This window comes from Megalobrama amblycephala, linkage group LG16 (assembly GCF_018812025.1).
Source record: "Megalobrama amblycephala isolate DHTTF-2021 linkage group LG16, ASM1881202v1, whole genome shotgun sequence".
In the NCBI taxonomy this organism is placed as follows: Eukaryota; Metazoa; Chordata; class Actinopteri; order Cypriniformes; family Xenocyprididae; genus Megalobrama; species Megalobrama amblycephala.
Genome location: NC_063059.1, coordinates 1,114,113 through 1,258,291, shown reverse-complemented (window position 1 = coordinate 1,258,291; position 144,179 = coordinate 1,114,113). Strand labels below are relative to the sequence as shown.

At 39.0% G+C, this 144,179-nt stretch overlaps 5 protein-coding genes across 12 annotated transcripts; 4 read left to right on the top strand and 1 right to left on the bottom strand.

Annotated features, from left to right (window-relative positions):
- The first annotated feature begins 32,622 nt into the window (after positions 1-32,622).
- schip1 (schwannomin interacting protein 1) lies at positions 32,623-82,596 on the top strand. Of its 3 annotated transcripts, XM_048161182.1 has the most exons (8): positions 32,623-32,926; positions 38,294-38,929; positions 67,128-67,246; positions 71,790-71,907; positions 73,451-73,648; positions 78,927-79,050; positions 79,163-79,256; positions 81,871-82,596. In XM_048161182.1, the coding sequence occupies exons 1-8, from the start codon at positions 32,921-32,923 to the stop codon at positions 81,920-81,922; spliced, it is 1,347 nt and encodes a 448-aa protein (XP_048017139.1). In that variant the 5' UTR covers positions 32,623-32,920; the 3' UTR covers positions 81,923-82,596. The 3 variants fall into 3 exon arrangements, with proteins under 3 accessions (XP_048017139.1, XP_048017141.1, XP_048017140.1); XM_048161184.1 differs by lacking the exons at positions 32,623-32,926; positions 38,294-38,929 and adding an exon at positions 46,525-46,601; XM_048161183.1 differs by lacking the exons at positions 32,623-32,926; positions 38,294-38,929 and adding an exon at positions 60,799-61,033.
- A 149-nt stretch (positions 82,597-82,745) lies between these two features.
- On the top strand, positions 82,746-88,832 carry il12a (interleukin 12a). The gene is made up of 7 exons (XM_048161203.1): positions 82,746-83,350; positions 83,510-83,634; positions 84,145-84,258; positions 84,569-84,610; positions 84,693-84,812; positions 88,190-88,234; positions 88,327-88,832. Exons 1-7 carry the CDS (start codon positions 83,341-83,343, stop codon positions 88,456-88,458), a joined length of 588 nt encoding a protein of 195 aa, XP_048017160.1. The 5' UTR covers positions 82,746-83,340; the 3' UTR covers positions 88,459-88,832.
- Positions 88,833-88,876: 44 nt separating this feature from the next.
- On the bottom strand, positions 88,877-121,647 carry si:dkeyp-97b10.3. Of its 6 annotated transcripts, none has more exons than XM_048161175.1 (16): positions 121,453-121,647; positions 107,058-107,088; positions 105,582-105,615; positions 104,479-104,547; positions 103,954-103,989; positions 103,798-103,847; positions 103,280-103,332; positions 102,463-102,680; positions 101,663-101,913; positions 94,914-95,057; positions 94,711-94,846; positions 94,279-94,344; positions 94,091-94,150; positions 91,019-91,099; positions 90,648-90,935; positions 88,877-89,518 (listed from the first exon to the last, which is right to left on the bottom strand). In XM_048161175.1, exons 1-16 carry the CDS (start codon positions 121,500-121,502, stop codon positions 89,490-89,492), a joined length of 1,596 nt encoding a protein of 531 aa, XP_048017132.1. In that variant the 5' UTR covers positions 121,503-121,647; the 3' UTR covers positions 88,877-89,489. The 6 variants fall into 6 exon arrangements, with proteins under 6 accessions (XP_048017132.1, XP_048017131.1, XP_048017133.1 ...); XM_048161174.1 differs by having other exon boundaries at positions 101,663-101,916; positions 121,453-121,646; XM_048161176.1 differs by having other exon boundaries at positions 94,103-94,150; positions 101,663-101,916; positions 121,453-121,646.
- Positions 110,631-115,232, top strand: LOC125249016 (GTPase IMAP family member 7-like). The gene is made up of 2 exons (XM_048161196.1): positions 110,631-110,967; positions 113,792-115,232. The coding sequence occupies exons 1-2, from the start codon at positions 110,961-110,963 to the stop codon at positions 114,601-114,603; spliced, it is 819 nt and encodes a 272-aa protein (XP_048017153.1). The 5' UTR covers positions 110,631-110,960; the 3' UTR covers positions 114,604-115,232.
- An 11,196-nt stretch (positions 121,648-132,843) lies between the features above and the next one.
- Positions 132,844-134,125, top strand: LOC125249549 (uncharacterized membrane protein C3orf80 homolog). Its single transcript, XM_048161859.1, has one exon. The coding sequence runs from the start codon at positions 133,380-133,382 to the stop codon at positions 133,875-133,877; it is 498 nt and encodes a 165-aa protein (XP_048017816.1). The 5' UTR covers positions 132,844-133,379; the 3' UTR covers positions 133,878-134,125.
- Positions 134,126-144,179: the final 10,054 nt, after the last annotated feature.

The window sequence follows — 144,179 nt, the reverse complement described above, 5'->3', positions numbered from 1 at the left end:
CTGGAGCGGGTCTCTTCTTCCTCCTCCGCTTACGGGACCCAGTGGAGGAGTGTGGGTTCCGTGTAGGACAGGCAGGGAGTTCGCTGGAGGGGTATGCGGAGGAAGATGGTGGCTGACTGACTGGCCCGGCCAACCATGTTTCTGGATGGACTAGAGACAGACACCCATCCTGAACCCAATCAACTACGAATTTGGAGTCATTTAACCATAAAATGGAATTTATAGTTTCGCTTAAGGAGAAACGATAATCGGGTTCACCAAAACGGATGGTGTCATCGTCTAGTCCAGTGGTTCTCAACCGGTGGGGCGCGCCCCCCCACTCTCCCGGGGGGGCGCGAGTGGCTACTGGATGGGAGGAAAAAAACCTGAAAAAAAAAATTTGCAAAATTTTTTTTATCACTTAACTACTGTCATAAAAAGTTATAGTTTTGTATATACATAACTCCTGAATAAAAATTAAAATGTGTTTGGACTGATTCAAAAAAAAAAGTTTTGAACAAATTTGATTGGTTTGTCGATAGTGAGCGCAAATGCAGGTGATAAGCGGTTTTATTAAGCGAGTCATTGAGTCGTTCATTCGCGATTCGTTCAAACGGCCGATTCATCAAGAATGAGACAGATGTTTGTGAATGGGTCATTGAATCTTTGACTCAAACGATTTGTTCAAAACACTGAATCATTCAAAACACGATTGAGTATTGCTGTGAAATGCGCTATGTTTGTTTGGATTCATCGGATCTATTTTCGCTGCTAAAATAGACCAAAACAGTCATTATTTCGTCTAAAATGTAAGTGACTTAATATATTAACTTGTTTGTTGAACTGTCATATCAGTGTCACATTTTCAATCGTGAGGTGATGGTAAATTAAGTGATGGTCATTTGTCAGCTCTCTTGATCGTCAGGTCGTGTGATGTATGTTGCTGAACTGTATTCAAATGTTATAAATATAAAAACACCACATTTTGAAATTTAACTGCAGTATGTCAGTTTAGTTTATTTGTGTGTGCTGCGGATCCAGATCTTGGAAAACGGCGCTCATTTGTTTGATTTCTCCTGCGCAAGCCTCAAAAGTTTAAGGTCCTTGCACCTGACTGAGTCCGAAACTGTCGTATTCGTTTTTTCATATTCGTCATTTTGTGGATCAATTGTCAAAAACCCCTCAAAATATTTGCTACGGATGCGAAAAATGCCGAAAATCGGACCAAACGTATAAAACGTATAGGCTGCAAACGTATAAAACGTGAGGTCGTATTTAGTTATATATATACACAGGGTGCGATTTGTAGGAGGGGATGGGGGGAATTTCCCCCCTTCTGGTCTATGTATCCCTCCCTCTGGTGAAATATTTTATCCCCGGTGGGGTAATGCCTTTACCCCACCGGGGATTAATGCTACTCCACAAACCACCAACAGAGCATATAAAATACCAAAAATAAAAATCTTTTTTTCAAACATCGCCAAGTAAAACGCTGCGTTTATATAGAACTGTCTCTTTACCACCACAACAAACTGGACACTTTTCAGACGCGCATTCCGACTTTTTCTCAGTGCCAGGCTCAAGTCAATCGAGGGAGGGAGCTTCAGTTGAACAACAGTGAATTGTGGTTAGATGAGATTTTGTCAGGCTATGTCTGTAAAACTCAGAAAAATGAACACGACTGTCCAATCAGCCGTTATACTGTGGTCGTGGAGCGCACTCAAGAATTGCATGCGCAAATGCGCCGGCGCGCGCTGCATAATGACTTTATTATAGCTTAAATAAAGCGCAGAAGAAACTACGAGCAATGATTGTCGTTGTTCTGTTTTAAGTGAAGTCATGAAATTGCCAAACATGCGATTAAAGCTGCCTCAAAACTGTGCATGCATCGATATATGTTGACATGGTTTTAAAGCTATTGTTATCCAATTTGTTGGCCTTGAAACGTCTTAAAATGCACATATGTACACCAGGGAAATCTAAATTTTCTCGGGGGAGCATGCCCCCGAACCCCCCTAGCAAACTACATTTTCTGACCTTGGGAATTATGAAACCCTGCGTACGGCCCAGCTTCAATTCTATATAATAAAATCTGAGGTAAACGTGTATGCAAAAATAAATGGGGCCAAACGCGATTGAATGTAAAGGTTTGTGTCTCGTTATTCTATTAATAACTACCGACTGATTTTGCATTTCTATCAGAAATTAAGAATTATTAATGTCATTTTAGTGGTGCAAATATGTAATACTTCAAATCTCAAGGTTAAATCAGAAGATTAAAAAAAAAAATGTTTCTGTAGCAGCTGCCAAAAAATAGTATATAGCACTGTGGTTTTTAACAAATTAAAAAAAAAAAAAAAAAAAAAAAAAAAATCAAAACATCCTCCCCTCTGGTTTTTTTTCACAAATCGCACCCTGTATATATATATAAACGAATAAACTAGTCAGAATATAGACTACAGTTAAAGCTTTCCTTTAGTTTTTGTGAAATGCTCGCACGCACTGGGGCCCCAAATGCAATGAACCAGCTTTGGGGGGGCCCAGCTTGCAAAAGGTTGAGAACCCCTGGTCTAGTCCATCCAGAAACAGGGAGATTAAACATGCTTCAGGCCAGTCAGACAAAGCAGCAAGCTCAACGAACTCCTCCACATACCTCTCCAGCGAACGACCCACCTGAAGAAGCCCAATGAGGCGTTCGCCAGCAGTCCAAGGAGAGAGAGGCATTGGAGAAGCTGGAGCCCGGTAGCTGGGGAAAGTTTCCATCTTTCCGTGGAAATCCAGTCGGTTTTAAGGTCAGTTCTTCTGTTACGTGCTGCTGGTATAGAGATGAGGCAGATCCGGATTTCCACAATCATACAATATATTTAATGAACAACAGGCAAGGAGTACCACACATACACTTTACACAACATAGAACCGACAAGGAGTGAGGGGAGTGAGTGCAATATAAAGGGAGTGCAGATAATCAAGTCCAGGTGCAGGTGATCCGTGATGATGAGGAGCTGACGAGGGAAGTGAGTGCAGGTGAAGAAACAGGAGGATACTGGGAAATGGAGTCCAGGGGAACAAGGGATCTGTAACAATGTCGTTCCACACCACACAAAATGCTGCCTCTCATACAGTGCACAAATACTGAATTGAGTTCTCTTTCACTACTTTCTGCACGTGAATGGACAAATACACACAAAATGATGTCAAAATATCCTAATAAACACAGCTGATTATGTCTTAAGTGAATGTAAACAGTTGTGAAAGAAAGCGCAAATGCAACAGTATATTGGATCCGTGCATTCAGTCTTAAAGTGACAGCAGCCTAACAAACCTGCTGCCGTCTGTGTCATTACTGTTAATGTTAAAGAAAATCACTCACTGATCTTGACTGAATAACTTTTGTAACTAAGAGTTAATCTGTATTTTATTTACAAAAAAGAAAACTATGCAGTGGTATTTTACATTTGATTTTGATTTCTGAATTTTGTTCGGTTGTATTTATATGTATATCGACATAGCTAAAACTCAAACAATACCCAACCCTAAACACTGTAGATGATCTTCTGCTGGGTTTTGTAGAGGAAGTTGTGGGCACTTTTGCATTTTCGTTTGGAATGAAACTTTTGTCTGACCTCTCTGTGCCTTGTTAAACTTGTAACCTCTGTGGTATGTTTCTGTCTGTGAGAATGAAGCTTTTGTCATCTTCTTTTGATGTGTTTCCCAGCGGTGAAGATGATGGAAGTGAGCGTAACTCAGCCACAGACAGCAGACGCGTGTCTATTCCTGGCTGTAGGCTGATAGCGTGAACACACATACACACTCCAGACGCGGATCGATATTTAATAGCAGTGTTGACATTGTTTTATTGGGGGATTGATGTGTCAGGTGAAAGCAGTACACGAAAAACTTTTGATGAGGTTCAGTCGAGTCCGTCTGGAGACATTCAAAAGCTGCACAGATATATTGAGTTATCTGAGAGTCACAGAGTTGGAATGTCCTGAATATTCTCTATTGAGATCAGAGAAATATGTGGTAGAAATATGAGCAGAAGAGACATTAAAAAATCTTACCGACCCCAAACCTTTGAACTTTAGTGTGTCTGACCTAAATATATTAAATAATAATTTTGAAAAAAACCAAAAACAATCTGATGCAGGACTGAAGGACAGAGAGTGTAAAAGAGAGAGACAGATGACGAGATAAATGAGCAGAAATACAGAAGTCAAGACAAGAGTATGAAAGGAGGAAAACATTCTGCACAGGAGGAGGGTTTATATGAGCTCTAGAGTAAAAGACTGCTTATGCATTAACATGACCACATAAGAAACGTTAATCGGCCGAAACCCAGGTGTGCTTTATCTTAATCTTTTAGACAGCATGCATTTAGTTCCTTAAAGATGGAAAACAAAGTTACATTTTATTTTAAGGGTTCTTTGTTACAGTGTAATTACACAAATAGATCTAAGTACAATGGTTTATTCACATTTTCCAAATGTACAAAAACAGAAATAGCAATCCAAAATTCAAAAAATAATGTTTCCCAAAGTCTAAATCAGAAGTGACTCCAAGTTCCCTCATCAGTGCTATGCATGTGTGTTCAGCTTTTAGGTTTAGTTAAGACTGGATGTGCTTCTGTGGTGAATAAATGTGTGAGGGGTGCATGAGCGTGGGTGTATTCAGTGGATGGGAGTGGATGCAATGTTAAAATTTAATGGTAAATGCATTAGTTAACAATTAAAAAAGGGCATTAAACAGTTTAAAATAATCACGTGTTAATAACAGTTTGATAGTTAAAGTAATATGTAAACATTTATCAGTAGTTTGTAAGATGTGTCAGTATACCACAATACTGGAAACCCTGTCTAGAGTTTCCTTCCTGTTTAAATTATGCCAAAAAAACAAAACAAAAAACAATGACATAAAACAATCTAGTGTTTCCACATGTGTCATATGTTTTCTGAGAGTGATGAAAGGCTGTAAAGGAACAGTTGTGCACGATATATGCAATGGTTTGGGTGTGTTTTATGCAAATTACTAATCTCAGAAACAATTTCATGTGAGTACGTGGAAATTGTTCAAGAGACGTTCTTCTGTGCGTACAAATACAAAATAATCAGCTCAGTCATTAGTGAATGAGACCCAGTGTTTACTTGGTGCATCCGGTTTCAGATCTGAGGGGGTAATAGGAGGGGATGCTAACCCTCAAACTAACTGTGTCACAGTTTCAATCCGAAGATTGGTTTGTGACGATAGATCTAAAGAATGTCTATTTTCACATCGAGATTCTGCCAGAACACAGGAAGTTTCTCAGATTCATTTTTGGGGTGAAGCATATCAATATCGAGTTCGTCCTTTCGGCCTAGCCTTATCCTTACGTACATTCACCAAGTGCGAAGATGCCGCGCTGGCTCCCTTGTGACTCCAGGGCATCCGTGTGCTAAACTACATAGACGATTGGCTCATATTAGCTCAATCGGAGGAGCTGATTCCAAGAAGAGTGTGCTTTCTCCTGTTCAGAGAACAGAACTCTTTTCTGGGGATGGTGTAGGATTTAACCACGATGCATGCACATCTGTTGCCTGCACATGTAGAGTGCTAACTGATCCTAACTGTCATGAAAGATATCAGGCTAGGTCAGGAGCTTTCAGTCTTACAGGTTCAGAGACTCTTAGGTCTCATGGTAGCAGCAGCCAACGTCATTACGTTCCTCCTCCACAAGAGATCATTCCAGTTCTGGTTCAAAAGCAGAGGATCATCAGGGTCACACACCATGGGCTATGTGCTCCTCTGCTTTGGAAAGAGCCACGGCTCCTGAACAAGGGCAAGGCTCTTGGGGTGTGTTGCCATCACAGGACTTGATGGATACCTCCCTCACGGGATGGGGTATGGTTCTCGATGGCCCAGCCAGGGGTTGTTGGGGGGGACCTTTATCATCTTTGGCACATAAATTGTCTAGAAATGAGGGCAGTTTTTCTAGCTCTGAAGAACCTCTTCCAACATCTGAGGGGCAATCATTGTTGGTCCGTACAGACAACACATCGGTAGTTTCTTATATAAATCACAAGAGCTGACTGTATTTGCACACCCTTTTCAAGCAGGCACAGCAAATCCTGCTCTCAGAAGAGGAAAAATTTAAGTCACTAAAAGCAATGTACATCCCGGGGCATGCAAATCTGGGGGTAGACATCCTGTTGAGACTGGGGCTGAGGGCCGAGGAATGGCAACTCCATCCACAAGTAGAGGAGTCCATATGGCAGAGGTACAGCAGAGCGGAAATGGACTTGTTTGCCTCTGAGGAGACAACCTACTGTCCCCTCTGGTTTGCCCTCACACGTCCAGCTCCTTTTCGGGTGTTGGATGCCGTGTTACAGATGTGGCTGAGGCTGTGTCTGTAAGCCTTTCCTCTGATAGCTCTGCTCCCAGGGATTCTAGCAAGGGTTCACCAGGACTTCGTTATGTACGACCTGAGTATGGTTCTCGGACCTGATATCTCTCCTCAACAACATTCAATGGGAGATTCCAGTTTGGACAGATCTTCTGTCTCAAGTGCAAGGGACAATCTCCCATCTCAAGCCAGGGATCTGGAAACTTGTATTAATTTAGGCAGAAACAATGATCTCATTAAAATATTTATTACAATTTGTGATCATAATGATTACAATGTATAGAAAATTTGGCAGTTGTGTATGTTGAGTTAGAGTTTGCATTATCTGGTATTAACAGGTGTCCCTTGTTTTGTCATTAGTCCTTGTTTTTAAAGCCCTCATGTTTGCCATGCATCTTTGTCAAGTATTGTCCCTGTAACCACTGTTGGTGAGTTTGTTGTTTTGTTAATGCCAAGCCAAGCCAAGCCAAGCCACGTCTTTGTTTTGTACTTTGTTCACGTTGTACAAGTTAATAAACTGCACATGGGTTCTCCAAGACTTGCTTCCAGTGGATTTGTAATTGATTGTAGGGGTGTCAGTAGCAATACTTGTGGCACTTTTCCACTGCGTGGTGCAACTCGACTCAGCACAGCACGGCTCGGCTCACTTTACTTTGGCTTGGATTGCTTTTCCACTGCAGTTTAATACCGCTTCAAAGTGGGTGGGATTGTAGACTCATCGTTATAGTTGTGTCGCCTCTACTGTTGTTTGGTTTAGTGTCTCGTGTCGCAAATCCAATGACACTGGTAGTGACGACTCTCTCTGAACAATCAGTGATCTGCAGTGTTTACACATTACATTTTAGTTTTGGTACAGCTCACTTACTATTTAAAGTGAGCCGTACCATGCAGTGGAAAAGTGCCATTAGTAACTGATATGGAACTTAATAGGTAACCAGTGTAGAGATGATGGGGGGAAAAAGGTAACTGTCTGATAGGTACGATTAAACCACCTTGATGCCTGAATACCAGTGTCATACTCAATCTAAGAGTATGTCATGATCTATAGTGTTGAACGCAGGACTACGATCAAGTAAATCTAGTACTGAGATACAGCCTTGGTCAGAAGCTAGTCATTTGTAATTTTAACAAGCATAATTTCTGTGCTATGATGTGGTGACATGATCACATACTCATTGTACAATGCCTCTACATTATGTCTTTCTGACATTATTTGCTTATTTTAAAGGGGTTCTGTTTTTGCTGTTTTGTTGCTGCACAAAAAGATCTGCAAGGTTACAAAGCTCAAAGTTCACTCCAAAGGAAGATTTTTTATTTAACAGAAAACACTCTTCAAGATATACAACGAAGGACTCGTTTGTACTACAGTGCGCTTTTTCTGGGTTTTGTGAAGTCACAATGTTTCTCATTTAAATAATCCCTGCCCACAGAATATGCAAAGAAGTGGGCGAGGCCTGGATGAGCTGTGCTAGAGAAGACGAAGAGACGCTTTTTCCCAACACAATTGTTTAGCCTTTCTAAGGCAGATGAACAGAGGGGTTAAAAATGATTTTAATACTGTTCCTGAGCATTACAACCCCAATGTTTATCTGTGTGCTGCAAAAGGACAGATTCCAGAACCTGAAGGAGTACAATACCGGCTTCTCCTGAAAGATGGAGCAGCTCCCACTTTGTTGGGACAATCAGTTGTTTATGGACCACAGCTTGTACATATGATTTATGATTTGCTGTTGTGTTTTCTATTAACAGTTCTAAATGGCAAAGCTGGCCTGCTAACTAACATTACAGTGCTGATGTAGTGTTTACTCTGGCTTTTGTAAGCTCTTTGTTCACCACGCCTTTGGAAAATTAACCACGGTTTTGTGATTGATTACTGTTTGTATTACTATAGTTTTCAGACAAATTTCATGATTAAATGGTGTATAACATTGTATCTAAATTGTAAAAGAAAATTACAAAACAAAAAACATATCACTCTAAAATGTAATGAGGAAATCCATTCTGCACGATCCTCATGTTCGTTGAGATTCTCGAGGGACTGAATGCGGCTCGAATTGGTTTGAAATTGATACCATCCTTAATATTTACACCTGAGCAGATGAAAATTGTGACATTTCCGGAACACGCTCACCAATCACAACACACTGGGCCAGCTAACCAATCAGAGCACAGTTCATATTTCAGAAGGAGGGCCTTCATCGAAGCAGGAACTAAATGGCACATTCTAGCCAGACTGGGAATTAATATAAAATATGTGAAATGCAATTTTTGAACTATCAAGCATGAAAACCTAATCTATGCCCTAAAAACAAAATCAAGACTTTGTAAAAGGGCATAATAGGACCCCTTTAAGTACATTATGTTAAATACTAATTTAATAATATAGAATCAAATTTAGAGTAAAAAACTGGGCTGTACACTCTAAAAACTAATTCTGGGAAATTTAAGTCATTACTTAAATATATATATATTGTAGTGAAATAAAAAATCAAGTTCTGAAATGCTGTTAGACTTTTTACTTGTAATTGTTATTTTATTGAGCTTGGATGACACACAAATTATGCCAATTGATTCGATATACTATCATGACTTGTCATAGTTTAACATTTTCAGTTAATCAAAAATGTATTTAATTTTAAGTTCTGTTAATGTAAAACACAATCTGATGACGTGTAAACGTGTTTCATTGTTTAGAGTTGTGTGAACACTTCTTTTAATTTAGACGAACTTGTGAAACTGGCACTTGAAAGGGAGAGTAAATGCTAAAATTAAGTGTTATATAATGTTTTTTGCACAAGATTAATGGTAAGGTAGCAGTAATTAGTGTTTTGTTATGCTAATTTAGAAGAGTTAATGTGTTAATGTGGGTTTTTGGAGAGTTACCATCATGGTGACAAGCGGTGCTTGGTAAGTTCATGTTACTTAGAAACGCAGTTTTATTGTGTCCAAAAAGCGTCTTCACCTTACTTAAAACATTATGTTGGATCAACTTAAATAGTTGCATTCATGTTGACAATTATTAAGTTCATGTTACTTAGAAATGTGTTTTTATTGTGGCAAAAAAACATCTTGACCTTACTTAAAACATTATGTTGGATCAACTTAAATAGTTGCATTCATGTTGACAATTATTAAGTTCATGTTACTTAGAAATGTGTTTTTATTGTGGCAAAAAAACATCTTGACCTTACTTAAAACATTATGTTGGATCAACTCAAAATATTGCTTTGAATTAATGTAATTCTCCCAATTGGCTTAAGTTAAAAATTCTAGTGGAAAACGTTAACATATTTTTTTGTTGTTGAACCAGTGTTTTATTTCTTAGAGTGTAACTGCTTCTTACGCAAAACCAAAACTCCCACTTCTCAACAAATAAGCAGCTTTGAGCAGTATAAATAACAAGTGTTGATAGCACAAATAAATGATACACAATAGAATAAAGAAACTATTGAAATAAACAGTGTGTGCGATGTAGAAACCGAGAATGACATCAACGCCGTTGAATGATGGAAAAAAACATCAGAATCTAAGGGAAGACAGCAGTTATGAACATATGCATGACTGTGTAAAGCAGGACATACACCTCAGCGATGGGCAGAACACAGTCACTGACACTCTACATTACATCCACACTGTGTTTTCATCTGAAAGGACACCTAATGAAGGACCTGCTGAACCATTGCTGGTTTCTGTAGAACTCTAGCAGCATTGTGACCTGTCCTCATTCATTTCAGCGCTCCTTTAATCAATTCCTTTCATGTCCTGCGCTCTTTATTCATGAAGCATCATGGGAAGAATCTGAAGCAGTTCTGAGATCTATAATCAATGAGCAGACACACCACGAACAACAGATCAATGTTTTCAACACCTCCAGAAGGCTCTCTTCTGAGCAAACGTGAAGGAGTTACAACATTTTTACATTCACAGTCTTATTCTTTTGCTTTGAGGAGGATTTAGAGGTGTGTGTGTGTGTGTGTGTTCAGATATACACACCTCGACTGCGAAAACACAGAGAGAGAAACATGTTGGTTGTGTGTTTCTGCTCTCTTGAAATTCATATATGTCATTCATTGACAGAGAAACGCACCAACACATACCAGCAGAGCCTGATTTATGCAGTCTATGATCGTTCCTGCTGGGGCCAGAGGCGTAGTGGACGGGATTGCTGTATTTGTGCTACTCCACAGCCAGGGAAGCCCAAAATTGCTGCAGAGGGGGTCCGAAATGGCAACGATTTCAGCTAAGGGATTTCAGATATTGCCTGATACAAGGATCTGACGTCTGGCTGAAGGATACCTTGACTAATAACTAAGAACACAGCTGGGTCTGTATTCTTGACATTACTGTGTTCATGCTTGCTTATTCCTGCCCACACAGCCCCATTCACCCACCACAGTCTGTTTCACTGCTGTAGCCATCATCTGAGTGAGCTCTCTCACGCCGCTATAGAGGACAGACTCAAAGCTGGTCTTTCCCAGCATGCTCTGGTCCCTCTGTGTGGTGTCTGGTCTGACAGATAATGGTGTGCTGTTATTATGCATTCACATCTCGGCCTCAGGGAGGACGGGACAGAGATGGCTCAGTGGAGCTCCAGAGCGGGCAGCTTGAGCGTCAAGGTTAGGAGGAGAACTGTGCCTGATTGACAGATGGACACTCAAGGACACTCAACCAGTGCGGATTGCTTCAATAATAGCACACTAGATGCACAGCTTCCCTTATTTCATAAGTTCTGTGCATCACATATTACTTTCCATAAAACCCTGTTAAAGCGAGTCTACAGCAGACACCTGTACTACTGCGGATTAATGTTGATGTGAGAACATCATGAGTGCTATCTCAATTCAAGAACGTATCTGATTGATCAGGCCAACAGTGACAGTGTTTGATTTGTTGTTAACAAATGTCAATGTTACACTTTATTTCAATGGTCCACTTTAAATATTCTACTAGCTATAAATAACTTTGCAACTACATGTCAACTAACTCTCATTAGAGTATTAAACCCTCGGTATACTTAAGTTCTGGCAACCACAGCTGAGATTTCTTTTACAGTGTACGAGTCAAATGAAGTGCGTTTTCCAAGGCTGTGCTTTCAGTCGTTCATGGATGCGTTTCCCAAAGCAAACTATGGTCGCAAGTTCCGTCGTTACCAATAGAGTTCAATGGGACTTACAACCATAGTTGGCTAATGATGTTTTTGGGAAATGCACCCCATGTTGGTTAGGTAAGTTCAGTGATTAGTAGTAGTTTTGTAGGTGGGCAGCACTGCAGACACCAAAATAGCACACATGTACAATATTGATTCAGTTCTTAAAAGGAGCTAAAAAAAAAGCCCAAGGGGGACACACGCGTGTTATGCCGCCTTTCATTATTCTTCCTTTATTCATCCGGTCTCTCTGAGGGCATGTCATCTCTCTCTCTCTCTGTCTGTCTCTCTGGGGTTTCTTGCCTGACAACTGCAGCCCATTTGATCTCTGGTGTGAATGATCTGAGTAGTGTGTACTACTCCATCTGTCTCACGGGGTCAGCAGGAGTTCTCTGAAGACACCAGCCAAATTCCCTTCATCCAACGCAATACCAACCTCTCAACAATATCAGCGTGATTCATCCTGTCTTGAGTTTAAAATCAACTCGCAATTCAAAAGTCAACCCTGTTTACTTTCTCAGTACACGTTCTTGCTCTTGTTGTATATATAGTGATACTTTATTTTTAATGGTTTTCAATTTTGGTCCTACATTCTTTCAATGTAACGACTGCTTTCTTGAACTTAAAGTCTTAAAAGAAAATTCTGCCATCAATTACATTCCACTGTTCATCTTGGGAGCACAGATGAAGATATTTCAGTAACACTTTACAATACTGGTGCACTAATATGCATTAATTCATGCTTAACTAATGCACAGACAATCATGAGTTAATGTATGACTCATGAAGAACTAAACCATTTACTTCATGATTACCGCATCTGTAGTTCAGATTCTGGTGTGCAGCCCAACTTACCCATCCTTCAGACACATTCTCTGGCATTAAATTCACTGCATGTGCAACTGTCAAAACCCATTACTGACATATTACTTAACAATTAGTTAATAGTCATGTGCCTCAACAAGTCATAATATAATGATACATTTACAAATCATTAGTTAATAATTAATTAAAGCAGACAATTGAAAGTTGAAGTACATGGCTTCAACCCATTGTGATGATTAACACATTAATTTACACTTTTAGTTAATAACAACACACATTTAATTAATAACAATTCATATATTACTTAATCTATTAATCATATAGACTCTTTATTAGTTGCTGATGCAGTAATCATCAATTAATGGTTTAGTTCTTCATGAGTCATACATTAACTCATGATTATCTGTGCATTAGTTAAGCATGAATTAATGCATATTAGTGCACTAGTATGGTAAAGTGTTACCAATATTTCTAGTCTTCTGAGGAAAAATGAATGCTTTATATGATGAATCGGTTTAATTTAGGCTTTTATTTACATATAAACATTGATCAGCGAACAAACGTAGAGCACATCAAAACAGAAGGTAAACCGTGCTTGGATTAAACCACTTGATTCATTTGAATTACAATCTCTTCATGAACGCTTTGAAGCGTCAGAGTTTGGGGTGAACAGACTTTCAAAGGATGGACAGAAATCTCTCAGGTAACAGTATTATGGGTTTGAAACGACACGAGGGAGAGTAAATGATTTTCATTTCTGGGTGATCTATCCCTTCAATAACTTCAGTATTGATCTCTTCTATTCAGTTATCGCTGCATGTCCACCAAAGAGGTTTGTACTGCTTTATGTAGTGATGTGAGTGTTTTTCATTTCAAAGAACAGTTAAAAGGTCAAATCCTGGCAGGTAGAGAATCTGTTGAAGACAAATGGATGTCAGATGTGCTTGAGGTTATGGTGTGCGTGACATGAGCTCCAGATCTGTAATCATGCATTGATGAGCTCTCCGGTGCAGAGGTCACATTCATGCTGAAGTATGCAGCAACAGATGCCACTGATACCCCAGCACACTGCCCCAGAGACTCCACGGGCTATTTTTAACACTCAGCAGACAACATTCAATCTATGAGATTGACTAACTCTGACTGAGCTTTCAGCTAGGCTGAACTGGAGCCATCTCAGACACTGGGTAATCAAGCACACTTAGACTCTGCTCTGTACACTCACTGATAGTGTATGTTTGTTCAAAGAACAGTTCACAAACACACACGAAATATCAGCATAAACATGAGATTTCAGAGTGCAGGGGTGGATGGGAACATTAACAGTCAATGCTTATTTAGTGAGTACTTATTAAGTACTTAAGTGCAAACTAAATCTAATGTTTTCAAACACTTACATGCAGATTAAATGCAGTTAGAAGAAAATGTATTATAGTTTGAATTTATATTAAATGTAATTAACTTACCTTTGAAATACTTTTGACCCACTTAAGTAGGACTTAAATACATCATTATATGCAATTTCATAATAACTTCTATTGTCTCTGAAATGAGCTATATTTGCCGAATGTACTGACAAGCATTTATGGTCAACTAAAATATTCTTAATGTCATAAATACTGAAACTTGTATGTAATGTATTTAAATATATTTTTATATAACACATTTATAATGATTAAGTTCCAGTTTATTACATTTAAAATAACTTATATATTATATTACCTTACAGTTAAAATTATAATCAAGTATTGTAGGAATGTTACAGTAGTTAACACATCATAAGCATACTTATACTGATTTAAAATGTACTAAAAAGAAAACTTGGTAACACTTTATTTTACAGTTACATGCAGTTACTATAGTAATAACCATAAATTATACATAAATACATGAAACTAACCCTAAACCAAGCCAAACCCTAATCCTAACCCTATAGTAAGTACATCTAGTTACTTAAAGGTGCCGTAGAACGTCTTTTTAAAAGATGTAATATAAGTCTAAGGTGTCCCCTGAATGTGTCTGTGAAGTTTCAGCTCAAAATACCCCATAGATTTTTTTAAATTAATTTTTTTAACTGCCTATTTTGGGGCATCATTAACTATGCACCGATTCAGGCTGCGGCCCCTTTAAATCCTCACACTCCCTGCCCTCCCGAGCTCTCGACTATAATACAGTGCATTTACAAAGTTCACACAGCTAATATAACCCTCAAATGGATCTTTACAAGATGTTCGTCATGCATACTGCATGCATGCATCGATTCCTGTGAGTATAGTATTTATTTGGATGTTTACATTGATTCTGAATGAGTTTGATAGTGCTCTGTGGCTAAAGCTAACATTACACACTGTTGGAGAGATTTATAAAGAATGAAGTTGTTTATGAATTATACAGACTGCAAGTGTTTAATAATGCGACGGCTCTTGTCTCCGTGAATACAGTAAGAAACGATGGTAACTTTAACCACATTTAACAGTACATTAGCAACATGCTAACGAAACATTTAGAAAGACAGTTTACAAATATCACTAAAAATATCATGGATCATGTCAGTTATTATTGCTCCATCTGCCATTTTTCGCTGTTGTTCTTGCTTGCTTACCTAGTCTGATGATTCAGCTGTGCACAGATCCAGATGTTAATACTGGCTGCCCTTGTGTAATGCCTTGAACATGAGCTGGCATATGCAAATATTGGGGGCGTACATATTAATGATCCCGACTGTTACGTAACAGTCAGTGTTATGTTGAGATTCGCCTGTTCTTCGGAGGTCTTTTAAACAAATGAGATTTATATAAGAAGGAGGAAACAATGGAGTTTGAGACTCACTGTATGTCATTTCCATGTACTGAACTCTTGTTATTCAACTATGCCGAGGTAAATTCAATATTTAATTCTAGGGCACCTTTAATATTACTCAGTACCATTGAGTAATATATTACTGAGTAAGATTCATAAAGCTTCGGAGCTTCATGAAGCAGTGTTTCGAAATCGGCCATCACTATTTGCCCCGTCCCTGTCTGTCTGAGTTCCTGTCCTGGTCTCTGATTGGACTGTTTGCTACCTTGTTTATGACCTTTTACATGTTGTGGATTATGATAGTGGATTACCCTTCTAATAAATACTGCGTTTGGATCCTCAACCTTCGTGTGTCTGAGCAGTTCATGACAGATTCCTTTAACATGACGTCATTCGAGCTGTGCTGACGTTCATTTGTTAGTCATCACTGGATCACCGTTAATTAAAGCTTAATTAAAAAGTTCAGTGCCAAATTTCATTATATATTCATAGTTACTATAATGACAATCAGACTAAAGGACTTTATGAATGAACGAAAGTCTTCAGATATACAACAGCTGAAGATTGTTTCCGCTCTCTCCCTTGTCTGCTCTTTCTCTATCTATTTAACACACACACACACACACACACAGAGGAAGTGTCTGTTGTCTGAGGCGATGTGCTCTTGGTGGAACAGGAACAATTAAAGATGTTTTCTCACTCCAGACACACTCACTTCAGCTTGTGCCTGCTCGAGTGTTTGGGGTTATTTGTGTTTGAAGTTATCGTCATGGCGATTAGTGACTCTTTGGCCTTCTTTGTTGTTGTTGTTTTAGTGTGTGATTAGTGTAATCAGTTCAGCAGAGATTTGTGCAGCTCTGAGCACTTTGAACACATTTGATAGCCTGTTAACAGTCAGTGTCCAGGTAGCAGAACACTTAGCAGCACACTTTTTCATTATCTGTGTTCCCTATCATGTAAATTAGGTGTCATTTGAAAGCTTAAACACTCAGAATGCATCAAACTGTTTTGAAATTGGACACTGCGTTACCATGGAAACATTTTAAACGGGCACAATCTCTGTAATATCAACTTCAAATTTGGAACACAAATTAGTTAGACATATGGCTTTCATTTTCTAGCAAGTTTAGAGTCCAGATTATTGGGGAAAATAAATATTTAGTATAAAACTAAGTTTAGTTCAAGTGCTTCTGAGATAATAGAGTGTTTTCATTAAAAATAGAGCAAGCTTAGGTCTGTGTTGAAGACATTGATGAATTACAGGCATGTAAGATCAGATCTGTGCTCTAGTTGACAGGTTCATGTTGGAGAGCGTGTGGGTTGATCATACAAGATGTTTTTGCTCTCTGAATCAGTCGGTGAATTTGATCCGAGTCACGACTACCTGAATGAGCCGACAAACTCAGGCTCACACTTCCACTTCCTTCACATTATCACTCTTAATCATTGTTTTTATCAACACACTCATGAATCAGTCAGCTGTGCCTTTGTGGGATTGTAACACATAACACACCATACATCATACTGATTTCTGTCATGCATTTGGACGTTTCACTCTTGAGTCATTTCGATACAGGAATACAATATGGTGACAGACGTTTCACCTCAAAACGCCTTCTTCAGTCGAATCATCGCTGATTCACAACCACAGAACAACAGCCGTTCATAAACACTGTTCCTAGAAAAGAAAATGTACAAAAAGGTAAAAGTTCACAATCTTAATTTACGCCTATAGGACACAGAGTGTGTAAATGAAACATCCAAACTGAACCAATGTTTGATGGATGACTTCACCTGTCCTGTGCTGTGATGATGATTAATGAATCTGTCTGCGAACGGCCGTTTGTGTTCACTCACACTGATTCTTAACGCTCTCCATTAATTACATTTTTACAGTTACTTTGTGGAACATGTTATACAGTTGATGAAACAGCAATTAAATTCTTACATCTTCTGGAAGTAAACATATTTTTAAAGAGAGACTGAAGCTTTAATAAACCAATATTTGTTTACAATCTATTTAATCGTGTAGCTTTTCTTAGAATAAGTAAGTGTATAATTTAATGAAAACACATTTGCGGCAGTTTGTGCTCAAGAGATCATATTCGTCTGCGGCGATGCGTGATGCAGTTGCACTGTCATATCTGTCTATAACGTCATACAGTCTATAACACGCTGTCACATGTTTATTTTTTAACATTTTGGGAGGAGTAAAGTTTACATATGTTGTTGCAACAGCCAGATGCATTTAGACTTGACCAGTCTAAATGCATCCCAGACCATCTCCTGAAGTGTTTTTAGAGATCAGATTTAAAGCGTTTGGGAGGGCGGTCTGTTCACGATCCGATCAGATAAAACACATGAAGTGAGCGGGTGTAAACAGGCCCTTAAAGTGCCCCTATTATGCTTTTGGAGTCTCTTACAACAGGTTTACATGCATTCAAGATCAAAAACACTTTAATTTAATCTCATTACATCCACTGCAGCATCAGCTCTTTTCTCTCAGTGTCTGAAACGGTTCGATCAAGGATCCGTTCTCTCTTTCTGAGAGCTTCCTCTGCTCTGATTGGTCAGATGGCCCAGTCTGCTCTGATTGATCTACTCTGCTGTGATTGTGTGTTGCAAACACAACACCCATTACCATATCTCTAAAACGGTCTTAAAGAGAAGTCTTTTTCTGAGGTAGTGGGTGATGACTGTCATCAGAAAGTAATGTGTTCTTCTCCATTGGTTTCTGGAACACTGGAATATAGGACAGTACAACAATTCCTGTGTAAATGCTTTAAAATTTACTATGTATTTTTGTTGTTGTTGTTGTTGCATTACAGTAGTGAGAATTATATTTTACTATTGTTTGCATATGTGGCACATAGACTATGGTCCATCTCTGTCATATGTCCATGATTGAGTTCCCTCTATCGCTGTGCAGTGATCAGTCAATGGACATCTCATGTCATTTCAGCTGGATCACAGCATCTGAGAGATGAATGAAATGAAAAAATATGAAATGAAGATTAGCTATGTTCTTGTACGAGGGTGCCGTGACCCACGGTATCTTCACGGTGAAGTGTTTGACTCAAGCAGTTTGTAGGTGCTATGTTATTTTCAACGCCGATAGAGCACCACGATACATTTCTGAACTGTCGTGATACATACAAACCCGATTCCAAAAAAGTTGGGACACTGTACAAATTGTGAATAAAAACAGAATGCAATGATGTGGAAGTTTCAAATTTCAATATTTTATTCAGAATACAACATAGATGACATATCAAATGTTTAAACTGAGAAAATGTATCATTTTAAGGGAAAAATAAGTTGATTTTAAATTTCATGGCATCAACACATCTCAAAAAAGTTGGGACAAGGCCATGTTTACCACTGTGTGGCATCCCCTCTTCTTTTTATAACAGTCTGCAAACGTCTGGGGACTGAGGAGACAAGTTGCTCAAGTTTAGGAATAGGAATGTTGTCCCATTCTTGTCTAATACAGGCTTCTAGTTGCTCAACTGTCTTAGGTCTTCTTTGTCGCATCTTCCTCTTTATGATGCGCCAAATGTTTTCTATGGGTGAAAGATCTGGACTGCAGGCTGGCCATTTCAGTGCCCGGATCCTTCTTCTACGCAGCCATGATGTTGTAATTGATGCAGTATGGGGTCTGGCATTGTCATGTTGGAAAATGCAAGGTCTTCCCTGAAAGAGACGACGTCTGGATGGGAGCATATGTTGTTCTAGAACTTGGATATACCTTTCAGCATTGATGGTGCCTTTCCAGATGTGTAAGCTGCCCATGCCACACACACTCATGCAACCCCATACCATCAGAGATGCAGGCTTCTGAACTGAGCGCTGATAACAACTTGGGTTGTCCTTGTCCTCTTTAGTCCGGATGACATGGCGTCCCAGATTTCCAAAAAGAACTTCAAATTTTGATTCGTCTGACCACAGAACAGTTTTCCACTTTGCCACAGTCCATTTTAAATGAGCCTTGGCCCAGAGAAAACGCCTGCGCTTCTGGATCATGTTTAGATATGGCTTCTTTTTTGACCTATAGAGTTTTAGCCGGCAACGGCGAATGGCACGGTGGATTGTGTTCACCGACAATGTTTTCTGGAAGTATTCCTGAGCCCATGTTGTGATTTCCATTACAGTAGCATTCCTGTATGTGATGCAGTGCCGTCTAAGGGCCCGAAGATCACGGGCATCCAGTATGGTTTTCCGGCCTTGACCCTTACGCACAGAGATTGTTCCAGATTCTCTGAATCTTTGGATGATATTATGCACTGTAGATGATGATAACTTCAAACTCTTTGCAGTTTTTCTCTGAGAAACTCCTTTCTGATATTGCTCCACTATTTTTCGCCGCAGCATTGGGGGAATTGGTGATCCTCTGCCCATCTTGACTTCTGAGAGACACTGCCACTCTGAGAGGCTCTTTTTATACCCAATCATGTTGCCAATTGACCTAATAAGTTGCAAATTGGTCCTCCAGCTGTTCCTTATATGTACATTTAACTTTTCTGGCCTCTTATTGCTACCTGTCCCAACTTTTTTGGAATGTGTAGCTCTCATGAAATCCAAAATGAGCCAATATTTGGCATGACATTTCAAAATGTCTCACTTTCAACATTTGATATGTTATCTATATTCTATTGTGAATAAAATACAATTTTATGAGATTTGTAAATTATTGCATTCCTTTTTTATTCACAATTTGTACAGTGTCCCAACTTTTTCGGAATCGGGTTTGTACAACAAACAACGATATGCTGTTGCCAGATTTGCGTCCATCTGTTTCGATCACGCTTTTAGTGCCACTCACTGGACATTTCTCTTTGAACGTGTTGTGAAATATGCAAGAAGCAACGTAATGTCACCACAGGCCCATTTTCCATCTCACATGACAGGTTTCTGCAACCTTATAATCTTGACCACATCACGATCATGTCTGCTGTCAGAGCCGTGGACGGGTCAGACCTCACTGTGGTCTCTGTGTGCTCATCGGTGTCCCTCGCACCTTCACACTTACAAATTGTCTCAGTCACCTGTTTCCAAGGAAACCCTGTACTGTGATGACACATCTATTTTTCTCGCAGGGTTGCCTGGTTACAGTAGCATCTGTGAGCGGCTCGTGCCATGACTGACTAACAGCACTGTATCGCCGCTGAAACACAAGCAGATGCTTCCCCTCCTTCCCTCTGTTGTCCCTTTCCACAAATTTTACATCATATTAGATCTTTTTTCACATTTCCTAAAGCACATGTGAGCGGTGTTTGCCTGTGCAGATTTCATCATCATCATCATGCTGGGCTTTTGTTTGGTTGTTGAAGTGTTCTGTTCATTACTGCCGCCCCGTTTTCTCCATCGCTTCACCGATGGAGCAGGAGATTGTCAGGTGGATCTGTGAAGCTCACATGATAAAAATGTAAAAGTGTAATTTATTCCAGTGATCAAAGCTGAATTTTCAGCATCATTACTCCAGTCTTCAGTGTCACATGATCTTTCAGAAATCATTCTGATATCTAATATCTAAGATCAATTTAATGCATGTATTAATGTCTTTAAAATCTTAATGATCCCAACATTACTACATCATTAGAAACATCATTTAATCCAGCGACTCATCTAGGGTTCAGCTGTAGCACAAATAATGGCCTCAAACTCAATTGTGTTGGTTTCTTTCTTCTTTCTGTCAGCAGATGAATACAGCTCATAGGTATCAGTTCATGTGTGTGATCTCTGTCATCTGCTCAGCTGTTTTTATGGCCCATTTCTGCTGTTGGTGGAGATGTGTGGAGTGGTTCTCCAGAGGTGGCTCGGGTCGCTCCTTCACTGTAGTCTGTGGCATGTTTTGAGCTTGTTTTATTCATGCCATAACTTAGTGTTTGAGATTGTTCAAAAAGAAACAGTAATTGTGATCCTTAGCAGACACCACTAATACAAGCCTGCAGTGTTCAATAGTCAGTGTTTCCTCCTATAGATGAATGTACAAATGAGTTTTGAGGTGATGTGTGTGTGTGTGTGTGTGTGTGTGTGTGTGTGTGTGTGTGTGTGTGTGTGTGTGTGTGTGTGTGTGTGTGTGTGTGTGTGTGTGTGTGTGTGTGTGTGTGTGTGTGTGTGTGTGTGTGGAGCATAACTCTGATCCACTGAGTGTGAGTGTGAGCAGAGGAGGACAAAACTTAGAGAAACACATGAGGATTTGTAGATGAGTCCGGCTTGGTCACCAGCTTTAGCTAAATGCTTCTGTCTAGGTGAGTGTTTGAGAAAGAGTTTAGGAATATCTGTTCTACTTGCTCCTTGTTGCTTCACGGTGTCCAGACACACGTCACAGGCATCACTGATGTATAAATGTGACTGGTCACGTATACAGTTATGACATAATTAATGGTGACTTCTGAATGAACAGCTTAACTAACAGTTTAAAGGAACTTCCCTCTGAAGCTGGGAGAGAGTTTTGAGATCTGAATGTGTTACAGTAATTCTACACAACAGAACAAAGGACAGTCTGGTTTTCCATGATATGATTGACTCGCTCACTCATATTTAAACCCGACAGAGGCTGAACATGTGCAGCACCTGAGACCTGATCCAGTTTTGTCGTTGCACTGAATTATCCTGGCAGACACCAAATCCACCTGCTGTCTCCGAACCACTGAGAGCAATGGAGCCTGAATTAAAGTCGGCATGAAACAGAATTGGCCATCATCTTCTCTTCTCTATTATGTACTTTGAATGTTGCGATCCCATCAGACTTATGATAGCTACCTGAATCGTAACAAAGCACTGTTCGCCAGAGGAGGACTGGCCCACCGACTAAGCCTGGTTTCTCCCAAGGTTTTTTTTTTTCTCCATTTTAACACCTGTTTGCCACCTGATGTCACCTGTTGGAGTTTGGGTTCCTTGCCGCTGTCGCCTTTGGCTTGCTTAGTTGGGGACACTTGACATTTGATATTCAACAGTATTCTTGACATTTATTCAACAGTGCTTTGATCTGCCTGCATTGACACTATTATTTAAGAGCTGCTGTCCAGCCAAAATAATGTACCAGTTATTAATGTAAAGCTGCTTTGACACAATCTGCATTGTAAAAAGCGCTATATAAATAAAGTTGACTTGACTTGACTATTGTGACGTATATTAAACAACTTCAACAACAACAACATGTAGGAAGAGCATGATTTTGCTAATGGGGAATTGATTGTATGGTTGGATAATTGTCATTTGTTAATTGCTGTGAGCTCATGTGACTGTAATTTTTTGATTTTAGTAAAGTAAACTTAATTTACATATATCCAATGTAGTTGAATTTTTAAAAAAAATTGGAAAAAAAAACAAAATATATTGAGTTGAGATTTTTCACAGGTGGCTGGAGGTCAGAGGTTATTGAGCACATGTCAGCAGAGAAGATATTAGGAAGGACATTAATCTCTTTGATTAATGATTATGAGGGCACATGATTTAAAAATAATAATAATAATATACACAGTTAAATAATTTATTATAAAATCTGCTATAAAATAAGAATTGCCATTGCCAACAAACTATTAACTATGACTTTTGCCTCATTAAACTCCTAATTACTGCTTATTAATAGTTAGTAAGGTAGTTGTTAAGTTTAGGTATTGGGTAGGATTAAAGGTGCCCTAGAATTAAAAATTGAATTTATCTCGGCATAGTTGAATAACAAGAGTTCAGTACATGGAAATGACATACAGTAAGTCTCAAACTCCATTGTTTCCTCCTTCTTATATAAATCTCATTTGTTTAAAAGACCTCTGAAGAACAGGCGAATCTCAACATAACACCGACTGTTACGTAACAGTCAGGATCATTAATATGTACGCCCCCAATATTTGCATATGCCAGCCCATGTTCAAGGCATTAGACAAGGGCAGCCAGTATTAACGTCTGGATCTGTGCACAGCTGAATCATCAGACTAGGTAAGCAAGCAAGAACAATAGCGAAAAATGGCAGATGGAGCGATAATAACTGACATGATCCATGATATCATGATATTTTTAGTGATATTTGTAAATTGTCTTTCTAAATGTTTCGTTAGCATGTTGCTAATGTACTGTTAAATGTGGTTAAAGTTACCATCTTTTCTTACTGTATTCACGGAGACAAGAGCCGTAGCTATTTTCATTTTTAAACACTTGCAGTCTGTATAATTCATAAACACATCTTCATTCTTTATAAATCTCTCCAACAGTGTGTAATGTTAGCTTTAGCCACGGAGCACTATCAAACTCATTCAGAATCAAATGTAAACATCCAAATAAATACCATAGTTACGCAATTAGACATGCTGCATGACGAACACTTTGTAAAGATCGATTTGAGGGTTATATTAGCTGTGTGAACTTTGTTTATGCTGTGTATTATAGAGTCGAGAGCTCGGGGGCAGGGAGTGCGAGGATTTAAAGAGGCCGCAGCCTGAATCGGCACATATTTAATGATGCCCCAAAATAGGCAGTTAAAAAAATTAATTTAAAAAAATCTATGGGGTATTTTGAGCTGAAACTTCACAGACACATTCAGGGGACACCTTAGACTTATATTACATCTTTTAAAAAGACGTTCTACGGCACCTTTAAGGGATGTGGAATATGATCATGCAGAATAAGTGCCCTATCATACACTTGGCGCAAAGCAATGGCATGCACAACACAAAAGTGTTTTTTGCTAGTTTCAGCTCGACAAAGTTATCATTTTTACGTCCTGTGCAACATTGTTTAAATAGCAAATGCACTTGTGCCCATCTGTTCACCCTTGGGCGTGCTGGTCTGAAAATGAGGTGTGATCAGGCGCATTGTTGGCGTATTGCTATTTTGAGGAACTGAAAACGACTGCGCAATTGACCAACTGAAAACTGCTCTAAAGTCAATGGCGCAGTATTTGTTTGTTATTTAAAGGGTGTGTTAGTAATATGTGCCTATATGCGGGTGCACAACGTGTGTACACTCTGCTTGTTACACACACAGGGACGTGCAGCAGCACACAAACATGCCAGATATTACAAATAAAAGGATTCATCTCTGGCAGTGTTGTAGCACTTGAGACCGGTCTTATGACCATTTTTTGAAGGTCTTGGTCTTGTTATTTGTACTTGTCTTGGTCTCAGACTATGAGGACTCGGGATTTTGTTTCAGGATTGGTCAAGACCACAACTGTGGGGACAACACTAAATTGTCTGATTTATTTATTAACATCATTAATGTGATTGGCTGTAAAATTTCCTGCTTCAGCTGCAATCAATAACTTGTTTCTAATTTGATTTATTTATACTGTTGTGCCAGGTCCAAAATTTATCCAACATTATTTATGCTTTTGTAATTTTACTAATTCAGATGCAGCTTCTGTGCCAGCTCTGCTGCGCAAAGATGAATTTTGTTGTTAGTAGTTTCGTTTGATTGGTAACAGCTCTAGTATAGTGTCTTATTATAATCATATTTACTGTTAAAAAATGAGGATCTTTCAGATGAATTTGAGGAGTGCTAGTCTTGTCTTGGGCTCAACACACATTGGTCTTGACTACAACACTACTGTTGTACTCTGGAGAAGCGTTCAGTTATTCCCGCTTGCAAATTCATGACACTCTGTTGGTTTATTGCACGTTATGCCCAAAACACACCCATGACTCATTAAGACTAGGTACAACCCTTTTAGACCATGCACCTGGCGCACCGACCATTTTTTCCGTTCTTAAACTAGCAAAAGAGTATTCGGACACGCCCTAAGTGCACTTGCACTGTGGTTTTAACCATGAGCTTAGATCATTAAAATAGGGCCCAAGACAATAATATGTGCTTCACAAGTACTAATAAACAGCCAATATCCTAGTAATATGCATGATAATAAGCAACTAGTTAATAGTGAGAACTGGACCCTAAGCTAAAGTGTCACTGCCATTTTTACTTTTACTACTGCTGCAGTTACTTTACATGCATGCACACATGCTTGAGTAGAGCCTATGAAGTCCAGTCTATGAAGTCAAAAAGCTTTTTCTTAGTGGAAACATCAAGGTCACCCTTTGCTTGTCTTGTCAGAGTCAGTGAGTGCATCAGAAGCGCACAAGCTTCAGTTTCTCTGTCAGTTTGTCTTCTGAATGCCACTGAGGTGGAGGAGCCAGAGGTGTTTTTCTGTCTTTCTGATCCTGCTGTCAGTAATAAGCTTGTAGTGATTTCATGCTGATAGCTTCTTCAGTCGAGCTGAACACAGTTGTCAGGGAGTGCCAGGGCAGGTGTGAAGAGTTCATATTGCTCCGGCCCTGCTCAGTACTTACTTGCCATCACATCATAACACTGTAAAGTCGAAGCATTTCTTTCAGCTGGAATTCAGTAAGCGCACATTATTTCCAGACAATGAAACAAAAATACAAAGAGATGGAGAGGAGAGCGGCTGAGAGCAGTGCATGCTGGGTTTCCTGTTTCAAGGACTTCAGTGCAGAGACATAAACAGCACGTCATGCAGAGACGCCTGCCATAGCGTTTAAACAGCACTATGGGACAAGATGATAAAAAACAAGCACACTTTCTCAATTCATGTGTATTTCACAACTGAAGTTATTAAATGTAAGTTGAGGAGGTAATCTTCTGATTATTACCAGGATATAAAAGCAGCCTCTTTTTTCTTCCCAGCTTCAGTTCTTTCAGCATCCCTCCTCTTTCCCTTCTCCTGCTTTATGAATTTCACATATGTAATCATCAGGGCAAATCCGAGCTCGAGTAGAATATCCTCCCGAGTCTCTCTATAACGGACAGCAAGCCAAAACTGTTTACCATGTACGTGGAGATTATATGGGCAAACAAACTCCAATGCATATCGTTTCAAAGCAGCTTTGCACAAAATGCATGTTTCAGTGTTACAATCAGGAGGTATTCTGTTATCGTAAGTGTGTCAAAGTAATGTGATCATGTATTCATTTAACCAGACATGATGAACATGTGAAACAAGGATTAAAGGATTAGTCCACTTTCAAGTAAAATTTTCCTGATAATTTACTCACCCCCATGTCATCCAAGATGTTCATGTCTTTCTTTCTTCAGTCGATTCTACTTACGAAACTGGTGCCGCGTTCATTCCGTAAGTTGAATAGGGAAGGCGTAGGACATACAGCGTAAGCTTTTGGAAGAATACGGAAAGTGGAAGCACTTGGAAGGCGATCATTTGTGTTTATAAAGCATATATAATTTTCTCTAGATAAGACTCTTATTCCTCGTCTGGGATCATTTAAAGCTCTTTTGAAGCTGCACTGAAACTGTCATTTTGACCTTCAACCGTTTGGAGACCAGTGAAGTCCACTATATGGAGAAAAATCCTGGAATGTTTTCCTCAAAAACCTTCATTTCTTTTCGACTGAAGAAAGAAAGACATGAACATCTTGAATGACATGGGGGTGAGTAAATGATCAGCCTCTCAAATAATATTTGGACATACTGTTTTATTTCTATAGCACTTTTCACAAACCCAAGGTCATTTCACAGCACAGACTCTCTTATGGATTCCACATAAGAGACATCATAAAGTATAAAAAGAGGCAAAAAAAATGAAAACAGCAAAAAGACATAAACTTTTCAATAACACAACAACAGGGATTTGAAAGTGTGGGGGGGTGAAATTTCAAAGATGCTAGAGAGAGAACCACAGAAATCCCTGCCACTCATAGAAGACAATATGAACTTGAAAAACATTAATAAATTGGATCCACAGGACCTGAGAAGCCAAGCAGGAGTGTCTGGGTGAATCAAATCAGCCATAGGCATAGATGAGAGTAATGTGAAACAAGGCACTTGAGGTCTACACTAGCAAACTAGCAAAACTTTTCCAGGGTTGAGGTTTAAAAAGTTAGTGGCCATCCCCACTTTAAGGTCACGGATACAGGAGGATTGGAGGGGGGAAGAAGTCTGACCTGGCCTCTGAACAGATATACATTTGTTTGTTGTCTGCATAGCAATGGACAGTATTTTCTATGCTGATGATTTTGTTTGTTTGCTGCTGTTGTTTTAGAGGAAGCACATAGAAAACAAAAAGTAGAGGTCCTAAAACAGAGCCTTGGGGAACTCCACAAGACTGGAGGTGCTTTGTGCTTTCAAAAGAAACAACATTTTGCTAATTGCTGAGGTAGGATGTTAGCTAAAGAAGTTCAGTGTTTGTGCCATGTTGTGGTAAACTTTATCAATTGCTGTGCTGAGTTCTAGGTGGACACTAATGGCCCTAGAGGGATCATTGATTGAGCTGTCTTAGGGCTGTGGAGGCAGGAAAAAATAGACTATAAAAACACATTATTTAGTGTATTTACAATGTGTAAATAGATGGAAAACAACACCTTAAGTATATTCTAGTGAAAAAAAACATTATTTAATAAATAAAAACATGTTTATTGGTTTATTGGCAAAATTCTGAGTGTCAAACGAACACTGCTTAGTTTTCATATGGTCCTAGAGATGATCAGTGTTGTAGAATGAATCTACCTTATTTCACTATTTAACTGCAAGTGATGATTGTCCATTAGTGATGATAGACCTACAGTTAACAAGCAGAATCACTGAAGACGAGAGGAACAACAAGAACTGAAAATAAAGAAGAGACGAGCAGACAGCAGAAGAACAGCCACACAGCCTTCGATGAAATCAATATATCACTAGAGGATGTTTCATCATCACCATGTTCACTTATTATAAACCAGTTTGGCTTTATTTATTTCATATGGTACATGTATAAAAGTTGTTGAAGTCTGTTTGCATGCACCATTATGGTGATCAGTGTTCCCTTTAGTTAGGCACTCGGCCCTTGACTTTGGTTGAATTAATTGTCTTTCAGCAATTGTTGAAAGTGCATACTCTCACTACTGAGTACAATATTTCATGCTCCTGACTGCAATGACACAACTTTTACTATGCTCACTTTTTGTAATCAGTGAATAACAGCTGGAACAAGTTCCCAAATTACTATAAAGTCTTTAAAAATTGCAACCTCATCCAACACACCTGATTCAGCACATCGGTTTGTTAGTAGAGACTGCAAGACTTGAACTGAGTGTGTCCGATGACGGAATCATCCGAAATGTGCAGTAGGGTGCTTAAGGACAGTTTTGTCTGAAAGTGCAGAGAATGTGCCTAAAATAGCCACCGACACAGAAGCTTGAAGCCGATATTGGTTCCAACTGCAGTCGGATCACGTGATTGTAAAGAGTATCTTGTTTAATTCTAGTGAGTCAGTACCAAACAAAAGCATTGATGTGGATTACTCTGAGTTAACATGCAAAAAAGAAAAAATGGGGTGGTGTTGCTTGGCCAGCAGTGGATATGCTATTCCTGTCTGTGTCGCTGTTGTTGTGTTTGCTGGTAAGGTCAGTGAGTGCAGTGAGGTTCCTGTGACGTCTTTCCTCTCGTGCCCACAGTATCTGCGGGAAACAGTGGGGAGCCGCTGAAGACTGCAGCCGTCAAACTGAACCACATCAGCTGAGACTCAAGAGTCCTGAAACAGAGACTGAGTGAGAGAGAGACACGGGCTGCGTCTCTAACCTTACTGCACTGCCCACTTAGAGAACTGACTACATAAACATTACTAATCAATCCCCTTCCCTGACTCAAAAAATATATACTGTTTATTTCCATGCTTAGCCTCATTTCTGATCTCTATACAAATGTAACGTCTAAAACAGCGTTGTTTCTTCCGTCTAGCTGCTGTTCTAATCAGGGCACATCGCTCACAATATCCTTCAGCACGTTAGAAAGAGAGCAGCAAGAAATTAAAGCGACAGTGAGATATTAATGCGAATACCCTCAAAGTGAATATCTACATGCTCAGTTTCATGCAGGCAGCCTTAACACGTACATGCTTTTCACTCTGAAACTGTTTCAAGTGCGTCTGCAGAAGACTAAAGTTGAAAAGTAAAGCAAGCACACTCTCAGGAAAAAAAAGGTACAAAAGCTGTCGCTGGGGTGGTACCCTTTTAAACGATACACCTTTGTACCTCAAAGGTACATATTGATACCAAAAGTGTATATATTAGTACGTAAAAGGTAAATATTAGAACTGTCCCAGTGACAGCTTTTGTAGCCTACTACTTTTTTCCTCAGAGTGCATCGACAGATCTTTTCTTCTGTATCGTGATGTACATCTGAGTGAAACGGATGATCGAAAAAAGAAGAAAAATAGAACAGGACTTGGTTCAGTCCATCGATAGGATGGAGGGAGAACTGAATGAATGAAGAAGGCTCACATTCACCATTAGATACAATTATGACATTTTGGTTAAAAATTAGGATGAATCATTCACAATAAAATCAATAAGATGCATTTAGAAAATTGATAGTGTGAATTTTCATTTCATGCTAACTTTAAGAGAAAATTTCAAAACATATTTAATGTTTTTGAATGTTATGTGCATAGCATAGAATTTGCATATTAACCTTATAAATACATTGTATGTACATTTTCGTCTTGGGTCTGCAAAAGGGCTGTAGGGACTGATATAGCAGCATGATTTACCTGAACTACATGAATATTGATATTTAAAGATTACCCTTGATTATGATTTGACTTTTTTAACTTTAGTTAGTGTGTAATGTTGCTGTTTGAGCATAAACAACATCTGCAAAGTTACGACACTCAAGTTCAATGCAAAGAGAGATATTTTCTGTTTAAGGACTACAACAAACGGCTGGTAGGGACTACAACGAGCTTCTTCCTGGATTAGTGACATCACAAAGTCTAAAATTTACATAAACTCCACCCCCGAGAACACACAACAAAGGGGGCGGGGCCATGTTGGGCTGCTTTAGAGAAGAGGAAGAGTTGTTGTAGTAGAGTGTTGTTGTCATGCCGTCATTTTACGCCGGACTGCTTCACAAACGAGGATCAATTCAACACAAAAGATGAACATGACGGCACATGCTAGTGGATGAGTTGAATCAACTCCACAGCAACTACATCAATTTATTCACTAACCTAGCCTGACGTGGTCATACTCAATTCTAGTCAGAATATGAGTCTGATACTGCTCCATTGGGCTTTGATTATGGGGGCGTATTTCAACCGATCCAGGAAAGACCTCAATTGGATAGACCTACAACCAATCAGAGCTACAGAGTAAGTGACGTATGTTGAGCGACGCATAGTTGTCAACAGAACTCTTCTTAGCGACCATCGGGGCCAGCTGATAAATCAAACTTTTGCCGAATCCCGTAGGAAGGACGGCAAAGACATCTTTCCCATCGACAAATGCCTTGATCGTGGTCCTCTGTTCCTTTTTTAAAATTAATGCGCTGTTGATATCTTCTATAACGGACGCGATGGCGGAATCTACACATCTCAGTTCTTCAACAGCCATCATTGTTGTAAACTAATTGACCTTTCGCAAAGACTCGCCCCCCTTAGTTACTGTTGCTTTGTCCGACAAGCCGTGGCGCTGTCACGCCACACAGAGTGGAAAATACATCGCGGAGCAAAGAGGAAACTGACAACACATCGACAGACGAGACAGAGCAGGTTACTTATGATATTAAACAAAGTCCCAGCTTTCAAACTGTGTAGTTATTAAAAAAATTCAAACAATAAAAACCGTTTTGTGGCTCTTTAATGGGTTGTGACCATGATCGTGACAGATTGCTGTAGCGCCTCAGCTCAAGAGGCTCGTGAACCGATCATCTCTTCCTACTAGTCCATTTATAGCATCAAATAAACATGAATGAACATGAGAATGAATGTTGTTTCAAACGCGGAAAGACGTCAATATGCACAATTTTTCAAGTTTAACTACACCGAGGTTAATCTTCTAACTCCTGACTGCTTTGTCGGACAAAATGTTGGATGCGGCGTTCTGATTGGTTAGATCGCTTGTCAATCAAACTCAAACAAGCGCTCTTTGATGACGTGGCTGATTACGTTTCTGGTGATAATCTGTCAATCATCGCCCTGACAATGTGATTGGTCCGAACAGTTTCTGTTCGGGCATAATTACTCCTCTACGGATCGAGTCCAGACCGAACTCCCCGACCTCAAAATGTTGTGGGCGGGGCTAAGTTCGGCTGGCATCCAGGCTACCACTAACCATTCAGAAACGTCTAAAAGTTGTAACTTCTTCCTGAGTCTCTCCATCAGTGTCGACTCCGGTTTGAACAATGTAAGGCTGAACACCGTTACTGACAATCCTCATTTTGGCTGCGTGAGATTCTCCAGCTTTGTTGTTGTTGAGCTGTTAAAGCTCCGCCCTCTTCTGGAGCAGCAGCTCATTTGCATTTAAAGGGACACACACAAAAACGGCGTGTTTTTGCTCACACCCAAATAGGGGCAAATTTGACAAGCTATAATAAATGATCTGTGGGGGATTTTGAGCTGAAACTTCACAGACACATTCTGGAGACGCCAGAGACTGATATTATAGGACCCCTTTAATCAATATGACACGAAGAGGAGTGCTGTTGTACTGAATATCAGCACAGTCGTGATTCAGCCATAATCACAGCACAGCACAGCACTCTTTATTAATGCAACAGTTCTATAAACAAGTAATTAACATAAAATAACATATGGTTCGGTGAGTTTCTGCAATCCAAAAGAAGCTGAAGAATAAAGCTTTGCATGCCGTTAAGAAAAAGTTATGACCGTCATAATGAACTTTGTAAAGCCACTGTGCTTCTGTTTGTGTCTCTACTCCTCTCATTAGCTGGACTTCTATACAACGTTGTGAATTTACCTTATGTGCAAAATTGGAATATGGCACTTCCGGGGACACTGGCAAAAATATCAGTAATGGCAGTTAATGAGTTTGACTCGGAGCGTCAGACGAAACACAATAAACGCTGTCACGTGATCTTGCGTTCGGATGCTGGTGCTTCTGGAGGAATTCAACCAAATCATTCTGATGACAGACTTTGACTTTCAGAACCACCAAACCAACATCTGAGATGCTGCGATGTGATTGGCCCACTGGTCAGTCCAGTTTTCCAATCACAACCTCTGATGAGGCAAAGTCACATGAGGGTTTTTTTTTTTTTAATATTCAGTAAATGTGTTTCCATCGTAGTTTTTGCTTATGTCTTCTGATATATACCTACCTCAGTTGAGCGCATACATTTTTATGCACATTTTTAGAATTTATGGCTTGTCGTTTCCTGCCACGTCCATCTCAAAATTCCCACAAATATGTGGATGGAAACATAGTGGAATGAACGAATAATGAATGATTAATGACCCATATAGGACACATGACTTCCTCTGGAGGGGATCATTTTTGGGCATTGGGCTAATGCCACATGTTGGTCAATATAGGAACAACACGTTTAGGCAGGAGACGAGTACAGTATGTTTGGACACGATAAAGACGAAATGCAAGATTTTTTGGACAGTGAGAGCAGCATAGCCTATTTGGGCAATTTATTAGTGTGCAGGGTTTAGGGGTGACATATAGCATAGGTCCCTGCATTGATTTTTTTTCTTTTTTTCTAAATTTTTTGTCCATCACAGGCAGCGCTAGCGCGCGCACTCACTCACTCACCCGCTCACTCTCTCACCCGCGCACGCACGCACTCAGCTGATTCGGAGCGCGTCACAGTTGCTGTCTATCTAGGCAGCTCAGTAGGTGTTGAGACAGCTCCTCGGAGGGAGGGTTTGTGTTATCTCGTCTGGCCGCTGGAGAGCCGCCGGGGCGTTTTGAAGCAGCGGAGATCCGCCATGACTTACACCGCGGACGGTCTCCGCTCTCGCGCGTCTGGAGCTGAAACCTCGAGCCGTGTTCCGTCATCCTGCCACAGAAACATGTCCTGAGACCGAAGAGCCGGCAGAGAAGATGACAGTAAGTTCTCTGTGATTATGGCACTGATCTTAAGGGATTCTCCTCGGCTCTTTGGTGATTTCATTGAAATGTGAAGAAGAATCGTATCTGGAGTTTGAGCGCGCTCGCTCCCGTGAGATGTGTCTTGTGCTGCTGCTGCTGTGATGTTTAATGGGAGGGTGTGAGGACTCTTTTAGAAACATGACATCATTTCAGACTGACTGAGATCATTTAAACACTGCAGACTGAGCGCTACTTTAATGCCGAAGAGGTTTAATGAGGAGCTCTGTGTGTTATTACTGATATTTACTGTAATAAACACACGAACATGTCGCGCTCCGGGTGTGCATGAGATATGAGTGTAATGCATTACACGAATGCGCTGACATCATTAGAGAACTGAATGACTCAAGTAAAATGGGTGAATTTTGTACCGCTTTGCGTGTGTGTGTGTGTGTGTGTGTGTGTGTGCGCGCGCGCGCGCGCGCGCTCGTGTGTAATACCACAGCTGTTTCTAACACATTTATGTTCGTCTTCAATCACTTATATATAAATAAACGGAAAAAAAACATAATGAACGGAAATCTGCATGACGGACAGCGGCTTTAGTGTTAAAAGGCCGGTGTCTCGTGAGATTAAAGCTCTGATCTCGACAAATCACGCGAGGACTCATCGTGTCTTAAGTGTCGATGTAAGAGCATTTGTTCTATAAACAGACTTCATTAAAAGCCTTTAGTTGATCATAAAGCTTCAGAATGGGCAGGCTTTGACAGATGAAGAATGTGAGCTGTGAGTGTTCAGTCATGGTCGCATTCACTCTATTAACACAATATATGTGTGTGTGTGTGTGTGTATATATGCCATGTGTCATTATATATTTAGGGTATATGTCACGACATTTATGAACAGCTTTACCTGCAGCTCTGTAGAAAAAAAAAAAAAAACGTTTCTGAAAGCAAAGATGTTTAACATTTGAACGCATTGATTGTTTGATTCACTGATTCATTCAGAGACTTAAAGTGTTCATAACTGTGTATTATGATATACCGGTACGTATAATTGTGTAGTGTGTGTGTATATATATGTGGGTCTAGTTACATGGGAGTTAAATCTTGCCAACTATAACCTTTTTGATTTTTTCCAATTGCTTATTTTGTAACACTTTATTTTACAGTGTCATATGTACATGTTACATATGTAATAATTACAGTTAATTATGCATAATTACATACAACTAACCCTAAAGCAAACCCTAACCCTATAGTATAGTTATTACATGTAGTTAATTAATAATACTCAGTACTTATTTGCATAATTACACTATCACAAGGACACCTTAAAATAAAGTGTGCAACCCTTATTTTCTTCTACACTTTGTTTAAAACCATTATAAATAATACACAGAGAGAAAAAAAAACAGTAAAAGCACTGATGTAAATTAACACAACAAGCGTCACTAAATGTTGGCGGTAGATTTGTGTTCTTCTGCAGCAGGGGATCTGAGGACAGATCATGTTTTTCTTACATGTCCTTCTCACTTATCTACACCCATTTTTTTTTTTTATGTAAAAATATGTTTATGGTGTTTAGATTAACAGCCGTTCCCGCATCCGCCCATATCAACTTTTCATTTCTCTGTTCATGCACATGTACTTCACACATTTAGGACATGATGTATGTGCACATACTGTATCTCAGGCTTACTTTCCATTCATAACTTCAGTGTCTTTGCGCTGAACTGCTCTAGCTGTGAGTGTATTGTATTTTTCAGTTGTTGCATTGTAGTATAAATGTGTAATAATGCTCATCTGTGCAACACTGGTCCTTCAGCTCCACCAGGCCTGTTCTGAAGGAGTTTTATTCTTGATTGTTTGGCGTTGAAAGTCACATCCTGTGCAGGTGAAGGATCACTCCGAGAGGAAGTGTGTGTCACCGTACCAGGAGCTCCAGCTCAGGAAGGAAGTCCCATGTGCTGTTTTTGTGTGTTCGCTTTCAGGGGCCAATCACAGTCCTTACTAAACTTAAAGACTGTTTCTCTCTGCCAGTTCAGAGTGAAATTGGTTTATTTGATTTATTGACATGGCTGTTTTACACACAATAATATACTGTAAAATAAAATAATAGTAATAGCGCCCCCTAGCTCCAGATTTGGCATGTGTCCTCAGATACCCCTGTTCTACTGAAATGGTGTGCCCTGGAGATCTGAACCACATGAGAGCTGAACTCACACCTTACTGAGAAGAACACAACCTGCCCACAAACAAAGACATGGCATTGTGGCCTTGTATGATATTTGTAAATAATATAATATTACATTACCATTTAATAACACATTTTAAGAATTTAACTCAGCGTGTCATGCCGTTATGAGCTGCTCTGATGCAATGGTCTCAGGTTATTTAAATATATAACAAGTACATTTCTAGAATTCAATTCACACATTATATTTGTAAATAACAGCATGTTTATTTGAGATAAACGGTAAAAATGAAGTTGTTTTAGGCGGTGTGCATTGAGGCACACTGTACATGCGTCGCATTAGGAAATTTGTGTTAACTTACATTTATGCATATGGCAGACACTTTTTACCCAAAGCACCTCAAGATACACATTTGATCAGTTTTTGCTTTCCTTGGGAATCAAACCCATGACCTTAGTTTTGCTAGTTCAATGCTCTACAGCTTGAGCTACAGGAAGGCTTTGTTCATTAACTAACTTCACTCATTATAATGGCAGTGATCAGCCTTGCCAGATTCAGTAGTTGTTTTTGCTCTGAAGAGTTTAGGTTATCCGCCCCTCGCATTCCTGCTTCGAGGGCGTTTTATATTTCATCCAAGATCCGTCTGTTTCTGCAGTGGAAACGTGTGGATTGACTCCAGATCAGACTCCTGCATCAATACCTTGTCAGTGGAAAAGGACCAAGACTGTCCTAGTTAGAAGACACATAATAGAGGTTATTATGGGTCATGCCTAAAACAATCTCTTATATACCAAACCATCTGATGAATTTTGATAACTTTTTGTCCAGGGTGTGTCTCTGATCTGAGTTTGAAAAATGTTACTTCACTGAAAAATCAATAAGGCTGAATCAGGCTCCAGATTCAGGGGCGTGTCCTAAATGCTGCTCTACTCCACACAGTTTTAATGTCGCAGATTGTCAGGTTTGTCTGCTGTGGAGCCAGCATCAGTATGACCCTGCAGAAGTGCTCATTCAGGACACATAACGGCCTCAAAGCTAAAGTGACAAACGGGACACCCTGCGGTCTGGTAGATTCACGGGCATTACATACACGGTGGCTGCTGCAAAACCCCTCAAGTGCTTCATTTGGGACAAGGCTAAGGATTCTCGCCCTTATGATTGCTATGTCAGAAGGTAAAAGACAAATTTATTGATTATAGCAGTGTTTTCTCAACCCTGTTCCTGGAGGCACACCAACACTACACATTTTCCAATACTTCCTAATCAAACACACCAAAATCAACTCATCAGCTTGTCAGTAGAGACTCCAAGACCAGAAATAGAGGGGGCAGATGAGGGAGACATCCAAAATGTGCGCTGTTGTGTGCCTCCAGGTACAGGGTTGGGAAACACTGGATTATAGCACCACCATGAGGCCAATTGTCATACAGTCCTCTTTGCATGTTCATACCAAATTTCATGTTTGCAAATGATTACAGTTCTGCAGTTGCACTCTGAAAATAAAAGTTCTTTACTGGCATTGATGGTTCCATGAAGAACCTTTAACATCCATGCAACCTTTCCATTCCACAAAATGTTCTTTATAGTGGAAAAAAAGTTCTTCAGATTACTAAAGTGGACCTAAAATGCCCCTTTCACAAGATGTAATGTAAGTCTCTGTTGTCCTCAGAATGTGTGTTTCAGCTCAAAATCCCCCACAGATCATTTATTATAGCTTGTCAAATTTGACCCTATTTGGGTGTGAGCAAAACACACTGTTTTTGTGTGTGTCCCTTTAAATGCAAATGAGCTGCTGGTCCAGAAGAGGGCGGAGCTTTAACAGCTCAACAACAACAAAGCTGGAGAATCTCACGCAGCCAAAATGAGGATTGTCAGTAACGGTGTTCAGCCTTACATTGTTCAAACCGGAGTCGACACTGATGGAGAGACTCAGGAAGAAGTTACAACTTTTAGACGTTTCTGAATGGTTAGTGGATAAATTGATGTAGTTGCTGTGGAGTTGATTCAACTCATCCACTAGCATGTGCCGTCATGTTCATCTTTTGTGTTGAATTGACCCTCGTTTGTGAAGCAGTCCGGCGTAAAATGACGGCATGACAACAACACTCTACTACAACAACTCTTCCTCTTCTCTAAAGCAGCCCAACATGGCCCCGCCCCCTTTGTTGCGTGTTCTCGGGGGCGGGGTTTATGTAAATTTTAGGGTTTGTGATGTCACCAACCCAGGAAGAAGCTCGTTGTAGTCCCTACCAGCCGTTCAAAAAGTGATTTCTGCAAAAGAAAATATCTCTCTTTGCATTGAACTTTGAGTGTCGTAACTTTGCAGATGTTGTTTATGCTCAAACAGCAACATTACACACTAACTAAAGTTAAAAAGTGAAGTCATAATCAAGGACCCCTTTATAATGATTCTTTTTAAAATTGTTCAATGAAAGGTTCTTTCTGGAACCAAAAAGGTTCTTTTATGGCAGGGATTTTCAATGTATGGACTGAATGGAATGGAATTGAATGGATTGAATGGACTCAATAACGTCCACTATGGTTTCGGACACCATTACAAATGGCCCTATTTAAGGGTATGGGGGGCTATTTCAGACACTCCTTTACCTGAAATCCCCACTTCATAGCTGCATCCGAAAACTTACCTTATTAGGCAGTGACTTTCTAGGCAGCGTTTCCACACGAAGGCAACTCACAAAATTGATATCGGACAGACTTCTGTGGCAGCGTAACAGTTTAATGATCTACAGCAAAATAGAGCGAGCATGGGTGAGAACTAAACAAATATTTGAAACCCCCCTTTTGGAACCTTTATTTTTCAGAGTATACTAATAAAAATGTACATTTGCTTTCAGTGGGGCCTCCTAGTGGATGGATGTGTATGCATGCCAGAATACTGGGTTGAATTTGGGACCGTCTTACCAACATTGATGATATCTCTGATGTACTGTCTCAATGACCAATCATTTTAAAGATGAAAATAATGAGGAGCTCAAAAGATTGAAGTGCAGTGCGATTATTCTGCTGTATAGGCACACGTGGACTAGTGAATATAGTCTTCGAAGCAGTAACTGGTTTGGAATTTGGCTGTAACAGATGTATGCACTTGATCTTTCTTTGTGTCATTTTAAAAATTATAAAGTTGAATGTTTATGCCTGTAATGTAATGCGCTATGTCTTTTTCTCAGGATTACCGGGAGGATGGCATGGACCTGGGCAGCGATACATCCAGTCGCTCCAGCTCTGAGTCCAACTCCAACAAGGTGACGCCATGTTCCGAGTATAAGTCCTCTCCCAGTCTGGAGCTGGCCGGACTGGAGGACTATGAGGAGGATGAGGACTACCAGCAGTACAAGAAGAGAGTGCTGGTGGACTGGGAGAGGGAGTACGGTGGGAACTATGCAGACAACCAGCATCAGGACTTCAGCCAGACCGGAGTGTTCCAAGGCTCTGTTAACAGCCGCAGCCTGGCAGAGGAGCTCCAGAGCGTCAAAGCGCCTGCTGCCCCTCTCGCAGCTCACGCCGCCACCTCCATGCCCCAGGAACTAAAGCAGAACGGCAACTCCTTTGTGCCCTGCGACCACCCCCTCTCGCCCTGTGAGGGTAAGACTTTAGGCAAAGCCAACCACGGAAGCGCCGTCACAGGACGGGAAGCTGGTGAGATTGGAGGTGGGATCGGGCTGGGACGATACAGAGAAGAATGTGTGGAGGAAAGCCAACTTCCAGCCATGGACTGGGCTGCTCTGGAAAGACACTTGGCGGGCCTTCAGTTCAGAGAGCAACAGAACCACAACCATGGCCTGAGCCGGACCAACTCCACCAACGTGAGTCCACATGTGTCATTGATGCTGCTGGAGATCATGTGAAGTTCATGATTGCTGGGGTTGAGGATTGGTTCACATTTACTGAAATGGGAAGTGTTTCAATACTTTCTAGTACAGGGGTGACCAGACCTGTTGCTGGAGATCTACCTTCCTGCAAAGTTCAGCTCCAACCCTGATCAAGCTGAAGCAGTAATTAAGATGATAATGACAGACAGGTGTGTTGTATCAGGGTTGGATCTAAACTCAGGTACAGGTAGGTAGATCTCCAGGATCAGAACAGGATCAGCCAACGCTGTTCGAGTATGCCATTTCCAATAGACCAATAGAAGAAGTATTTAGGAAGCCTATTTTGGAACAGTCATTATTTTGCATTATTTTATGGTGCTGCTGATGGAGCAGAAATCATGCACTTCACTGGTCCTTTATTCATAGTTTTGGGGCAGAAAAGACATTTATACTGGTAATTCAGTTTGAATTTGGGTGAATTTCACTTTATCATGTCTAGGTCACATTTCACTCAAAGTAATTGCAATTTTTGCAGTATATGTGAATGGGATGACACCTCGTGTGTGTGTGTAACTGTCATAGGCCAGTAATAGCTGTGTGTGTAAACTAGCAACTGATCCTAGAGTCTGCACAAAATCAACTCTGCTCAGAGTACATATGGTCCCTCTCTAAATGGTGTTAAAGTAACACTGAAACAGAGTTAAAGTTAATGAGATAATTAAGCAATTAATAAGGCTGTGACTGAAGTCACTTGTAGTTCTTGTGTTTCTCTTTTCTTCAGTGATTCTGCTTGTTAACAGCAGGTGTTCATCACTAATGCACAATCATCACTTAATTAATTGCTTAATTATCTCATTAACTTTAAGTCTTCTTTAATGTTATTTTAACACTATATGATGTTTTATTAACAAAATTCGGGAGGAGCAACGTTCAAATAATCTGACTAATCATCACGTCATTTCAGCAGCTGTTAGCAATCAGTAATCAACATATCTACCCAATCAGCATGAGTGAAAGCATATATATAGACACCGTCGACTCACACATATTCCTCGACAGTTTGACAGCCTCCCTCCACCACCCCGTCTCCTAACACCTGCCTGGTTACTTTCCTAACTAAAATATGGGGGGAACACTCTGGGTTCGGGCCAAAATACCGAGCTCGGAGCCCTCTCCTCGGACAGCAAGCCAAATACGCATACTATTGACTATCTGATTATTTGTTAGTGTGAACTCATGAATAAGAGAGGGACCATATGTACTCTGAGCAGTGTTGATTTAACTCTGGAGATTTTGCGGTCTTTAGCCTCCTTGTTCGAGTGCCCGACTCCCATGCCAGATGCCATGGTTTAAGTCCCACTTGGAGCAGGTCAAGTAGAACCGGTTACATTTGGTGCGGTAACCCGGATGGGAGTGAGGTTTAGGGGGGTGAGTGTAACTGTTGTAGGCCATCAAGAGCTGTGCACGTAAATCTCACTCCCCTGATCTCATGAGGTGCTCTAGCTACTGACACTAGAGGCTGTGGTCTTTAGCCTCTTTGTTAAAGCACCGACTCCCACGCCGGAGACCACGGTTCGAGTCCCGCTCGGAGCGGGTCGAGTAGAACCAGTTACATGTGCAGAGATTAACATCTGTCATATCTCAGTAAGATTGATATTCAGCAGTAGCTGATGCATTGAAGTAGAGTGAGGGGTGATGCTGACGTGGTCTTCTCATTACAGATCCGAGCTGGTAATCAAATAATGTTGGTTTATCAGCACTTTGACTAGCGGGGATCATTGTGTGTTGTGCTTGGTTTAGCATATACTGAAATATACATTGATTCATACCCACTGGATGAGGATCAAGTGTCTCTTCAATCTGTTCTGGCAGAAGAACATCTGTATTGCTGTAGTGGCAGTAAACGAGTGAGTGACAACCATCTTACATGATAGCGTGTGTTTGATTTAGCACGGGAAAACTGAATCTAATGGGCTGTGTAACACAGAATGTGTAGTGGCAAACTGTGACTCATGCCTTTATAGCATTTACTGTCACATCTGCAGTTTCATTATGAATATAATAGGATGGACTTGGATTATCCCTGCAACGGATTGGAAAATGGATGGAGGGATTATCATATAGTTTACATGGATAATCCAGCTATATAAATAATTACAATAGTGTGTTTAGATCAGAATCAGTGTTTGATGTTTTTCACTTCACATTCTTCATTCCATAATTAAAACATGGTCATGTGACTGCAGTCGTAAGGTTAAAGCCATAGTTCACCCTAAAATGATCATTCCGTCTTTATTTACTCACCTTCACGTCTTTCCAAACGTGTACGACTTTTACAGAAAAAAAGAGAGGTTTGGATTGACATGAGAGTAATAAATGATGACAGAATGATAATTTTGGAGTGAACTATCACTTTAACACTTCAATAGTAGTTGATTCACTCAGCTGAAGTAACTGCTGCTCGCAACAGTGTTTGAAAAACAGCAGGTTCGTCGATCAACTAACTATCAGTGAAGATACAGTCACTAAACACTGAACGTGGAGCTGTTGTGTGACTGCGCCAATCTGTGTGTGTGTGTGTGTTGTGAGCTCAGCAGATGGCGCTGCTGTAGCGTGTGATAAAAACGATCAGATTTCTAACAGACATTTCTAGTTCAGCACTGAAATAAACAGGCCCAATCCAGGTTTTATGTCTAATCATAGTGCTGTGATGAACTACAGTACATTTGCTGTAAAAAACTGAAAAACTGGGCACTGAAAAACCCAATGAAGAATTACTACAGAATTCAGAAACTAAATATCTACTGATACATGACAAAGATCATTAGACATGTTCAGATAACCTGACAGACAGCAGCCCATGTCTCATAAACAACTACATACTCCTAACACTTAAAATTACACAGTTTATCAGATATGAACAGTCGAATATGAATATGAATGACGTTACATTAATCAAACATGACTTTTCTTAATATAATGGTCTGTTACTCATTGTGTAATGACGTTGAAGTTATTATAACTTCTGTAAGGTGAGGAATAATAATTGTAACATGACTAATGTGAATGCATTACTAATCGGCTTGTGAATAAATGTACTATTATGAGAGCGTGATTCATCAACTTTACTTCCATGAAAGTTGATCAATATTCATGAACTACACCTTCATTTCCTATCAGGACTCGGTTAACATTTTTGTGTGTGTGTGTGTGTGTGTGTGTGTGTGTGTGTGTGTGTGTGTGTGTGTGTGTGTGTGTGTGTGTGTGTGTGAGAGAGAGCAGGAGGCACACATTGGTGTTCCTCAGACCGTCTGTTGTTGTCATCATCTGCCAGCACACACTATCCTGCACATGTGATACAGCCGTACTGGACTCATAATGTGGCGTGTAAAATATTCATTAAGGCCCGCTCGTCCTCTCTTCAGCAACTGCATACCGTACACCTCAAAACTCACGCTTTATTTCGCCATCTGCTGCCTGGTCTTAGTACTGTCATTTACTCCTGTTCACAGCCATTGTTATTTCTTATTTAGCATCTCTCTCTCTTTTCATCTTTGAATCTTATTCGGCAAAAAGAACTGAGCTTTATTCAAGTCATTTCATTCATTCTGTTCATGGTCCGAAATTTTTAAATGATTAGTTCACCTCTGGAGTCCCTACCATAGACTGTATAAAACATGGATGTAGTGTCCGTGACGTCACCCATAGGTTTCTGAAGAGCATTTCTGAAGCCCAAAGTGGGCGGAGCCGGCCGTCGCCACCTTAGCAGCGCGTCACCACAAATCACTCCTGGATAACTGAAAATGGGCAAAGAGGCGGGACATGGGTGGAGCTGAGGTGCCTGGTTACTGAAACCAAACCCACCTAGCTCAACATGACAAGTTAGCTCAGGCTTGCTGGTCTGGGGCATTAACACACAGTTTCTGTCTATCTCATGTTAATCTTGAGTACATATAGAGTAATAATGCATCCTTCATATCTCAGAAAAGTTTTTAGTTTTATCATATTTATAAAAGATACATACGCTGTACTGAGTCTTTCTGAAAAAAGCCGAGCTCCTGGAGGCGTGTCTGCCGTCAGTGCCGTGGGCGGAGCTAAAGAGTCACGAGCGCGCGCAGCTTCTGCGTAGAGATTGTCTGCTAGCTGAGACATCATTATAAATAAAAAGAGAAAAAAAACGTTTGTGTTGTTTATATTATATGCACTTGAGCGCCGAGTGCCAATAAAACACAGACATCGGATGCAGCTTTACTCACTACCCACGATCTGCAAATCCAGAGCCGAACTGGGACGTTTACAAAGTATTCATCACCAAAATCCCGGGAACAAACAAATGTCATCCTCTGTTCCCTTAATGTTGGGTTCTTTGGGAAGCTGAAAAAGGTAATCCTTCACTCCTTTGGTGACATTGTTGAAAAATCTCTCGGCTTTCCTGTATGCGTGAAATAGCATTAGACCCCCCTTTACATTACATTCTTAACCGGAGCGGACTGAAGTAAGGACTCGGAGGTGAACTAATCATTTCTATATCGTGTACGTAGCCTGTAAGCGGCTGTCACGTGACGAAAGAACGAACGACTTGGATCAGGAGACTCACAAGGTGAACTGATCAATTCTGTCTCCTGTGCCGAAATTCTGTCCTGCCGAGTTGTGAGTACAGGAAACAGAGTTGATTAGTTCACTTCCCGAGTCACTGAGTCGTATAGAGGATTCGTTCTGAATGAACGACCCATCACTGGAGGTCAGTCGTCTGTCACATGACACCAGTGCTTTAATGTGACAATCACAACAAACAAAAGATCCTGCAGGTTAGTGTGAAGAGCATCACAAGAGTAAAACACCTCCTGACTTCCCATCAGTCAAAGCTTACAGTGTGACCGCAGCAGCACATGTGACCCTCAGACGAACCCTGTGTGACGAGACGGGAACATTACAGATTCATTTGAGCGCTTCTGTCCTGCAAAAAATCTCAGCTCTTATTTCACCCCAAAATCAAAAGAAAGAAATTAGAAACTTTTTTTTTTAATATTCTTCACTGTTAAAGCTAAATCATCCCCGTCAAAAGCTTGAATATACTTTTGTTGTTTGATGATGAATTTCATTTTCTTCTTTCTACATCATTTTGAATAAACCTAGAGCCCTGAAATTACTTCTCTTTTTTTTTCTCTTTTTTTTTTTTTTTCCAAATTATGTTTTTGTCCGCTTAATTTTAATGGTAAATTAAAATTTTAGTAAAAAATAATGTCTAATTAATTGAAATTATTAAATTTATACAATTTAACAGCAATTTATTGAAAGTTTAACAAAAATATATTTTTAGGGCCCTATGAAATGCGTTGTATTTTTTCCCAAATTCCATATTACTTTTCCCAAATTCCCTGATTTCTGTTTTATTTTTTTTCCTCTGGATTTCTTTTTAATTATTTAATTTAATTTTAACATTCAAAAACATGTTAATCAATTGAATTCATAAAACTTTAACCATTTAATAATTTATTACAATTATTTTTTCATAATAATAGGGCCTTATGAAATGTTTATTTTATTTATTTTTGTAGAAATTCTGTGTTTATAATTGAATACAAATGTATTTTTAAAACTACTCAAATGAAGGCATAAAACAATAACAGTTTAATTAATCTTTGAAAATCATCAAATCAAATTAAAATTAAAATTTAACAAGGATTACTATTAAAATTAAAGCAAGGACAAAAAATGTGTGATATAATTAATAATTATATATAATGTTTAATGTTTTAATAATTGTCATTTTCTGTAATTTGTCAAATTTTCTGTCGTTCCCATTAAGTTACTAAAACACTATTTCTGAATGTTCTCTTAATGTTCAAAACATGTTTTAAAATGTTTTTTTTTCTTGAATATGTGAACATTAAGGGAACATTCCATTTGATCATTCTTCAAACATTATGAGAACGTTACTTTTGAATATTCTCTGAACGTTCTGAAACAAGCAGTGACATTTAAAAAACACTGCAGAAAAACAGCAATCCATGAACAATACATAAATAATGATTTGTTCTAAAGGTCTGAGAACATTATGACTTTGAATGAACATTCTATTAAATTTACAGGAAGGATATTTGTTCACAACTTTGAGAGGAACCTTGCCACAACGTTAGCTAATGTTCTGAGAGCGTTCCCTGTTAGTCTGTGATGGTCTCCAGCAGTCGTCCTGACACCTCTTCTGCTGCACTGACTGCATCATGAGCTCTGGTGAGTGTGAAATATCTCACTCTCATGGACTTGCAGAAGCTCCATCAGCAGATCATGACAAAACAACTACTGTAAGTCAGTCATGTGAGAAAAATACCTGCAGAGCTTCATCAGAGACTGCTGGAGTCATCAGAGTGATGAAAAATAATTCAGTATGGTTGATGAAGCGAGATAAATGATGCTTATAAATATATAATTCATTCAACACTGAATGCAGTGTTCAGTCTAATTTAAAACTGTATGTAAATATGGCTGTTTATTACTATATATTATTATTTTTGCTGAATATAAATGAAAATCAAGTCTTCCTTGTGTCATTTAGTCAAAAACTTTGTTGAAAAATGCCTTTATTATATTAACTAGATTTTACTGAATTTTACAGGAATTAAAGAATTTCTGGATTTACTGAAAATGAACAATTTTAAACTATTTCGCTACACTGTGAATGTTCCTCTTATCGGAAATCACCGTTTCAGAGCGAATTTATATATACATATCAATATATAGACAATAGACTGTCAAAAAAATAAAAATAATTGAGGCCAGAATGTCCCACCTGTCCTGTAGAATTCAACCAATCAGATGATGTCTTCGAAACTGCTGAAGTGATTCCTATTTTGTGTGCCATATGCCATGGCCATGACATCTGAGGCTGAGACCAGACATATTTTAAAAATAAATAAATAAATAAAAACACTTCAACATACGGCAACATGATAAGAACTACCTAAAATGACAGAAACCATCTTTGGGAAAAGTGTAATTGTTAGATTTTTTAGTTTGGCTCTCACCCCATTCGTTTACATGGAGAGGGCTGGGTTTATGACCTACACTGCAGCCAGCCACCAGGGGGCGATCATTTGGCTTCACTTTTCAAGCATTTGCAGCACACTTGATATAGACCAAGCCTTCATAATGAGCATATGTAAAACATTTTCAGCTGGTTAAACTTAGAAATGAAAGTTCAACCTGCTGCCTTAAAAAATGTGAGTTAACTCAACTTGAAGATAACCTTTGTTTCAACTCAAAAATAGTCAGGAAAACTCATTACTTTAAGCTAAAAATTAAACTTAAAGTAATGCATTGTCTTGACTATTTTGAGTTGAAACAAAGGTTTTCTTCAGGTTTAGTTAACTTACGTTTAGTTGAGTTTTTAAGTCAGCAGTTGAACTTTCATTTCTAAGTTTAACCAGCAGAAAATGTTTTAGAGTTGTTCCCAAACTGAGCGTTGAGCGTCAGACATTTAGATCCCAGTGTGTGTCTGCACATGCCCTCACACTCACATGACTGCAGGATCCAGCTTGTCCTCCTGCTGCCATACGTGTGTGTGTGTGTGTGTGTGTGTGTGTGAGGTTGGTGTGATTGAGACTGATGAAAGTGTGTGATGAAAGTCATTCTGGACTGAATGAGAGCAGCGCTGGATGTCACACAGGTAACACAGCATGATTCTCTACCTTACACACACACACACACACACACACACACTGTCGAACGGAAGAAGAATGGATGGATTGTGTGTTTAAGGGTCACTGGCTTGATTAGTTCTTGTTGTTTACAGTATATTCATTCTCAGTGTAGTGTGTGTGAATATCTCTGACACTGGTTTTGTGAAGAAATGTGTAATTGTTGTGCGTGTGCTTGAGGAACAGCAGCTGAAACACATCAGATCTGAGATCAGTTCTCGTCTCAATTACTGTAGTCTGTTCAGATTCAGATTATTATTTCTCATATATCTGCTCTTCTGTAGCTGCTGGAAATGGATGACATGCAGGTCAATCTCATTCAAATGACCAGGCCATATTTCACTCCGAAAACCGAAAGAAAGAAAGAAAGAAAGAAAGAAAGAAAGAAAGAAAGAAAGAAAGAAAGAAAGAAAGAAAGAAAGAAAGAATTACATTGTAACATTATCATCCTGACAATTGAACACATTTTTCCATAAAATTCTCATCACTGTACTGCAAAATCTCATTACTGTAATTGGTTCAGATGTTTTACTTTTGTTTGCAATTTTCATTATTCTCGGTGATGATTCCCAGTCGTTTATCATTGCTGCAATACAGTGATTTTTAAAAATAGAACAGTCAAAGCTGTAACACTTTATAAATAAGTTCCCAATAGTCAGCAACACTTAATGCATTAACTAACAATGAGCAATGCATTTGTTACACTCTTTAATAATGTTAGTTCATGCGAGCTCAGGTCATTAAACATTATTAAGAGATACAATTTTTGATATTGATAATGTATTAGTAAATGCATTAGCTACGATTAATAAATGCTTTAGAGGTCTTTTTAATTTTTAGTCCAAGTTAACATTAAAGTTAACTAATAGAACCATTTAACATTTAAATCACTATCAATGCTTCACAATTTAAATAATAAATATTTATTATTATTATCATTATTGTTTTTTTTTGCATTATAATATGAGAATTTGGGGGGTTAATTGTGTTTAATTGTCATGAAAATAATGTCACAGTGAAATTGTGCTTCTCTGTGTTTCTGTGACGATTCTTTGTGTCTGAGGGTGATTGTGAGCGGGCAGATGAGGTCGCATGTGACTCCTGCCGTGTCGTGACACGCTTCAGAGGCGTGCTGTTACTGACCCTGAGTGTGTGGTGAGGATGATGTCATGGATGATGTCATCAGGGCGAGTCCTGGAATGGGGCGGAAAGACAGCAGTGTGTTTGCTGTGGAAACTCAAGGCCTGCGGCAACACATTCCGTCCTGAGCACACGCCAGCTCTGTGTGTGTGTGTGTGTGTGTGTGTGTGTGTGTGTTGTCTGAACGGTCATGTTGTGAATTGCAGGTTTGGGTCAGAGAGAATTACAGGACACACACACACAGAGTGGTGTATTATGTGATTATGTAGGGTGTGTGACGGTGGAAACGAACACATGTTTAGGCTACAGTGAGAGCGTTGTGTGTGTGTGTGTATGCTGGCCTGGTTTCATATCTAAAAATAAAGTTTTTACAGCATGAAACTCAAGCTGAAAACATATGTGTGTGTGTGTGTGTGTGTGTGTGCGTGTGTGTGGCCACGTACACACTGCAGGTATATGTCGTGTCTCTCATTTACAGGAGTGTTTTCCACTGGTTATGATTTTACATTAACATTTACATTGAACAGAAGCAAACTGAACAGGTTGTTGGTTACAGTGGTGTGAATTCAAGTCATCTGGGGCCCTAAAAAATCTGTTTTATTTCTTCTGAACTTTCTATTCATCAAAGAATCCTGAAAAAAATGTGCACAACTGTTTTCACCATTGATAATAATGATAAATGTTTCTTGAGCATCAAATCATCATATTAGAATGATTTCTGAAGGATCATGTGACACTGAAGACTGGAGTAATGATGCTGAAAATTCAGCTTTGATCACAGGATATAAATTATATAATTATATTTATATTATATTATATTATAATTATATTATATTTTTATATTTACCGATCCCAAACTTTTGAACGACAATATATATTTCTGTCATAATTTCTACAAGTGAAGCCAGTCTTTTATTTTGGTGGGTTGTGGTGAAGAGCTGTGAGTTTTGTGTGAGTATCTGCTGATAGTTTTCTCAGATGAAATGGTGAAATGCTGCTGAAAAGTACAGACTCATAGATACACAGTGAAACACTACTGTGGTTTATTGAGCAAACATGCACAAGGTGAGTAAAGGCTTTTGCAGATAACAGAGGATATGACAAACAGTCCAGGTAAGTTGCACCACACACACACTTTGAGATGATTGTAGCAGTATAGTATGAATGACCTTTATCGGTCTTTGGAGATTACCACTTGAGGAGTTGGAGACAGGAGATAATACCTAGAGGAAGTGGATATGAAGAAACAACACACAGGAAGTAGTGTTGCACGATATACCAGTACTAGAAAGGTATCGCGATACCCTGCTTTTAGAAACGGTCCGGTTCTTCATTTTATTAGTACCGGTACTTTGAGTGCCAGCTGTATTTCGTAAAGTGCGACAGCAGGGGGCAGTGTGCGTGCAGCGCGCTGCTTCTAAGGCACATTGAGTGCGTGTTTATTCCTCTCAACTGCGCGATGCACGAAGCGAAATATGGCATTATTTTGCTTACATTGCCGACAGCCAGAGCAAGCCCACGAACACCACAAAGCCCATCTGCAAAAGATGTTACAAAATCAAAAAAGCATCTTGCCGACAAACATCCCGATTTGTACAAAGAATTTAAAGAGCGACAGGTTAGTGTGATACCAGCATTATGTTTATGCTCTCAAACATTAAATGAGTGTTTTTTTATTTATTTTACTCGTGCAAGCAGACCTGAGGTGTATTATTGAGTCTAAGTTTAATAAGTGATATCTGGTTGCAAAAATAAAATTAATTTAAAAATACATAAATATGTGAAGGGTATATACAGTTATTTTAAAACAATTTATGCTTTACTAACATTGCTCTAAGTATTACAGTAATCTAATTTTTACAATAATCTTACTGTCAAAAACACCTACATGTATAAAAAACAGCAAAAAAGCATAATAGCAAATACGACTAATTTACAATTTTATTGAGCATGAAAATAATAAACATTAAAAATTATATTAAATCTAACTCTAACTTCATGGCAATGAAGCTCAAATCCAGAATTATCAGCCTGCACACTGGTGAAGAAAGAAGTTCTGTCATATGTGTTATTTATTTACTTTTCCTGCTGTTTTAGGTTTTTGCCATAGTATCGTTTAAGTATCGGTATTGTGATATTTAAGTTGGGTATCGTATCGAAGTCAAAATTTTGGTATCGTGACAACAATAACAGGAAGGAAACTATAGGTAAGTAGTCCATACAAAGGTTGACGGGGTGCTAGTCATAGACCAGACAATGGAGATGAGCTGATGAGGGTGATTGCTGGCAGGTGCGGGTGATTGTGGAGTGTGTGCAGGTGGAAGCCAGGGAGGATGATGGGAAATGTAGTGCAGAAGTGACAGGTGAATTGTGACAGTATTCCCCCCTCCCAGAAGACATGACCTCACACCAAACAGAATCCACCCAGGGAGGAAGGGAGGTAGAGCGGGTGGGTGTTTGGTGTCGGACAGGATGGCCCTGGAGCAGGCTTATTGGCTGGAGTGGACACTGGAGTGGGCTCATGGGCTGGAGCTGCCTCAGGGGTGGGCTTATGTGCTGGAGCGGACTTTGGAGCAGGCTCATGGGCTGGAGCGGACTCTGGAGCGGGCTCATGGGCTGGAGTGGACACTGGAGCGGGCTCATGGGCTGGAGTGGACACTGGAGCGGGCTCATGGGCTGGAGTGGACACTGGAGCAGGCTCATGGGCTGGAACAGACTGGGCTCAGGGGCAGGCTTATGGGTTGGAGCGGACTCTGGAGTGGGCTCATGGGCAGGAGCAGACTCTGGAGTGGACTCAGGGCCTGTAGTTGGCTCAGGGGCTGAAGCAGGTACTGGACCAGGCTCAGGAACGAGCGGTCTCTGGAGCAGGCTCATTGGCTGGAGTGGACACTGGAGTGGGCTCATGGGCTGGAGCGGACACTGGCGCGGGCTCATAGGCTAGAGTGGACTCTGGAGTGGGCTCAGGGGCTGGAGCAGGCTCATGGGCTGGAACAGACTCTGGAGTGGGCTCAGGGGCTGGAGCAGGCTCATGGGCTGGAACAGACTCTGGAGTGGACTCAGGGGCTGAAGCAGATACTGGAGCGGGCTCAGGAATTGGAGTGGTCTCTGGAGCAGGCCCATTGGCTGGAGTGGACACTGGAGTGGGCTCATGGGCTGGAGCGGACACTGGAGCGGGCTCATGGGCTGGAGTGGACACTGGAGTGAGCTCATGGGCTGGAGCAGACACTGAAGCAGGCTCAGGGGCTGGAGTGGACACTGGAGTGGGCTCATGGGCTGGAGCAGACTCTTGAGCGGGCTCAGGGGCGGGTTTATGTGCTGGAGCACACTCTGGAGCAGGCTGATGGGCTGGAGCAGACACTGGAGTGGGCTGATGGGCTGGTGCAGACACTGGAGCGGGCTCATGGGCTGGAACAAACTCTGGAGTGGGCTCAGGGGCAGGCTTATGGGTTGGAGCAGACTCTGGAGTGGACTCAGGGGATGAAGCAGATACTGGAGCAGGCTCAGGAACTGGAGTGGTCTCTGGAGCAGGCTCATTGGCTGGAGTGGACACTGGAGTGGGCTCATGGGCTAGAGCAGACACTGGAGCAGGCTCATGGGCTAGAGTGGACTCTGGAGTGGGCTCAGGGGCTGGAGCAGACTCTGAAGCAGGCTCAGGGGCTGGAGCAGACACTGGAGCGGGCTCATGGGCTGGAACAGAGTCTGGAGTGGGCTCAGGGGCAGGCTTATGGGTTGGAGCGGACTCTGGAGTGGGCTCAGGAGCTGGAGCCATCACTGGACTCTGGTCAGGGGCTGGAGCCAATGGTGTGCCACACACACAAAATGGCCATGTCCATAATGGTCAGCGCTGCATCCTCCAGAGCTGACTCTGGAGCTGGAACAAGCTCTGGAGTACTTTCTGGAGCAGACTCTTGGGCTGATGATGGTGAAGGACTTGGGAGGAGTTCTGTGGTGTGTCGTGGCTCAATGGAAAAAATGGAGAGAAAGTGACTAAATGGAACTGGCGCCTTCCTCAACCTCTCCAACAGTGAGGGATGTACCACTTAGCCGTACACATAATTTATGTATCATGCTAGAGTACACATTGTAGCACTTGCTGGTACCTGAAGAAACATATGACTGTCCAATCTCCTCCAGAATACCGTCTTCATCATGTCATCATTCCATGGCACCAAGTGGGTGAGCTAAAGGAACTCCTGTACATAGTCTTTAATTGGGCAGCTATTTTGTGTCATGGAGAGGAGCAGAGTGGCTGGATCAAAGGTAATGATGCTCATGTTATCGTTACTCTGTGTTGGTCTGGTCTTCTGTCAGGAAACACAGACTCATAGATATACAGGTTGTCGGTGTCCTAGTCGTAGACCAGACAATGGAGATGCCTTTTTACCCCAAAGCGAAGAACAAAACAGAACTTTGCTGTTTGTATATCGGGCCCCTGATGTGTCATTACTCTGTCAGATAATGAGCCAATCAAAGCATGACGGAGACTCCACGTTCTCTCACCAGACTGTTCCCTTGTACTTCCTGTCAGCATTTGTGATGTGCTTTATGATTTCAGTGAGAACACTATGAGCTCAGAAGAGACATAGCTGATACTTCACCTGATGGTGTTGCTGTCAAAAGATAAATGAGTGATTTACACATAAAAAATATTCATGATCTCATTTTTCATAATGTTTGATTTGATCATTCTCTCTTGAAAGAAAGCCTATAGGGTGACATCAGCCTTCAACAGTGTGTTCACGCGCACACAAACACACACACTTTTATACAGTACAAACTGTATATTCTATCCCCTAACCCTACCCATCACAGAAACCTTTCTGCATTTTTACATTTTCAAAAAAACATCACTTAGTGTGATTTATAAGCTTTTTTCCTCATGGGGACCAAAACAGGACACAAGGACAAGAATTTCTGATATTGCCATTTTTGTGGGGACATATTGTCCCCATAACTTATGGTTTAACAGGACACATACACACACACACACATGGTGAAGTTGCTCTCTGCTGAAGAGGCTTTTTTACAGTGTTAGCTCATTATTTCCACCTCTGTGGTTTTCGTCTTCCTGCTGTGAGTGTAGTTAAACATTCATGAACGAACGCTGTGGAAATGTCACTCCACTAAAAGTGGCTCCTCCCTGTGGATCACACTGAGAGAACAACACAAGAGACCAGTACTCACATCTGAGAGAGAGAAACACTGCATCAGCCGCTATAGCTTCATGTCAGAAAACACATCCATCATATATAGTATCAGACATCAGTATTAGATCTCAGAGACTCTGTTCTGACCTGCTATTAAGGAGCGTTTGTGGTGATCTGATCACAAGTGGTCATCACACAGGTGGAAATACACTGCTAAAAAAGATTTTTCAAATAAATAAAACAAAGATTGTTTGAGTACGTTTTACCAGAAAATACTTGTTCAGTCTTGGATAAATATTTTTCCGTTTAATTTATTGTGTTTCTTGTTGTTGTTTTGTTTTTTGTTTTTTTTTGTAATTATTTAAAATTTCCTAGCAAATTTCTGAGTGAAAATTGTTTCAAAGTAAACTGTGATATCTGTCAGGATGTCACAGATCTACCATTTCTGCACTACATTTCCCATCATCCATCCTTGATTTCACCAGCACTCTTTCAGCCATCACCTGCACCTGTACTCACACGCACACACCTGCACCTCATCTGCACCATCATCATCTCACCCATTTGAGCACACTCCTCGCTTCACTCATTGTCCGGTCTCATTCCTACGAAGTGGACTTTTACCTTGTTACTTCAGTGATCTTCTATGATATTCTCCAGCATTACCTCCAGCGTTGTCTCCTTCCTCAAGTCTCCTGTGTGTGCATAAAAATACAGGTGCTGGTCATATAATTAGAATATCATCAAAAAGTTGATTTATTTCACTAATTCCATTCAAAAAGTGAAACTTGTATATTATATTGTATATTATATTCACTCATTACACACAGACTGATATATTTCAAATGTTTATTTCTTTTAATTTTGATGATTATAACTGACAACTAAGGAAAATCCCAAATTCAGTATCTCAGAAAATTAGAATATTGTGAAAAGGTTCAATATTGAAGACACCTGGTGCCACACTCTAATCAGCTAATTAACTCAAAACACCTGCAAAGGCCTTTAAATGGTCTCTCAGTCTAGTTCTGTAGGCTACACAATCATAGGGAAGACTGCTGACTTGACATTTGTCCAAAAGACGACCATTGACACCTTGCACAAGGAGGGCAAGACACAAAAGGTCATTGCAAAAGAGGCTGGCTGTTCACAGAGCTCTGTGTCCAAGCACATTAATAGAGAGGTGAAGGGAAGGAAAAGATGTGGTAGAAAAAAGTGTACAAGCAATAGGGATAACCGCACCCTGGAGAGGATTGTAAAACAAAACCCATTCAAAAATGTGGGGGAGATTCACAAAGAGTGGACTGCAGCTGGAGTCAGTGCTTCAAGAACCACTACGCACAAATGTATGCAAGACATGGGTTTCATCTGTCGCATTCCTTGTGTCCAGCCACTCTTGAACAACAGACAGCGTCAGAAGCGGCTAAAGACAAAAAGGACTGGACTGCTGCTGAGTGGTCCAAAGTTATGTTCTCTGATGAAAGTAAATTTTGCATTTCCTTTGGAAATCAGGGTCCCAGAGTCTGGAGGAAGAGAGGAGAGGCACACAATCTACGTTGCTTGAGGTCCAGTGTAAAGTTTCCACAGTCAGTGATGGTTTGGGGTGCCATGTCATCTGCTGGTGTTGGTCCACTGTGTTTTTTGAGGTCCAAGGTCAACGCAGCCGTATACCAGGAAGTTTTAGAGCACTTCATGCTTCCTGCTGCTGACCAACTTTAAGGAGATGCAGATTTCATTTTCCAACAGGACCTGGCACCTGCACACAGTGCCAAAGCTACCAGAACCTGGTTTAAGGACCATGGTATCCCTGTTCTTAATTGGCCAGCAAACTCGCCTGACCTTAACCCCATAGAAAATCTATGGGATATTGTGAAGAGGAAGATGCAATATGCCAGACCATAGACTGTAAAAAAAGATGGACGCCGCTTCCTTCCATTGTATTGAACTGAAGCCAAAATGGGCCGATGAATGGGCGCTGACACGTTACGCAATACGTCAAAAAAAAAAAAAAAAAAAAAAAGTTTGGAGCCTGGGCATGCGCAGAAAGAATCGTCAGTGGAGCCCGGAGGCGGAGTCGCGGTTTGAAACTTTCGCCCAGACGACTGCGTCATCATTCATGTATTTTAAATAGACTATAAAAATGATACACAATTTAAAATTCTACCTATAAAATAATAGGCTATTCTGTTTCTAGAGCAATAATATTTTTGAAATAGCAAATTCAGTAGATGAACTCAATATAATATGCCACTAGAAACAACTCTAAATCGTCAGAAATGGTCCTACCATTTTAAATCAAGTTCAACAAACGTTACAGGAGATCGATTGCTGTAATTAGAGTAAGCTATCATTAGTTTTGTCCTGCTAATTATTATTTTATACCCATAAAAATAATAAGTAACTGCCAGATAACGATCACCTGCTTTTTCCCGACATGGTTAACATTAGGTGTGTTATCTTAACTAATAACATTTATTAATTAGCTTATAACGCCCACATTTAATGTTACAGAAAAAAAGTTCAGTGATCCGTCAGGTCCTGTAGGTCGGTTAGTACAGTTTACTGCTGAACAACTAATTTTGTTGGTGTTAAATAACAAAGAAATCGAAAATTAACAGTTAATACATCTTCAATCTCCCCTCGAAGCTCCGACAGTCCTCAGACAAGCTGTCAATCAACTTCGAATCATGACGACACACCCCGTTTTTATAGCATCAAATTGCTAGCTAAAATCTAAATCATCACAAAAACAAACAATTGAATATATATCAGCGTGATAACAACTACCTTAAATGACCAAAACCATCTTTCAGAAAGTTTTATTTGAAGCAGAATTTATTTTTAAGTTTTCACTGAAGTCTCATTCAACTGCATTGAGAGGGCGGGGTTTATGACCTGTACTGCATCCAGCCACCAGGGGGCGATCAAAGAGCCCGCAGCTTCACTTTTCAGGACGTATGAGACACACCCGTGCCAGACCCAACAATGCAGAAGAGCTGAAGGCCACTATCAGAGCAACCTGGGCTCTCATAACACCTGAGCAGTGCCACAGACTGATCGACTCCATGCCACGCCGCATTGCTGCAGTAATTTAGGCAAAAGGAGCCCCAACTAAGTATTGAGTGCTGTACATGCTTATACTTTTCATGTTCATACTTTTCAGTTGGCCAAGATTTCTAAAAATCCTTTCTTTGTATTGGTCTTAAGTAATATTCTAATTTTCTGAGATACTGAATTTGGGAGTTATAATCATCAAAATTAAAAGAAATAAACATTTGAAATATATCAGTCTGTGTGTAATGAATGAATATAATATACAAGTTTCACTTTTTGAATGGAATTAGTGAAATAAATCAACTTTTTGATGATATTCTAATTATATGACCAGCACCTGTATACTCACTGTGTTCCTAATGAGGTGTGTGCATCCATCCATCATCCTACCCATCCATCCACGATCTCCAGTTCCTGTAAGAGAAAGACATTTCAAGTTATCACTAACTTGGTTATCACTATTCGTCTCATTCAATGTATCTACTGAACTGCAAACTTACCTGCTTCCCACATTCCACTCAAGTGCTGTCAATAAAAATACATCTGTTAACCTCTATCTCTTTGTCTGAGAGTATGAAAAGAAGACCGGACCAAAGCAGACGGCAGCTATAAACATTCCTCTATGTCCTATTGATCAGCTTTACTCCCTTTCCAAAAATGGCGGTTCCCTTGCGGTACACTCCTGAGGCGTTTTTGGAGCTGGCCTCTGCCGTCTTCCTGGAGGATGATATATTGATGACTATTTTCCATTGAGGCCTTGATGAACCTCTGTACTCGAAGTTGTCCTGGGACACTAACATTTGTTCATTAGAACAATACATCCTGTATGCACTCCTCCTCAGTTGATTGTCCTCCAGAATGTCTCATCCTCTCCATACATTTTTAGATTCCACTCTAGAATTTTCTACAGCCCCTGAGTTCAGTATCAAGCCCTTCCCAGCTCCTGTGTCTTCTCTTAATTCCCCTTCAGTCCCTATCTCCGCATGTGAGTCTACCCCAGACACGACACCAACTCCAAGGAATACAGCATCACCAATCCCACTGGTCACAATGCTCCCTGAGTGTGAAGTCTGTGTCAAGGCTTCCTTTCCCTTTCCCCTGTCCATTCCAGTTTGTGAAATTTCTGAATCTGCTCCAGTGAAAGATATCAAATCCCATCATGGCCCTCATTCCAGAGACTCGTTCCATCATGGCCGCCACGCCTGAGCCTTCAGCCAAGATGTCTCCAGTCATTGTGGCCAGGCCAAAAGTCAAGGCTACGGCCAAGCCAATCCTATATGACCCCCTGAACTGCCCGTTCCGCCATGGTCCCCGGAATGACCGGTGCCTCCCTGGCTCCCTGAATGGCCTCTACCTCCCTGGTCCTCTGAGCTGTCGGCACCTCCCTGGAGGCTTCCTAGCCTGTTTGCGCTGCCCCACTCACCTTTCTGACAAGACTCCAGGAAGCTCGTCCTCCATCCCTGGTTTAATGATGGGGGGTCACAGATCTGTCACAGATCTACCATTTCCCATTATCTCCCCCTTGATCTCACCTTCAGCCATTACCTGCACCTCAGTACTGATCACACATACCTGCACCTCGTCTGCACCAGATGATGAAAATCATGATATTCACTATTAGCCTGATGACTCTATACGGTTCTGATCATTCTGCTACACTCACATGTTCTTTAGCAGATGTAAAAATCTAGTCATGCTATTATCATTTAAACTGATCAGTTAACTCGTATCTGCTGCTCATCACTGTATTTAGACCATTTCTATCTTAAGATTGTGCCACTACGGTGCATTATATAATGCACACACACATTCTGGAGCACTTCTAGATCCTGCACCATCACCAGACGGACACACACACTTCAGCAAGCATCACACCTCCTCAGATGTGTTCAGGAACACTAATGTCTGATATATCATGAGCATCACTGACACACAGACTGAATCAGAGCGACTGTTGTGACGTCAGAAACACTGATGTCATGCTCGTGTGTTTAAAGACAGTGATGTCCTCTTATTTCACACACACATGTGCTGCTTTCTGACGGCTCGTAATCCAGAGAGAGAGAGAGAGGCGATTATCCTCTGTCCTTTGTGTCTCATGAAAGGGATTTGACAATCATTTAATGGCCAGAGAACAGTCAGACAAGCTGAGCACTAATGCGCTAGTAAAACTGATGTCATCTGTGCTCTACATTACTGTTTCACTTTCCCTCAGTAACCTTCAGCTTTCACACGCTCATACTTTTAATAATAATAACAAGACACAGGTGTGGGTAATCAATTACCATGGAAACAAATAAGGGTACCTAAGAAACAAAGTAAAACAGGAACTAAACACAGTAAGTAAACACTGTGAAAAAAATAACTTCAAAATAAAAGTCCTAGAACACTGAACATACAAACCACAGAAAAAACCGTGACAACTAAAATATTTAAAACAATGTCAATATCAATATTTTCCAAGATGTTATATCAAAGTTAGATATTCCTGGATCGTGACAACTCAACACATGGACGTTTCTGCACACTTTCAGATTATGAATATTTAACGAGGCAAGCACTCTTTATGATTGGTTGTCTGTTGCTAACATTCGTTGGATTTGGCGCAGGGTTAAATGCAGCACTAAACCCCACAATTACATTCCTTTATCCGGGGTTGTAGCTGTTTAACCAGGGATTTAAAAAAGATGTTAACCCGGGGTTAAGAGTAGTGTGAAACCTTGTCCACAACATGAGTGTGTGAATCACAATGACTTCAAACTCTTATAAAACGATCCAGCCGTATTCTGAGATTGAGGGTGTGTTGGCGCTGAACGTGGTGTGTGGTGTGTGTTTGTGTGATAGTGAGGAGAGAGTTAATCTGGTTTATGTGTACTGAGGGCCAGATGGCACAGACAGATTAAACTCCCTCCTGTTTATCCTGCACTTCTCCAAGAGAAAGCCTCACATTAGATACATGTGACTTACCCTGTCCAGACTGAGGGATCGGGCTTTGAAGTACATTTCTGTAGGATTTACAGTGCTACAGTATACGAAACAAGCAGTGTGTTAATACATTGCATTGTGCCATTGTATACTGACAATCTTACAATCTGACATAAGATTAGGATTGTAAAAACAACACAATACTTTTAGAAAGAAAATCTGATGCTGATATTTCTACAAACATGCACTTTTCAATTGTCAGATATTTTCTAAATAAAATCATGAAATTGAAATGCATGACATAGTATATTTTAATTTACCATAAATGCTCGTCAGCAGCACCATATTTCAGAGACAATAGAATTATGAAATTATGTATAAAGATGTGCTTTATGCTATATCAAAGCCACAGAAATAAGAAATAAATAATTACATAAATATACAAAGAAATTGAAAATAATAATAATAATATGTGTATTTATACTTTTATTTACTTATTCATATATAATTTATCTATTTTCATTTATTTATGTATTTATGTCTACATTTTTTTTATTTTCACATTTATTTATACATTTATTTATTTGTGCATTTATTTATTTATACATTTCTTTGTCCGTATGGAAATAAATAAAAGTGGAACAAAATACAGAATAAATAAAAGAAATAAGAAAATAAAGTACACATTTATTTATTTTATTTATTTATTTGCATTTCTTTGTATATTTATTTATTTATTTATTTATTTATTATTTCTTTTTTTTACATTTATTCATTTTTGTATTTATGTATTTATTTATATATATATATATATATATATAAAATGAAAGAAATGAAAAAAAAAATATTTATATATATTATATATAAAATATATAAAAATATGTATATATATACTTTTTTTTTTTTTTTTTTTTACATTTCTTTCATTTTATATGTATTTATATATTTATTTGTTTATTTATTTATTATTTCGGCAGTCTTGGCACCCCATAGTACTTCTTCAGTGGATCAAAAAAAAGAAAAACACTAACTAATTACTCCAACTAATTGCATTAATTTACATAAATTTAAACTATAATATGTTTCATTTTAATTATTCATTCATTCTTTTGAAGTATGTTAATTCCATAATTCCTTAAAAAAAGTCTTTATATTTTTTTCACAAGGCTTCACATAACCTTGAAACACTGTTATCAACTAAAATCTAAATATAAAGAAACATTTAAAAAATGTTGCTTTATCAAAATCTGCACACACAGGCAAGGAGAAGGCTGAAAACATCATAAGAACGAGAAGAGAGAAATCCTTTACAAATGACCTGAAGTTCCTGGACTGATGCTGGTGTGTGTGAGAAGTGTGTGTATTGACACTAACAGTTGGCATCAGCTGTTCATTGTTAAAGTTGTTGTTTTTTACACATATGTAAATGAAGGACCCAAACAGCACCTGTTCTGTGGAATTGTGTTAAACATTTGCAAAAACACATCATAGTTCGATGGTGTTTGCTGTGGTTCGTGTGTGTGTGTGTGTGTGTGTGTGTCTTGGGCTGCTGGAATGTGTGAAGAGTTGACAGAGAAACACAAGATCATTTCAATTCCAGTGCGCTCGTCTGCTCTCGTCTCAGGAATGCTTTAGCTGCAGGAATGTGCCACAGAAAGGCTCTTTTCTTTGCTCGGCCCTCTCCTCCCACTGCTTTTCTTCACTGGCTTTCCTTTTATCCCTCTCTCTCTCTCTCAATCCGTGGGACGTTTCCTCCCCCGCTCAGCTCTGTAAGGTCACTCCTCCCTCCCTCTCTTGTCTCTAGCTCCGCCCCCATCCCCCATCCTTCTGTGCTGCCATCTGATTGGTCAGCGGCGAGCAGCCCCGCCCACTGATCCTCGAGCAGTCCTGTGTGTCCCTGCGCCCCACCCTCCGTTCCCGTCTGTGGCGAGCGCTCCGATCGGATCTTTCCCTCATCGTGTGCAAAGACCGGAGACGTGAAGGTGGTGAGACACCTCGTGAGAGACAGAGACACTCGGTCGTTTGGTTGTTTGGGTGGGACTCCTGGTCTCCGGCGTCTGACGTTTCTCCTGCGGCCGCTGCGGATCCGGAGGATGCAGTGAGAGATGGTGCACCAGGACAGCTGCTCCTATCAGGTAGGATCAGATGAGGAAAGGAGATGTCTTTAATGTCTCACTTGTTTCTCCTGAGAAAAAGACTCCAGAAATCTCTCATGCGTCTCCTCTGGGGTTTCTCAACACTGTCTCAGACTGAGCAAAAGCCAGTTTCTCATCAGATGATCTGAGCTGCTCTCCACGTTCATCTCTCTTGCTGGACGATGACTCATTCCCGTTATTATTGCTGTTTATTTTAGGAGAAACATCTGAGATCGAGTTGAGATTGAGACCTAACTGAGATCTAATGAGCCATGAGAGAGCAGGCTTATCTTCTGTGAGCAGAGGCTTTCCTGCTGGATCATTAAGATTTCATTCAGTTTCTAGATAAATCAGTTCATGACGGTCAGATGTGCTGCTTTACACATCAGAAGTCTGAAGATATGAGCGCGTTCAGGTGAATGATCGTGTAGTCGTGATGTGTGTGTGATACATCTCATAACCTCAAGAGAAGCGGCCCACTTTATTCAGCACACACACACACACACACTCCACATCACTGCCGTCAGTAAATCACTTTCATCGTTCATTAAAGCCGTGTGATGGTGAGCTGCTGCTGGATTGTGGATAGAGCCGCAGCTCATATAAGATGCTTACATGTTAAAAAATACTGGGTTAAAAACAACCCAAGTTGGGTTAAATATGAACAAACCCAGTGATTGGGTTAAATGTTTGCCCAACCTGCTGGACAGTTTTATTTATCCCAACTATTGTTTAAAAATGACTATAAAATGAACCCAAAATATGCTGGAAATTAAAAATTAGACACAAAAATCAAACAATAATAATCAAAAGATGAACATTTATTAATAAGCAATTTAATAAATGTTCATTGTTTAATTATTATTCATTTAACTTATTAATAAATGTTCATTTCAAGCATATTTTGAGTTCATTTTAAGCAAAGAATTCAGTCATTTTTAAACAATAGTTGGGTTTAAATAAAACTATTTAACCCAGCTTGGGTTGTTTTTAACCCAGCATTTGTTAAAGTGTATGTATAATAACAGTGAAGGACACTGATGGACATGCAGAAGCAGATCTGTGGATTTAATAACCAGCGCTGTACTGCTGTCTGCTCCTCTGATCATTTATTCTGTCGTCATCTCTTTCATTACTCTTTATCAGATCTGATGATGATGATGAAGATGAGTGGACGGCTCATGTGCGTTTGTTTGAGCTTCAATTTATATTGTAGATTGTGTTTTAATAGAGTCTGTGAGCACTGAGAGAGACAGAGACGTGTAACAAGATTACTTTCCACAGGAAACCACAGGACCGAGTTTAGAGACGTTTATTTTAGGAGGGAACGTGAAAGAGTCTGAGAGAATTTATGTGAAATAAAGACGTTTTATTAACAATTAATACTTTAATCATTACATTTATTATTGAAATTAATACTTTTATTCTGCAAGGATGCATTAAACATCAAACTTCTGTTTATATTTCAAATAAATGCTTTTGAACTTTCTGTTCATCAAAGAATCCAAAGAATCTCCATTTCCACAAAAATATGACTGTTTTCAACATTGATAATCATCATAAATGTTTCTTGAGCATCAAATCATCATATCAGAATGATTTCTGAAGGATCATGTGACACTGAAGACTGGAGTAATGATGCTGAAAATTCAGGAATAAATTACACTTTACTATATATTCACATAGAAAACAGCTGATTTACATTATAATAATATTTCACTGTTTTTACTGTATTTTTGATCAAATAAATGTAGTCCTGCATTATATACATTCTTCACCCCTATATTTAGACTTTAACAGGTTTGTTGCATGTTTTGAGAGAGAAATGTCATGTGGTTGAATAATGTCACGCTTCAGGGTTACAGTTATTAACAATAATTAACTATTGATACTTTTAGGTTGTAACATATGCTGGGTTGGCAGTAATAGTTTATCTGTGTGCTAACAATATATACGTTTTACAGTGCATGTTTATTCATAGGATAGTAGAGAGCATGAGCTCTGACAGGAAGGAAACGGTGAGGAAATGAGAGCCTGAAGAACTGCAGGAGAGGAAACAGTGTTAATGAAGGGTATATCTGAGCAGAGCTGAAAATTATTCAAAGTTATTCATGTGCTGAATTAGACGGGGAGAGCAGAGATATGACAGAATAACAGCTGAAGACGGCGCAGGTGAGGAACAGAGAGAGGAAATGATGCGTGTGTGTGTGTGTGTTGGGGACGGGGCCCAATCCTCCAGGGGCCTCTTGATTAGGCTGGTATCCAGGCAACCGCCCGCTGGAGACGACTGGTGCCGGCCTGTCTGTGTCTCTGCCTGAACACACACACACACACACACATTATTTACACCTCACTGTTCAGCACAGCCTCACACACTCTCTCTGTGTCTCTCCTGCAGAAGCACAATAATAATGTGTCTCTTGGCCTTCAGTATTTACTCACACATAATGTGTGGATGACCAGACCTGCAGCATTAAAAACTGATTTCATCTGTTTGTGTTTGCAGTATTATTTTGCTGTGTTTCTCCCATGATGTTGAGGGTATGTCTGTTGAGTCTCAGAAGGTGCCGTTTGTCAAAACAACCTCACAGAAACACAGCGATATGGAAATATTTTTTATATGATGTATTAATGTGTCAGTAGTGCAGTGGTCTAGTGTGACAATAGAGCAGTTAGAGGGCTGCGCTGGGATCGGGATCCCGCGGGATCTAATGTCACGGGAGCGGGCGGGTTTACCTTCGTCCCGCAGTAACAAAGAGTAAACAAATGAAGCTCACCACAGTCAGTCAGTAACATTCTCTTCCTCAGCAGGCTACGCCAACGTCATTCATTATTAAATTTATTCGTTAAGAACGTTTAATGTTTTTTTTAGTATTATTTATTTTTGTTTTTGCTCTATGTTCATTCGCTAGGCTACATAAACACCTGTGATATAGGTGAGGCTTTTATTTCCTGTTTATTTTATTTGTTTTATATTTCATTTGTTAAGTAATTCAATTAAATATTGTGATTTTTTTTTTTTTTTATTTAACAGTTGATAGAGTTTTAACAAAAAGCTGTCTGAATGTGTCATTTGTGGTGCTAGAGTTACTTTATCTTCTGGTCAAACACATCTCTGTTATTCTGAATGTTTAGCATTTGTGTCATTTTTTCACAATTTCTATCAAACATGTTTGCAGGAACAGGCGGTAATGGTCAGAAATTCAGCGTGTGTGTGTGTATAGATGTGTGTGTTGTGTGCTGAGACTGGATCTGATCACAGTAGCTCTTATGTGAGCTGTGTTTAGGCTCAGACAGTGTTCAGGCAGCGTCTCCTCAAAAAAACTGGATGAAATATAGAGAAAAATAATCCATATTACAAAAATAAAATGACACAAATGTGACATTAAAAAGTGTAAAAGTCACTTGTTTTTATAAAGTAACAGTGTCCAGCAGCGACACCCGCAGGTGAAGTTCCTCCTCTGAACCCGTTGAGTTTTAACAGAACCCCTAAAGAGTGCACTGGGTTTAGTGGGGGGTAATTGAGATTGACTGAGGGAAAGTCATGTGAGAGGAGGCAGTGCCTACATCACGCTATGATTGGATATGATTGGTTCATGCTATAAATCACGCTTCTTGATTGTGTTCTCAAATCAGCATGAATGACAATGATGGTGTTAATGGAAGAAAAAAAAAAAGGAAAGTCAACAACTCAGCCATTTAGATATCACTTCTTTATGTCACATCAAAATCAAATATGGAATGGCTGAAAACATGATGACTCTGGCGGTTTTTAGTGAAATTTTGTGAAATTAAAGATACACCTTCATGTCTGTGACCAGTGTTAATCGAGCTTGATGACTGCTGAAATATGTTGACTATTAAAAAGAAAAGCTGAACAATAGTTCACAAATAATATCTATAGTTTAAATTGTTTTTATTTTGGAATAAATGTAAAAAAGCGGAAAAAAAATAAAACGAACTTGATTAAATTTATATTTGGTTTTAATAAATAGAACATTACATAGTGAAAAATAAAAATAGAATTGTGTTTGGTCTCTCTTTTTTATGTAATGTTTATTTAACCTGGAAAATTAATTACAGGGTCATACATTTGCATTTGATATATTAAAAAAAATAATAATTGAGGACTCATTTTAAAACCCCACCGCACACCACTGGTGTTCATCATTCATTCATTCATTTAGACTGCATTAAGGAGATGATCCATACTAAATTAAATTACATTTTACATTTGGGAATATTGAATTTTCCAACCCTAATATGAAACGATATTTTGTCAGAGGTGTGATGCCAAAAAAGTCTCTATTTTTTTAGGATTTTGTCACAATAATTAGAACAATTTGTAACAATAATTAGACAATATTTTGCTCAGTGTTTTTGTGCTGGTTTCGGCGAGCCTGATCTCATGAAAGTGCATATCGATAGCATGATTTTCTGTTTCTATTTAACGTGCTATTTATACACAGAAATTACAATTGCCGTGAGTATGATACGTATGTGTTTGAAGTGCATATAGTACGCAATTTTCATGTGCATATGATACGTAATTTGTTGGCATGCATATGATATGCACTTTTTGTGTACATATAATACGCCCCTACCCCACACCACTAATCCTGCCCATTGTGTATCATATGCATGCAAGAAGTAATTTCAGCATATAAACAGCACTCCAAATACAGACAAACTCGTGCTGTAGATACGCAGTACTAGGAGATCGTGTTGTTTCGGCCTGTCATGGTCAGCTGGAGCTTCTCACATTCTTCATATTCTGTGCCATGATCAGCTGTGACACAAATGTACATTTACACTTGATTTTCCAAGGGCTTTTTTTTTAACAATGAAATATATGCATTTTTTTATTTACTCAAATAATGAGACACTATATGGCTGTTAATGAAAGCAAATCAATCACAGTCAGTCTTTGCACTGCAGAAGAGATGTGTATCTGAGGAGGCATCTGGATGTGTTTACAGACTGTTTAATGCAGCTCAGATGTGGCATGAATGCATTTACACCACCATTACAATATGCATAAATTAAAAAAATATATATATTTTTTAAATTAAACTTTAAATATGAAACTAAAGCCACCAGTAGGTGGCGGCATGTCTCTGTCTTAAGTCATTCATTCAAATGAGTCGTTCAAAAATGCAGATTCATTCAGTAATGATTGAGATTGTTGTGGATTTGTTTGAAATATATTATGTGGTGAAATAGAGTTAAAATCAGACCTTATTGACAATATTGTAAATATAAGAGAAACTCACACAGGCACATTTTTGCTCCATTTCTTGCATGTTGAGGTCATTCTAACTGAACGCTGCTGAGCTAATACTTGTGTTTCAGTAATTGACTGTATAAAGAAACTGCAGAAGTTTCCATCATTCCAGAACTTCTCTATGATTCGTCAACCATCACTTTGAGCTGATGTAACTTTAGAGAGACATTAGAGGGGGTCGCTGTGTTGCAGGTGTCAGAATGTGATGATGTTGTGTTTTTATATTTAGTAGATATTGTCCTGATTCTCCCATCATGCATTGCTTGTCCTGATTCAGTGTAGCTGTAGGATATTTAGGTAGGCGGATGTGGACGATAGACTAGTAATTCAGTTTAAATCACCCATAATCCTCTGGGCTCAGCAGTGAATGACGCTCACTTCCTGTGCTCTGATCCAGCAGAAAAAACACTGCAACAGATAATGAGAGAAAAACACATTTTCATTCTTGTGTGTGTGCCTACTTAACCATATTGTGTATATTATATATATATATATATATATATATATTGTTTGTATATTATTACATATACCTTATGAACTATATAATATAGTGTCTTCATGCTCTTGTATCTTCAGATCATGAGCTCCACAGCGCTGTCTGATCATAATCATGATCTCCTGTAGTGTGATGATTGTGTGATTGATTGACAGCTTTTCTGTGTGACTGATAATGTAGAGATAATTATTGATCTCCCCGAGCAGCTCTGAATGTGTGTGCTAATGCGCTTCATGTCTCGCTGCTGCCACCTGCTGGTCTCTGTGTGCGTGTGTCCTCATGTTCAACCTGTGTTTCCTCTGCTTCTGTCTCAGGCCCAGAAGAATGAGCGCGAGTCCATCCGGCAGAAGCTGGCGCTGGGCAGTTTCTTTGACGATGGGCCGGGCATCTACACCAGCTGCAGCAAGAGTGGCAAACCCAGCCTGTCCTCACGGTCAGTGTGTGTGTGTGTGTGTGTGTGTGTGTGTGTGTAACAGATCCCTGAATCTCTTTAGAACTGGCCTGGATCATATTTCATACCAAAATCAAAAGTCCAGAAAAATAAATATATATATATATATATATATATATATATATATACACACGGATCAGGCATAACATTATGAGCACTGACAGGTGAAGTGAATAACTCTGATAGTGGGGTGTTCCCGGTCTGCAGTGGTCAGGATCAATCAAAAGGCTCACTGATGCACGTGGGGAGCGAAGGCTGGCCCGTCTTTCAGCAGGGTAATGCTCCTGCCACAAAGCAGAAATGGTTCAGGAATGGTTTGAGGAGCACAACAACGAGTTTGAGGTGTTGAGGTATATACTGTATAAGAGACCTGATCTCAAGAGGTACTGTAGAGACTGCAGACTATAGATCCCTTGTTAGAGCCTGCAGACCTGGGTTCGAGTCTTGCTTTGAGCTGGCATTTTGAACACAGGAGGGGTTTTATATACAGTGGGTACGGAAAGTATTCAGACCCCCATAAATTTTTCACGCTTTGTTATATTGCAGCCATTTGCTAAAATCATTTAAGTTCTTTTTTTTTCCTCATTAATGTACACACAGCACCCCATATTGACAGAAAAACACAGAATTGTTGACATTTTTGCAGATTTATTAAAAAAGAAAAACTGAAATATCACATGGTCCTAAGTATTCAGACCCTTTGCTCAGTATTTAGTAGAAGCACCCTTTTGATCTAATACAGCCATGAGTCTTTTTGGGAAAGATGCAACAAGTTTTTCACACCTGGATTTGGGGATCCTCTGCCATTCCTCCTTGCAGATCCTCTCCAGTTCTGTCAGGTTGGATGGTAAACGTTGGTGGACAGCCATTTTTAGGTCTCTCCAGAGATGCTCAATTGGGTTTAAGTCAGGGCTCTGGCTGGGCCATTCAAGAACAGTCACGGAGTTGTTGTGAAGCCACTCCTTCGTTATTTTAGCTGTGTGCTTAGGGTCATTGTCTTGTTGGAAGGTAAACCTTCGGCCCAGTCTGAGGTCCTGAGCACTCTGGAGAAGGTTTTCGTCCAGGATATCCCTGTACTTGGCCGCATTCATCTTTCCCTCGATTGCAACCAGTCGTCCTGTCCCTGCAGCTGAAAAACACCCCCACAGCATGATGCTGCCACCACCATGCTTCACTGTTGGGACTGTATTGGACAGGTGATGAGCAGTGCCTGGGTTTCTCCACACATACCGCTTAGAATTAAGCCAAAAAGTTCTATCTTGGTCTCATCAGACCAGAGAATCTTATTTCTCACCATCTTGGCAAACTCCATGCGGGCTTTCATGTGTCTTGCACTGAGGAGAGGCTTCCGTCGGGCCACTCTGCCATAAAGCCCCGACTGGTGGAGGGCTGCAGTGATGGTTGACTTTCTACAACTTTCTCCCATCTCCCGACTGCATCTCTGGAGCTCAGCCACAGTGATCTTTGGGTTCTTCTTTACCTCTCTCACCAAGGCTCTTCTCCCCCGATAGCTGTTCAGGACGGCCAGCTCTAGGAAGGGTTCTGGTCATCCCAAACGTCTTCCATTTAAGGATTATGGAGGCCATTGTGCTCTTAGGAAACCTTAAGTGCAGCAGAAATGTTTTTGTAACCTTGGTCAGATCTGTGACTTGCCACAATTCTGTCTCTGAGCTCTTCAGGCAGTTCCTTTGACCTCATGATTCTCATTTGCTCTGACATGCACTGTGAGCTGTAAGGTCTTATATAGACAGGTGTGTGGCTTTCCTAATCAAGTCCAATCAGTATAATCAAACACAGCTGGACTCAAATGAAGGTGTAGAACCATCTCAAGGATGATCAGAAGAAATGGACAGCACCTGAGTTAAATATATGAGTGTCACAGCAAAGGGTCTGAATACTTAGGACCATGTGATATTTCAGTTTTTCTTTTTTAATAAATCTGCAAAAATGTCAACAATTCTGTGTTTTTCTGTCAATATGGGGTGCTGTGTGTACATTAATGAGGAAAAAAATGAACTTAAATGATTTTAGCAAATGGCTGCAATATAACAAAGAGTGAAAAATTAAGGGGGTCTGAATACTTTCCGTACCCAATGAATATATAGGTAAAAAGTTTGGGGTTTTATGTTTACAAACATAAAAAAATTGTATGTTTGTAAAAAGTTGTAAAAAGTCTAAAAGAATAAAAGAACAAAATTGTGAAATATTCCAGTTTAAATCAGCTGTTTTCTATGTGAATATATAGTAAAGTGTAATTTATTCCTGTGATCAAAGCTGAATTTTCAGCATCATTACTCCAGTCTTCAGTGTCACATGATCCTTCAGAAATCATTCTGATATGATGATTTGATGCTCAAGAAACATTTATGATTATTATCAATGTTGAAAACAGTTCTTCTTCTTTAATGAACAGAAAGTTCCAAAGAACATTTTTATAGACAATAGAAATCTTTTGTAACATTTTAAATGCATCTTTGCTCAATAAAAGCATAAATTTCTTGAAAAAATAAATAAAAAAATACATACTGACCCCAAACCTATAAATAAAAAAACCTAAAAAGATGACAGCAGTGAGAGTTTCACTTGATGTTCCCTTCAGCAGATCTTTTGCTCTCACGTTTCGTGTCTATTAAAGCACTATTACATGTTTTTGAGGAAGTCTGCTGGTAGTTTCAGTCAGACAGCATGACTTGTGTGGATTCAGGTAAGTGGTGCCTTCCAGGATGTTTTTACCTCGTGTGTGTGAGTGTGTGTGTGTGTGTGTGTGTGTGTGGTCTCTGTGTCCATCTTGGACTGCTGTGAGAGAGAGTGACATCAGACAGAGGAGACATGCGGACAACGGGCCTTTTCTTCAACTTTCCATGACCGCAGTATCAGAGCAGAGCTCCGCTAGTGAAACAGCGTCACGTTTCTGTGTGCACTCTCTCTATGAACACGAAGGGTTTCCCCCTTCAGCGCCGCATCCCGACACACAGACTCTTCCCAAAAGGGAAGCAGCGCACAGACTTTAGCCTCAATCACTGCGCCTCACTTTCTGTTTCACATGACCACGATGAGCACTTCTTGTCATTGTTTTGTCATGTTGAATGTCATAATGCTGCTGTTATTACAGTAAACATTTACACTGTGACCCAGTTTACGTCCTCCACTGGGTTCGAGACTAGATGTAACGTTACTTTGAGTTGAGCAATAAATTAATCCCATGTGCGTTAAGGCTGGACACCAGAGCAAAACCAATTTTGAGATATTGTGCTTCCACACTAGTGGAAAGAACACGCTTATAAGTGTTTATTTTATTGCACTTTATCTATTTGTGTCTGTAGATTTCAATTGCAACACATATCTTTAAAAGTTGAGTTTTTTTCTCCTGCAATGAGTCAGAAACATTTACACACGCCGAACTATACAGCTTTATTCCTATATATATATATATATTCTGAAGGTTTCTTCATGTATCATTCGGCTGATTTATAGAGCACTTTTATTCCCCAAATCATGGTGAACATCTTTTTTCCTGTCTGTTGACAGTATTTTCTGATGTATGGAGTGATAAATAGAGAAATGAAAAATCCCCTCTGTAAAAACCTTTAATATGTCAACAAAATCAAATGAGAATTTTGACCCAGTGGCTTTATTCATTATGATATGCATATTTAAACATAAGATTTTTCAGTTGTCTTCATGTACTGTGATCAGTCAGCTGGAGACAGAGTTGTGATGTGAATTAGTTAAAAATCTGACCCTGTTCAGCTGTGATAGATGAACTCTAATCCAGGGTTGCCAGGTTTTCACAACAAAACCCATCCAATCGCATTTCAGGGGGTCCCCCAGTACAAATCACGTTCCGGAGGGTAAAATCCGCTTTTTGGTGGCGTTCCCCTGGTAAAATTTGCATTCCAGGGACTAAATATCATGTTATTTGGAGTCACTGCTGTAATCTGACATTCACCATGCATCTCATTTCAATTAATTGTAGAAAAAAGTGTGTAAATATTAACTCATTTTTTACAGCCATTTAGACTAAATCTGCAATCATCTTTTATAAATTCATTACATTTTAATGTTCTTCTTCTTATTTAATGCTAAAAGTATTTAAACTGTCGATAACATCACAAACTTCAGCTCTGCTCAGTTTCTGATCAGTGTTTTCTGATGGTTCAGCTTTCGAACCCTCCTGCCGCTCATACAGTATCTCTCGCTGGGAGTTTTTCCTGCATTATTAATGATTAAACTGATTGATCCCAGCCTGATGTCTTCAGAAAGACTGAAATACTGCTAGTGAACCACAGCAGAGCACCTGTAAACCTGCTGTTATCACATTAAAGTGCTGTTTCTACCTGTTTCTAAATGAGTTTTGCTGGTGTAAATTGACGTGATGTTTAATAATATATTACCAGTTGTTTTGGATATTTAGCATGTTTAGGTTATTATTTTCTCTTCATGTGAGGGAGTTTACCAGTGTATCACATGATACTGAACATATGTTTGTTGATAAACTGAAGTCAAAATGATGATATCTTGACAGGCTCCAGAGTGGAATGAACCTGCAGATCTGTTTCGTCAATGACAGCGGCAGCGACAAAGACAGTGATGCAGATGACAGCAAGACAGAGACGAGCCTGGACACGCCGCTGTCACCCATGGTACACAAACACACACTCTCACACACAGTCAGGGATGCAGTGGGATGTTTACTCTGGCCGCGAGTGTCACAGAGGTCAAACACGCAAGTTTTCGAAACAGCCCCGTCCAGAATGCCCCTGATCTGGGATGTGGTTTGAGAGCCATGGCTTCCCAGCAGTTACAGTAACGTTACAGCATGAGTCAGAGAGGGTCACAGGCCAGAGAAATGACCCCACCTACACTGACCCTGTACAATCATCATTCATCACCCTTAATCATTACAACACACACGACATGTGTAGATTCCCCCTGGACACGCGCTGTCACACATTTTTGTACATCTGTGTTTAGTGAGGACATTCATTGACACAGTGCATTCTCTATATCCTTACCCTAACCTTACTTATCAGTGCCTAACCCAAACCCTTACCCTAACCCTACTTATCAGTGCCTAACCCAAACCGTTAACTTAAATCTAATTATAACCTGACCCCTGAAACCAACTCTTGACCCTCAAACAGGCATTTAAAGGGGAACTATAATGCGCCTTTCACAAGATGTAATATCAGTCTCTGGTGTCTCCAGAATGTGTCTGTGAAGTTTCAGCTCAAAACAGATCATTTATTATAGCTTGTCAAATTTGCCCCTATTTGGGTGTGAGCAAAAACACGCTGTTTTTGTGTGCGTCCCTTTAAATGCAAATGAGCTGCTGCTCCCGCCCCCTTTCCAGAAGAGGGCGGAGCTTTAACAGCTCAACAACAACAAAGCTGGAGAATCTCACGCAGCCAAAATGAGGATTGTCAGTAACGGTGTTCAGCCTTACATTGTTCAAACCGGAGTCGACACTGATGGAGAGACTCAGGAAGAAGTTACAACTTTTAGACGTTTCTGAATGGTTAGTGGATAAATTTATGTAGTTGCTGTGGAGTTGATTCAACTCATCCACTAGCATGTGCCGTCATGTTCATCTTTTGTGTTGAATTGACCCTCGTTTGTGAAGCAGTCCGCCGTAAAATGACGGCATGTCAACAACACTCTACTACAACAACTCTTCCTCTTCTCTAAAGCAGCCCAACATGGCCCCGCCCCCTTTGTTGTGTGTTCTCGGGGGCGGGGTTTATGTAAATTATAGGGTTTGTGATGTCACTAACCCAGGAAGAAGCTCGTTGTAGTCCCTACCAGCCGTTTAAAAAGCGATTTCTGTAAAAGAAAATATCTCTCTTTGCACTGAACTTTGAGTGTCGTAACTTTGCAGATGTTGTTTATGATCAAACAGCAACATTACACACTAACTAAAGTTAAAAAAGCAAAATCATAATCAAAGAACCCTTTAAAGGGTCTCAGAAATTGAGGATCGGCCAAAATGTCCTGATAGTTGTACAAGTACACACACACACACACACACACACACACACACATATTTCCACTCATCTTCAGTTTGTTATGCTGGTAATATATTCCGTTTGGAAATAACACACAGTTGAATCATTCTGTTAGTTGCATTGGTTTGTGGTCAGGTGAAGAAATGTCTGATTATTTGTCTTCTGTCCTCTCTGTCTTCAGAGCAAACAGAGTTCGTCCTACTCGGACAGAGACACCACGGAGGACGACTCCGAGTCTCTGGAGGACATGGACTTCCTGAGCCGACAGAAGAAGCTGCAGGCCGAGGCCAAGCTGGCGCTCGCCATGGCCAAACCCATGGCCAAGATGCAGGTGGAGGTGGAGAAGCAGAACCGTAAGAAGTCCCCTGTGGCAGACCTGGTGAGCGCTCCTCTCTCCCACATCACGTTTCACACATCACGTGCGCTCGTGGACAAGGTTTGTCCCTTCAACCACAGCAGTGTGCAGACAGGAACTCGAGCAGAGAGCGAGTATGTGTGCGTTTGTTTGTGTGAGCTAGTGCAGGCTGGGAAAAAAAAGAAAGTGTCATTGATTATGAAAGACTTCGGCTAGTCATTTCTCCAATATTCAGAACAGATAAGGCTTTTTCGGTGGCTGTGAGTTATTATCGTGACTGTTGCTAACCTAACCAAGAGCAATGCGCTTTTAAAAATTGAACATTGTCATTTCAAATGAGAAGTTTTACTTTAATGTACATTGTTTTAATAATCTTTAGTCGTCCTTTAAAGAAGTGCATGTTGACTAACATACTAAAGCACATGTAAAGTGCTTGATTATAATCTAACTGTAGTGTGTAGGGGTGTGACGAGACGGTTAGCTCACGAGACGAGATTTTTACAGTGTTTTTAAGAAATCCTAAATTAGGAAATGCATGACTAGAAAAATATTCTGCAGGTGTATTTGAAATGTTTTAACTAATCATCTTGTAATGAATGTCATTTCAGTTCTACTTTCTGAGACTGAATTATCATATGCAGTAAAAGACAACAATACTCAAGCACTGTAAAAGGTTTTCCACAAACTCAGCTGACTGACTTCTCTTCTGTATGATTTCAGTCTCTTCAGACCTTACTGTACATGATTTATGAGCTTCTGCAACCTTTGACCTCCTAACTGAACTCCTGTCCACAAATTGATCGTAGAAATAATAGCAGTATAAATAAAAAGTGCAAATAATAATACTCTCTCAATATTCAAAGTGCAAATAGAGACCAGATTTATTCTTCAAGCATGATACAGAGCTGAGAGATGGTTACAACCACACAGCCCAGCATAAGATAGCTCTCATATTGGGAGATACTTGCATGCATCTTTCAAAGTGCGAGGTACTGATATCGCGTTTTACTTCCGCTTTCAATTTCGCGATGCCGTGATCTCTGTGAATAGGGAGCGGTGGATCTGAGCGCACATTCTACAAGATAAGACATTTCTACACGGCCGATAATCCTCCGCCATGGTCTCGTCAGTCATCTCGTCACTTCGATCCTAACTTCAGCCTCACGCTCATTTCACGAGACAGCTTTTCACCTCTACGAGAAATCTCGCCACATTTTAATCTCGTCACACCCCTAGTAGTGTGTTATTTGATATTAAAGTTGATGTATTTTAAATGTACCAAATTGCAACTTCATAATTACAAATGTGCAATTACAAATATTTAAATGCATGATATGTTTCAGTAGAAATTACATTGAAATATATTTTAGTTGACAATAAATGCTTGTCAGTAAGTTCATCAGCACACTTTAACCATATTTCAATAAATGATTATGAAATTACAATAAATGATTGTGAAATTACATGTAAAGATGTAATTCTTCTAAAGGTCAGACTTAAATATAAAATCATGCTAAAGTGTACTTCTTTTCACAAGGGAAAGCCTACATTTTGGCACAGTAAGTGTGAAAATCATGTCATTTTACAATCAGCATTACAGCTATATACAGTAAACTGAACAGTGCGGTATATTAATAACTCCTGACATTTCTCTTTTTCATAAACCTGTGCGATCACTGTCACAGTTGTAATGTTTTATTGGTGGATGGGCAGTCCGTGGTGTCAGATGCACAGTTGGAATATTATCATGACACGCTTTAGGTGACTTACTGGTCAGTTTAATATAGAAATACAATCAAAACAGAAATGATGACACAGACTCAGTTGCATGACGCTCAGTGACGTATCGACATCGTAGTCGAGAACGCCTCCACTCACACCAGATAGTTGCTCTTCGTCTGTCACCATCTGAACTGAAACTATGACACACCAAACAGGAAGCAGCTGGCAAAAACTGCCCAAATGCACTTCCTCTTGAGATGTGTCTTACAGCCGAAGCACAGCGTAAGGAGGCATGTTTTCCAACGCTGGGGCACGGCGGGGGATTTCTCCTGCGAGGAGCGCGTAGCACGAGAAAAGCGAACATGCGGCTTGAATCCCCATGGTAATCGCGGTCGCTGCTGGTCAGCGTTTAGCCGCTCTGATGCTGCCCACACTCTCCTGAACTCATGAGTTTTCTCACATCTGCAGCAGCTCACACCGATTCATCTGTGCTGTGCTCCTCCGATCTCTGCACATGTTTTGGTAGTAAGAACAAAACTGACCTCTGGCTGTGAAAATTCCTTCGAAACAGCATCACAAGTGCCACTTTAAGAGTGTTTCTCTTCACTGGTCGTGTCAGCAGGGAAGCCCCTATTTAGATCATCTCGAGCTCATCACACTAAATCTCTGTGTGTAGGAGAAACCTTCATCGTGTCACTTTGAGCACTATTGCATCAGATATCTTATACAGTGATGTCTGATGGTGTGCTGTGATAGTTTTCACTGTGTAACGTGTCTCGTGTGTTTGAAGGGGACCTATAACGCCTCTTTCACAAGATGTAATATCAGTCTCTGGTGTCTCCAGAATGTGTGTGTGAAGTTTCAGCTCAAAATACCCCACAGATCATTTATTAGAGATTGTCAAATTTGCCCCAATTCAGGGGCAAAACCAATCAGCATCCTCGAAATCTGACTACTGTGTGCTAGTAACAAAATGATTCCTCTGTGAGAGTCAAATGCTAATGTTGTGGTTGTAGGTGAGAATGTAACTCATAGATTGAGTTCTTATCGTATTGTACACTATAACACCAGACGTGGGTGTTGTCGCTCCGCATCCGCTTCAGACTGTTTGTGAAAGGAAACGCAAAGTGTAAATTTAAATGTGAATTTCTTTATATGTGCATATTGTATTTATACAGCATGCAACTCTTAGTTTAAACAGACATTTTAACTGGTCATAACTTCTGGAGAGAAACAGCGCAGACACTCGACAAAGATGAATTTTTTTTGTTTGTTTTTTTTTTAAGTGACCTGGGTTAAAAACATCCTAAGTTGGGTTGAAAATGGACAAACACAGTGATTGGGTTGTTTTGACCCATTGGTTGGGTTAAACGTTTGCCTGCCCCACCTGTTGGGTAGTTTTATTTCACTCAACAATTGTTTAAAAATGACTGTATTGCTTGCTTAAAATGAACCCAAAGTATTTGGGAAATGAATTCAATTCACATTTATTTGTATAGAGCTTTTCAAAATACATATCGTTTCAAAGAGAATGCATGTCAACATTACAATTTTTAGAGAATCAATTTTTAGGGAATTTAATTCACAATCACTGTTAGCAGATTAATTGAAGGTAGAAGCAATGAGCTCCTGGAAATAATCAATTACATATTAACAATAATTATAGAAAATTGGGAATGTGCATGTTGATCCAGATGTTGTGCCACCTGAAGTCCTCGCAGGAGTTGGCGGCGTCTCTTCAAAGGTGTTAAATTATCATTTATAAATTAGTTTAATTAATAATAATTAAACAATAAACATTTATTAAATTTGATTATTATTGTTGCCTCTAGTAATTATGTGTCTGATTTTTAATTTCCAACATATGTTGGGTTCATTTTAAGCCAGACATATAGTTATTTTTAAACAATAGTTGAGTTAAATAAAACTACCCAGCACGTTGAGCAAACATTTAACCCAACCACTGGGTTTGTTCATATTTAACCCAACATGGGTTGTTTTTAACCCAGCATTTTTTAGAGTGTATGTCAAGTTACCTTTATTTCTATAGCACAGTACAGATCATTTCAAAGCTTCTTCACTGTAATAAACAGGAAAATAACAATGTTAATGTTGCCAAATTCATCAGTTATGAAACATTCATTTTCAGCTATAAGCAGCTCTACAGAACACAACAGACTGTCATTATTCAGTCCAGTTCAAGTTTTGTTCCCTTCTAATGCAATCAAATCAATAATATTACTGAATATTAATTAAAAGAAATAACATCATGGTTGTCTTCCATTTTGCAAGACTGAGATGATCTTTTTTGCACATATTCTAAAACTTTAACTTAAAACCACATGTGAAGAAAACAATTGCAGTTGACTTTATGGCAGGATTAATCAGACACCGGTTCAGACCGTACATCTTCAGACATAAACACGTTACTCTGATTCTCGCTGACATTACATTCTTCTGCTAGTTAATACATCTTTCAACAACCCAGTTCCTTAATATCTCATGCAGCTCCAATCTGTCTTCATTGGGGAAAAACATTTTAGCAGGAAAAAGCACAGGCAAGTGAAATAATTTGAAAGTAAAACTGTATCAGAATGAATCGAGTCCTCATGGGAACTTCAGATGGGTGATTTACCTGAAGCTGCTGAAGAATTACCATGTGTGATACTAGTATTTGTAATGTGAAAAACCTGCTTTAGTTTCTGTGAAGAGATCTGGTGTTAATACATATTTTATTCAGTGTCCTTCATGTCCACTCACACACAGCACAGCCCCCAACACTCACTGTAATGACACAGTAATCAGGGACAAACTGCTGGAATTCTCTGGAAGTCTTGATTGATGTCATCATGATGCTGCAGTTAAGAACTGTGTCATATCTCTCCATAATCACACATCAGCTATACTGATCGCCCTGACCCGTGCATTGGTCCGGCCGAATCCACATTATCCCTTAAGTCAAGTCAAGTCACCTTTATTTATATAGCGCTTTTTACAATGCAGATTGTGTCAAAGCAGCTTTACATTGATAACTGGTATATAAATTTGGCTGCACAGCAGCTCTTAAATAATAGTGTCAATGCAGGCAGATCAAAGCACTGTTGAATAAATGTCAAGAATACTATTGAATATCAAATGTCAAGTGTCCCCAACTAAGCAAGCCAAAGGCAACAGAAATATGTGATTCATGTCCCAAGCTGACAGGGAACGTCCTCAGAAGGTTCTCTCAAAGTTATGAACAAACGTTCTTCCAGTAACCAGTCAATCAAGTATAGAATGTTCATTCAAATTTATCTGGTGCACAACATTATTTATACATCATTCGTGGAACTTTTTTGTTTCTTAAATGTTACTACTTGTTTCATAACATTCCCATAATGTTTGAAGAATGATCAAATGGAATGTTCCCTTAATGTTCACATAACCAAGAAAAAACATTTTAAAACAATTAAAAAACTAGACGCTTTGAACTTTCAGAAATAGCGCTTTCATGACTTAATGGGAATGTTGGCAAAACGTTCTTAGAACATGTTTTTGTTGTGTCCTTGTATTCATTCTGTGTGTGTGTGTGTGTTTCCAGCTTCCTCACATGCCACACATCAGTGAATGTCTGATGAAGAGGAGTCTGAAGCCCACTGACCTCAGAGACATGACGCTTGGACAGCTGCAGGTCATCGTCAACGACCTGCACTCACAGATCGAGGGTACTGCCGTCTTTCTCTCGTATAGAATTAGAGAGAATCTCTTTGCGTTTCATTTAACACTTCATACATGCATGTGGAGCTCAGTGTAGCTGATGGGTGATTGATTGTGCAGGTCTGAACGAGGAGCTGGTGCAGCTGCTGCTGATGCGGGACGAGCTTCACATGGAGCAGGACGCCATGTTAGTGGACATCGAGGACTTGACCAGGTGACCAGCGCAAGCTTTAAACCATCCAGTGAACACAACATTAAAAGTCTTTAAAGGATTAGTTCACTTTCAAATGAAAATTAGCCCAAGCTTTACTCACCCTCAAGCCATTCTAGGTTTATTCTTCTTTCTGATGAACACAATCTGAGGTATATTAATAAATATCCTGACGCATCCGAGCTTTATAATGGCAGTGAACGGGATCAATGAGTATGAGCTGAATAAAGTGTCTCCATCCACATCCATCCATCATAGACGTACTCCACACAGCTCCGGATTAAACGCCTTCTGAAGTGAAGCAATGCATTTGTGTACGAAAAATATCCATCCTCAAAAAGCATCAGTTATGCTTTTTTGAACACGGAAGGTGTAGGACGTAGCGTAAGTGTTTTGAACCGCCAGAGGCGTTACACTTTTTCCGTAAGTTGAACATGGAAGGCGTAGGACATAATGTAAGTGTTTTGAGCCGCGAGAGGCGTTACACTTTTTCCGTAAGTTGAACATGGAAGGCGTAGGACATAATGTAAGTGTTTTGAGCCGCGAGAGGCGTTACACTTTTTCCGTAAGTTGAACACAGAAGGCGTAGGACGTAGCGTAAGCGTTTTGAGCCGCGAGAGGCGTTACACTTTTTCCGTAAGTTGAACATGGAAGGCGTAGGACGTAGCGTAAGCGTTTTGAGCCGTGAGAGGCGTTACACTTTTTCCGTAAGTTGAACATGGAAGGCGTAGGACGTAGCGTAAGCGTTTTGAGCCGTGAGAGGCGTTACACTTTTTCCGTAAGTTGAATATGGAAGGCGTAGGACGTAGCGTAAGCGTTTTGAACCACCAGAGGCGTTACACTTTTTCCGTAAGTTGAACACGGAAGGCGTAGGACGTAGCGTAAGCGTTTTGAGCCGCGAGAGCCGTTACACTTTTTCCGTAAGTTGAATATGGAAGGCGTAGGACGTAGCGTAAGCGTTTTGAGCCGCGAGAGGCGTTACACTTTTTCCGTAAGTTGAATATGGAAGGCGTAGGACGTAGCGTAAGCGTTTTGAGCCGTGAGAGGCGTTACACTTTTTCCGTAAGTTGAACATGGAAGGCGTAGGACGTAGCGTAAGCGTTTTGAGCCGTGAGAGGCGTTACACTTTTTCCGTAAGTTGAACACGGAAGGCGTAGGACGTAGCGTAAGCGTTTTGAGCCGCGAGAGCCGTTACACTTTTTCCGTAAGTTGAATATGGAAGGCGTAGGACGTAGCGTAAGCGTTTTGAGCCGCGAGAGGCGTTACACTTTTTCCGTAAGTTGAATATGGAAGGCGTAGGACGTAGCGTAAGCGTTTTGAGCCGCGAGAGGCGTTACACTTTTTCCGTAAGTTGAACATGGAAGGCGTAGGACGTAGCGTAAGCGTTTTGAGCCGTGAGAGGCGTTACACTTTTTCCGTAAGTTGAACATGGAAGGCGTAGGACGTAGCGTAAGCGTTTTGAGCCGTGAGAGGCGTTACACTTTTTCCGTAAGTTGAACATGGAAGGCGTAGGACGTAGCGTAAGCGTTTTGAGCCGTGAGAGGCGTTACACTTTTTCCGTAAGTTGAATATGGAAGGCGTAGGACGTAGCGTAAGCGTTTTGAACCACCAGAGGCATTACACTTTTTCCGTAAGTTGAATATGGAAGGCGTAGGACGTAGCGTAAGCGTTTTGAAGCCGTGAGAGGCGTTACACTTTTTCCGTAAGTTGAACACGGAAGGCGTAGGACGTAGCGTAAGCGTTTTGAACCACCAGAGGCATTACACTTTTTCCGTAAGTTGAATATGGAAGGCGTAGGACGTAGCGTAAGCGTTTTGAACCGCGAGAGGCGTTACACTTTTTCCGTAAGTTGAATATGGAAGGCGTAGGACGTAACGTAAGCGTTTTGAGCCGCCAGAGGCGTTACACTTTTTCCGTAAGTTGAACACGGAAGGCGTAGGACGTAGCGTAAGCGTTTTGAGCCGTGAGAGGCGTTACACTTTTTCCGTAAGTTGAACACGGAAGGCGTAGGACGTAGCGTAAGCGTTTTGAGCCGCGAGAGGCGTTACACTTTTTCCGTAAGTTGAACACGGAAGGTGTAGGACGTAATGTAAGTGTTTTGAGCCGCGAGAGGCGTTACACTTTTTCCGTAAGTTGAATATGGAAGGCAGACGTCTGGCAGAAGCTAGTAATTTTGCTTCATAACTTGTTAAATATGGAACATTTGTGTAAATACAAATTGGTAATTTAATTCAAGTACTTTAATTGTACAATGCACTAACATTAATGTACATAATAAGTAAATTGTATCAAATGCTTTATTAAGGCTAATTAATATAATTTGACATTATATCCCTGAACTTTAGCCCACTAAAACTAAAACTGAATGTTAACTGAAATCAAATAAAATGTCCCCACAAAGAATGAGGAATGAGTCCCCATGAGGAAAACAGCTAATAATTCATACTAAGCGGTGTTTTTTAAAAATGTGAAAATGTAGAAAGTTTTCTGTGATGGGGAGGTTCGGGGTTAGAGGAGAGAATATACAGTTTGTACAGTATAGAAACCATTATGTCTATGGAATGTCCCTATAAAACATGGAAACTCAACGTGTGTGTGTGTGTGTGTGTTTCCACAGGCATGCTCAGAGTCAGCAGAAACACCTGGCGGAGAAGACGCCGTCCAAATGAAGGCCGCACACCTCCACACCAGTCATCAGTACAGACCAGACACCTTTCCTTTGCTTCTGTGGTTCATAACTGCTGATGATCGCTCACGTCCTCACGTACTAAAACTCCGAGTGAGAGTCCAGGACGCTTGGGGTCCGTGCCTGACGAGATGGGAGTGGGACGCACTCGCGGACGTCCTGGATACTGCCACCGGCTTCCCGTGCAGCGATCGGCCTTCGCTTTCTCATAGATCCGTTCCAATCTTTTACGTTTGCCACTAAATTATAACCGTCAAAACATGAAATGGTGTAAAAGCACCTCGTGAGAAATTTAATTCAAGTTTAAAAAAAAAAAAGAAAAAGAAAGAAGACTCTTTGAACAAGCCGTGATTTAACCGTGGAAATGTTTCAGTTGGACAGTATTTAAAAAAACAGACGCCTCTCTATGGTGATTTGTGATTGATTTGAAGGTGCTAAAGAGGAAACATGCCTGCCTTGTAGTCGACTTGTAGCTTTTGGTAACGTTCACTCCGATTGGTATTCAACATTTCGTGAATGTTGATTCTGACACGAGTCATTTGAATAATAAGTGTGTTAATATCATTTTCATTCTATTGTATTCAGATTCTTTATTTGAGGGAGATGCTTATGTACAGATATGTATAAAATAAGAAAAATAAAACTTGGTTTCATAGACTGTGGTGTGCCGGATCGTCTTTAACGCTTCAGAATAAACCTGCTCGTGTGATCAACAAGATTAAACGAAGCAAACGAAGCACGTTTTTAAGCATTCGAATGTTATTTGCTGTACATTTTTCCATCCACAAACATGTTTCACTAAAAATAATTTCCAGCAATGGCATGAAGTCATTTCATTCTTTCTACCATCTGAATTATTTGCTATTTTGCAAATGATTCATTTTTTTACGTTGGAAATTTGTCAACTCCCACAGATGAAGATGATTTTCATGTATCATATTCTATTTGAGAGCATAGAGCTGTTTTTACACATTATTGCAACAGAAAGAAATTCTGTGATTGACCACATGGTAAAGGAGGGCTGAAAAACAAATCACAATATGTGCCTTAAAACCTCTCAAAGCACACATAATGTCATCAAACCACATTCAGTGACATTTTCCTCTCTACACACGTTCAGTTCTGTAATCTCAAAAAGTTTGCCTGTTCTTGATGAGAAGTATTAAAGGTGTGGGGAACTGTGGTTAGTCTCTTGAATGAGGTGAAAACAGCATGTAATGTCAAACAGTTGTGCTCTGATGTCACTGTGATGACAGCATGTTTGTTTATTCTAGTAACAAACCAAAAGAAAAACTCTGCATGTTTTATTGAGCATATCGAGGGATTCCCCCATCAGTTAAGAGAATATAAAGCCCATCACGCTCTTACTAGAACACATACTCCGACCTGACGACACACACCATGAAGATCTGTGAGTAGCTCTGATAATGATTCATATGTTGATCATTACACTTTTATCTGATTGCAAGTGAACTGATAGTGGCATTGCTGAAAGCTGTTATAATGTGTTAAGGACTGTTTGATTGACCGCTGCCTGTCTGATGGTGTGTGTGTGTGTGTGTGTGTGTAGGCGCTGTGTTTTGTGTAGTTGTGGCTCTTGCGATGGGCTCTCCGGTGCCTCTGAACACACAGCAGTGTCCGTGCACCTCCGCCGCCAGATCTCTGCTCAGCAGCCTCTCGCACATCATGGAGAAGGTACGGTAATCGTCAATAAATCATTGTTTCTCACTCGCCGTTATTATTGGCATACCATCCACGGAATCTTTCCATGGTTCTTTAGACCATTAAAATGTGAGAGTTCTTTTTAAGAACTGATCACTGAAAAGTTCTTTATGGAACCCAGAATGGTCCTTCAGTGGAATCGCTGTGAGAGTGTAGTGGATGTCCATTAAATCTGAAATGTTCATATTATCAGACTGATTTCAAACATCCCAGATTTCTGTTGATAAGGCTGATGTTTGTGCTGCTGTTTTCCCACCAAAATGATGTCATCTGCTGGATGATGATGTCACTAAGAAACTGGATTTTGTTGACTTGTTCAAGGGATTTTACAGAAACATACACTGATAAACAATATTTACTTGAGATTTGTAATAGAAGCAAACATGTTTGAACCATTTTTGAATAAGTTTGAGGTTTGAACTGTTCTAGCGATTCTGATATGAATGTGCCTCAGATCATCTTCTGTTTGTCGTGTGAACGCAGGGGGGGAAGATGAAGCATCAGGATTTGTTTGCTGGTTTTAACTGCACGGATCTGGAGGCTCGGATGATTCCTCACACCCAAACGGCGTCCGTCTGTCAGCCCATCGCCACTGATGTGAGTATTTACACACGCCGCTCGCGGCTCAAGCTTTCCTGGACGTTTTGGGTCATATCTTTCATCAAAATCAGCTAGATTTTTCATCATTTTCAGCTCATCCAGATCGTCCCCAATTTATTCAAATCTTTTCTGATAGATCAAACTCTGCTGCCACAGCAAACTTTGGTTATTGATGCTAGAAGACAGTAAATCTGATCATAGTGTTTGAATTTGGTCTGTTATGACAAACACATCTGCCTTGGCCCTGTGAGTATATATATTTGTGCTGTTACAAGTGTAACTCATTTCTGTCTGCCTCTGATTTCAGAACACGTCCTGCTCCGAACGCAGAAGCTCCCCTTTCAGCGCGGTGAGTCTGCTGTGATGTTTTATGTCCAGCTGATGATTTGGGTTTGAGTCCGCTCTCTAATGCATTGGTGTTTTCTTCCCAGACTGAGTGTTTGAGGAACATCAGAGGTGATCTGCACTATTATGATCTGCTGCTGAACTCCTACGAGCCCAGTGTGAGCGACCTGAGCCCGGTCATGACGGCCACAAAAGACCTCATGCATGTGAGAATCTCCACCTTCACATCAGTCTGAATGGCATACTGACACACTATTACAGCAGCCAGTACGCCTGTGTTTGCAGTAAAGCAGAGCACACTATGCAGAATACTATATTAATATTCAGTCAAACTTTGAGATGGAAGTTTTCAAACAGAACTGAATTTGATTTATAAATGACAAAGTAAGTTTAATTGCTTGTGATGGGATCAATCCCATATCATCCCACTGCTGGAAACATTATTTGTGAAAAAAATGCCGACTGTTCCTCTTGTGTGGAAAAGTGTTCATTTGGTTAGTAAGCTAGTATTCCATTCCAAATGTACCAGAGTTCTCAATTTAGTGTTTAATATGGAAGCTTTTTTCCACCATGAAATAAAAAATAAAAAAGGTAACTTTTTATCTCACAATTATGACATTTTCTCATAACTGCAAAATATAAACTCAATTGCGAGTTATAAAGTCAGAATTGTTAGATATAAAGTCAGAATTGAGTTATAAAGTCAGATTTGAGATATAAAGTCAGATTTGAGATATAAAGTCAGAATTGTGAGATATAAAGTCAGAATTGAGTTATAAAGTCAGATTTATGAGATATAAAGTCAGATTTGAGTTATAAAGTCAGATTTATGAGATATAAAGTCAGATTTGAGTTATAAAGTCAGAATTGTGAGATATAAAGTCAGATTTGAGTTATAAAGTCAGATTTATGAGATATAAAGTCAGATTTGAGTTATAAAGTCAGAATTGCGAGATATAAAGTCAGAATTGTGTGATATAAAGTCAGAATTGTGAGTTATAAAGTCAGATTTGAGATATAAAGTCAGAATTGAGTGATATAAAGTCAGAATTGTGTGATATAGTCAGAATTGTGTGATATAAAGTCAGAATTGAGATATAAAGTCAGAATTGAGTGATATAAAGTCAGAATTGAGTGATATAAAGTCAGAATTGAGTTATAAAGTCAGAATATAAAGTCAGATTTGAGTTATAAAGTCAGAATTGTGAGATATAAAGTCAGAATTGAGTTATAAAGTCAGAATTGAGTGATATAAAGTCAGAATTGTGAGATATAAAGTCAGAATTGAGTTATAAAGTCAGAATTGAGATATAAAGTCAGAATTGAGTTATAAAGTCAGAATTGAGTGATATAAAGTCAGAATTGAGTTATAAAGTCAGAATTGAGTTATAAAGTCAGAATTGTGTGATATAAAGTCAGAATTGAGTGATATAAAGTCAGAATTGAGTTATAAAGTCAGAATTGTGTGATATAAAGTCAGAATTGAGTTATAAAGTCAGAATTGAGTGATATAAAGTCAGAATTGAGTTATAAAGTCAGAATTGTGTGATATAAAGTCAGAATTGAGTTATAAAGTCAGAATTGTGTGATATAAAGTCAGAATTGAGTTATAAAGTCAGAATTGAGTGATATAAAGTCAGAATTGAGTTATAAAGTCAGAATTGTGTGATATAAAGTCAGAATTGTGAGTTATAAAGTCAGAATTGTGAGTTATAAAGTCAGAATTGAGTGATATAAAGTCAGAATTGAGTTATAAAGTCAGAATTGAGTGATATAAAGTCAGAATTGAGTTATAAAGTCAGAATTGAGTGATATAAAGTCAGAATTGAGTGATATAAAGTCAGAATTGAGTTATAAAGTCAGAATTGTGTGATATAAAGTCAGAATTGTGAGTTATAAAGTCAGAATTGTGTGATATAAAGTCAGAATTGTGAGTTATAAAGTCAGAATTGAGTTATAAAGTCAGAATTGAGTTATAAAGTCAGAATTGTGAGTTATAAAGTCAGAATTGAGTTATAAAGTCAGAATTGTGAGTTATAAAGTCAGAATTGAGTTATAAAGTCAGAATTGTGTGATATAAAGTCAGAATTGTGAGTTATAAAGTCAGAATTGTGTGATATAAAGTCAGAATTGTGAGTTATAAAGTCAGAATTGAGTGATATAAAGTCAGAATTGAGTTATAAAGTCAGAATTGAGTTATAAAGTCAGAATTGTGAGTTATAAAGTCAGAATTGAGTTATAAAGTCAGAGTTGTGAGTTATAAAGTCAGAATTGAGATATAAAGTCAGAATTGTGTGATATAAAGTCAGAATTGTGAGATATAAAGTCAGAATTGAGATATAAAGTCAGAATTATGAGATATAAAGTCAGAATTGAGTTATAAAGTCAGAATTGTGAGTTATAAAGTCAGAATTGAGATATAAAGTCAGAATTGTGTGATATAAAGTCAGAATTGTGAGATATAAAGTCAGAATTGAGTTATAAAGTCAGAATTGAGTGATATAAAGTCAGAATTGTGAGATATAAAGTCAGAATTGAGTTATAAAGTCAGAATTGAGATATAAAGTCAGAATTGAGTTATAAAGTCAGAATTGAGTGATATAAAGTCAGAATTGAGTTATAAAGTCAGAATTGAGTTATAAAGTCAGAATTGTGTGATATAAAGTCAGAATTGAGTGATATAAAGTCAGAATTGAGTTATAAAGTCAGAATTGTGTGATATAAAGTCAGAATTGAGTTATAAAGTCAGAATTGAGTGATATAAAGTCAGAATTGAGTTATAAAGTCAGAATTGTGTGATATAAAGTCAGAATTGAGTTATAAAGTCAGAATTGTGTGATATAAAGTCAGAATTGAGTTATAAAGTCAGAATTGAGTGATATAAAGTCAGAATTGAGTTATAAAGTCAGAATTGTGTGATATAAAGTCAGAATTGTGAGTTATAAAGTCAGAATTGTGAGTTATAAAGTCAGAATTGAGTGATATAAAGTCAGAATTGAGTTATAAAGTCAGAATTGAGTGATATAAAGTCAGAATTGTGTGATATAAAGTCAGAATTGTGAGATATAAAGTCAGAATTGAGATATAAAGTCAGAATTGTGTGATATAAAGTCAGAATTGTGAGATATAAAGTCAGAATTGAGATATAAAGTCAGAATTGAGATATAAAGTCAGAATTGTGTGATATAAAGTCAGAATTGTGAGATATAAAGTCAGAATTGAGATATAAAGTCAGAATTGAGATATAAAGTCAGAATTATGAGATATAAAGTCAGAATTATGAGATATAAAGTCAAAATTGTGAGTTATAAAGTCAGAATTGAGTGATATAAAGTCAGAATTGTAAGTTATAAAGTCAGAATTGTAAGTTATAAAGTCAGATTTATGAGATATAAAGTCAGAATTGTGAATTATTAGGTCTAAGTTGTGTTATAATGTCAGAATTGTGCGATATAAAGTCGCAATTACCATTTTTATTTTTAGTGGCAGAAACAAGCTTCCATATTTTCTCTGTTGAAAAGTAAAAACGGTCATGTGTGTGTGATGAAGACTCTAATAACACAAAATTCTGCTTCATTTGAAGTGCTTGAAAGCAAACGGCGGTGCGGCTGAAGGAGAGTTTCCTGAGGTGAGTGTGTGTAGTGGTCTCAAACGCTAACGCTCCAGACGCACTCGTTCAGTCAGTCACGGCCTGTCGTCTGCTCTTTCCTCTGTGTGCAGTGGAACGTCTGGAGCCGCTCGTCCTTCGATGACCGTCTGTCCCTGTGCAAGACGCTGAAGGGCTTCCACGTGCGGGCCATCACCATGAACAGAGCGCTCGCGTACATCGCCTCCGGAGACCACAGGAAGTGATGTCATTTCACTACATCTTACTCAGATTTCTTCAGTAGGTTAATCTTCACATGATCAATCAAACCGCACCACCGCTTCAAAGCGGCTCTGACTCGAGCAGAAACCAGTGTGTGACACTCATATATAAGCTAAATGATTTAATCGAGCTGAATGTTTGTTATTTAATATTATTTATTTGTTTTGAGAAATTATTTATTTACATGCATGTAGTACTTTATTTATTGACTATTTATTAAATTATTTGTGTAACAAAAAATGTATTTTGTGTGTTTGTGCGGATGATACCTAAGACCAAGTAAAGGAAGATCACATCAGAAATGAATGTTTTGATTGAAGACTTCATGTAATAAAGAGCGTTTACTGAACTGCAAAAATGACTGGCGTTATTAGTGTAAAAACTAGACTCAAACACTGTTAGTATTTTCATACATTTTCATGATTTATTCATCTAAAGAAAAGTCACCCAAGGTAATTCCACCAAAATAAAGCGATTCCCCTGAGAAAGTACATCATAAGGTGCGGATTCAACAAACAGAGAAACGTAAGGCGTCCGTTTGCCGAAATATTCTTAACCGGTGTCACATGACCACACCATATGCGTTCAAGTGTGTGTTCTGCATGAATATCATGATATATGCTGGTGTTACACTCCTGCACATCAGTCCATAACGTCTGCACCTGAGACCAAAACATCAAGACCAGATGATCACGGCTCATAATTCAACAAAAACTAACGTTCTACTTACAGTCCTTTGGAAGACATTAAAATATGTACATCTAAAAAAAACTGTACAACTGTCAGAAATAAAGAGCTGCGTACAAACAATGTTCAGATGCAGTCAGGACGTCACACAGAGCTGACTTTAGCACCAGATTTCAGTTTCACTGCACATCTCAATGTGACTGTCCCTCTTCATCGCTGTCTAACAGTGCTTTAAGTGACATTTCTGACAGTCTGTCACACCCTGGAGAGCGGCAGACGTCCACAGTTGGTCAGCTGGACAGATGTGGGCCCGTCTCTCAGCTTAAGGTCACGTAGCTGAATTATTGCGAAGCATCTCTGGAAAAACGAGGAGACAGAGAATGAAAAACAGTTTTTCTGAAGCTTCTCAAACTGCACATCATCGCCATAATCTAAAAATGATCACCGTAGGAACTGTAACTGGCACAATTACGGAAATGTTAAAGTTTCACGTCCGAGGAAAACTGCACAAAGACATTACAGTTGTTTCCATGCAGGAATGTGTTTAAGGCAAGATATGGTAAACATTTAACTAACATATAACCTAATCCTTCCGCAGTGGATTAATCACAGTACATTAGGATATTTTTTGTTTTTTTCATACATTTCCAGAACACTGGGTAAAGCCAGGTTCACATTTCTTGTTTGAATTTGCTGACATATATTAGAGCTGAAGGTTTTTACAGAGGGGATTTTTCATTTCTCTTTTTATCACTCCATACATCAGACAATACTGTCAACAGCCCGAAAAACAGCATTTCTGTGAAAAAAGCTCAGCGTTTTTAAAGATATGTATTATAACTGTAAAAAAAAAAAACCTAGATAAACACTTTAATATGTTTTGCATGTTCTCTTTCCACAAATCTGAAAGAAGAAATGTTATAGAAGCCTAAAATCTCAAAATTGTCCAGTGCTCAAAAAAAACCAATGTTTTTGCTACAAGTGTCTTGTCTAAACAGGAATAAAGATTGCTAAAATCACAGGCGTCACATGACTGAACGCCACATTTGAAGAAGTGGCCTTGATTCCCGCACACGCAGAACGCTCTTCTGCATTCCTGTGCTATTTTTGATCTGCTGGTTTATATTGGACAGATGCTTTCGATGTCACATCTCAGTCACTCCATGAGCCTCATCACCAGCATGTTGAGTAGCGGTTGATCGATGTGGATGATATCGTATAGAGAGCAGGGTAGCCAATATAAAACTATCATATGATATCACACTATTTTATTTACAGACAAATAAAAATAAAAATCCCACTTCTGACTCTTATTGGACATCTTAGTGGCCAATGGCGATAATTCAAAAAAATGCCAAATATTGACTCATATTAATCTGACGACCACTAAAAAGAGTATCAGAAACACCTCAAAACCCTTAATATTGCATCCCTCCGCTGAGCTGACTAGCGGTTACACACTGAAACACAAGATCACATGACCCACCGTCCAGCACAGCGATGACCTCATTAGGCACGTCATCGTTGTCTTTCAGACACTTGTGGAGCTCCTGAATTCCCGCTTTCCCCTTCGGCTGCCGTCGTCTCCAGCGCTCCAGCATGTTGAACTTCAGCATGGTCACGTCCTCCTCCGCGGCCTCCATCTCCTCCAGATCCTGTTTGCAGAGGCCCAGGTAGCAGATGGCTACGATCTTCCACTCCTTCCCCATGCGTTTGGCCACCTGCATCAGCTGCTGGTCCGTCAGGTCTGGAGCCGCGGCCGTCGCGGGACAATCTGAGGACACGGCAGCACTTCGGTCAAGATATATGCAGGACAAATACAGTAGGGAGGAGGTGTCACGTTCGTCATGAACCTACCAGACTCATCAACGCCGCGAGACTTCTTACTGGGCTTGTTACAGAGCTCTTCCTCTGATGTGCTGCTGTGTCTCTTTCTGCCTGTAGAGGGCGAGACCACAAAATATTGATTTTGCAACTTCAGCAATTCTCTGAGACACATTCTTGTTGTCTCTTTTGTCCACTTTCAACCACTTCTGTCCTGATTTCTTCGAGGGGGTGGGTAAATGTGTGGGTTTTTTCAGATCTTTCAGGAAGAAATAAGCTCATGCAATTTACATATGAACGTGACTGAAAGCATCAGTGAGTGTGTGTTAGAAATCAGGAATGGTGGGAGAACATTGTGAGTGGTACATTTTTCATCTTCAAACCAAACTTGGGTCTTCAGCCGACAAAGTTTGAATCCCGACTTGCCAATGCGCTTTTCATAATGTTTACGCATTAGGTCAGTAGGTGGAGAGTAGACAGTCTTTAGTGGCTGTTCGAACACATTCGACCACATGAGCGTTTACACTACCAAAACCAAAGCAATCTGGTCAAATGAGTTTTCGACTACCTTCTGAAGTGGTCAAAAGTGGACAAGCTCAAAATGTTTATTTAGTGTCACCCATTTATGATGTGATCAAGCAAAATGCATCTTAAAACCAGGTGAAAACAGGCCCTGAGTGTCTTTATTTAAAAACACTTTCCCTAAAAGTTTGCATTAGAAGAGTTTGAAAGAGTGCAAATATAAACACAACAAAGCAGACTAGTGAGAAGTTCTCCTGTTCAGCCTGATGAAATTTAAAGTGGACCTATAACGCCCCTTTCACAAGATGTAATGTAAGTCTCTGGTGTCTCCAGAATGTGTCTGTGAAGTTTCAGCTCAAAATCCCCCACAGATCATTTATTATAGCTTGTCAAATTTGACCCTATTTGGGTGTGAGCAAAAACACGCCGTTTTTGTGTGTGTCCCTTTAAATGCAAATGAGCTGCTGCTCCAGAAGAGGGCGGAGCTTTAACAGCTCAACAACAACAAAGCTGGAGAATCTCAGGCAGCCAAAATGAGGATTGTCAGTAACGGTGTTCAGCCTTACATTGTTCAAACCGGAGTCGACACTGATGGAGAGACTCAGGAATGAAACTGGACGTTTCTGAATGGTTAGTGGATAAATTGATGTAGTTGCTGTGGAGTTGATTCAACTCATCCACTAGCATGTGCCGTCATGTTCATCTTTTGTGTTGAATTGACCCTCGTTTGTGAAGCAGTCCGGCGTAAAATGACGGCATGTCAACAACACTCTTCCAGTGTTAAAATTATTCAACGACATTTTTTCACGGACGAAACCGAGACGATGACTAAATAAAAATGCGTTTTCAATGACTAAAACTATGACTAAAATCTACTCTAATTTTCGCCAACGAATAAAAACGAGACGAAAATGAAAGAGAGGGACGATTTGGGAAGATATCCAGTCAGGACTGCTGTCCTGTGTGGAAGATGCGCACATTTGAAGTGTAACGTGCTGATCTAACCGCGGGAAACGTGGCGCTGTTGCGCCCTCTACAGGCTCGTCCAGCAGCAGCACTTCAGACTGCTTAGTAATTAATGAATAGCGCACATTTATGCCAAGAGATTGCTTATAAACTAATATTGATGAATTACGGCAATGTTTACTACACTATGTTTAAATGGTAGTATGTTTAAATTAGACAGTTGTAAGAAATGCATATTTTATCTCCCTCATGAGTAGCCTGCTTCAGTGCAGATATTTCAGAATAAGAGTCACGGTGTATTTCAGGATGGTTTATAATGATTTTTTCCTGGTCATTATAGTTATATTGTTTACACAATAAACTGTATTTAATTTAATTTCTATTTAATTTATAGTAAACTACTGTATCTTCTGTCACAGGAAGGAAAGACTAAGAACATTATTTGACACATTATTCAATATATTTTACAAGTATAAGGGTTATTATAGTCAACTAAACCTAAAACCAAAGAAATCTTCATTACTTGAAGTAAACGTTAACTGAAATAAAAAATAAATATATAAAAAAATGTAAAGTCTAAGATTTAGCTTAACCTGAGGTATTAAAATAACAAACAGAAATAAAAACTTATAGACATTTAAAAGCAAATACTAAAAGACAAAAACACAAAAAATTACTGAAACTTTTAACTAAAATTACAATGAAAGCAGAAAAACTAAAAATCAAATCTAATAAAAGTTTTAAACAAAAACTATAATAGTACCTCAATGAAAAGTGTGTCAATCCCTGAAATATGCAGAATTTTGCTCTTTCGTGTTTTTTTGCACTTGAACGGTCAAAAAACGTCCGCTTTGGCGAGCAAAGTACAGCTGGGTGAACATAAACAGTTTGGGGAATATCAGATGTACCTGTATCAGTGCACAGGATCTGTGTATTGTTAGAGAAATGCTTAATGCATTACAATTTAACTAAATGAAATTTTAGTTGACTAAAATCTTATGATATTTAGTTGACTAAAACTAAACTAAAACAATTTCCGATGACTAAAATATGACTAAAACTAAATGGCATTTTAGTGTATGACTAAAACTAAATCAAAATTTGCTGTCAAAATGAACACTGTCCTCTTCTACAACAACTCTTGCTCTTCTCTAAAGCAGCCCTGGGGGATTTCCACTGAAAACATTAAATAGTGTTCAGTGCTCGTCTGTGCAGCCAATGACAGGACAGTTAGCATGCTCTGCTCCAACTTTTGCCATGGCGTTAGAACTGGTGCATCGTTGCCACTTGCGAAATCAAAATGGCGGCTCAGTGAGTGGAAACGTGCAGATTAAGGGGCGGTAATATTATAATAAGATCCTCTTCCTACGTCACAAGAGGAGCAAAAGCTGAGCTTTTTCACATGCTTGCAGAGAACAAAACAGAGTTACTGGGTTGTCCTTTTTCACATTTTCTGGGTTGGTAGATGCACCAGAACCCAATTATAGCACTTGGAAAGACTTCATGATATGACCCCTTTAATGTGTTCACCACAGACCTTATTTCAGCCAGTTAACCAAAAACCCATCAACTTCAGGACGATGTGCTAACAACATACGTCACCCCTGCAGCACTCACCGCATTGCATACCTTTCATTGGTTTTCTGGGGGTTTCCTCTAGATGATGTACACAGTCCCCTGTAAAAGAATTAATACAAGATTTATTGTTCTTTCCAATCACAGGCACACACACACAGTCACATCTCTTGACTTACAGGTTTATAGTACAATACAACACTGAGCAAACACAGAATTTGTCTTTGTACCTGCACTCTGTTCAGCCCTGCTATGCTCTGACGTTTCCCGCTTTTGACACAAAAGCATCTTTCTGACTTCATATTTAAGGGAGACACATGAAAATAATACTTTTGACCACATGGTTCACACAGAAGCGAGTCTTTAGCAGTGTGTCATTACGTTTATGATTATATTGGCCATAACATCTATAACATGAGGCTGTTATCAGTCATTTATAAGGCACTGAGTGACACTGCCAGACTTTGTGTACTCGAATAATGTAAAGTTTAACACTTGGCCTTGACATTAAAATGGTTGAGTTGCACCTGTGCTGCTCTTATGGGTCTGGTACTAGGCTTGAGGTGGATTTCTTGTAAGTTCAGGAGTAACATCTTGAATAAAGTTATTAAGACATTTTGGCACCAGTGTCGCCATCTTGTGTTTGTGTGTTGAAGCCGTACCCTCTCTGATGGTCGCAGTCCATACAGTGTGTCCCGAGTCGGCATCTGTCAAGGACAGTTTGAAAGGAGGACTCTCCTCAAAGAAGACCTCGAAGTAGCCCTTCACCTCCACGATGACAGGCGTGAAGAGCATGTCCTGCAGACACATGAACACGTGATCTATCAAAGCCTGCGCTGCTGCGATCTCCGGCTGCGACCCTTACCTCTGGTGTGATGTGACCCACGGGCTCGCTGATCAGCCGGTACTTCCTGTTCTCCTCTAACATGCAGGTAGGTGGCTTGTCTACATGTATGTACCGCTTGTTGTTCTTACAGTTGTTCGCCCGCCGAACGGCCCTTCTGATGTCCTGCGACAGGTTGCAGCATTTGTGTGTTAGTTATTAGGAGTCTTTTACACACGGCGAAAGCTAGACAGCTTAAACAAACTCAGGGTTACAGGATCAGAAACACAACCAAACAAATACAGCAAGGTTTCTGCAGTACTGTGATGCTTGATAAAAACTATTCTCTGTTACACCGTTATTGAACTGAACTCAATCAACATTTGGTAACAACTTATTTTAAGGGTCCAGAATAATGCATTATTAAGCATTAATTAATGATTAATCATTAGTTCAGAACGAACACACTAGTAATTAATGATTAACTTTACATTTTAAAGGTCCTGAATTATGCATCAGTTAAGCATAAATAAACTAGTAATTAATGATTTACTTGTTCACAATTAACTTAACATATAGTAGGCATATCAGCCATTATTTACAAATTATTAAGCCATATATTATTTTTGTGTAGTGATGTAATTATATTTCTGTGCCATTTTATTAAGTTAACTGAACAATAAGCTAGTGATTGTTTAATTACTGCTGGTTTTCAGTTATAAATTGCTAAAATAGTATAAAGACAATTTGACCCCCAAAGTGAAAGTCATCCTAATAATCAATAAACTTGAATATCACTTAATAAGTGCCATAATTAATGAGGATTTAACTTTCACTTTGGAGGTCAAATTGTCTTTATTATATTATTTTATTATATTATTATATTATAACTGAAAACCAGCAGTAATTAAACATAATTACTAGCTTATTGCTCAGTTAATTTAATAGAATGCCACAGAAATATAATTACATCACTACACAAAAATAAAATATGGCTTATTAAGTTAATGCTTAATGCACAAGCTTATTAAGATAATGACTAAAAGGCATTTACTATACATTAAGTTAATCATTAATTACTCGGTTATTTTTGTTTATTTATAGCATAAATGTGTATCTTTCATATAATAATGCCTGATATGCCTACTATATGTTAAGTTAATCATTAATTACTATTGTGTCCATGCTAAACTAATGCATAATTGTGAACAAGTAAATCATTAATTACTAATTTATTTATGCTTAACTGATGCATAATTCAGGACCTTTAAAATGTAAAGTTAATCATTAATTACTAGTGTGTTCGTTCTGAACTAATGCTTAATTGTGAACAAGTTAATCATTAATTACTAGTGTGTTCGTTCTGAACTAATGCTTAATTGTGAACAAGTTAATCATTAATTATTGCTTAATAATGCATTATTCTGGACTCTTAAAATAAAGTGTTACCAACTGATGAAAAAAACACTAAACCTGGTCAAGGTATTTATCTGACAAAATTGTTTGACAAAAAAAGGCAAACTACAGCTACATAGGAAACTTTATTTTACTACACAAAAGAAAAATAGCAAAAAAATTTTGTGTTGTAGACAATGTTTGCTGTTTCCTGAGCTTTTTGTTTTTCTGTCGGTTTTCTTCAGTTATTAATATTTTGTTAGTTCTCTCGTTTTTGTGTTCACGCATAATTTCGTTGTATGAAAGCCTGGCCTATGCAATATGACTACAAAAACACATATTTAATATTATTTGAATGAAGGGTCAAGATGTCAATTTTCCTAGGCTGGACATCAATTTTGGCCACTGCTGTACTTTATAGAAAAGGCCTCTTAAATCAAACTAAATTTTGAGTAAAGTAACATTATGGAGTTTTTTTTTCTGTGAGATGTCCCCGTTTGCTTTCATCAAATACACAGGAGAGGCCTGGACATTCTTAGAAGAAAGAAAGTCATATTAATTTGGGTGAGTGCTGTAAATGACTAAATGACTTTTCATTTTTAATGTCGAGGAAAACATTTTTTGACTGACAGAAACTGAAAGTGCCTCTCTGACAGTGTGAATTACACTGCATTGAAACTGTTCTGCGTCCACACAGACCGCAGGAAGTCATTTCACGTGTAAATTTGATGACTAAACGCAGAAGACACCCCTGCACAGAGACCAGCAGAACACAAGCTGCTATTGGAGGTCAGATGATGAGGGAAAGTTAATTAATGACATTTAGCAATCACATTTCATTGAAGAGTTTTGGCCTTGGCCACATTGGTGAGTACCTAATCAGAAACTTTTGCTCTGAGTCAGGTGCTGTAATTTTTGATCTTTAAAAAAAAAAATCTACCGCAATGTAATTTGAGTGGAGAAAGCCACAGGGTTTATCTGACATTTATCATCAAGTGCAGCTCATAGATCTTCCCCACATGCACTGCAACAAAATCTGAGGCAATCTGAGCAAACTGTCCTCCAGTTATCAGCTGAAGAACCAGAGGCGATCATAACTGTAAAGAGTACAGTCTGGTGTTTCAGAGTGAGAGCTATTAGATGTTAAAGGGATAGTTCACCCAAAAATGAAAATGATCCCATTATTACTCATCCTAGGTGTATATGACTATCTTCTTTCAGACAAACACTATCGGAGTAATTTTAGATTGTAAAGTTTTGAAATATAGATATTTTTCTTTTTAAAAAGCCCATCACTTCTCTCAGAAGGCCTTCATTAACCCCCTGGAGCCGTGTGGAGCGCTTTTACAATGCACTTTTTTGGGCTCCAAATTTGGGCCTCCCATTCACTGCTATTATAAAGCTTGGAAGAACCAGTATATTTTTAAATATAACTCTGATTGTATTTGTCTGAAAGACATCATTTTCATTTGTAGCTGAACTATTCCTTTAAATAAACCTTTATCTAATATGAAATGTGTTCTTGATCTTAGAATCAACAAATTTTTGATCTGATATTTCAATCCGATATTTATAAACTACTGTAGTAACATCTGGGCTCAACACTAAAGATGTTTTCTATAGCCCCAGTTGAGCCAAACTTTGCACTTGTCCTGCCACAAAAATACATAAATAAAATATAATAGTTATTGTTTTTGACCCATGTAACCTTGTATTGTAATAACCAAAATTATAGATACCCATTAAGTTTCACAATTCTCGATTCCAATTTTTATACCACAACAAAAACTACTAGCCTGAAGTTATAAATACATAACTTAAAGTTATATAATATAAAGTTCAAATATTTTTAAAGATTAGTAAGCAGTCAGTAATAAAATAAGAACAAATATACAAATTATAAGTAATAAATATAATTCAAATTAAATAAACAGTGTGCAGGTACCACTTCTTTCATGTGCTTAAACTGTTTAAAATCGCTTGAATTATTAAAAATTACAATTAAATTATTAATGTTATAAAGCCACGAGAATATTTTCGGTGCGCCAAAAAAGCAAAATAACGACTTATATAGTGATGGCCGATTTCAGAACACTGCTTCAGGAAGATATTCTCGTGTCTTTATAATATTAATACTGAACCACTGTACTCACATGAACTGATTTAAATATGTTTTTAGTACATTAATGGATCTTGAGAGAGGAAAATTTGGAACGGTATGAGGGTGAGCAATAAATGACATTATTTTCATTTTTGGGTGAACTAACCGTTTAACTGTGTGTCAGAGTTCGAAGTGGAAGTCGATGCTGGGTCTTGGTGTTGACACTATAGGAAGCACCCTCAGCATGACCGGTGTCTGAAGCATGTGTAAAAACACCAAATTCATTGGCAGATGGCAGTCTATGACGTCACGTGCGAAGCATGCGTGAATATAAAAGGGCGCCTGAGTAACACATCATCATCAGCTTTTTTCCTGTTGTCTTCAGGAGCTGCTTTGATGAGAATCTGCTGGAGTGCGTTCGCCTCTTGAGGGAGCTGGATGCGCTCATTGTGATGCATTCAAGCTTTTGTTCATGATTATCTCTCAAGGGATAGAATCTAGTGTTTGCGTTGAGCACTTTCAGCTCTCGAGGAAGTTGGAGGCACTCATGGCAATGCATTTGCATCAGGAAGCTCTGTTCTTGCTTGATCTTCTTAGAGTAATGAGAATCATGCGCTTACAAGGAGCCCGTTCTGCTCTCGAGGGAGTTGAATGCATTCACTATGGGTGAGGAGTTCTACACATGCTTGGCTCTTTCTTGAGATGACAGTTGAGCGTCTGCACCTCGCGGATAAAAAGGGCAACATTTTGGGCAAGAGTGGGATAAAATATAACGTATTTTTGGTGGGAGTGGGACACAATTTTGCAGGAGTGGGATTAAAAAATCCATCCAGTGCAGACCTCTAGCACAAAGCTTGATAAAGAGATCTGTGATGGGTAGAACGCTATACATCTCACACTTCTCTTTTACCGCCATCTCTAAATTGTTTATTGGAGTTAATGTAGGGCTAGAGAGCTTCCCTCTAGACAAGGACACCTGGTGGGTTTTAAAATAGGGCTGCGAACTCACCTTTTAGCTGGGTTGTTTGGTATTGGAGTTACATTGGGCAGAGCGTCATGTGTCCCATGCTCTTCATGCTGAGGCTGTCTAAACCTGGACTCAGAAGTTTTGGAGATTGTTGCCTAAGTCCCTGTGGATACTGGCTTTAGAGAGCAGGGTCACTGTGCATCTCTTGCACAATTCGCATAGGAAGTGCCTTTGGGTGTTGATGCGCTCTTTCTGACTCTGGGTTGGAACAGTAGAGTCACTTAAGTGCTATGCCCACTCACAATCTAGCAGACCAGGCATTTTCTTCAGCATGGCATAGTGGGCATTGCCTTTCCCAAAGCATCAACATCAAGATGCAGGGTCGAAGTTCCACTTCGAAAGGGAACGTCTTAGTTTGTGAATGCAACCTGGTTCCCTAAGAAGGGGAATGAGATGCTGTGTCTCATCGCCATGCTTCAGGGCAAGCCTGCACTTCTCCTTCAAATAAAAGAGTTGATGATGGGTAACTTAGGCACCTTAAATATTTTGTACGAATAATGCATAGTTATGCTTGGAGTCAATTGTTTTAATTTGTGATAACGCAATAAAACATGCCAAATTGTGTGGACATAATTTTTGGCCAGAATGTCATACAAAGACATTATTAACACATGCAAAAAACAAACAAACAAGTAATTTGCCAAATAATTTTGTCAGATAAATACCATAACCAAGTTTGGTGTTTTGTTCTTCCCTCATATTTAAAAAAACTTAAGTTTAAGAAAAATATAAAAAAATTCTCATTCTCAAAACATCTCAAACCATATTTTGATGGTTCAATCAAACTTGTATGATCATTAAAAACAAATATCTCCTCAGGACATCACTACTAGGGGTGTGACGAGATGTGCCATGAGATTTCGCAATATTAAAGCATGACGAGATTTCTCGTCGAGTGAAAAGCTGTCTTGTGATATCGCCATGACAGGATATGCCACCGTTACATTTACGTTACATTACTTTCAAATGTAAGTTCAGGAGGAACTGCAATCACCACATCACAGAGTCACACACAGTGCAGCACGAATCACAGTTCACTGATCATGTGATAAGAGTAAGGCGAGATGACTGACAAGATGAAGGATTTGTTGCACAACAGAGAATTAAATGTCTTTAAATGCACGCTCAGCATCACCACTCCCTGTTCACAGAGTACGTGTGAACGCGGATTTGAAAGCGAAAGTAAAATGCGAGTTACCTGATGTGCGCAGATTAGGCTACATACAATAGCCTTTCGCCCACCTATCTTAGGTCTGGCTATGTGGTTGTAACCACCTCTTAGCGCTGGTCTCTGTTTTTGTCTCTGTTTTCACTTTGAATATTGAGAGAGTACTTTGATAATGGTTGCACTTATTGTTAGCACTTAATAAGGCTAAGAAAAACTGTGTTATTTATTGTTTTTATTTCTATGTTCAATTTGTGGAAAGGAGTTTAGTGAGGAGGTCACACAAGCCTCAATCAGAAGTTCTGGAAGCTCATAAATCATGTACAGTAAGGTCTGAAGAGACTGAAATCATAGAGGAGAGAAGTCAGTCAGTTGAGCTTGTGGCAAAACCTTTAACAGTGCTTGAGTATTGTTGTCTATCAATGCATATGATAATTCATACTCAGAAAGCGGAACTGAAATGACATTCATTACTCAAGATGATTAAAACATGTTAAGTCTATTTTTCCAGTCATGAATTTTGTCATTGATAGTTTCTTAAAAATTCTGTGCAAAAATCTCGTCTCATGAGCTAAGTGTCTCGTCACACCCCTAGCCACTACTGTATCTCAGATAGCTCATAAATTATGTAGTTTGACATCTTTGAAGGCTAAGTTCAATGTTTTATTCAAGCTCTATATAGTCATGGAAAGTGTCAGATACTGTGAAAACTGAAAGCATGATGCTGAGATCCGGCAGGGATTATAAAAGTTTCCATTCTATAGCTGCAGGCATTTATTAGGTGATGAAACTATTACACAGGAACACAAAGCCACCCACTAACATGCACACAATCAAACATCACAGCGTAAGACTCAAGCACCGAGTGGCAGAGATGCAGAACTGAAAGCGGTGTGATGTCGACGATGATGTCATCAGCCCTACTCACTGCCACTAGTCCCTGAAGACATGCTGCACAGCACTGCTCTAAATTTACATCTAAATACAGCAGATTACCAAAAGGTTACATCGCAGGGTTACCGAAAATACGACCAGTCAGCCGTGTTCTGTAAAAAACCGTTTGACTCGTTTCTGTGAAAGCAGAAGCCCTTTAGTTTCCTCACCTTGATGTCAGAGCAGTTGTTTCCAGCCAGATAAACTCTGAAGGAGAAGGAGTTTTCATGGCCCACCTCTTTGAACACCTGCACCACCCCATGATGCTCTGCTGACTTAGACGTCTGAGCAATCGGGCCCACGGGTGAAAGCGAAGACACGGTCCATTTGACGTGACTCCCGGAGTGGTCGGCCGAGGGCTCGATCAGACCACGGCTGTTCTTCACGTGCAGCACGCTGAACTTCACCTCGTTGTCTTTATCTGCTGAGAGAGACGGATGCAAATAATTAAAACATTTTGATTCAATTCTCGAAATTCCCATCATGTCAAAATCATCAAAAGAGCACTTAAAACTGAAAAACCTACTGTGAAACCTGTGAGAAAACTTGGCATCGTTTCATACTTTTCAAACGGTATGATTTGGCCAGAGGAGAACCGAACTTTCTCCATTCTGTCACCTGATGGAGTTTGGGTTCTTGCCATTGTCTCTCTGGCTTGCTTAGTCGGGGACACTTGATATCCAGCAATATTAGTGATTTGACTACACTGACACCATTGGATGAGAACAAAACTTGAATAATGGCATTATCGTCATCAGTAGAGCTGCTTATAGCTGAACTTGCTTCATAACTGATGAACTTTACACAGTTATTGAACTGAATCAACTGAATAATGACAGCAGCAGAACTGAATTCTGTTTGCATCACTGGCCATTATTTTCTTGTTTAATGCAGTAAAGCTTCTTCGATACACTCTGTATTGTATAAAGCGCTATATAAATAATGGTGACTTGACTTGATATCTCTGTACCTGCTAAACACAGTGAGTGTGGGAACTGGATGGATTTGAGAATAGACGGATCGCAGTCCACATCAAAAATGGGTCCAGCAAATTTCCATGATCCAGTCAAGTAGGTGCTAAACTTGCTCCAGGAGAGAATGCAGTAGGTGATTTTGACGCGCTGGGAGACCTCGAACACCAGCCCCGTGTCTGAACACTCAAACACCCCCTCAGCATCCAGCTGTAGCCTACAGCAGAGCAGAACAACACTGGACATCACTGGAAGAGCAACAGGAAGTCAGTGTCAAATCAGTGAATCTGCAGCATTTCCTGATCTAGCCTCAACTCGTGTTTATAAGCACTGTAATCTTATGTAGCATGTAGTTATCACAACATTTCACATCTCAGTCCTCAAAAAACATCTGTCAATACTGGTATAAATGCCTTTTTTCTGTTTACACACAGTGCCATTTAAATGTTTGGGGTCAGAACGATTTTTTGATTTGTTTTGTTTTGTTTTTGGAAGAAATGAATATTTTTATTCAGCAAAGTGATCCAATAAATGCAGCATTGGTGAGGCTTCTTTCGAACATCTCACCCACCCCAAGCTTCTTTTCACTGGGGAATATCACCATGCAACAGAAACAATTAAATGACACATTTGACAATTCTCACATTACATCTTGGATTCTTATAAACCTGGCAGTGTTCAGGTTTAGCACTGGTCATTTTGAAAAAAGAGAGTCATAAAGCAAGTGGACACGAGTGCTGTGAGTCAGATGTGACTGATCGCTGTACTGCATGAACCGTGAGCAAATCTGGTACAGTATGGAGAAGAGGAACCTACTGCAGACGATCTCTGGACATTTTCCTGGGGGTGACAAGCTCATGTTTGGGATTCTGTGAGGGAAAAAAAACAGTTGCATGTCGGCATTAAATTCATCACCAGTAGTATCAACAGTGCCACAGTGAGATCAACAGTATCTTCTTTATCTAACGTCATAATATCTGAGATATTGAAAAGATCTCATCTGTGATCTTTCCTTCCTTTGTGTAAGTGGTGCTTGATCTGATCGAAAGTGATACTTTGGGTGAAAGGTTTGAGAACCACAGGTATGATACACTGGTGTATAAATACACTACCAGTCAAAAGATGCACTTCACTGAATTATGTTTCTAAAGGCTTGTGCTTAAATGGTTTACATGCATTTTGTAGACAAATACTGAGTATTAATTTATTTACATAAATCATACAGTGAAGAGCAAAACTAATCATGAAATGCTCCATCACACTAGTGTTTAGAAGCATCCCATGATGCACCTGATGAAGGTGGTTGATGAACCAGTGTTCAGAGACGGACTGACCTTTAGAGCTCTGCACTTCTCACAGCACGGCTGAAGCTGCTCTCCTGAGGCTTTTTAAGAGAGAAACACACTATATGACTGACACAACAAACACCCAATATCAGCTCGTGCTGTAAACATCTGAAACATGTTGAAAACAGAGAGCAGTGTCATTACCGGCAGGTTTTTCTGCTCTGGATCTCGTGTCAGAGTCTGAAAAAGCAAGATATTCCATCATTATGATTGATCTTTCACTCAAAAACTGGACCCTTTTTAGCTTCACGTTTCATCTAAAAATAAAATGATTCATTACAATAAAATCTCTTGGTGTTTATTGCTACAGTGCATCCGGAAAGTATTCACAGCGCTTCACTTTTCCCACATTTTCTTATGTTAGAGCCTTATTCCAAAATGGATTAAATTCATTATTTTCCTCAAAATTCTATAAACAATACCCAATAATGACAATGTGAAAGAAGTTTGTTTGTAATCTTTGCAAATGTATTAAAAATAAAAAACAAAAATCACAAAATTCTAATTCTATACACCTGTGGCAATGAGTCTGATTGAAACGCCTGAATTCAAGAATTAAGAGATGTGTCCCAATACTTTTGTCCATATTAGTGTATAGGATTCATATTTTAAGGAGATAAATGTGTAAAAAGCATCAGAAAAGATTATATATAGAGAGCGAATCTCAACCTGACTGTTTTTCCTCTTCCTCTTCATGGGCCTCCTCTTCCTCTGAGCTCTCCTCAGCTGACGTATCATCTGAACAAACACATGCACATCGTACAATATAGTGTCATACATGTTTCTTTGAGAAAAACTCAATCAGTGAAGCGCTCCTCTTCATATGGTGTGCAGCAGGTTTGAATGTTAATGAGAATGAGTAGATGACAAACTTGTTTAAAATGTTAACTTTTTTGAACAAGTAATCACTCCTCTATGTGCATGTGATGTCATGAACGACAGTCCTATATTGTTGAACTAACGTGGCTCAAACAACAAGGGTGCGACTGGTTTCGGGCTGGTTGACTTGCTAGTTAGTTTCTACAACAATGCATCGTAGTTACGTCGGATGCTCTGTTTAGTTCCTGTCTCTATGAAGCCCCTCCTTCTGAAAAGCACAATGTGCTCTGATTGGTTGGCTGGAGCAGTGTGTTGTGATTGGTGTTTGGGAAATGTCCCGCCCCTTACCATAACCGCCAGTTTCAACACACTACTAACTAACTCAAGCAGGCCCCGCCCCTTTATTCTGCACATTAATTATTTAAATGAGGAATATTGTGAAGAAACTCAAGATGGAGTTCAGAAACACTGACACTGATGTAGAGAAGAACTCTTTGTGCTTTAGATCTTAACTAACTATATGTTTCTATAACACTAAGGTTATGAAACACAACAGAATGACCAGAATAAGACACATGAAATGGCAAGACCTCAGGAGATTACGGTGCACATTTCCTCCAGTTCTGATCACAATGACAGGAAATGTTTGGTGGAGGTTATAGCTGCTGAAGCACTAAACACACACACAGAATCCAAGGGTTGACGTAATGTTTCCACCCTGCACACTCGATGTTTAACAAGGTATCAAAACACATAATTTTTGTGTGATGTGTCTTCTGGTGTGACTTAAGTTGAAGGGAAGATGAAACGTTTATGAGCAGTTTATGCAGAATCTCAGGTAAACACAAAAGCTGCACAGACTTGTTCCTGTACCTGCTGCACTGATTCTTGTATTTCAGTGTGTTTCTGCACAACACATGCTGTCGAGAAGCAGATTTGACTTTTAAACGTACCTGAACTGCTGTGAGAGCTTTCAGCAGGATGATCTGTTTAAACACAAAACAGGAACAACTTAGATACTTAATGTGGTCCAGATAACATCATATTGTGAGTTTCTGATGATTAAATCAATCGCCTTCATTAAACTTAAACTTTTAATTTCAATGAACTCACTTGTAACTTACGTTTTTAAGTTAAACCAACCATTCTAAGAAGGGTCCATGAACTAATCAACTTCATTCACATTCATTCACAAGAGAACTTTTAAAGAGAATACAGAAAATAACCAGCAGTCACGCTAAATGTACTTTAGGTATTCTGATCCTTTCTGTGACCACTTGAGGTCGCCATTCTGCTTTCTATTTTATTTTTTCTGTGACTCTTATTATTGAGCCTCGTTTTCCTGTTTCCTGTTGTGATGGTTAGCACCTGTGTGTTCTTGAGCCTGTGTGTGTGTGTGTGTGTGTGTGTTGGTGTCATGATGATCTCTACTCCTCATTTCTTGATTTTTAGTGTTTTCACATGTAAATGGAGTTGCTTTTGAGGTCAAAACTTCAACTCTTCATGTGACTTAAATACTGCATGGTCATATGGTTAATGAAGATAATGAACAACTTAAAATAATAAAAAACAGGTTAAAGCAGTCTACATGTGTGAGCAACATCGCCTTCATTCATTCATTCATCCGTGAATATAAAGCAAAGCCACTGATCTCTGAGTAAGAAGAAGATAAACAGCACTTCACATTCACGGCGCTGATTCATTCAGGCGCTCTGTCTTTACTTTCCCCGGGAAACACCCTTCTGCTACTAATAGATGCAGAGCGACACTTTGCTTTCTCATAAAGTATCACTTCACTTTTAGTCATTTGTAATAGTTATTTGGAATTACATAAATGCACAAAGGGAGAGTTGGGGAGCTACTATCAGTACTGACAAATGATGGGTATTAGCAGTTAAATATGTGCCTCTGATATAAACTTGTTAGCAAACTAAAACCACACATTTTCCTTACTTGAAATAAAAAAAAAAACCCATAATAATAGTTTAACTTGATATACTAAAATAACTCAAACTAAAACTGAAATAAAAAAATAATTTAACAGATTCTGCAAGTGGTTCACAAACTTTTTCTTGCAACTGTAAATATGAAAAAAAAAAAAAACTAATAAAAATTACAAAAACACGATAAAACAAATGAAAATGAACATATAAAAAATTTAACTTTATTGAAAGAAAATGCAATAAAAACTACAATAGTATCTGAATGACAGTGAAATAACACGGCAGCTGAGCTGATGGAGTGTGTGTGTGTGTGTGTGTGTGTGTGTGTGTGTGTGTGTGTGTGTGTGTGTGTGAGGTTATGATGACCTCTGCTGGAGAACGTGTTACACTGTTTCACACTCCTGTTCACAGTCCATGTCCTCCTCTCTGTTCAAACTTAATAAAATGAATCTGATTTGAGTTGGGATGCTGAACACATTCACTCACCTTCAGGTCTGATGCCGAAACTTCTCCATTCCTGAAAAGAACAAATAAACGATGTGTGAATATCAAACACAGTTCATAAAGATATGTGCTCAAATTTGGATATTTGAGAAATGCTGTGCGGTAAAGTAGACTGACGTGAGGAGATGTAATTCACAACTTCCAGTGTGACAACAAATGAAAGAAAATTCAATAATAACTTTGCTACCAATGCAAAGCTACAATCTTGACCTTCCCATTAGCATTGACCTTCACTTATGGAAATGTACACAACAGTGCACTCGTGTCCTGAGAGGATTCTGTAAAGACTTTGTTAGACTCTAGTTTTGTCACGTCATGCCATTCTCTTGTAATGTAATGCAAACACAGTGTTGGCGTGACTCTGACCGTCACCTGACACCTGCTGCTGAGCTCCAGAGACAGACACGCTACAGACCACATGCTCCAGAGAAACAAGCACTTTCTGTGTGAACTCGTGTTTTTGCGGCAGCTCTGTATGTTTCTATGGCATTGCGGTCGAAGAGTAATTAGCTGCTGAACTGGATTTAATTGATGTCATAACAAAGGTCATTTAGACCGGGACACTTAAAATGAGCGGTTCATTCATAAATGTGTAAGATCTCCATGAACAGAAGTCCTAATAATCAATGTCCATTACATTGTTTTGCAACATTTTTAAAGAGGACAAATTATGTCCTTTTGGTTTGATTGGTCGACTGGAGCAATGTGTTGTGATTGGTGTTTAGGAAATGTCCCGCCCCTTACCAAAACTGAGAGTTTCAAGAAACTAAAGCAGGACAGGGAGCGCGAGATTTAAAGGGGCCGCAGCCTGAATCGGCGCATAGTTAATGATGCCCCAAAATAGGCAGTTAAAAAAATGAATTAAAAAAAAATCTATGGGGTATTTTGAGCTGAAACTTCACAGACACATTCAGGGGACACCTTAGACTTATATTACATCTTGTGAAAACTGGTTCTAGGGCACCTTTAAGATCTCATTCACAGATCTCATATACAGACAAGCATCTGTGTTGCATGAAGCTAGTTGAACAAACTCTGAGTTTCAGGGTAGGTTTGGAGTTGACAAATCCAGATAAATCCAGCCTGGTTTAGATCAGGATCAACTGTTGTACAACGCTCGGTATAAACTTTCTCTGTCAAATCCAGAGTTTGCAATTAACTCTGAAGCACGTGCACCCGAAAGTGTGACACGTGCGGCAAACAGCCAATCGCACGGAACATGCAGAGCGTCCGTTTGATTCATTTCTCGCGAGAGAGCCGCGCAATTCACGTGTCTTGCGAAGATTAAGAGTTAGTTATGAAAAATATGAAATTAAACGCATTTACAAAGCAGGAATAAACACTGCTGCAGTGAAAGTCTGAGAAGAAAATATCTGACTATATCAATGCATGTCAATCAAACAAATAGACCAGATAATTAATATAGTTTCACAAATGTCAGCTTAATCTGTTTAAAAGCTTTACATATTATGCATGTATTGTATTTATTTTAATTTAAAAGTAAAGTTTAATATTGTCAATTAATATAATAGGCCTAATTATATGAATATGTCATGAATTATTCATAATTTTAATTTATTTAATATAAATAAATGAGAAATTTTGTCTCTAAAATGTTTTCACTATAAACTACTTTGATTCGGAGCGAGAGATCCAGGGGGAGTGGCTTTATTGCATCAGATACGTGTCACTTTACTCACAGCTGATTGGTCGAGTTTGGGTTTGTGCTGATCACGTGAACAGCTTCGGCCAATACTGAGTTAGCGTTCTCACACAGAATCTGGAAGCGCTGGACGTAAACAACACATGAGAATACAGGACAGAGAAGAGATTGTTGAATAAAGTGGTTATTTTTGTTTTGTTTTTGCACACAAAAAGTATTCTCGTCTCTTCATAACATTAAGGTTGAACCACTGCAGTCACATGACTGTTTTAACGATGTCTTTAGTTCCTTTCTGGACCTTGAAAGTGTTGATTATATTTTATGAGTCATAAACCTCTCGGATTTCATCAAAAATATCTTAATTTGTGTTCTGAAGATGAACGAAGGTCTTACGGGTGTGGAACGACATGAGGGAGAGTAATTAATGACAGAAATTTCATTTTTGACTGAACTAACCCTTTAATAAATATCACACGAAGAGTGCAGTTTTCCTCCAGATATCAGTATAAGTTTAATGGAGCGTCGGCGCTCCCGTCTGCATGTCTCTGTTTAAGAGCCAATAAAAACTGAACCCATATAGGTAGCACAAAAATACAAAACCAGAGACTTCAAGCCTCCAACATGCTTCTGTTGCGTTGTTTTCACCCTCTAATGAGTCTGAGTAATATGCGTTTACAACAAAAACAGCACAGCCGCTAACTGAATACAAATATGTAGATTTCACGTGCTCATAACTTCATTATTTAAAGCAGATCAGATTCTCACAATTAAAATGAATCCAAAATCAAAATAATATATTGCGTTGCTCACAAGATATTACTCAAGGAATGATTTAACATACTTGGCTAAAAACACGTCTCTCATCTTTCCGGGATGCAGTGTATAAATAGGTATAAAGTTTAGAATCTCATCTTTTTAATGCATCTTTTTAAACCATTTTGAAAAACTCCTAACGAGTGCTGAGAAGAGCCTCTAAACCGGAGTTTACCGCCCGTGGGCGCCATCTAGGTGTGAAAAAATGAATAACACTTTATTCAACCATACTTTATGCAATCACCACAAAATTTGAACCAGATGCGGCTCACATGTAGGATAAAGATTTTTTTTTTTTTTCTTATTGCCTTCATGAGTTATTCCATGTCAAATAAAAAAAAGAAAAATTATTTAAAAAAATATATATATTGTTTGCCTTTTATCAGCAGTTTCTCAGCATGAAAATGTCCAAATGTAATGTAGTGCGTTCTATCAAATGATGCCTATCTTTTGACTCTCCTTGAGTTATGAGTCTTTACTTTTGTGTGTGTCGCTCAGAAAAAAAACTCGAAAAAGTGTAAATTATCTAAACCAATGACCCTTCAGATGTGGCGTCTGCGTTTCCTCTGCATTGCAATGATGAATTTTGTTGATACTGATTTAATTTGACTGGTAACAGCCCTTTTGTGTCTTATTATAAATTAATTTGATCACATTTATGAAATTGACAAAAATGATGCATATATGCATGCATATAATTAGATTAAAAAAATGGATTTGTAAAGGTGAAAATGCCATAAAAGGTAAAAATCAATTGAAATGTATTTGAAAAATCATTTCTGTCACTGCTATCACAATAACACACTTGTCTAATTATTGTTATTGTTAAAATCACAGAAAATATTGAAATATAATTTTTTTTATTTAGATAAACCTTCACAAGTTTAGTGTTGATGAATCATTTATACCTCAGTATTTTATGTTCTTTCACTGCTAGTAACTGAGCTGACATTATGTTTATCTCGCAGGCATAGTTTCATGGCACTGATTTAGAAGGAATTTGCTGTGAAAATGAGGGTGTGACGTTCAGAAGCAGAAGGTGTGAGAAACGCACAGAACTGGTCACTCTGGTCATTCCTGTAGCTCGTCTGTATTGTCATTCAAGAGTGAAACTTCGCTGATACACATCAGATGGTGTTTGTGTTTATAGTAGCTTTTGTTAATTAGTCAGCTTCTCAAACCTGTCCTGGGACCCTCACCACTGCACATTTTGCATGTCTGCCTTATCTAACACACCTGATTCAACTCATCAGCCAATGAATGGAGTGTGTCTGATGAGGGAGACATACAAAATGTGCAGTGGTGAGGGTCCCAGCACAGGCTTGAGAACCACTGAGACCGGATAAGACATCATTAATGCAACATAACTTTAGACATTAAAGCACCTCGGTTGAAGACAGGACAAGAACATGGGAGGTAAGAAACTACATCTTTAAAAAATATGCTTTTAATTGAATTCTAAAATTATTCTATTTGTTCTAAAACAGAATTTTGAAGTGTTTTTTGAATTTTGAACAATTGCAAGTGTTTCCGTATTTAACAAGAAAAGTTTTAACCTTTAGAAATTCAGGTCACACTACCTCTCTTAAAGGTACAGCTCACCCAAAAAATGAAAATTCAGTTATCATGATGTTTCAAAACTGTTTGACTTTAGTTCTGCTGTCGAACATAAAAAATAATATTTTGACAAATGTTCCAATTTTTTTTCCCTATGATTGAAATCATTGGGGTTCAATGGTTTTTATGATTTAAAGACATAATATAAGTCTTTAGATTTTATTAAAATAATAATTTCTCAAATAGCTTCTGAGACTAGTAATTACGACATTTTATGGCACAATTTCAACTTTTTATGATATTGTCAACTTTTGTAATCATTTTGACTTTTCATAATTTTGACTGTTTGTCTTATAATTGATTTAATTCAACTTTTTATGAGATTTGAGATGTCAGTTAAAATTTTATGAAATGATTCTGACTTTTTGTCATTATTTATCATAACTTCATTTTTTAATATGTACCTAATATTTATGCCTTAATATGTCATAATTTTGACTTTTTATGCCATAATCATGAGTTTGACATAATTTTGATATTTCATGGCATAAATTATGACTTTTGATGTCATCAATATGACTTAGTAGGCATGTGACGGTATCAGATTTTCATGTTGAGTTTAATTGCTGAAGCTCACGATATTGAAATAAGTTGCAAAAAAAAGTGTTGTCATAGTATAACAGGTTCTTGAATGTTTAAATATTAATGTATTTAAACATTCAAGAACTCTGAATGTTTAAATACAATAATACAATACACAAAATATATATAAAGTAAAATTTTCAAACAGATTAAAGTGCAAAAGAATTAGGCTATAAAGAACAACAGGAAACACTTTACAATAAGATCTCATTATTTAATGCATTAACTAAGATTGAGCAACAGCTACATTTGTTACAGAAAGTGTTATTTTTGTTAATGTTAGTTTAGAAACTCAACTGATCATTGTTAGTTTATCTCAGGTCCATTAAATAAGTTCTTATGATTTTAGTAATATTAAACAGTAGACATGTGCCGATATTTGGTAATGCGGTATATGCACAATATTGTTATCGTGGGCACTTCAAAATACCGTAAATAATAATTTAATACCAATTATTAATATTTTTATAATGCATTTAAGAATACTTTCCCCATCAACCGTATAAAATGCACAACACTGCTGTATTCTGCGTCAAAGAGACACGTGCTCAGATGTAATCAAGCCCAACGAGAAGCACATGACTGAACAAGTGAAGGAGACGCGCTGAATGAAAGTGCACGTTCACTCTCTGACAGCAGAGGGCGCTGATGGAACAGCAGAAATGCAGTGGTTACCCCGGAAATGAACAAAAAATAATACTTTCTGTAACAAATGTAGCTGTTGCTCAATCTTAGTTAATGCATTAAATAATGAGATCTTATTGTAAAGTGTTTCCTGTTGTTCTTTATAGCCTAATTCTTTTGCACTTTAATCTGTTTGAAAACTTTACTTTAAATATTTGTGTATTGTATTATTGTTTTTTGTTATTAAAAAAAGAGTTCTTAAACTTGTTTAAGAAAACACTTTTTTTTCTTTTTAAACACTTTTTTGCAACTTATTTCAGTATAGTGATAATACCGTATACCGTGATAAAAGCTTCAGCAATTAATTGCAACATGAAAATTTGATACCGTCACATGCCTATTTAACAGTAACTAAAAAATTAACATTAACTAAGAATAATTAATGCTTTATAAGTATTTTTCATTGTCAGTTTGGTAGTAATGAATTAACATGTTAACTAATGAAGCCTTATGTCTCAAAGTGTTACTGAACAATAACAAATAATGAGAACATTTCTAATCATTAGGGCATGTTGTAGTCCAGATTAAAATATAAAAATGTTTAAGTTTGAAAATAAGTAGCCTATTAAGTCTATTAATATGTATTGCTGTGATGAACAACATGGAGATTACAAAAAAATGGCATTTTAAAACTTCACTAGAGCAGCTGCTTTGTTTGCGGGGTTTCCGGGGTAACCGCTGCATTTCTGCTGTTCCATCAGCGCCCTCTGCTGTCAGAGAGTGAACGTGCACTTTCATTCAGCGCGTCTCCTTCACTTGTTCAGTCATGTGCTTCTCGTTGGGCTTGATTACACCTGAGCGTGTGTCTCTTTGACGCAGAATACAGCGGTGTTGTGCATTTTATACGGTTGATGGGAAAAGTATTTTTATATGCATTATAAAAATTGTAATAATTGGTAATAAATTATTATTTATGGTATTTTTAAGTGCCTGCGATAACAATATAGTGCATATTTATTATCGTGATATATCGCATTACCAAATATCATCATAAGTCTATGACTTAGTACGTCATAATTCCAGTTTTTATCTCATAATCATGAGCATATTCCAGAGGTGGCCATCTCTGGTCCTGGAGAGCCTCAGTCCTGCAGAGTTTAGCTCCAACCCTGATAAAAACTCACCTGCCTATAGCTTTCCAGCAACCTTCAAACCTTGATTAGCTTGTTCAGGTGTGTTTGATTAGGGTTGGAGCTGAACTCTGCAGGACTGAGGCTCTCCAGGACAGAGGTTAACCAACCCTGGCATAATCAAAAGTGTGATTTTTTGTTTAAGAAATAATTCAGATCTGTAAACCTCATAGTTTATTACTAGAATAGTAAATTCCTTTACTAACAACAGCATATTTCTCAAACAGCTTCTAAATCTCAACCTGAGAAAAGGATTGTGCTTCTTGGGAAAACCGGAGATGGCAAGAGTAGCGCCGGGAATACGATTCTCAAACAGCAAGTCTTCAAGAGTAAAGCTTCACCCGAGTCTGTGACGGCTGAATGTGTCAGTGCAGATCGGAAGATCGATGGCAAAAATATCACCGTTATTGACACTCCTGGACTCCTTGACACCGCTCTGAACGAGGAGACCATCAAATCCGAGATCATTAGATCCGTGATCGAAAGCTCTCCAGGTCCAGACATGTTCATCATCGTCCTGAAGGTCGAGAGATACACGGGACAAGAAATGGAGATTGTGGATAAAATCGTGGAGTATTGTGGAGAAGATACCTTTAATCATTCAGTGGTTTTATTCACTCACGGCGAACAGCTGGAAGGTCAAACCATCGAGGAATTTGTGAAGATGAGTCCGAAGCTGCAGGAGCTTGTTGATAAATGTGGAGGCCGCTGTCACGTCATCGACAGTAAATACTGGAAAAACCGGCAAAATGGATACAGGAGCAACAGGGTTCAGGTGAAAAATCTGCTGGAGACCATCGAGCAGAAGCTAACCGGCTGCTACACCAATGAGCTGCTTCAGACAGTGGAGGAAGAGATTCAAGAGGAGATGAAGAACGTAGACAAGGTCAATGTGTTGCCAGAAGAGAAGCGAGAACAAGCGAAAAAGATCGTGTACACAAATCTTCAAATTCGGCTTGCAGCGGTGACCACAGAGACACTGGCCCGTGCTTTTCTGGGCATCGCTGAGGCGGTGGCATTCGTGGTGGCTTTACTGTAAGCCGCCAATGTTGACAGCGGGAACCGATGCAGGAGTCATCATGGCAGTCGTGGGGCAGGGATTGTTGCCACAGGGGCCGCAGCTCTAGCCGGAGTGATCGGACGAGGAATTACTGGATACAACGCAGCAGATGAGGCGATTCAGGGTGTGACACAATAAACAACTAGGCATGTGACGCTATCAAATTTTCATGTTGCGATTAATTGCTGAAGGTTTTATCACGGTACTGAAATAAGTTGCAAAATAAGTGTTGTCAGTTTAACAGGTTTAAGAACTCTTTTTCTTATAAAAAAACATTGAACATTCAAATACAATAAAGCAGTACACAAATTATAAGTAAAATGTTTCAAACAGATTAAAGTGCTTATAAAGAACAACAGTTAACACTATATAAGGTCTCATTATTTAATGTTAGTTAATGCATCAACTAAGATTAAGAATGTGCAATAGCTACATTTGTTACAGAAAGTATTATTTTTTGTTAATATTAGTTAAAAAATACAACTGATCATTGTTAGCTTTAGGTCCATTAAATAATAATTACAGCTTTCGATTTTAGCAATGTTAATAAACATTAACTATAAATTAACATTAACTGAGATTAATAAATGCCATTTTAAATGATAATAAATGCTATAATAAAAATATTTTTTCATTATCAGTTTGGTAATAATTAATTAACATGTTAACTAATGAAGTTTTACTGAACAATAACAAATAATCAGAACATTTCTAATCATTAGGGCATGTTGTAGTCCAGATTAAAATATAAAAATGTTTAAGTTTGAAAATAAATAGCCTTTTAAGTCTTTAAGTATTTGGTGCTGTGATGAATAACATTGAGATTACAAAAAAAAAAATGAATGGCTGTTTGAAGCATTTTAAATACTGTAGTACCGCAGCTGCTTTATTAACGGGGTTTCCGGGGTAACCGCTGCATTTCTGCCGTTCCATCAGCGCCCTCTGCTGTCAGAGAGTGAACGTGCACTTTCATTCAGCGCGTCTCTTTTGCCTCATCCAAATACCCACACTTGCGTTCTTGGCTACTTGAGAGCTCGTGCACGCGACAGGAAGTGCGCAAGACTGTCCCATGTCTTAAAAAAGCCCAAGTGCAATGCCCTTAATGCACACTAAACCCACACTATCTTGAATACCACTTCTGAGCGGTATTTGAGGCTAAACACTCACAACTCGCATGCCCCGAAATCGCAAGATGTCAACGAAAACATATGACTGTAAGTTAAATTAATTATATATTACATATAATTTGGTAGTAAAATATAAAGTGTTTTTAAAGTGCGCATTTTATCGATGCAAAGATGAGTAGGAAATGTGTATTTTGTACAAAATTTGCAACTGCTTTTTATCACTCAAAGAAGCTCCACAATTTTAATAGTGTCTTCTGTTTGCTACATAGCGACCACTGAACAGACCTTTTAGAAGTGTATTGAAAATAATATGATAAAATAATAATAATAATAAAGCAGTAAATGCTTGCATTTTTTGCAAGACTGTAAGTGTGTCCCATCTGGGCAATCACAAGTTCTACACACACTTGCAGTCTTCAACCCACTTGAACACTTGAGCAAAATACAGGAAATACGTCATGTAAGTAGACGAGTGGTCAAGAGCAAAGACCGCAAGTGTGGGTATTTGGACAGGGCTTTTCACTCATTCTGCCGTGTGCTTCTCATGCACGATGGGTCTGTTTACATAGTGTGTGTGTCTCTTTGACGCTGCATACAGCGGTGTTGTGCATTTTATACGGCTGTGAAAAGAACAGTTTATTGAATTCACTGAATTGAAAATCGAGTCGAGAATCGAAAATTCGAAATGGAATCAAATTGAGACCTTGTGTATTGGAATCAAATCGAATTGGGACATCTGAATCGATACCCAGCCCGTGTGCCATGTGCTCTCCTGTCCATTGTCATCTTGTTACCTGATTATTGGTTTGTTTGCTCCACCTGTCCTCCCTCGTTACACTCTTTGTTTGCTCCCTATTTGCTCTCCTTGTGTTTGCAGTCCTGTGTCAGATCATCATTCAGTGCTCCCTCATGTGATGTTTCCCTGTCCTAAGTAAAGTCACCCTGTTTTCCCCTTTGGGGTAGTTTTGTTTACTTTATTTTATTAGTAAATAAAGTCCATTGTTTTCTGCACCGAGTCGCTTCATCCCTCATTCCCAACCTTGACATTTATGGAGTATATAATAGTCAACATTTGAAGCAGATCAACAAAGTTCATCAAAGCTGTCCTAAGAAGAAGATTTTAGAACAACTCTGATGAAAGGTTTTGATCCACTTCAAATGTTGACTACTATATTATATCATCATTGTTGCATGTGCTTTATCATTCTTTCTAAACAATGCATGGGGATTTGTTTTTAATTTTCTTTATTATATGAACATGAAGTCCCATTATACTATTTATTATAAAGTGCTGGTTTAATTGCATGTTAATTAGAATTTTAATATCTAATATTTAACTATTTTAAATAATTATTTATAAGGTGTAGTGAAAAGGCACAGAATTATACACAGAAAAACTGATATAACAATAGCAGGTGAGCACAGGTCCACAGATTTGACCATGTGTTCAGCTCCTGATGGTCACTCACGGCCATCCTTATTTGAGGCAGTGCCAGCCCATTTAAAATGCCCTGACGCGCCCCTGCCTGTCACATGAGATACAATCACAGGAAACGATGGAGTGCCAGCATCACATTATCACCACACCACTCCCTCCCTCCAGTCGCACAAACACCAGAACACCGTCAAGGGCCGATAATTATGATGATTCACACTAAAAAGTAATAGTGAAAAGACCGAAGTATGTCAACAAACTGTCATCTGAAGTCCACGCAGCAGCACCGAGCTTCATGAAGCGTCATCAGCGCTGCGGGCGGCTGTTTGCACATCAGAGCTCTGACCTCAGGCTAGAGGAACAAACCACACACAACACACAAGAGCAACTGCAGGCTTCACTGCCTGAACCAACTTAAAAATAACAGCAGAAACTATAATTCAAGTAAAAGCAGCAGAGAGATCCAGAAAAGCACACATGCACTCATCACGTAAAAACAGTGCCTTTCATTTCAACACAAACACAAATGATCTGATTTCATCTCATCCTTAGGATTCCTTCGCCCTCAATATGGTCCACTCTAGTGACAACATTCCTCCCTCATCCCAACTCTTCCTCATTTTATCCAATACCTGCTGTAATTCAGAGGGATAGTTTTAGTTTGGCACTTAAGCAGAATATCAGGAGCAAATCCTTCCTGTAAGGACACGAAATCCAAATCTGTTTACCACTGACTGTTTATAACGTCTAGAGATTAAGTAGGCTATACTCGTTCTGCGGTACCGTTGCTCTCACTGATGGTCCAAAAGATTCGTTATAGATGCTCATTTAACTTTATATTTGTGCCTGAAATAAAACCCTTAGTACTTTCACCGTCCAATAAATGCACATCTTTGAATAAGTGCGGATTTCTAGTGTATTTACTTGAACTTCTCAGGTGATATCAATGGTTTGACCCATTTCAGAGGTGGGCAAAATTAGAATTTAAAATAGACTGAATAAAGCTTCCTACAAACTTGATGTGTGATGCCGCACAGACTGACATAGTCTCACTTTTAGCTTTCTTTTAACTATTATAGTATTTCAAAGAACATAAACTATAGGCTCATCAAGTCAGCTGTCACTTCGGCACAAGGCCCTGGGCGGTCGCACACTTGGCACAGACGGCTCTGTAATATTCCAAATCTTTCAATCATAAATTCTTGAATGTGGAGTGAGGATCATTTTGTGAGTCCAAGCGCTCAGATTACATTGAAGTGCATCGTTCTGTATGGAATCATATTGTATTTGCAATTGTGTTTATATGTGGACGCATAAACTGCGACATAATCCAAATGCAATTGCAAATCTTGCATTACCGTTTGGGTTTGCGCTGTCGCGAATGCAGTGACTGCCAGATTTCAAATGGAAGAGCAAAGTCCATTTGCAACTGTGTTTCCCATGTCTTAAAGGTGCAGTATTTAATAATCCTGCCGCTAGAGGTCGCTAGAGGCCTATTCAAAACAAAGGCGTAGCTTGATGACGCCAAGTTTCAGTGCTGAATCTTGGGACATGTGGTCTCCATCTCAATGGACGGTGCAAAAGAATAGGGATTGGACTCAGGAAGAAATCATGTTCATGCATGTGATTATTAACGTTACTGTAGTATGAAGCAGAGCAGGACCGAGTGTTGTGGAGCTGAACGAGGAGCTGGAGCGATTGATCAACACACGCCTCACGAGCAGCGGGACTTTTATTATGACACAGTCGCCGGCGCCGCTGCCGCTTTTCCGGTCATGAGTATGAGGTAACGCAGCTCTGTTTATCATATTAGATACATTTGAGAGTGTTGAAAATGATGTTATAACGTTACTCTGTGCGTTCGCTCGGCGGCTGCTGTGAGACACTGTTACACACTGCAGTAAGATAGATCGATTTTACAATATCATATTAAATGCTGGATGATTGTGTTGATAAATGACATGCAATTCATTTTAAAACGTATTGTATGATGGAGAAAATGCTGTATTACTGTTACTAAAAATAAAGCTGCATCTGATTATGCTATGTTAGCTACTTCACAAAACAGTGTTTTTCTCTGAGGCATGGTAAAGCATGAGACTCGCAAAACATCAAGAAAATTAGATTCAAACAAAAATGTTGAGCTATATAACAATAATTAGTTTTCTGTCTATAAATATATCAAAGCAGTTGTTCCCTTGTCTATTAAAACATGTAATATATTAAAGGATCTTTGGTGTTTCCATGGTTTCTACAAAATAAAACAGGAAACCGAGGGTAATGCGGGTATGACGCCATTGACAGGCGACTCCTCACACGTCCCGGAGCCTTGGTTAAAAATGCAATTTTCTCACGATTTACAAATAGATGGAAACATTTGGGATATTGTAAGTACTCAAGTGAACAAAATATATAACACTGGCCTAGTGGTTTTTGGATTTTTACTGCAAAATTCTTACATATTATACCTTTCTTACATATTGCATCACATATGCAGCCTGCCAAAACTCAAATGCAATCGCTATTCATTAAGCATTTGAATTTCCGATGCCTTATACAGAAACCTGTCAATCAGTGTCAGAGGTGGGACTACACTATGGGGCGTGTTTGTATGCTAAGTGCAAATTTTTGTCTGTAAAGCCACTATTTATTATATTTTGTGAAGACTTGAAGTATTACTTGTATACATTATCTACCTCCAGCCTTAAAATCGATAACATTGTGTGCATCTCATAATATTGGTTCTTTCCTATAATGTACAGTTGACAGTATGCTGTGTGACCTTTTACTTGGTTAAAATGTGTCTTTTGAGGCACCTTTACTTTATATAATGTATGCAATTTTATATTTTATATTACCCCTGCCCTGTATGTTTTTTTTTTTTTTTGCTCTTTCTTTATTTTACTTTTTGTTTTGTTTTGTGATTTTGTTGTTAATAGGGTTGTATATTTTTGTATACTTATTGATAAACCTAATAAAAAAAGAAATGTCATGCGAATGCTTTGAACAATGGAGGTAATAAATTAAATTGTGGAGGAACTTATGGTTTCCTCTTAAAATGAAAATAATGTTCGAACGAGCGTTTAATAATATTAAAAGTGTTTATTTGGTAGGGTTTTTATTCTCCCAATAAGGCAGCATCCATTTAATAATTTTAATAAATACAATCATTTACACTCTATGATATTATTGCATCCCAAATACTGAGGTGCAAATAGTATCTGCCAATATAAAGTATAGATAGCAACTAATTACTATTTTAAAATAATCTATCGCTATTTTCACCTAATGTAAATACAGTAGCATATCACTAAGAAAATGCTATTGTCACTTAGTGTAAATAGAATATATTGCTTTTTCACTTTGTGTAAATAACATCTATCGCTAAGAGTGTAAATAGCAGCTGCCTAAAAAGTTTGGTTGAATGGATTTAAATGAATGGACAGAACTATAGCACACGTACATCTCTGAGACGTCTATCTGATGTGTGTGTTTACGTCTGGAAGAGTGTTTGCTCATCTGCAATAGGTCTATAGGACGTTTCCTGTCAGATGTCAAATAGACGTTTAGAAGATGTCTTTAAGATGTTTATGATTTAGAATATGTAAAACTGACATCTTAAAGATGTCTATCAGATGTTTGTGAACAGCAGATGCTTTCCAGATGAAGTGATCTTTAACAGACACCTTGCAGACGTATGTGTGCTATCTGGGATAGATTTCAATAAAATTGTTGTAACTGTTTTGAGACCTCTGGCCCATGGGGTTCTTCTTAAAATCCTAAATATTACTCAAACTGAATTTATAAACGTCTGCCTTTAATCCAATCAGGGTTACTGGCCAACCTACGTCACATTATTATTAATATTCATAACTCGAGCCTTTTCCATAGTACTGCATTCGCATCAGAGGCTCGCTTGCTACATAAGAACGATTTGACCTGATCATCCAGAACTTTCCATCTAATTATCTGAAATAAATGAAGCACAACATGGCGCTTCACTGTATGACACGATCACTTTAAATGATGTTGACGCGATGCGCTCGTGCAGTGCAGCGATCGCTCATTTCAGATGAAGTGCATTTAATGAGAGTGTGATCTGAATTATTAATCCTCTGTTATTGCACGGTTATTACTGTTATTACTGTGGTACTTTCGGTTTTGCGCGACGGCGCGCGCTCTTTGTTTACGTCGAGCGCGTGCAGCAGTAGCGCGAGCCCTGCACAGAAAGATGAAGATGATGGTGGTGTTAAAGCAGATACTCACCCATCGTTCAGCTGTGTGGTGTCTCCATAATGTGCCATGTGCGCGACCATTATTCGCGCGCCCACAGCTGTCGATCCGCGCGCCAAGTGATATCTGCAGATGAGAAACTATAACCCAGTCAACGCTGAGCCCATTCATGCACGCTGACACTGATCCACACACACACACACACACACACACTCACACTCACTGGTGTTTCCGTGACTGGCAGCAGCAGGAAGTGGCGGGAACCAAAGCTTGTTTACAGCAAATGTCCATTACAATAGAAGCCATTGAAGACAGAGATTAAATTAATAAAACAATATTATTGTTTAATGTGCAAATGAAATAATACTAAAAAAAGACGTTATATGAGTTATGCAAAACCACGCTGGTTTAACAGCAGGGTCTGAGGACCCCTGGAGGCCAGTGAAGGTCTAGGGCAGAGATGAGCGCTTTCAGTGTTTGTGTTTGTGTTTGTCTCTCTCAGACTATAGCTATAGGCTATCTCTCACCACACTTATATCTGCTACAGATGGACGCTGCTAGGATGTTTAGTTTAGAAGTCAAATGTTATCGCTAAACTGCAAATAAGTGTCAAGTACTAGTGCTGTTATTACAACCTATGTAGGGAGAGTGGGGTAAGATGAGCCATTTTTTGTACTTATGTTGTCCTCAAATAAGGGAAAATGAGGCAGAAGTACAATGAAAGTAGCCTATCTTAAGTACTTTCAGGATGTTTCCTATCATTTTAAATGATCCGAATACATCTATGACGAAGGGTTCTAAAAAATATGACTTCTTATTTAAAATAAAAGTGTTCCTGTGGTTCAATTTACCCCAGGTTAGGGGAATGTTGATCTGAGTAAGTTGGACCATCTGGGTGTAAACTGACCATCTAACTAAATCTGAATCAAACAAGAGGTAAAAAGAAGTCATTTAAAAAAGAAGACAATTTACCTCTTTTAAAACTAATTCCTTTTACAAATAATCATATTTCTTTTCTTAAAGCTGACTTAAACAACATAAAACCAACCAAATGAAGTTGAAATTTCTATATTTTTAATTGTTTATATTTCTGAAACAATGTTGAACACCAAAGTTGTAACCTTCCCAAAAACAGACTAAACAGAGAGTCCGTTAAATAAATAAATTTTAAGAGTTTGTTAAAAAAATTAAATAAAAACTAAATTGGAATGAATGAATAAATGTAGTTTTTCTGCAATCTCAACCATGTTAGGCCATTAGAATGGCCAAAGAATGGCAACTGGTGAGCATGCTAACCAATTAACATGCTAAGCTAACTAGCATAAGACAACAAACAAACACAACTGATAAAAAATCACTGTAAGGCAAGGCAAGGCAATTTTATTTGTATAGCACATTTCATACACAATGGTAATTCAAAGTGCTTTACATAAAGAATTAGAACATAAGGAATAGAAATAACAGTAAAAACAGAGAATTTTTCTATCTGGATGGAATAGCTAGGAAGTCTTAGGGAGTTTTTGTTGTTGTTGTTGTTGTTGTTGTCCGTCAGAGTGGATCTAAACGGATCTATCCATCAGAGCAGATCTGAATGGATCTTCCTCACACGACAGGACTGCTACCTGTTAAGGCACTTCAAACTGATAAACAAAGTTTCAATCTCCCCTTTTGCCGTCACACAGCCCTAATCCCCCTTCCGGAGATATCTTATCTATGCAACGCAGTTTAAATTTCCCCTTTGGAAAGTGTCCCGACTGTAATCCAGAGATATCTTAACCATGCACCACAGCTCAAATTATAACACACACACACACACACACACACACACACACACACACACAATTAGACAGTATTTTCAAAAGTTATCTCTGGAACACTAGGTGGCGCTGTGTTCAAACTTCTCAGTTACTTTTAGGTCATGCTGTCAGTGATCCCTACCAAATTTTGAGACGATATGTCAAATCAATTAAACGCTATTGCAATTTATAGCATATTTCAAAATGGCGGACAGATGGTTTGTCTGATCCTGCCAAAACTGGTATCCACTGAATCGGAATGACACAAGGAATTCATAGACATCAGGTTTTGATTTCCTGACAAACTGTTCAAAAATTATGAGCAAGAAGAGCCATTTTTCAAATCTCATGACCTGTAGGTGGCGCTGTTCCCAACTTTGGCATGGACCCTCAGATCATATGGTTGATGAAGCCTACCAAGATTTATTTCAATTTATCAAATTTTGGCCGTGAAACAGCCTCTTTTGGGTCAACTTTGTTAAGAATTGGGCAAAATTTGAAGGAGTAGCAGCGAAAAACGGAGTACTGTACTTTTTAAAATGGCCACAACTCTAATGCAGTGTTTCCCAACCCTGTTCCTGGAGGCACACTAACAGTACACATTTTCCAAATCTTCCTAATCAAACATGCTTGATTCAACTCATCAGTTCATTAGTAGAAACACCAAGACCAGTAATATATGGTTCAGATAAGGGAGACATCCAAAATGTGTACTGTTAGTGTGCCTCCAGGAACAGGGTTGGGAAACACTGCTCTAATGGACGGAGTCTTAATTAAGATGAATTAAGATGTAAGATGTTGAATGTGATCAGCATAAGGAGAGAAATCTGGTGTACTAAGTTTCATTTTTCTAAAACAAATGGCTAGTTTCGACTGAGTGGTTCAGTTCAGTACAGTACAGTATGCAATTTTTTGCCATTTTCATAGTCAAAAGTTGTTGTTTACTGTCACGAGAATGACGTCGATTGCTACTTTACAGCATACATCACGCCTATCAAGTAAGGGTCCTGTTGGCGATGGAAACGCAAGCCGGATCAGGGTTTGCCGTACTGAACTGAAACATACCGCACCGCTCGAAACAAGCCAAAAGGGTTAAAAAGTTGGTCCTAGAGACCCCAGAGTTGGTCAGATTACTATTCATTAACATCACTACAAGTGTGCCAAATTTCAGAATTGTCCTACTTATGGTTCTTAGGGCTGCAATAGACTCCCATTGAGGGAGGAAGATTAATAAGAAAACTAACAGATACACAGATACAAAACCTCTCAACTATCAGTGTTACCATGTTAAAGATCAACTACTGAATGTGAAGTCTCTGCTGTCTTGCCAGATGAAACCTTGCTAACCAAAAATAAATAAATAATAATAAAAAAGCTGTACAATAATACTGTAAAAATGATCAATGTTTAAATAAAAAACTTAACTCTTAATATGTCCAACATTATCAGTTGTCTTTCAGCTCTTTCCTGCATAAATCTTGCTAACAAAATACAAGAGCACAGACCATACCAACATAAAGACCTTGAAGTATGCAATGGCTTTTCCTGCAGCATACATCAACACAAGTCAAACAGGCCTACCACTTTTTACACGTAAACAATTACAAAAAAAAAAAACCCAGAACATAAACATTTTGCTCATTTTCTAACGTAATTTATTATTAAATGCATGTGACACTGTTCTGACAACACTGTGCATGTGGTTTTATTTTGTTTTCTCTTTTCCTTGTGTCTCTTGACAGCACCTATTAAGCGCACACAGTTGCTGTGAATTAACTGGAGGTGGAATGGCAGCGAACTGACAGAACAGATTTAGGCTTTGTGAAAGTTCGGTCAAAGAGAACTTTGAAAGCTTAATTGATGTAGTTTCAATCTATCCATCCATCCATCCATTATCCACTGCTTATCCGGGAGGCTTCGCGGTGGCTAAGTAAGGACACCCATATGTCCTTTTCTCATACGTCCAGCTCATCCTGGAGGATCCCAAAGCATTTCCAGTCCAGCTGAGAGATATGTTGCCTCCAGTGTGTTCTGGATCTGCCCCGGAGTCTCTTCCCAGTTTGACATGCTTGGAACACCTGAGCAGATGCCCGAACCACCTCAACTGACTCCTTTCAACGCAGAGAAGCAGTGGCTCTACTCCGAGTCTCTCAGGGAGCTGTGGTGGAGCAGCCACTGACAGACTTCATGACAAATGGAGGCTCATCCAGGATTTGATCCCGGGACCTCTCACTCCCAACGATCAATAGCAAAGATCAGTCACTCATGACAGACACGGTGGATGTGGCGGCAGGTCTTAGAGAGGCGTTTGTTTAACATAAAATATACAAAGGTCCAAAAGTGAGGAAAATCATGTCCAAATAAACAGGGGATCTTGTGTCCTCGTTGTGCTGGGGTATCCTGAAGGAAGGACAGTGTTCAGACAGAAAGGAGTCCAGGTTAGGTGGTTCGGCAGTCGTACACACTCCCCTTTTCTAGTCCGTTTGTTAGTTTTCTGTTTGTACTGCTGCTGCAGCTCCATCACCTACAACTTTTTCTATTGCAACAACCATGTCATTCTGAACTTTAACTTTCCATGCCTCTCCACAAAACAAAGGAAATGAATTAGGCCCTCATGTTCTAAGTACTCTCATATAACAGAATTGGAGACCGCCAGATCTATTTGGTTCAGGGATTCCACCAAGGCCACTCTTCCACTTGCTGTATGCTGGCAGTTGTCCATTTTTTGTTGGAAGCCATGTTTTGAAACTGTCTTGCCGAGTTAAACTCATGTTTCCAAGCCTGGCCTTTTGAGCATCTTCTTGAAATTGGACGGTCAGCTCGAGTTATTCTACCAAAGTCAATATGAAACTGTCCAAGCGAGTTTGCTCCAGCCACACCTTCCACTTCCTGAATTTCAGTGCTTCTTGTTGTTGTTAGAATTGAGGGATCCCATATACTCATGTGTGCTCAAATTTCACATTTGATATGAGTGGTCACACAGCAGCATTTAAGCTTGTCCCTCCCACAACCAAACTTCTGTGTGTCTAGTTACGTCTTGCACCTAACACGTCTGGGTCTCCACATTTGCACCCCTAAACTCTACCATTTCAGTAAAAAGTTTAATATAGCACACATGAACATCGACCATCCCAACCTAAGACAAAAATACAAAAATATTGATATAACAACACAATGCTTCACACAAAAACAACAAAACATGAAATCCATACAGAGCATATACATTTCTGGATACAAAAACTTATAAACACTTTATATAATGGTGTACTAACTGAATCCAACAACTATATCACACTGATTAATTATTTGTTCCATTTCATTTCAACAAAGCATCTTCGTTGAGTGCAATCCATGCATTATAACACTAGATGGCGCCGATTACATTTGCATGAAATGACACAGAATCTTGCCATGGATGACGGTCAATGGCTGAATTCAAAATCACATACTAACATACTACACTTACAATTTCTGCTATAGAGAGATGAGGTAAAAGTAGTGTGCTAGTATGCAGTTATGAAATGGAAGAGTTGTAGTGTGTCCAGCAGGAAAAACATGAAGGTAGAGCAGCTGTTTATAAAGGACTGGCATATCACTGGCTGTAAGCACAATGACCGAGCTTCTTGTTAAAAACTGCGTTGGGGAGATACTTGGTCCTGGCATGACACATTCATAACTGGCCATGAGAATCTGTGCCAAGGACTTGTCTAGTCAATGAGGACTTTGCTGAGAATCTGCCCAGAGGGCATGTCAACTGTCATGGTTTTTGTTCCTGGGTGTCAGTCCACCATCTAGTCTGGATATGGACTGGATTTGACAAAAGTAACCTGAAGATAAGGATGAGACAGACAAACTGTCATGTATGTTTTGGGTTTTTGGTTCATGTCTTTTATTTTGAAGTTTAGTCACAGTCAAGTTTCCTGATTGTCATGTGCTTACCTAGTCTTGTGTCGATTTTACAACACTTCAGCTTGTGATTCTCATTAACTGGGGGTCATTTTTAGGATTCCTTACCTAACCTAAGTCTCTGAGATCCTGACACTTCTGGAGACTCCAGGTAGGTTGCAGTTCTGGAAAATGGCGCTTGAGACTAAAGGGTTCCTGATGGTTTCACACCTAATTCTTCACCTTAATTCATATTTTTTTTGCAGTTAACATGTGTCTTTTCTTCTCCACCTGTTTTTGTCTGACCCTGCTGAACAATGACCCCAATGAGCGTTTTGCTGTCTATTGGTCACGCCTTAATTTAGCAATTTCTAGTATTTCATTAGTATTGCATCCTTCTCATGGGCATTTAATAATTTTTGACTTTTCAGTGTGAGTTAAATCTCTTTTTTGGCCCAAACGGAGGGCACGTGTAGAAGTTTGTGTTGAGGTCAGGGGGTCGTCACCATAAATGCACTGGTGAGTGAGGAGGGAGACCTTGTACTCAATCCTGAGTGAGACAGGAAGCCAGTGAAGTGATTTGAGGATGGGGGTAATATGGTCGTATCAGCGCACCCTCATCAGGATCCTAGCAGCACTGCTCTGAATGTACTGCAGATCCTGAAGGCTTTTGTCAGGGATCCCGATGAGGAGCGCATTGCAGTAATCCAGTCTGAAGGAGACAACTGCAGCTCTCAATCTGTGTTTCACAATCTATATTGTTCATTCCATTTAAATATATATACACGTTTTTCACTATTTATTTTAGTGTCGACAATTAGTAGCATTTTTTAACACGTCTGTATATATATACACCGATCAGGCATAACATCATGAGCACTGACAGGTGAAGTGAATAACACTGATTATCTCCTCATCACGGCACCTGTTAGTGGGTGGATATATAAGGCAGCAAGTGAACATTTTGTCCTCAAAGTTGATGTGTTAGAAGCAGGAAAAATGGGCAAGCATAAGGATTTGAGCGAGTTTGACAAGGAACAAATTGTGATGGCTAGACGACTGGGTCAGAGCATCTCCAAAACTGCAGCTCTTGTGGGGTGTTCCCGGTCTGCAGTGGTCAGTATCTATCAAAAGTGCTCCAAGGAAAGAACAGCGGTGAACCGGAGACAGGGTCATGGACGGCTGAGGCTCTTTGATGCATGTGAGGAGCGAAGGCTGGTCTGTGTGGTCCGATCCAACAGACGAGCTACTGTAGCTCAAACTGCTCAAGAAGTTAATGCTGGTTCTGATAGAAAGGTGTCAGAATACACATGTATGGAGCTGCATAGCTGCAGACCAGTCAGCTGACCCCTGCCCATGCTGACCCCTGTCCACCGCCGAAAGAGCCAACAGTGGACACGTGAGCATTAGAACTGGACCACGGAGCAATGGAAGAAGGTGGCCTGGTCTGATGAATCACGTTTTCTTTTACATCACGTGGCTGGCCAGGTGCGTGTGCGTCTCTTACCTGGGGAACACATGGCTCCAGGATGCACTATGGTAAGAAGGCAAGCCGGCGGAGGCAGTGTGATGCTTTGGGCAATGTTCTGCTGGGAAACCTTGGGTCCTGCCATCCATGTGGATGTTACTTTGACACGTACCACCTACCTAAGCATTGTTGAGACCATGTACACCCTTTCATGGAAACGGTATTCCCTGGTGGCTGTGGCCTCTTTCAGCAGGATAATGCTCCTGACACAAATCAAAAATGGTTCAGGAATGGTTTGAGGAGCACAACAACAAGTTTGAGGTGTTGACTTGACCTCCAAATTCCCCAGATCTCAATCCAATCGAGCATCTGTGGGATGTGCTGAACAAACAAGTCCGATCCATGGAGGATCCACCTCACAACTTACAGGACTTAAAGGATCTGCTGCTAACATCTTGGTGCAGATACCACAGCACACCTTCAGGGGTTTAGAGGAGTCCATGCCTCAACGGGTCAGGGCTGTTTTGGCAGCAAACACAATAGTAGGAAGGTGGTCATAATGTTATGCCTGATTGATTTCAATAAAACTGAACATGGGTTCAACTTCAACTCGCCTTCAGTGGACGTACATTACCGAGTTTCTCCTATGATGCATCATACTAATGTGGTTAATCAGAGGGTTATGTCACTGTACGGGAAACACACCCCTGTGTATCGTTTTGGTTGCGAGTCATCAATAAAGACATGAAAATATATAACTGTTGTGATGTTTCAGCAGGCTGTGTTTATGGCTTTGGCTTATGTAGAAATCCAGGAACATAGAAAGAGTTCACTTCATAGAGCAGCATCTGTGCTAGATTCAAACCTATTAATAAATCATTTGAATTATATTAACTGTGATCAATAATACTAAGACAGTGATCTGACCTCGTCCATTAAAAATGGATACAGACAAACTGCAGAAAGGAGATCAATGAATATAAATGCTACAAATAAATTGCTATGTCTAAAATGCTATATATGAATTCAGTCACATTTTTATGGGTGGTACAAAATAACTAATAATGTCAGATATAAACGTAGACAATCTGACTAACCTGTGCAGTCTCCACAAAGACTTTTATTCAAACTGTTTTGAATATATCACATGGTCCCCTCATATTCTTTGCTCACATTTTGTATTTTCTACAACATAACTAACTGCATCTGAAGAAATGAATAGCAGATAATGGAAGTGATCTGTAACAGATTAAAAAGATTACAGAAGGAGAATTGCCTGGGTTTTGTACAACGATTTACAAATAACTTTCTGTATTATGAAATTATGTTTTATTTTGTTTTGTATGAATTCTGGTGGCTGTTGTCTGACCAGGTTTACTTAAGAATTTACAACAAGTTCACAGAAAAAATAATGGGATGGCCTTTTTCTGGGGAAAATGAAATAGTGGTGCCAACTCTGAACTTGAGAACTGTAAATATAGCCAGGATTTATGAGTGTTATCTTAATATAAAACCCTGCATCATATTGACTGGGAACTTAATTACTTCTGATTACCGTCTTAATTACTACTTACAGAGCACAGTTCCCTGTATTAACTATTTACTCTTATGTGTGTGGTCAGAGCAGCAATCTTCACTCTATGTGGCAATGTTTTTTATAGTACAGAAATTATAAACAATGAAAGTGGTTGACTCATTAATGCCACAGTGCATGTTGGGAATGTCAGTGCTATATACATCAGACTATTACAGATAATGAGTAGAGCAGAAGACATTACAGTAATACAGAGAGATAATCTTCACAGAGCTGCTACACCAGTCATTTCCTGCTCCTGTTCACTCTATACAGTTTTAATATAATTGTACAACTACTGTTTTAAAACAAATTACAGAATGGAAAGCAGTAGTCAAGAATGCAAAATTCACACTAAATGTTTAATTATAGTATGAACATTTTTGATTTTATAGACAATCACACACAGGGACACTGTCGCTGAAGAATGGAGCAAAAACCTGTTTGTCTATTATGAAGTGTTCATTAGCACACAACAAAAGCAGCATGAAGAAATGGCCGTTGAAACAAGGACAGCAGCAGTCTCTGTCAGCAAATGTTTATTTCAATGTTTTACTAATGACACTGTGTATCACATTTCAGTAAATGAGAGCGATTGGAGTGGGAAACATGATCCCTCATGAATCTGGCTGGCCAACTTGACTCTGTTCCAGTGTATTTTATGGCATAATGCTCCAGTAATCACATTTGACCAATTTGACATTAGCTCTGTTTATGAGAAGTGAATATCGACTGAAGCCTTACAAGCGAACTTTGGTAAATGTATACTGCACAGTCATTCTGCCTTTTCTAGCCCCATAACGCAATTTAGTCTCCATTTGCACATAAAGCCAATATCGTAAAGTATACTTTTCCTTAAGACTTTACATCGTACCACAAATGTAAATACACATAATACAGATAAGGTAGATATAAAAAGGCATTAGCCTAACACTTTGAAATCTTACATTTTTCAAACATGAAGGTTTCATTGAGATATTTTTTGAGGCTCGTGAAAAAAAATGATAATTCTTTGTGTAATTACACTGTAATATAGAATGGCTGAGTAATATTAATTAACAACATGTAATTACAATAGGTTAGGTTTTGCCTTAGTGTTAGTCGCTTGTAATTATGTGTATTGTATTATTAATTTACAGGTAATCACAGTGTGCTGATATACAGACATATTGCACAGCTACTCATGTGATATTGCATTTATACAACAGTTCAAATCTCAAGTTGACAGTTTGACCAGAGCTGCATCCGAAATCACGTACTGTTGAGTAGGTACTACATTTGAATTTAAATTTATTTCACGACCATTGAAAAAGTATGTTCTATATAGTACAAATGCGTGTAGTATGAATGAATTCGGACGTACTACATCCGCCATGTTGTTACTGTCACATGACCTACCAGCGTCAGTTACGTCCCTTCAACTTCAACATTCACAAATCCTCTCCTGTTCCCATTGCATTACCTGTGTCTGATATAACATTCATTCTTCAGGATGTCCATAATATTATAAACATTATAAAAATCTGTTTGAATGTCCACTAAGGAAAGCGATCTTTGTATTTAGTCCTTTTTACAGTTAAGGGAATTTTCCACAACAGTGCTAAAACAATGTCCTTTGATTACAAAAGTCAATTTCAATTTAAAAGTCTCTTGCGACTGACTCTTTCACTCAAAGTTTGCCGCCATCTAATGGCGTATTAATGTAACTTTCACTCAATCCATATTATGCACTAATACCAAATACAACAAATTATTTATATAAAATAATATTTATTGAACTACCATATTTAAATTAATAACAATAGCTATTATAATTCAGTCAAATGTACAAAAGTCAAATGTACAAAAGCAGAGCTCTACAGGATGTAAGTTAAATATAGTCTTAATATTAAATTATCTAATTTAACACAGCACAATTCAATTTGCTCTGGAACAAGTAATAGATGAATAAGACCAAAGATTGCCAGTTTTATGTACCCAAAATCTCATGTTGAACCACTATAAGAGACAACGGCAAATCCCCAAAGCAATGGCTGAGATAAAGCTGTTCTCAGTGGGTACACGAGCACTGAACGACTGCTGATGGCCTGGAGCTCATACCTCTGAAAACAATTTGTAAAATAGGTGCTATGATTAAATATGAGCCACATATTTTAGGTCTAAACAACTACATTCTCGCCTAAAAAACTACAGTTCATAGTACAAGTGTAGTATTCGCAAAAGTTACAGTAGATTTGCTCGGCTGTCGACAGTTGCTTCAAGCAGAGTGATGCAAACTATGAAAAGGTAAGAGTGCTGTTATCACTAGAATATCACACAGCTATCAGACAATCAGATTCAAGAACCAGAAAGAACTGTTGTATAAATGTTTATATAATAACTTGCAGTAGCAAAGATTGGTTGCTAGTTGTTTGTTTACTGCACTTGTTAACCTCTAAATATGGCTTCCTGTGGGACTTTTTCACTAGTTTTCTGGTCTAGCAGGTAAAATGATGCATCTGATCACTTAGTAAAGAAGCAGCACACCTTTCGTCAACAACACACATGATTTGAGGAATCATTCATGTACCTTGCACAAATGATTATGGGCTGAATTCTAAAAAAAAAAAAAAAAAAAACTGATGTTTGAGCAACATTAAAAGTAGCAAACAGCACAGATACTGACCTGTAGAAGTTCCAGAAAACAATTGCATGCCGTTCATTTATATTACGCAGTCCATACTAATCTTATTACACTGTAACATGAACTATATAATGTAAAATGAAATATCTCAAAAGTAATTTGTTCGATTCTTTGCGAGCAACAAAGCCTGACATGCGAGAGCATCCGAAGGGGAGTTTAGTTTGAGTTTGTTCTGGCTATAATGGGTCCATTGAAACCCACAGAGGAACAGTGCCATGCATTTTTAATCAGGTGGCTTCTGAGGTCACTTTCTCCATTCTGAGGATGTGAATTATGAGCAGCTGTGGGATGAAAACCGAACCAAACTGAGAGAAAGACAATGACATTACCTCGCGACAGGAAGACGTGATTTTATTACATTGATCTGTGATTTTCACTTCCAATAATTGCTGTAAGACAGAGCAGCAGAACTCACATCTCCAGACAGCTGATGGGGGCTCGTACGGGATTGTGTGCGGTATGAAAAAGTAGGAACAGAAAAAATATCTTGGATTATATTCTCGGTTGGGCTGCAGCAGACAGATAATTCCTTCATTGGACCACACTGGTAGAAGCATGAGAGTGAGGACATGGCTGAGTGTTGCGTCCGGGTTAATGAGTTTCTCCTGTGAGGCTGTGCGGAGCTGTGCAGAGATCCAGTGTGATGAAGACCAGCGATGCTGCACTCAGAACAGCAGCAGCATCACGGCGGTCCACTGCTGCAAACTCCCTCTGCACGCTTTCCTCGACAATCTGGACTGGATCGTACGGAGGCTGTCGGGACTGCTGATCCTGCTGTTGCTCTTTGTGGTGGGTTATTTCATCCAGCGTGTCGTGTGTCCACGTCCCCGCCGGCAGACACCAGAGGAGCCGTCACTTCTACATGGACACACGTCCCAGGACTCCCTCACTGGGGACTTCAGCTCCCCGGTGCTGCTGCTTCCCACATACGATGAGGTGAAATATCTGCCCACATATGAGGAGATCATGATGGAGGTGAATACAGACAATCTGAACCCGGAGGAAAGACGCACAACCTTGCAAACGTCTAGAAGAGCCAGAAACTCTCTATAACTCGCTGTGTTTGAATTGATTCTGGAACAGCTAATGCATTTATAATGTGTGACTGACTTGTCATTAGCAGCTTTTCAAGATGTTTTTACATTCAGGTTTGTCTCGTACAATGATTTTGTTGTAATAACCAGTTCTAGACAGCTCTATCACATCCTCACAAATATGCAAAAATGTGTTAGTAACTGATCTGTGCACATGTGCTTGTGTACAGTCTGCTGAGGACAATTAAAATTGCTTGAAATATCACATATTTTCTGGAATTAGTGAATCTCCATTTACTGTATAAATTCAACAAACATTAAACAAAAGCTGGCGCCATATACTTTCTCAAAACACATTGTTGGTTGCTTACTGTGCATATTAATAGAAACAATATGAGAAGAAGATGGACTGCTCAATAAAAAATGAATGGGAGAAATGCACATGTGCATTAGCTGGAACAGCTTGAAAAATTATTTAGCATGACTTCAGTTAAGAAGCAGAGTTTATGAGACCACTGTTGTCAGATTTTAAACATAATCTTGAAAGAAAATAGATCGATTTTATCCTTCCCGCAGAATGAACTTCAGAATTTCAATGTTTTGCACATCATAAATGATTTGCCTTTTTCTCCAATGTCATAAAATCCCTCTTGATGTCATCAGTGTCACCAATCCCTGCCATTTTATCCTCATGGATAAAATCAAGTTCCGCCCTAAATTCTTCAAGAAAACAAAAGTAAGCATTTTTTATTACAAATAATGTGAGATCTTGTTGGCCTGGCACACGTTTGACAGACCATTTGTTTAGCATCATGTTTGGTGTGAAAGTCCCTTAAGGCTGAAATTAAATCAACTCATGTGATGTGTTTAAATCAAAATATTCAACAAGAAAGCATGTATGGTGGGACTTGATTTTATCCATGAGGATAAAATGACAGGGATTGGTGACATTGATGACAATAAGAGGGATTTTAGATTTGCTAACCCCTAAACCTAACCCTCAGTGGGGTGTGAGCAAGTCGTCACACGAAAACGTGTGAATTTGTTGCAAGAAAATATATGCAAATTCATTATCAATTTGCCAAAACGTAAAATAGTTACAAATTGTCATGAGACTGTTGGCCAGGCTAATTGACAACAAGTTCTCCTCTCTCCTTTTAACAACAACAAAAATAAAAAAATGAAAATAAACACAGATGTGAGGTTTAATGTAGTTCCAAACGTAGGTTCGGGAGGAGCCTAAACATTCAGTCCTGTCAATCATCATTACAAGCATATATAAGCAGCAGTCACTGCGTCATCCCAGTGACAGTTCTTCCAGCATCCCTCCTCTTCCCCATCTCCTCCTCTATTTCTCTTATTCTCCCTCTATGCAGTACTGTTATAGGGGGGTTAAGCTCAGAGCTCAAGCCGAGCCTCGGGTTCGAGCCTCCTTCGAGGACAACAAGCCAAGTTTGTTTACTATGAACGACACTGCAAACCCTAACGGTCAAAATAATTAATTGGTTTGAGTAGGCAAACTCAATTTAAACAAATTGGTTCAATCAAATTAACTTTTATGAGTATTTAGAACTGTCTTTTTCTTTTGAATTTCCAAAACTGACACATTTTAAGTAATCTGAATTGTTTAATTATTTTGAGTTTTATGAACTTGTTTCTTTTAATTTAGACAAACTTAAATTTACTTGAAACTGGGCTGAGATTTCTATTTCCCAGCATTCTTTGCTATGACACTCAAAAGGTAGAATAAATGTTAAAATTAAGTGTTACATAATGTTTTTTTTTTTTTTTTTGTGCAAGATTAATGTTAAGTGGGGGATTTAGTAGTGTTTAATGTTTTGCTATCCCAATTTTGCTGTACTCTTCAGCAATTGCTATGCTAATGTTATCAAAGCATTGTTTTACCAATTAGCATTTTCTGAATTAATTCACATTTATTTGTATAGCGCTTTTCATGATACATATCCCGAGGCTCAAGCTCTGAGTTAAACCCCCCTATACATATAGCTAACTAAATTTTCACTACTAAAAATATAAGTTAAGATGTTAGCGCTGATAGCCTCGTGGGCAGCGTGCCGACATATTGCGCAATTGCGCTACGGGCGGCCCAAGTTCGAGTCCCAGCTCGCGGACCTTTCCCGAACCCGCCCCCCTCTCTCTCTCCCACTTCGCTTCCTGTCTGCTTATTGTCCTATCATAGTAAAGGCAAAAACGGCAAAAATATATCTACATAAGTTAAGATTACTTAAAGGGGCTATATGTAAGATTTTTACTTTAATAGAGCATAAAAATACCCCAATATGTTTGCAGATATTTAGGAAACGTGCTAAGTTCACCTACTTGTTTCTCAGAAAAACAATGCTACAGCCAGATATTCTACTTTGAAATGTGCGTTCCGTGTCTCAATGTCTGTCTTTGTTTTGGTCCGTGCGAAACCATGTGCCGCCAGTTTATCCAATAGTATTTTGACATCACAGGTTACCAGTTGGCGGAAAACACAGCATATTGCAGCCATGGAAACCAGCAAACAAACTGGGTCAGAGAATCGCAGATTCTACTTGACCTAAAAAGCCTCTGCATCCATCTAAAAATCTCTATGAACGACAGCATATTAAAACACAGATAAATCAATTCATCAGCTTACAGTGTGTAAGTCTCCTCAGCTTTCATTGTCAATTGCGCTCCCTCTTGTTGCGTGTTCAAACTGGCAACCCGCGTCTTTGAACGAGGGGCGGGGCAAACAATATTTTGAATTTGGACTGCAGTACCTATTTCGACCACTGGGTGTCATTCCTACATAGAGCCCCTTTAAGATAATTTTAAGTTTAATGTATGTATTAACTTACTAAAAAAATTCTAGTTAAGAGCAATTAAAATGTATGAGTACAAAATTGAAATCTGCCAGTTCTACTTACTTAAACTTTTAAATTTATATTTTAAATTTCTTAACTTAAAAAAATTGATGTAACTGATTACCTCAAATTTTTTTGCCAACTTTACAGTGTTTAGCACAGTGGGTTCTTTTCGGAATATTAAGTCTGAATGTGCACCCAGAAGACCCTAGCAACTACCAAGCAAACATCCAATACATTCTGGCAACTGCATAGCAACACCCTAGCAACCACCCAGAACTTCTAAGCAACTTCATAGCAACCACCGAGAAAACCTTAGCAACTGCCCTGAAACTATCCAGAAGAGCAACCACGAGAAGACTCTAGAAACTTCATAGCATCACCCTTGCATCCATCCAGAAGACCCTAGCAACTACCTAGCAAACATCCACAACACTCTGGCAACTGCTTAGCAACAAACTACCAACCACCCAGAACACACTGGCAACCGCAGAGCAACAACCTACAGTAGCAACCAACTAGCAACCTCCCAGAAAAAAAAAAAAAATCTGAAATCGCCCCCTATAGCCTTAAATAGGGCACTATTTGAGGAGACAGTCATTTGTAGTCGTGTCCGAAATATAGTGGACGTTATCGAGTGCACTCATTCAATCCCATAATGCACCAAATTAATGAGTGTACAACTGATGTATGCTCAACGTAATGGCATTAAGTGATTAATAACTTATTATGAAACATTCCTTAAAGTCATCAAGCAATTATTCAAGACAAACTAATAAAATAACAACCAAAAAAAGACATTAATAAACTAATAAAACAAACTTTTTGATATATAAGTAGGCCTATAAGCAATTTAAATATAAAATGTATTTCCAGTCAGTCGTGTATAACAGCTGAGGTAAACAAATGTCTGTAAAAACAGACATTTTGTGAGTTTTCTTGACAGTATTCAGTGTTGGGGAGTAACTAGCTACGTGTAACGAGTTATGTAATTTAATTACAAAATAAATGTAACTGTAATCAGTTACAGTCACAGAGAAAAAAAATGTGTAATTAAATCACAGTTATGAAAATGTTAACGATTACAAAGTGGATTACATCTGAATATTTTCTGTAAAAATATCAAAAAGTAATCAAATGTAATCAGTTACATTAGTTTATTAAAGTATTTGAAATAGGGTACATTTTAAATAATAGTTACAATTTACATTTTAATAGTTACATTTTAAATAGGGTAAATTGTAATCTTTAACCTATTACATTTCCGAAGTAACATTGACAGTATTGTTATGTTAAACATCTCATGTCAGCAGCCGGCAGGTATGTAATCCTTGTGACACGCGTATGCATTTTTCTGCACGTTATACAAACCAACAAACTACATAATAGCACTAAAACACGGGGACTTTGAAGATGTAATTGCGGTGTGCACCGGTGTACAGAGATGTGACAGTACCAGCAGGAGGGCGCAGGTGGCAGCTCTTATTATGTGTGTCTATTCCAGCAAAAGTAACTCTGATTGGTTCTGTTCACTAGCTGGGGTTGAACTTGTTATTTTATTGGGTCCCTCTGGTGTTTGTTGCTGGCTGAGCTGAAATAATTGATAACAATCGGATTAAACCTCTTTTCTTTTTGGAGGAGGAGACTGGAAATTTTTTGGAAAACTAAATTGCATGTTTTTGCGGTTTTCATTAAACTCTCAGGCATACAAGATGACGCTGTAGTATATATATATATATACACTATACTGATTCATAAGTGTAAGGGAATATACAGAAAACTACTCAATTTAGTGGGGTCCCCTGTGATTGTCACCACCTTTCACTCCACTAGTAACATCCCTGAGAATACCCATAATGCACTGTGATGGTCGCACCGAATGTATTTGCGTGTCTGACCAGAAGATGGCGCCCGCAGCTGAATCATGCATGCATCCGTTTTCCAAACCTTTTGCTTTGAACAAATTCTTTAATTAATATACATGCTACTTTCCATGACAAAGTTCAAGATAAATCTTTTAAAAAATATTTTACATATCTTCAATATATATATTTTTAATATACATCCCGAAAGAGATTCTCACCGACCAATGCACAGCATTTATGTCACACACACTGTGCAAACTATACAAGTTATTGGGGATTAAATTGGTTCATAATAGAGTTTATCATCCTCAAACTGATGGGCTGGTTGAGCGGTGTAAAGGGGTCATTACATGAGAAATCAAATTTTCCTTGATCTCTTGAAATACAAGAGGTCTTTGTAGTATTAAAACATCCTGCAAGTTTCATAGCTTAAAATATTTTGGAAGAGGTACATGACACTCACAGTATAAGGGGATTGAATAGTACACAACTCAAGATCACAAAAGAAACAACACAAAGAGAAGAGACAGCATGATGATAAACAAAAGCAGAAAATAATAAATGAGAAAATGAGTAGAACAGGGAAAAGTAAATGACTCAAGTAACTTACAACAAAACATAAAGGAAATTAAAGCTGCAAGCAGCGATGAAAGGGCCCTCGCACCCGGGCTCACCACCACCCGTTGGCCTCAGGAAAACAGTGAACAGTGGGTGACATGCATGTAAGCGAGTAAATACAGCAGAATTACGGCAAAGTCATTTCAAAGAGCTAGACTTCCTGTTGCCAGCAGGTGGCGCTATAATTGTAACTGAATATTGCCATGTTGATGTCTTCATCCCCCCTGGCCCACTGGCCACCCCGATTGTAATTGCATTTTTAAAAGACAAAAATAATTTCTATTGATCTAGGAGCAGAGGACCTCGATCATGTCTGTATGACAACATTCGAACTGCGAAACTCCCGCGACACTCACTTGTAATCCTGCTATCGAGAGAGTTTCTATAGCACACGTTTTCAGTATTTGTAAAAACAAAAAATGTGGAGACGATGAGTTCAGCTTCACTTCGGTGCCTGGATCAACTCAAGAGTTTGAGCACACAAACACATCTTTCCAGGTAAGTTATTAAAATTATAAAAATATTCTTTTAGTTCCTTTCAATTCTTTAGTTAATAAGTGTCAGCATTTTATCAATGCTTAGCTTAGCTAACTATTGTCATGTTATCTCTAAGTATAGGGAAATTCATTAACTTACTTTTTTATTATGAAATATTTAATGTGATGCAAACGTAGATTTTTTTTATACAGTATAACAAAAACATTCTAACATTTGTTCAATAATAGGCCTACATTTTTTGCTGTTTTTGAAACATGTTCTGTTGAAATGTTTTGTTTAGGTGTATTTATGTCAGTAAAATGTGAGGAAAATGAAGAGAAAGGCAGCAGAGTAGCAAGCAGCAGCCAAATGACTCTAAGACACAGGAGGATAATAGGCAGGATGAAAGAGAGAAAGAACAGACTGACCCAGAGAGTGAGAATCTCCAGAGAGCAAAAGCCCAAGAGAAATGTTAGGTATACCTCCACTCACACACTTGACTATTTGACTAACATTATAATACAAGAAGTGATATAGAAATCATAGTATAAAAATGTTTAAAGAGTTCAAAAACCTTAGAAATCTGAGTTTTCTTTGTTTTCTAGCCCTTTCCCAGACAGTTCAGGAGACCGACTCTGAGAATGAAGAGGAGCAAACTAATCATGCTGACCCAACTGGACCTCCAGGTAAACTACCTTCACACATACCTTCATTATAAGTGTGAAAGTCTTACCTTCTCAGTTTGATTAAAGAACCTGAGCCAAATGTTGCAGAATGATGGAAAAAAAGAACAGTAACATTAAATCACTTTTCTTCATCTTGATTTTTCCCCCCTGATGTGTAATAGAATTTAAAAAGCTAATTTTTGTTCTGTCACCATTTCCTTTTGTTCTAGACATTTCCACATCAAGAGCTGAGGTTCCAGTCCAGCCACACCTTAAAGTCTTTCCCAGGACTCTCCAGGCTGACAGACGAAGAAACTTTCAAGCCTCATGGTACAGTTTACACCCATGGATAGAATACTCCCAGTGCCAGGACTCAGTGTACTGTTTCGCTTGTAGAAACTTTGGCCTTGCAAACACCGATTCAGTGTTTATGTCTGATGTGGGATATACGAATTGGAAAAAGGCAACTTTCAAAGACGGTGGATTTGCTGTACATGCAAAGTCTGAGGCACACATAAATGCAATGATGGCTTGGAAAGAATTTGAAAGAAGAAAAACTGTTTCATCTTTAATGACTCTTTTGATTAAGGATCACAAAAAGCAAATACAGGAAAATCGCACATACATAAAAACTGTTGCACAAGTCTTTTAACTGCAACCCAGAATATATCCCAGAGGGGTCACAGAGAGACAGCTGACAGCTGATAGAAATATTAAATGTCATTGCCAAACATGACCCAACCGTTACAAAAAGAAATTGTCTGGGAATCAAAATGCAAAATACACAAGTCATCATATTCAAAATGAAATTTTGGACACACTGGCTGTGATGTAGCACACATGGTTAAAATGAAAACACCTTAGACATGTTTGTTAAGATCTTTATTTTGTTTGTTTTTACTTAGAAGCAGTAACATGGAAGGTGCACATTCCATGGTGACTGCTGGTAATGTGGAACACTCAATAAGGTGGTGAAATCAAGAAATGTGTGAATATTAATGTATGTGTTTCGTTTCTGTGTCTTACCGGTTCCTGGAAAGCCCAAAAAGGAGTGGCCCGCAAACAGGAAACCAGTTTTATGGCATCCTGAAGGGGAGGAGTTAGTCAATCAAGGATTTGTGGAATAAGATGTCTTTTACATGTATACTTTGATGAATTATTATGGAGAGAAGCCTTTGGTTAAAGGAAAACTTTATCTTGGATGTGACTTGTGATGTTGAAAGTCTATGTGAAGTGTGAAATGTCCTGATTAACAAATGGAGTGTTGGGATTGGTCCGTTTGAATACTAAGGGAGGGGGCCAGGAGAATAAAAGACCAGTGGAAATGCTTGAACAAGAGGATTGGTGTTTGTTGGGTCTGTAGCCAACCGTTTAGTCTTTTTTTGTTTTTTTGTTATGTCTTGAGTTGTACTTTAAGTAGTTTTTTTATTATTTGTTTTTTTTGTTGTTGTTTTTTCTCCCCCTGTGTTATCTTGCCCAATCCATTGGACATGTTGCCTTGGCTTCTGCTGTGTATAGACACTTGAATCTTTGGATCCTGAAAATAAAGAACTTTTCCATGGACTTTTTCTGGAGTTTTGCCATTTCTTTTGCTGTCAGTCAGCCACGGTATCGACCATCTTACCACAAATGGTGTCAGAAGTGGGATAAGAAGCCTTTGTGGAGTGACTGACAGTAGAAGAGGTAAAACTGCAAACTTCAAGATGACCTCTAGGGGATATGGAGGTCTCCAAAGGATTACCCGAGCTCATCCAATCCTGCTGTCTGAGGGGGAAGAGGACACTGTTGAAGCTCAAGCAGGTGATTTGGAGTTGGGGGCAGGGGTAAAGTTGAGGAGCCTATAGATAAGACTATGGGAGTGCCTGGGAAACATTCTAATGCCACTCTGATTTGTTTTTATTGCCAGCAACCTGGACATAAGGCTTCCCTTTGTCCCCTTAAAAAGCCCAAAGTGACTAATATGTGTTATGTTCCTAGGAATGAGTGCATTGGTGAATCATCAACAGCTACTGAGAAACATAGTCACCTTATAATGGTAACGGTAAATGGTCAGCGTGCCCAGGCTTTGGTTGATACAGGTAGTACACAAACTTTGGTCAAATCTGACTTGCTAAATTGTGAAATGTTGAATTATGGTGATACTGTGTGCTTGGGATGTGTACATGGGGATGAACAAATTTATCCAACTGCTGAAGTCACTGTAGTGATAGAAGAACAAGCATACCTGTTAAGGGTGGGGGTGGTTGAGAAACTAGCATTTGATGTGGTTTTAGGGGAAGATTTTCCTTATTTAACTGATTTGGTGGGTTCAGTATCCAAAATGTGTGCAGTAGTTACAAGGTCCCAGACCAAAGGATTGCAACCCCTTCCCAATGCTGATGCTGATCTGTTTTCTAATGCGGGGAAAGATAGAAAAAGTAAAAGACAGAGACGACAAGAGAAGTATAAGGGGAAGGATAGAGTACAAGAGAGCTTACCAAATTTTCCTGACCCTGGGTCTGAGTTTAACTTGCATTGGCAGGTCCCTGATAATTTTAGGGAATTGCAAAAAGAAGATGTTGCTTTACAGCCCTTGTTTGCAAAAGTGTGTGAAGTGGATGGTAAGCCAGTAGAGGTACCAAACTTTGGAGGGGACCGGTATATCTTAAAGAACAACCTTTTGTATCTGGCTGATACCGAGAGTCCTAGATTAGTGGTACCTAAGGCCCTGCATCAAATGGTTTTACATCTGGGTCATACCATCCCTTGGTCAGGGCATTTAGGCCAACAAAAAACATATGAGCGGGTCAGTCAACGATTTTATTGGCCAAAAATGTACCAAGATGTGCAGGACTATTGTAAAACTTGTACTGAATGTCAAATGGTAGCACCTGTTCGAAGATCTGATAGAAGTTATCTGCAACCTTTGCCCATTATTGGAACTCCATTTGATCGTATAGGGATGGACATAATAGGTCCCTTGGTTAAAAGTAGTTCGGGTCATCAATTTGCATTGGTGATCTGTGACTATGCTACTCGATATCCAGAGGTGTACCCCTTGCGTTCAGTACAAGTTAAGCACATTGTGAGATGTTTGGTAGATTTGATTTCAAGGGTTGGAGTTCCGTCCGAGATTATCACTGATCAGGGAACAAACTTTATGGCTAAAGTGATGAAGTTACTGTATAAACATCTAGGCATTAAGGGAATTAGAACTACACCATTTCATCCTCAAACCGATGGTCTTGTCGAACGGTTTAACGGTACCCTGAAAAACATGCTTAAGAAGTTTGTTGACGAGTCTGGGAGGGATTGGGATAAATGGATCCCGTTTCTTCTCTTTGCATATAGAGAGGTCCCTCAGTGTTCAACCGGTTTCTCACCTTTTGAACTTTTGTTTGGCAGGCAAGTTCGTGGCCCCCTGGACGTGCTCAAAGAAGGGTGGACAGCAGAGGAACCAGCCCAGTGCAGTATCGCTTCATATATTTTACAGATGCGGGACAAGTTGGAGAACTTTAGAACTCTGGCTAAAGAGAATTTAACTGCCGCCCAGCGAAAACAAAAGGTATGGTACGATACACATGCCAGGGAAAGGAATTTTAAACCTGGACAAAAAGTTCTGCTATTATTACCATCAGGTACCAGCAAATTGTTGGCCAAATGGCAGGGGCCGTATGTCGTGACCAGGAAACTGGGTCCAGTGACCTACGAGATTTTGTGTCCAGAAAGAAAACAGCCTAAGCAGGTCCTACATGTTAATCTCTTGAGAGAATTTAAAGAGAGGGTGTCTGATCTCAAAGGTCCTGAGGATGTCAAAGGTCAAGTGATGATGGTGAGGGCCATACTGGAGGAAGAGGATGAACCT

Coding starts and splice junctions, on each gene's coding strand:
- il12a (XM_048161203.1), top strand. Junction 83,635..84,144: donor TCTCGCACATCATGGAGAAG/GTACGGTAATCG, acceptor GTGTGAACGCAG/GGGGGGAAGATGAAGCATCA. Junction 84,813..88,189: donor CCACAAAAGACCTCATGCAT/GTGAGAATCTCC, acceptor CTTCATTTGAAG/TGCTTGAAAGCAAACGGCGG.
- schip1 (XM_048161182.1), top strand. Junction 67,247..71,789: donor AAACCCAGCCTGTCCTCACG/GTCAGTGTGTGT, acceptor ATATCTTGACAG/GCTCCAGAGTGGAATGAACC. Junction 79,051..79,162: donor CCTGCACTCACAGATCGAGG/GTACTGCCGTCT, acceptor TTGATTGTGCAG/GTCTGAACGAGGAGCTGGTG.
- si:dkeyp-97b10.3 (XM_048161174.1), bottom strand. CDS start 121,502: ATGGTCGCGCACATGGCACATTATGGAGACACCACACAGCTGAACGAT. Junction 104,548..105,581: donor AAGCTCTCACAGCAGTTCAG/GTACGTTTAAAA, acceptor GTGTTTGTTCAG/ATGATACGTCAGCTGAGGAG. Junction 103,990..104,478: donor GGAAGAGGAAAAACAGTCAG/GTTGAGATTCGC, acceptor TTGCTTTTTCAG/ACTCTGACACGAGATCCAGA.
- LOC125249549 (XM_048161859.1), top strand. CDS start 133,380: ATGAGAGTGAGGACATGGCTGAGTGTTGCGTCCGGGTTAATGAGTTTC.